Here is a 112,900-nt window from a genome sequence, read left to right as displayed (position 1 = left end):
GCAACAGCAGGCTGATCGGGACATCAGGACGGAGCAGGACCACAGGCGACAAGAGGAGCGATGGAAGAGACTCCAGCACCAGTTTGGTCAGCTTCAACAGGAGGTACATCAGGACCATCAAGATCGTCATCAGACAAAGGAAGGTTTGACAGCCACATCTACTGCTTCCATAGAGCTGTCAGCCGAGCCATCTAACATCCCAGCAGTCCAAGTCAGGCCAGAGACTGGCCCGTCGCAGCCAGCGGAAGGACAGATTTCCAGTTTGGTGAGGTTTCCTGGCTGGAAAAGTCCTAAAATGCAGCCTTACAATGAAGGTGAGGACATTGAGCATTATCTCATCACCTTTGAAAGGATTGCTCATGCCTGTCAGTGGCCTCAAGATGAGTGGGCACTGCACTTAGTCCCACTATTGTCTGGTAGAGCTCGTGCTGCCTATATAGCTATGGACATAGATGACACAATGGACTATATTAAAGTCAAATCTGCTGTTCTGAAGAAGTTTGAAATAAGTGCAGAAACCTATCGACTGAGCTTTCGTTCAAGTGTACCGGGAGAAGACGAGACACCAAAAGAGCTGCAGGTGTGTCTAAAGGACTTGTACAGCAAGTGGATGACGCCCCATGAAAAGACAAAAGAGCAGATTGGAGACGCAATCATAATGGAGCAGTTTCTTAAAGCCCTGAACCCTGAACTGCGCACCTGGGTAAAGGAACGGAACCCAAACACTTCAAAGGAAGCAGCAGAGATGGCGGAAGCTTTTTTAGCTGCCCGTCGTCCTTCAAGAGAGTATATCAAGCCCCACCCATCCACACCCTCTGGTAAGCCTGCTGGTTTGAATGACTCTAGATTCAAGAACTCTAGACATAGTTTCTCACCCCCTAATTCAAATCAATTTGAGCCGAGAAACAAATCCCATTTAGCATGTCATTTTTGTGGTCAGACTGGTCATTTTAAAGCCAAGTGTCCTAAGCTTAATACCAGTAGTAACTACATGTGTTTCACACCTGGTAGTGAGTTACAGAGTGAAGTCTCTGAATGTTGTCATCAGGAGTTGACAGTGGGTGTGTTGATTGCAGATAGACCATGCGTAGCTCTGCTTGACTCAGGGAGTAATCGCACCCTGGTTAGACAGGATAGTCTCCCTAGCGACGTTACATTTTGTGGAGGGACAGTTGATGTTGTCTGTGTACATGGTGACAAGGTAGGGTACCCCATAGCTGACGTAACGATACAAGTAGGGGCTCAAAACTACTTGCTTTCTGTAGGTGTATTTGAACACCTACCCTATCAGGTTGTTTTAGGACGTGATCTCCCCATCCTTGCTGATCTGATAGCTAAGCAGTCTGGTGAGACGAGGGCCATTGGCAGTAGTTCCAGTTTACTAGCAATGACAAGGTCAAAAACCAAGCAGGATCAGCTTAGCTCAGTTTCAGAGTGGGAGGAGTTACCTTTTGCCAATGAGGAAGCACCTAGCATCACTCTAGCCAGACAGCTTAGAGAGAGAAAGACTAGGAGACAGAGAAGACAGGACAGAGTAAGGGGGACATCATCAGCTGAGAAGGTGTGCATGCCTTTAGAGCCTGACCTTGTGTCCATTCCTAGTGATGTGGCTAAGCTACAGAGAGAGGACCCTACTGTGTCAAATCTATTTGCTAAATGTGTACCAGAGTCCACGCATGTAACCGAAAGAGGAAAAGAGGTGTATGTGGTTAAGGGAGACTTGTTGTATCGTCGTAGCCAGATTGGTGACCAATTAGTCATTCCCCAGAGCTTGAGGTCAACAATTTTAAGTCTGAGCCATTCTATCCCTTGGGCAGGACATTTAGGACAGGCAAAAACCTTTGCTAGAATGGTTCCTCGGTTTTATTGGCCTTACCAATATGCTGACACAGATAAATATTGCCAGTCATGTCCTCAATGCCAGTTAACAGCACCTGGCAAGAAAGGAGATAGGGCCCCCCTTATTAACATGCCCATCATTGAAACACCCTTTTCTCGTATTGCCATGGACATTGTAGGCCCCCTCGAAAGAAGTAGTGCAGGCCATAGATACATACTAGTAGTTTGCGACTATGCTACAAGATATCCTGAAGCCTTTCCGCTGAAGAAGATTAAAGCTCGCCAGATTGTCAACTGCCTCATCCAGCTGTTCTCCAGAGTGGGGATTCCAAGAGAGATTATCACTGACCAAGGCACCAACTTCACATCAAGTCTACTGAAACAGATCTACAGCATGCTAGGCATTCAAGGGGTGAAGACCAGTCCCTACCATCCACAAACAGATGGCCTCGTTGAGCGCTTTAACAAGACCCTCAAGTCCATGCTGAGGAAGTTTGTGAACGATTCTGGGTCAGACTGGAACCAGTGGCTTCCATTCTTGTTATTTGCGTACAGGGAAGTCCCACAGGCATCAACTGGATTTTCACCTTTCCAACTGCTGTATGGACATTCAGTGAGGGGTCCAATGGATGTATTGAAGGAAGCCTGGGAGGGACCTGTGCCACAACAACAGTGCAGTGAACTTTCATATGTGTTGAAAATGAGAGACAAGCTGGACCAGTTCCAAGAGCTCGCCAATGACAAGCTGGCACAAGCACAGCAGAGGCAGAAGCAGAGCTATGACAAGGCTTCAAGGAGAAGAGTGTTCCAGGAGGGCCAGAAAGTTCTCCTGTTGCTCCCAACATCAGACAGTGGTCTCCTTGCCAAGTGGCAGGGACCATACAAGATCACCAAAAAGACTGGCCCTGTCACATATGAACTATTTTTGCCAGATCGCCGAAAGAAACATAAGATCTTTCACATAAATCTTTTGAAAGACTGGGTGGACCAGCCAGAACATTCTAGGACCCTGTTGGCACGAGCAGTTGTTGATGAGGAGGAGCTTCAAGAGCAGTATTTTCCTTCTGCAATGGATGTACCAGTGTATCCTGATTTGTGTCACCTGCCAGCAGAGAAGTGTCAGGAGCTTCAGAAACACATGACAAAAGAACTGTTCAGTTTGAAACCAGGTTGTACACACCTCATCAAACATCACATCCGTCTGCATGCAGCTGAGCAACAACCCATCAGAGACACTACTTCTCGTATTCCAGCCAAACTTGTTCCTGAACTGAAGAGGGAAGTGGAGGAAATGCTGACTATGGGAATCATTGAGCCGTCACGGAGTGAGTGGTGCAGCTCTGTGGTGTTGGTGCCAAAGAAAGATGACCCAAAACTGAGATTTTGTGTCAACTTTTCGAAATTAAATGCAGTTTCTGCTTTCGATCCATATCCAATGCCGAGGGTTGATGAGCTGATTGAGCGCTTGGGACATGCCAACTTTCTGACAACCCTTGACCTTTGCAAAGGTTACTGGCAAGTACCCCTGACAGAAGCGTCAAAGGACTTAACAACGTTCAGAGTACCAGGGGGCTTATTCAGGTTCAGAATGATGCCTTTTGGATTACATGGAGCACCAGCAACATTCCAGAGACTGGTGGATGAGGTTTTGCGAGGTGCAGAGAACTACGCAGCAGCCTATATTGATGACATCGTTATCTACAGCGAGACCTGGGAGGAGCATGTACAGCATCTTGCTGATGTCTTCCAACGCATCCACAGTGCTGGTCTGGTAATTAATGCAAAGAAATGTCACATTGCCAAGCCTGAGGTGCAGTACCTTGGGTATGTGATTGGAGGTGGTGGTATCCGACCCCAAGTAGGCAAGGTGGATGCAATTGCAGCTTCACCATTGCCTAACACCAAGAAAAGAATGAGGTCCTTTTTGGGGTTAGTCGGCTGGTATCGGAGACTAATACCCAACTTTGCAACAAGATCTGCTGTGCTAACCGATATGACTCGCAAATCTAGCCCAGTGAAACTTAAATGGACTGAAGAGAGTGAAGGTGCTTTTATGGACTTGAAAAACTGCCTTTGTGAGAAACCGGTTTTGCAATGTCCGGATTTCACTCTTCCTTTTACTGTACAGACAGATGCTTCTGGAGTAGGGCTTGGCGCTGTCTTACTTCAAGGTGAAGCTGAAGATCTGTTGCCTGTACAGTACATCAGCCGGAAACTGTTTCCAAGGGAAATGAGGTACTCAACTGTAGAGAAGGAAGCTCTAGCGATCAAATGGGCTTTAGACACTTTGAAGTATTACCTCATTGGTAAAGAGTTTATTCTTGAGACTGATCATCGTGCTTTACAGTGGATACACAAGATGAAAGACACTAATGCCAGAATTACCAGATGGTACTTGTCTCTCCAACCTTATCGTTTCCAGGTCCAGTATAGACCAGGACATAAGAATGTCATTGCTGACTTCTTGTCCCGTGACTCTGAGGAGTAACGGTCTTAAGGGGGGGGGTGTGTGACAAAGTGGGTGAGACCATTTGTCTCATTTATTAATAGCATCTTTAGTTCACCATACTTGTTTGTTTTCAATCATTTTACTATCAGTAATCAGCACTTTACAGATACAGACTATCCCGGATTTGTTTGTGTTTTGTATTATGTTTGGTTATATTTCATAGTTCAACATCTTTGATTTAAATAAACACTCACAAGTATTGTTAAATTCAATTACAATTTATTGATTTATGTTTCCTTAGAATCAGTTAAATGAACATTTAAGTGTGCTACTCACCATACCCACCATGTGCTCAGAGACAAAGGGAGGAAGTGCTGCAATATTTCTGCTTTTATATTCTGTGAAACTTGATTGGGGGAGGTCATTGGACTAGTCCAAATCAGGAAGGTGACACACATTAGGTTAAGATATTATTTAGGTTTATTTTCTATTTCCTTTTCTATGGTTAACATGTTGATGAAGACATAAAACAGGCATGAGTGTTTTTACTGTAATGTGTATGAATTGTGACATGTGGAAAACTGAAATGGTGAAGTTAAAAGCCAGTGGATTCACCTCCTCTGTTGGTACAACCAAGGAAGCATTGCCCAGTGAGGTGAAGCTATTTAAGCAGTGGCCTTTAGTCTGTCTGGAAGGAGGAGGAAAGGGAGTGCAACTATTGTGCTGATCGGGTGTAGCAATGTACATTTGATTTAATTTCTTTTTTGTTTTGTTTAGTTTAGTTCTAAGTTGAGTTTTATTTAGTTCAACTAAGATAACTGTTCAGTTATATTTTTTGTTGTAAATATTTTTGCTACACGTGAAACAGGCACCTGTAAATAAACACCTTGGGGTGATTTTTGGACAAACTGCCGTGATTCTGCCTCCTACTTATGCCGCTCTGGTCAGCTTTCCAACAAGACCCATTAAAGATAAAATTATCCATACTCATTCAACCGCTGGAGATCCATTTATTTCAAAATCGACTCAAAACCACCATTGATGCAAACAACAAGTTAATTCTGTATAAACAAAGTACAACACCTGAGGAGACCTCATTGATGCTGTTCTCAATACTAAATATGGACGGACTTAGGAGACAGTTCTTGACTACTGGGACTAAATGCTCCCCCACCTGGGACTTCAGGAAAGAGACAGCTGTCCCAGCAAATATCAAAAGACACAAGTGCAATAAGTTATTGCATGATTTGGCACAATCAATAGTAGAAGTACATGATTAATATACAAAAAAAAAGCTGCTTAAAGCCATAAAAATGAAAATTAGAAAACAATTTTCTTGGTAAAAGTCAAAAGCTACTTTTGAAAATAGCACACAGAACTTTACTTTTCTTTCATTATTACTGTAATACATTGGTTTATCTCTGGAGGTCCAATATTTGACATAAAAAGCTAAACAAATTTACAAGCAGAGGAACAATATCATTGATATTGTTCACATTCATACAACACAGCATTATACACATGGAATTTAAATTGCTTTATTTCAGTAGTATCAACTTAAATGGAGCTGCAGAGCAGAGGAGCACTGAGGAAAGACCAGAGACACACGGTCAACATGATAAGATAAGAATTCAGTCACATTTGAAATCTTGCAGGCATAACTTCATCTCGCCGACATGCTGTTTTTAATTGGAAATTTTTATTTTGATGTTTTGGATCTTCGGTCATTTTTGTGGACTTTTTATTTCTATTTTCCAACATTTGATAACAGCCAGTAAAACCCCACATGTAGATTATGTGAACTTATAAGTGTCGAAGAAATCATAACGTCATCACACAGTGGTAATTCTGACTGGAAAGCACTTCATTTAAACCTCATATCGTTTCAATGTGAAGAAATTTTTAATTCCAGAGAGCTGCAACAGTGGCTGAACAGAAAACTGATTAACTGCCCTCAAAGAAGAATTCCACTCCAATAATGTAGCTGTTTTGTTTTTTTTGTTTTTTTGTTGTTATCTTATGTTGAAAGAACCTACATGCCTGATTTTTTTTTTTTTTTTGGCAATGAGACGTTAGAAGACATCACGGTTGGTTTTTCTGCCATCATCCACACACAGGAAGGAAAATTAATATGCAGTTCAGCAGGCGTCATAGAAAGATCAGCCAAAAGACTAATGAAGCCTGTCTCTAGCCTCAGCCTGGAGCCCAGCTCTGGTGACAAACCTCTGCAGATGTGGGTAACACACACAAAGATACCCCTGCAATCACAGGGCATGCTCACCAAATTCCTGTAGTCCGACCCGGATGTCTTCAAATTACTTAAACATTACAACACACTGTTTAGGAGGGCCACTGATTTGGCCCACAGTCGTCGGCAGATTCTGTGAGCAAGCGACAAATGCAAGAACGATCTCTGCTGGACCGACGTCTAATGATGAACTGATTATTTCAGCATGTGCTCGGAGTGTTCTCACCGTGTACCTCATGATATACTGTGCTGTTCACGAGAAAGGACGACTCACGTTGATGCTAATTAAGTTTGTCTACTCCTGTTGGTTGTTGATTAAAGCTGGCACGGTTAGTTGCTGTTGAAGGTTGCTGCTGTGCAGTGCTGGACCGTGTCTGCCCTTGGAGGCACTGTTTCCTGTAACCTGAAGCCTCAGCCTAGCTGGGGAACCTGTGGATGCAGCCCTAGGAGGGGAAGTGACAAGATGGTTTGAAATTACTGCCAATCTACCGCCTGTCAGCTACCCAGACCAAATTGGTACGGCATATCTGTTTTCGCTAGATTAGTTTAATTTATGGCAATATACCTCTGTCCTTCTCGGCAAATACATGAACTACCCACAGCAGGTTTGGACAAAAAGATTGTTTTCTATCATAACTGTAGTTCACAATAGAAATTGACACAAAGTAAACTCTCAGCCCTTTGTATGTATCTGGGATTGCTCACAGTATGTGGACTTGCTTTTAGACTGCTTACAAAATGCAAATATTGTTTACAAAGGAATTTAACAAACTGATTTTTACAGTGTGAGAGAAGAGTGTAAAGCGGCAGTCACATCATGATATGAGTGTGGCTGGATGGGTGACATGAACATGTGATGAAGTAGAATGTTGAATGCACTTATTGTAAGTCGCTTTGGATAAAAGCGTCTGCAAAATGACCGTAATGTAGAAGAATTATGTGATTTGTGCTTATTGCTTTGAATGAGGATTCTTTATGAAATGGGTGGTTTTTGCATAGGATTGATACATTCACTTTTGAAGATATTTAGTAAACCATGTGTGTGTTTTGTTTTTTTCCGAAAACCTTAAGCGTTTTGAATGTTACCCAGTTTCTTGGGGTGTAAACCCCACTTTTCATTTAGACCTGAGAGATCAAGGAATCGAGGATGAACTTCTAAGTAACACCCTCATCTAAGTCACATCTCGGTATTTTTCTCACTTTCAGCATCTGCTGATTGTCATAGTCACAGCTATCTTGCTTTCATTGGCCGCTCTTATGGCCTCTCTTATCTCTACAGTCTCTCCCTGTTCATTTGACCTGTGTTATCATTAGTGCTCTCAGGGAAAACCCCTCCTCCCCCTCAGTGCTTGTTGATGGCCGCTGCGGAGATGGGGCCAAATGGGGGCAGGGTGGAACTGCGCTGGGACATCATGTAGCCCAGGAGATGGCTGCACTGTGTTCCTTGGCCTTCATACGCAGCGCAGCTATGCTGGAGGACTTGCGGTCTGGATCAACATTGAGATCATAGCCATTGATTCCCCCGCTGATCCCAGCACCCCCAAACAGGCTGCCCATATGTGTCTGTCCCATGTGGCTGCTCCCGGGACTGGGCACACCCAGGAAGTCAGAGACGCCTCCAGGACCATGAGGGTGAGGGGGCATGCAGGAGGGAACGGAGTCGCAAGGAACAACGCAGCCTGGCACTGGAGATGCTCCGCTGCTCCCAATCCACGAAGGGTTCTGGATCTGGAGGAAAAAAAGGGATTCTAGTTATAATGACTATAATTGATTTTGTCATTATAAATTCTATCACTTTACAACCTGAAAACAATATCTCAACTTCTCTGCATAGGTGCTTGGATCTACAGTGACTTGCAGCTTGTTGTTCTAGCACAGAAGGGCTCCAGACTTAGTGATTTTAAGAGTATCTAACAAGCACCCAATCACAGAGGATCTGTGAAAGACACAAGGTACTTGTTGCATGGAGGATCAGATCCCAGTAGACCATAAGAGACATGCCACGCAAGCGCCCAACAAATTAAATCACGGTCACGATCAGTTGTTAGTTACATGGTTTTCCCGGGTAGACATTGATTGTTCTGAAAGATCTATGTTTTTCATGGTGACACCTTTCTTTGTCAGCAAATATTTTTCCCTCCTGTCAAGATAAAAATCCAGCACAGTAACAAGTTCAGAAGGGTCGCCAGTGATACACATTTTAAAACATGATGTAGTGAGAAATGCAAAGCTGGCCAGTTCAACACCATCAATACTACTGTTCGGTGTCATTTTCACTGATGTCAACAGTGTTTGCTTTGTTCAGAGCAAAGCAAAAGCTCTAAATATGGATTCAGAACCCCTCACTTGGCACCACATGGAAGGCAGACATAACTAAATACAAAGGGATGAACACTGGAACATTCAGCAGCTAATGAGCGGTATATGTCCTCAGGCATTGGTAAATTTACATTCTTTGGGTGGCTTGAAAAATTACTCCAAATAAAAAGTAAAGTTCCGAAGTACAATAAACCCTGAATACAAAAATAAGCAGCTGTTGCAAACAAGGCTAATGAAGGTGATAAAATGTTATGTTTTCTGCCTGATGTGGCTTGAAACAACACAAGTAGTAGGTTTAATGATGAATAATTTTGGCTACTTTACCATGTCTGCACATAAATATTTTATGATTCGATGTCTCCAATCACAACCACCTGTAGCACCCAATGAGCAGACTACCACTTATATAACCTTTACCTGTGCATAGTTCTCAGGCCGAGTGAGTAGAGGCAGTTCGTAAGCAGTTGAGAAGTGCGTGCGGACCTGTTGCATCTGGCCAAAACGCTCTCTCTTTCTCCACTTGGCTCTGCGATTCTGAAACCACACCTACGGAGAAAACAGTACATGAGAAAGGATACCTCATAATACAGACCAGTCGTTATGAAACAAAACTTTAACGTAATCTCTAAACATGGCTATCACTGCCCTCATATCACATGCAACTCCAAGAACTCTGCAGAAAAGGGGGCCATCCTCTCGCTCAGCAAGTCAAAGTAAGAAACGGAACCATATAAACTGAGGATACCGAAGCAAATAAATTCTGCTGCACATGAAACTCAAGGCCCTAGTTTTAAGACTTGACGTGCCTTTAAAGTGCCGTCCACACTGAGCTATTGATGTGAAAATTGTGAGTCTCCCCTGGTGCTGCATGTTTCAGCTCCTCCCTTTGATACAAAGGCGTCTGCCTCCCTTCAGGCTGCCAGTGTCGACAGATCCACATCTGGGCCTTCAGCCATTCATAAATCACTCGGAGAAAGGTGTGCTCTCTCCCACATGTCAGCACAGTGAGACAAAGAGGGGAATCCCTCTTCATAATCCCTGAAATAAATGTTGAACTTTTGACCAAGATATATATATATAAATATATTTACAAAATCAGAGATGGTGCTGTCAGTGAACTGCTGACAGACCAAGTGCAGGCTATTTAACCCACTTTACCTTAACTGGGAAGAGCATGACTGAAAGGTGGGCCAGAGAGAATTTCCCAAGAAATGCTGGTATTATTGTTAGTAATATACGTTTTAGACATCAGGGATTTTTCTGCATAATATTGTAATTTCTGTCCACTGTGCTCACAACATGTCCATCTCTCTATTTTAAGAACTGCCATCTAGTAAATAAACTTTTCTTGACATGAGCCATTACTCTTGTTTGTCAGTTCTACACTAAATACTAAATTGATTTATAAATCATTTGATATTTGTAAATGTTAAAGGTCAAACGTGCTTCAAGCAATAACCAAAAACTGCAGTTCCTTGATTGGCCACTAGAGGTTGGCTCCAAAAAAGCAAGTTTAGCCCCGTTTCCACTAAGCAGTCCGGTACGGGTCGGTTCAGAACGGTTCGCTTATTTCCACTGTTTCCACTACCACGAAAGCGTACTGGTCCCATGGTACCCGTTACCATTTTTGTAACCCTTCTGCTTGGGGTACCAAGCACACAGGACCGGTTCCAGGCTCTGCTCTCCGTTGTTGGTGAGGAGGCTGTGCAGCGGGAGCTCGATGGCGCTGTGCGAAACGAAAAAGTTTTCCAGCTGATTGCCGCAAAAATGATAGAGAGTGGTTTCAACCGGACCGCGACCCAGTGTCGCATTAAGCTGAAGAAGCTTGGAGGTGGTTCGAAATTATGGATGCTATTTACGCTTTGGCACGCACTCCGCCCACCCCTGAGGGTCCCCTTTGTACAGTGGGAATGCAAAGATAACCCCAAAGCGACCCGACCCTTACCGTGCCGATACGAAGTGACCCGACCGTACTGGCAGTGGAAACAAGGCATTAGTATCCACAGACCCCCATCTTGTCTGCTCTCAGAGGCTAATCATCTGTTTCCTAATGACAACTGTATAGTGGGTGAATTTTCCTACAACTCACCCATTTAATTCATATTATTAATTGACAATGAGTGATAGGTGAATGGTGAATGTAATGGACTTACTGGGTACCTACTAGTTCTCCAAAATTCTCGATATAAAAGCCCAACGCAAGGCTTCAAAACTGTACTCCACAAGGCAGTGATGTAAGGATAGGAAAGAAATGTAGCAGAGTTGCACAATCACTTACGCAAGACTTAAAAACAATAGAACTGTGATTCCTAAATAGAATCGTTGTTATGTTTCTTTATTCTTAACTGGGATTTTTTTTCGACAATTTTTTTATTTTTAGAAATAAGATCCAATTCTTATTCTAGTTTTTTTTTTTTTCAGAGAATTTTCTCACATCTCCATGCAAGAGTAAAAAAGTAGATCGTCTCCACATGTTTATCTGTATCTGTTTGTTGGTTGTCTGAATCTTATCCTCCGGAGAGAGAAGGGGGAGCTTCTTCAAAGAGACTAGAGAGAGCGATCCCTCTTCGACACAGGGGTTTGAACTTGGATTGTGGGTTGATTCCCAGCCCAATCAGCTTGTGGTTTTCACAGTCCCTGGCTTGCAATTTCCCCTCAGTCATTCCCTTCAAATCTACCCGCCCCTTGCGTCTTGGTCTCACCATTTCTCCCAGTCACCGTAAAAACAGTAAAGATTAGCAACAGAATTGAGTAGTATCATCCAAATATATCAATTTGTAAGATATGCATGAGGGAATACCCTCATTCTTCTTTTTCTCAAATAGTTTTCTCATGGGGAGCCAGTGGATTTTTATCAAATTTGACAAGACCAGCAATGAGGGCTCCAGTCTACACACACAAAGCTGACATTTCTCTGGACACTTGAAACTTCTAGTTGGTTCATTTTCAAAGAAAAGACCATTTATGGTGCAGATAGCTGTTGCTCCTATGTTTACGAGAAGCTGACGTAAAGAGACGTCGTCTGACTCTGACATTCCTCGGGTCAGCTGGTGAGATTAAAGGACAGCTTACCCTTGCAAAGTGGTAAGCTGATATCTGAGGCTGTTGCTGGACCCCAATGTCAAGGTGAAGGGTTGTTGCCCTTTGGATTATATCATATATTTAGAGGGGGACTCTGAGTCTATGTTATGCTCCCTCTGAGGATTTGGGGGTCTATTATTGTTTAAGGTTTTCCTTGTCTTTCCTTTGGTGGGTCTTTGGTTACATGAGCTCATAACATCACAAGTTTTCAAATATAACCCTTCAAACAGTAAGGCCCTGAATGGATTAATTGAGCTTGCTTAGAGTTGCATTTTAACATTTCCTCATGCAGCAGCCACTTTTATTCAAAGCAACTTATCAGTGAGGGGCAACATTCAAGCTTCATCAAGTATTAAATCTAAATATAGATTAAGAATTAGCTACTAAGAGGACAGAGGACCTGAGAGGTTAGTGTTCACCCAGCTTTGGCCTCAAATGAATATTTATTGGATTAACAGAATTCCGCACATTAAAAAAAAAAATAATCTGGCAATCCTTGAAAAATTTATTTGTTGTTAAAAATTTAACAACAATTCCTTAAAGCCCTCCAGACTCCATCCAGCTAAGCATCTGGATGAAACATTTTTAATCTCCTGCTTGATAGTAAAAAGGTTATTAACACCCCCACCCATCACTTCACCCATATAATGCCTCTGCTTCCCAAGCCAAACATATGGCAGCTGGACGTTACACTTTCTTGCTCAATTTCTGCATCACCAACCAAAATTTAAAACTCTGTTAGACTTTTTTTTGGCGTATTGCGGCTTTTCACCCCAATATTGTAATTAAGTTTAACTCTATATTCCAATAGCTTCCAATATTTTTTATTAGGTGTCAATATTGCATTTGTGATCACTTAGGTCAGGAAATGCAGGGACAACTTCACTTAGATGTTTGTGAGACTTGTTGAGAGGATATAGTCAAAACAATAGTATGTGTTGTTCAATGATCGCTTGGTCTCAGGGCTCAGATGTCAAAAGCATTTCAAAGCTCTGCTCTCCTTTTAAGATATAAACTTTTATCAGTTAGCGAGCAGTCATCTTAATCGTGACAAATCAAGATAACTTTCCTCCTCTTCTCATCTTAATCTCGGTGTCATACTCCCACTCCTCTGTTGAAGCTCAGCCTCTTCTGTCCCTCAACACCCCCACCCACATACACCGACCCCTCTCTCTGTGTCCCTCTCCTCCCACCTCTCTTTTAAGTCAGTGAGGGGAAGTGGGGATATTGGAAAGTGAGATGGGAGAATGTTCAAACTGGAGCTTGTTTTCATTTCATGTTTAATTTCCTGACGCCTAAGCCCTTGGCTTTCCGCAGCTAACCCCTCTGACCTTTTGAAGGCGTGCAGACGAGAGCAGCGGACCGGGCGTCCACATACACACACACAGGATATGCACAGAAAACGCACACATTTATAATATCATATACAGATTTTAAAGTCATTCACTAACAAATGCCGTATTTTAACCCTGGACCCTCAAAAACACTCACTGGGACCATTTTATAAACAAGCACACCATGTCTGAGCACATATATTCCCCATGCCTTAGTTTCTCAGTACATAGTGTGTAATGTTTCACTGCTCTTCGTAGCTTTTCCTTTGAACAGCAGTGAGAATGAGACCCAAGCCAAATACTTTGCCAGAGAGATAATTCGAGGAATTATGAAGTCAGACATGTCCTTTGGTGCTCTGAGTCTCCTATTCCCTAACTTATAAAATGTATGCATACTTGAGAAAGGAAGGCCACTGGTGTCTTTGCACAGGCAGATCTCCAATTTAAAAGAATGATATTTATTATATTTATCATAATGAACCACAATGGTCCATCGTGCACATGATGCCCAAGAGGATGAAATTCACCGACTGCAAACACATATTACTCTTGTTTATATTATTTAGCAGACATCTGCAAGGAAGGTGGCTCAGTGCTCTTGTAGCTCAAAGCGTTTGGCGGTGATACAGTAATTGCTAAAGACGCTGACAGCAAAATGCAGCTTACAGAGCCATTATAGAGCTTTATTTATGCTCCAGAGCCAGCAGGCATGGAAGGAGGAAGAGGGAGCGAGGGAGGGCAGAGTCCATAGCTCCAAAAGCAGCTTTGAAGTCCAGCCGTCTCACCTCATCTCTGTCATCCAGGTTCACTGCGATTGATAGACGGCCTCACTTGCACATAACCCCCCTCTTCCATAAAAAGTAGGCAGCATGGTGAAGTTCAAGTCTGAGGCGGAGAGCTAATTGTGCTAAATAAACTAGTGGCAACAGAAGTCACTGGTGCGATTATGGACAGCTACAGCCAGACTTTATGAAGACATTCATCATCAAACTGAGAATTAAACTGTAAGACCTTAAGGTTGGCATTTTAGCTGAAAACATCTGTAGCCTGGATTTCAGTTCAGTTTTTTTGAAGATGAAAAGGATTCTACAATAACTCAAGCTTCAAGTGCCCCTCAGTATTCAACAATTGGATATCCCTGGACTTTGTCTCGATGGACCTTCAGATGAGGTTCTGGGGTTCAGTCTTGATTGCGCACATATTTGGGGTCTGAATTTTAGAAGTTTGGGTCAAACCTCACAGTGACTTTGCTGTGTGCTTGTCAGTTGAAAAAGTTAATTATATTCATCTGGGGAATAGATGGGTCTGTGTGAACACTACATGAATGTACTTATTTTACTGTACCACCACAAGGACCAGGCCAGGTTCTCTGTCCCTGACTATGTCTCAGACTATGCGTGGAAATTGAAACTGGCATCTCAGAGTGTCTTTTATATCCATGCCAAATAGCTTTGATGGCTTTCCATGTGTTTTCCTTCCGTGCCTCCAGAGTTGTGCGGTAAAGTAGTTTAAACATGGTAGTGCTGGAGAGAAACCCTTGGCCTCTGACCCTCTTGCAGAGTCTGCACCATGTAAGTGCTAAGAGCAGCACAGTATTCCCTTAGTCCCACCCATCCCACTCTGATCTAAAACTGGCAGGCAGAAAGAGAGATTTAGAACAATAGGCCTTGCTGTCTTCTTGTTGTAACAGTCTTAGTCAATATGCTAGAGTTATCCCCCCCAGTCTTTTCTGTTTGGTCCCCAAGTGATTATTAGCATGCAAACGTAAACGATTGTTCTAATACAACAGAGCACACAAGCACTGTCTGCCCAAGAAGGAATGATGGCACCAGTTTTTTTTTTCGGCAAATGAGTCATAATGAGATGTGATTTTTTTTTTTTTACTTTGAAGAACAGGACCAAACTATTTAACATGTAAAATGTGAAGGTTAATTTGGACATCAGGCCAACATAGTTTGACATGATCAGAATCATTCCCAAAACTTATCCACTGGTTTTATTGTTGTATGCATGATGACAAAGCTAGCCTGAGGCTCCTACAGCAGTCATTCATGCACAAACTGTACTGTAACAAGTTATTTATTCTAACCCATAACACAAGACTTACCTAAATCCATGGGAGTGTGTCTCATTTGTTAGAGATTAGATAGGTCTATTAGAGAGTTTAGAGTCTAGTCCAAAACTATTCTTGAACTTTATGATCAATTACAGTGACTTGTGACCATTTTTGGAGTGAAATCAAGAATTTGGGAAAAGATTCCCATGAGTTTTCTGAAGGACATAGACAAACTTATTGGCTCATGTCAGTGCGGGAAACCGTTTGCAGGAGGGAAAATGTTTCATGAATGTTGTCTAGTGAGTAACAACATATATGTACCATATAAACTTAACTGCCATTTCATGTTTCTTGAAACCACGCTGGCAATATGCATGACTGCAGCCTTTATCAACTAGTAAACTTTACTTGAGTTCTGCTCTCAGTGTCACCATGAGAGGAGGTTGAACAAACATTAGGCTCTTTTTCATGAGAAACATTTCGATGTCACGTGTTGGTGGTTTCTAGAGAAATAAAAAGCGGCTGCATTTATCCACAGTGACTGGGATCAGTGCTATCTCAGTTGTAACCTGGTGGGATTTCTGTATTCTCACCTGAACACGAGCCTCTGTCAGATCCGTCCTCAGTGCCAGCTGCTCACGGGCGTAAACATCTGGGTAGTGTGTCTTCTGGAAAACTTTCTCCAGCTCCTCTAGTTGGTAGCTGGTGAATGTGGTACGATTGCGTCTCTTCTTGCCTTTGTTGCTCTCAGCCTCACTTTTGTCCAGAGGGCTGGAAAGGTCTGACCCTGGACGCTCGTTTGGCCCCTTTACGCCAGGTTCCTTTAGGTTCAGGTAGCTGCCTTCCATCCCAGGAGGGTCCACGCTTGAGGGCAACTCAGACTCAGTCAGGCTGTCTTTTCCTGTGTGTATGGGATTAAGACAGAGAGAGTGATGTTTAAGGTTAGGAGTCAAAGTGAGATCCTTTAAAAAGGGAAGCCATACAAAGTTCATGTTTGAAGTTCAGTTTATTTTCCATTTGGTCTTCAATTTTTCAACCGAAACTCTGGATTAAAAATAAGGACCGATGTTTGGAAGAATCGAAGCATAGTGAAGATGCTATGACAACAATAACCCAGGGATTTTGGAGTTTCGCGTATGCTAAAAGGAACCAGTCCGGATTGCTTTGCAAATATAGGATCAGTTTGTATTTTTAGATGTATCTCTATAGTTAAAAAGTACAGTGTTGAGTTTCCAGAATACTCCCTTAATTCTGTGACAGAATGATGGCACTACTGTAAAGCCAGCTACACAATGCTCCAGATTTACAAAATAGATATAACATAGTGGTCCTAACAAAATAAATATGCTGTATCGAAGTGATTTTCATATGAAGCTTTCAAAACCATGAAAAGATAAAACAAGTAATATTTTTACTGTACTAACATCATTTTCAAAGAAGAAATCCCATCTAACTCTCTGACCATATCAGAGCGTAAAAAAGAGCATGGCATGCTGTCAACAGGACTCTTGTACTTATAGTTACCACTCTCAGAAGAGCAATGCTTTTTTTTTTTTAAATGTGTCTGAGTAAAACTGTGGTACCTCACTTTAAAGTCAGGAAGGGTGTCTGCTCATCATCACATTACAACATCCCCATGAAATGGCACTTACTTTGAGCTTACGTCATCTCTGTAATGTTTTATTTTAAGGCTCATAAGTCATGTGCGTGAGTAGCGAGTCTAAAAGTCGCAGGAATAAAATTTGTTTGAAAGGTATGTCGCAGCTCATTGGTATGACCTGTGACACAGCCTGCAAAGCCCTCTCCCTAACATCTCTCAATCACGCCACCCGAAACTTGAGCCACTTGAAATCTGCTCCATCTCGAGCCATGCATGGTGGGTCTTGTGTACAGGAGGGGCGACCACTCTCACCACGCAGCCTTGCCCCCTCAGATGTAAACAACATTGTGTTTGTCACCTTCAGTTTTGAGGGCGTCCATTTTGTGACAGACCTCGCTCTGTTCCTGTGTGCGCATGCTGGCTTTTTTTGTTTCTTCCGTGGAGATGAAGAAAGCTGTTCCTTTCTCCTTCAATCAACAAACAGCCGTGTGAATAAATAATCTGAGGGGCTCTGGTCGCGGGCCAGCGAGAACAGTGAGCTCGGTCAGCCTCTGTTTGCCTTTCATGCGAATGAGCACGAAGAGCACCCTGCTCTAAATGCTTTGGCCTAAAACTAGTGCGTAATGGTCTCCTCCACATAAACAGATTGCAGAGTCTTGCACAACACTGGCATTACTTTAGTCGCACTAAATTTGTCTTTAAGTTTGGAAGTTTAGGGATTATCAATCTGACAGCTATGCACTTATGTGCAGGCATTCGACTTTTTCACGTTATATTTTTATTTTGCTTCATGCTGTAATGCCCTCTTGCCTCTCTCTGAGGGCATCCAAGAAAAGAAAGCTTATACTTTTTGGCATTCATAAGGTTTTGGGCCAAGTTTTTTCTAGTGGTTGATTGCTGAATAGTTTGAGAGTGATGAAGCTAGGCGGAGGCTGTCTGCAACATGCGTGTTTGTTTTCATAGATTAGTACGCTGTTGGCTAGAGTGTCCCTCAATGAAATGTCAATAGTCATTCCCTTAAAGCTGTAGCAGCCCTCCCCTTCTCTCTGGCTCACACTTGCCCCAACTGAGACACTAATGGAACAACACAGCTCGCCCAGCTGGAGTTCATGACCTCATATCGACGTGGCCTACCTGTCAGACTTTTTTTTTTACTGTCTCAGCGCAGGCAGATGTTCTGACATCACCAACCCCTGAGCTGGCCTCTTATCCTCATGCACTGTGCAATAATTTCATTCCACCCCTGGGCAGAAGCATGGCTGCAACGTTCGTAAAGTAAGACAGATCAAGTTCAGGTTCGTGCCTGGCATTTGCATCTGTGAGAGAAAATACAGTTATGCCCCTGAGCAAGGCACATATCCTGTGAGTCTGACGATGCAGATGGTCGCACAGATGAGAGGCTGTGAAGAGAGCTGGATGGTGCATTGTAATGTTTAAGATTCCCACACTTGTTACTAACATTTATTCAGTCGTCTGCACTGATTGCAACAGTCTACCATTTTGGGAAATGCACATATTCGATTTCTCACGAGAACTTAGATTAGGAGATCTCATGTCTGTCGTCTCCCATGTGAGTGAAGAAAATGTGAATCTATGAGCAGCCAGTTAGCTTACTGTAACTTTGAGGACTGAACACAGTGGGAACAGTCCAAGGGTGAACAAAATTCTCACTTTTACAGCTACTTTATAGTTTTGTGCTGGACCGCTGCTTTGTCAGGCAGCCAGTGGAAACTACAGAATATTGTTTTGTCCCTGCCAAGAAACAGGTTAGCACAAACTCACCTGTAAGGAGCCGTATATCATAAGGGGGTAGTGCTACTAGTTTAGGTACTCCAGCACACTCATTTGTCATGCTCACAGTTAAGTTGCTTCTTGTTGTCAAGATTAAAGAACCACATTTGCTTTACAGTGGCATATTTACATCAGTCAGCTTTCATTTTTCATCTATAACTGGAGACTTGATCAAACTGAATTCATGAAGATTTTTTGATGCGGCTTTATAGTCATATTGTGACTCGTTTCTTCAATAAACAAAAGTTTTTGTATTTCCTAACTAGTGGATTAGGTCTCAGTGTCTTGTTATCAATCAAATAACTATTATCTGGTTAACTGATAGTAAATTTCTTTGTAAATAAATTAGATGCAATCAAACTTTACTCCCTAACATTGATAAACTTTAGCATTAATAGTAATGGGAGAGTTGTGCTAGTAAAGGTAAAGGTTAGCTATAAGATATGTGGAAAAGCCAATATTTAAAACTATAAACACACCGTGAAGAGCTTGTGTATTAAAAACTGTGACATCTCAGTGCTCATTGGTGAAAACAAGCTCTGGAAATGGACATGGGGACAATGCAAAATAAGTTCTTATCATTGTTTACTTTAACTGCATCGTTATAACATTTGATCTATTACTTAAAGGTTACCGTAGCTTTATCTTTACAGTAAAAGTTTAGACTTGAGAAAAAGAAAGACTAAATTCATTGTGCTGCTCAAAGGCAACCAGCCAATAACAGCAACTTTGAAGGGGGAATCTTTTGACCGCTAAATTTATTGTCATTGGTTCTCTTGCAAGACATATACTTTAGTAATTAAAAGACCTATATGAAATGAATTTGCAAACTGCACATTCTACTTCATAACCTGAAGAATGCTTGTTCTTGGATGCTCTGCCAGAATCACAGTAATCAGTTGACATTTAGGGTGTGTATCTGCCCTTTTCACTATGATTAGATATGTATCTGATATATGTATTTGATGTGATGATACATTTTTAAACAGAACTATACAGCATTCATTTAAGAGAAGGATTCATTTATCTTTCTAAGTAAGAACAAGCAATTTTCTTTCAGTTGCATTGGTTAGTATTTTACATTTGATACATGATTTAAAAAGAAAACGGTAAATTAAAAGTGTGTCTGGTATCTCATAGCACAGGGGAAAAAAATGTGTGACCCCCATGTACAAGTCTGGCATATAATTGTCAGGTAAATTCTCTCTAGTTTATATAGTTGCCACAGCTTTAACGTTTGTGCGAGTCATCTCACCAAAGCGTCTTATGTCTTTTTTGCCCTCTGCTTTCTTCTTACCTGTTACACCTGTATTAGCAACTATGGCTTCGTCGTGCCATAGCACTACAGTCCTCTGTCCAGTCTCCCATCCCTCTTATAGATTCCAAATTATTTTCTAGACACTGTATTTGTTAGTGTCTCGTAAACTGTATTAGCATTGGTTGTTGGGCATTGTATTTGTTTTTACATCACAAGCAACGATGATGAGACACTTTCATCAATGTAAGGAGGGCATTGGGGGTACACACTGTAATTGTGGGTACAGTAACAGTGTGTGTTTGTCCTGTGTAAGATCTGCAGCAAAATCTCAGATGACCAACTTTAAACTGTAGACTCAGGCCATTGATCAATGTATTGTACATTTTCTTAAACCCAGGGTCTGTGTGTTGTTATGTGTTTTGATGTAAAAGTTGGGTCCTGATATGTATCAATTAATCTTTACACACCTAGTATACATGCTTTAATGTTTAAAATTGGCCTTATTTTTTCCATACTTTACATTGCTGCGACACCTCATGCCACCTTCTGTCTGGAACCCACCGGTTTAGCTCCAGTCTCCTTATGGTCCTCCTCCTTAAAGACCCAGTCTGCTGTGATTAGTTGTAAGAAATGGTGGACTGCGAATCAGCCACTTATTCTTTTTTTTAAAGCTGTTCCAAAGTGGCTGCCAACTAGGCATTGTGCAGATGTGTTTCATGGTGATGTAGAGAAGTAACGTTGGAAAAGCTTGGGCTACCAACAAAGCATTTCAGATAGTTCAAGAGTTATTTCTTTAGCGGGAGACAGTAGCCTAGCTCCTTTCAGTGTATACTTCACAGCAACTTAAGCGTATACACAAAAGGCTATCTAACATACTGAAGAGTGGGGGGGATAAAAAATAAAAAGAATAATATGTCCTCCTTATAAAGAACATGAATTGCTGTTTGATGTGTTTTTTGGGTTTAAACTATTGCTAATGTTGCTGGTCTTCATATTAAGGTGACTGGCTGCTGGCTTTAGCTTATATATGTCTGAGACGTATCAATTTAGCAAGTTAGCTAATAAGTAAATTTTTTCCTGAGGTACTTAAAACTGGAATCTGCACTTATCAACATTTCAACATTCTTTGTCTATTCAAAACTCATCTTTCTTCTCTCTGTCACTCTAACCACACAGATTAGTTTGCCACAAACATCTTAAAATTTTCCCGCATGCTGAGCTGTCTTTTCTGCATGCTGCTCTGGAAAACACAGCCTTCACACACTGCTTTCTTTTGGGAGCCAAGATTCCACTGCGTTGGCCCTGAATTTTTTTGGCATTCAGAAAAAATGTGTTTTTGACAGTTGTTCTTGTTTCAGCGTTCATCAGCGTATGACTTATCCTGTAATCTGCCAGCTTTTCTGTGACAAGCTGCAGACCGCTTCAGTTAGCCGGGGTCAGATGTTTACTAGGGTCAGCAATTTAATCACTGCTGAAAACAGAGAGAAAACATCAAAGTGTAATTTAACTGGTTGTAAAGCAACAGGGCACCCTCTCGGTTTTTATGGAATAAGACGGGGAGGGTCAAGTGAAGCCAAATAAAAGAAACACTATAAATTAGTAACCTGGGGAAGGGTTAATGACCAAACACTAAATAGGGAAGGGAATGCTTTTAAACAGAGTGCTCTGAAATTTTCTCTCAAGACACTTTAAGCCAACAACCGAATGCCACAATTTCTCTTCGTGCATCGCACCTTATATGGAGTAAATTACGGGTAAATATTCCATTAGGTTTGGTTGTCAACAGGTGACTATTAATGTACACTCGCTTTTGGTGCACAGATATGCTTTGAGCTGGAGTATTTTTTTCACAGCTCGGTCTAAGACCTGATGTTGACTGTTGTTTCCTCAGTGGAAGGGAGGCTCCCAGATGTTCCTGAGGTGAGATCTATGCCAGCGGCTCATACAAGAATGCAGATTTCCTGGGAAACCGAAAAATCTTTCTGCTCAGCCTCAGCTCCTGAGAAATTGACACGATCATGACCTCACTACTGTCATAATACCTTGGGCTGCGGCTGTCTCATATCAAAGTGCACAAAAATAGTTCTGGTTGGGTTATGGGTTTTTCGGGGAGGAAGCTTTTTTTTTTTCCTTGAGGGAAAAATGTAGAACATCTCGATAAAATAGTATTCATGTCATCGTATATCAATAAAGAGAAATAGTCCATGTTTAAAGCATTAACTTCACAATATCAAGATTGAGAGAATTTGTAAGGTAAATGTTTTTAATGCAGTGATTGTATTTCATATGTCAATATTTTAAGCTATTTTATTTTGAAAAATTAATTAATAAAAAGGATTTTTTAATTACAACAAAGAGTAAAGTGCTGGTGTAGAATATAAACATATGATGTAATGGAACACATATAACCTCTCCATATCTTTCAGTTGCCTGTTTATACTGTCCTAAAGTCATATTGGAATCACATTTGAAGTCATCGACAGACCTAAAGAACCTCTGTGAGGCTTTCATTTGACATATGATATATAAGTAAAATGAATTATGTCCCTGTGCTGGAAACAAGCTGAAAAGAGAAAAAGAATGGTTGTTAATCATTGTCCTAAAAGTGACCACCGTATCTTTGCCTTGTCCGGTAGCTTCCAAGCTTTTATCCCTTTTCGATCAAACGTAGTGCCATGTGGCCACATGTTTGCACAGACTCTTGAAGTCAGATTTAGCTGATAAGCACCAAAGAAAAAAATAATGGTAAAGCTGCAGAACCGGCCACAACACCAAAGGCACCAGTCAAAATGCGTGCCAGCTGGTTAAAATTTCCAAGTTTAAATCAACACTCTGCTCCTTTTGCAGATTTCAGGTAGTCACCTTCCCCTCCAACAGAGGTGTCTGAAAGTAAAAGCCCTGACAAAAACAGCTAAAGAGAGAACAGGGACAGATTTGAGGAGAAACCTTTTTTTTTTTTTCACCCCTTGAGCCACACGTTTACACCAACCTCGTCTTTTGAACAAGTGAGGAATTTCCCCTTTGAAGCATGCACACATTGGATATTCTAATTTATTCTGATTCACAGACGCACGCTGGTATGATCACAGGTGTCACCACATTGCTTTTGTTAACATCTACACAATGTGTTAGTCATCAGCACATGCATATCTTGTGACATCACTTCCCTAAGCTTTTTAACATGTACTTAGAGCACTATATTTTGACAGGAGGCTTTTTAAAGCACTGCCAGGACTTTTTTGAGGTTGTGTTTTGGTTTTCATAGGCTGAGAAAATGTTTAACATATCACAGGATGCTCAATATCCCGCCGAGGAGGGAGGGGTTGTTTGAAAGCTCAAAGATTGACACTCGGTTGTTGTATTTTCTGAATGTATAATCTGCTGTGGCTATTTTGTGAGAAGATGAAAAGGATACATTGCAGCGAGCGTTTAGCCTGTACTTTGCCGTTTATGTTCTCTTGAATTTACAGTGTTAGAGAATTCTGCTCATAGGTTGAAGTTGATAAAACATAGTCTGCAAGCTGCGTCAGTCTGTCAGGATCAAAGTTCCCAACAGAAAACGAACTAAGATTCGGCAGTGAGTTCAATAAAGAACTTGCACATAAACAGTCATAGTCGCACATGTGAGGCTTTTCCAGAAACCGTCTCATTTCTCCGGAGTCTCTCAAATCATTTCCCAATCTCGTTGTCCATTTCTGACTCCCCGCTTATTTGTTCAAGGTATTGTTGAGACAAGGTTATGTAAACCAGTCCCACTTTGTCATCTCGGGGACTCTGTAGCTTCGGAGATCTGATGTTTGGGGAGTATGAATAATAACCATAGGAGCCAGTAATGCACATCTGCCTTACATTAATCTAAACCTCTCCTGCAGTGTTGACCTGCATTCCTTCGCTCTCGATCAGCTCCAGGGGCATTTATTTCATTCAATGCTGCGTGCGCAGGTAGACAGCCCTGTCCTTGTCTGGTTTGTGGGACCGTCAGATAGATTAACGTGCATCTAAATGCACTTAACCACGAGTGTGAACCACAGCTGAACAGCAATGAGTTTATTTAAGCTTTCTGAGGTTCTGAGGTTTTTGATAAACTTTATTCAGGCAACTGAGACTGAATTGTATCAACTCAAAGCAACAAATCCCGCAAACCACTGTCCTCGACACAAAATTTCAGGTGTTAAACGATGAAATTGTGTTAAGTGAATCATATTGAGCTGCGTTGGAAGAACAAGTTTGAAACATTTTCTAAATGCCCTGCTTTAGAAGTGTGGAACTGAGCTTATTCATCTCATGCAACCTTTTAGAAATGTATCTTTATGACATAATAAATAACCTTAAATGATTCTGTGTACTAAATCTACATATTCAGCTTGACTTTTTTTCACTGTAACATGTCTTTAATATGAGTGTTCTATTTTTTTTATTTTTTTTAAATGTTGTATCTTCAAGAAGATTGTGACGACATTCTTTGGTGTTTTTTCTTTTTTTTTTCTATCAGAACACTTTTCATGCAGTATAATGGATTGAAATGCAACAACATGTTGGGTTGCCATGTGAACACCATTGTAGTTGTAGCTTAAGTTGCCACAGAAAAATTCCCTGCGGGCATGAGATGACTTTTGTCATCCTGATGGAGATAAAGCATCAGCATTAAGCAATATATCTCCCATTGAGGACCACACATAACAGCACAACCCTGTTGACGCCTGAGGCTTTGGCAGGACCCCAAAGCATCCTCCCTAGAGCCATGATGCCTTCATCTGGCTGCAACATTTTCAATAATAACATTGCACAGCTCTTCCTCAAGGGAGGCATGTTGCATTTAATGATGGTGTTTAAACGGTTCTGTCAATGCACTTGCCAAATCGACCCACTTGAGCGCAGGGGTGCTGTATGTGTTAGAGGCGCAGAAAGTGGCGGCTCAGAGCGAAACAAAGAGCGAGTCCAGTTGTTTCTCAGAAAAGAAAGTACTTAGCACTTCATGTATTTTGGCTGACTTTGGGACTGGCTACTGCACAAAAATCAGTTACACTGCATGTCTTCTGTTGCACTGTGCAGCCTTTTAAATGGTAACTTCTTAGATACATGACGTTGTTATTGTATTTCCGCTTGTTTATGACAAGCATTTTTTTTTGAGGCTATCCGTACAAATGGCCAAATGAATGTATATCAAATGCTAAGTTACAATTATGTACAATTTCAGGACAGCAGAAAATTTCCTCTGTAAGATCATGATAAACATCTAGAATTGAATCAGGTCGCCAACTGCAAAAAAATAAAATAAATAAATACATATATGTATAAATAGGCAAACTTTTGATGCATTTTCTAAGTAATTGCAGTGTATATTCTGCAATAGTGTATTTGAGGTCCCATTTGCCCTTTCGACCTCTCATAATAAATGCAGCAAAAAAAGGTAACTTGAATCCGTTTCGTCTGCTTTATAAGAAGGTTTTGTCTTTCATTTTAAAGCCCCGCTTCCTATAAAGGAGACAGCTAAATAAAATGTTTTCTTTAAACCACCTCGTGTTACACACTAGTCCATCTCTTTGTCAAGAGTCTGCAAATCTTGAAAGCTTTCTTTTTTAAACGGGGTATCCAGACAGTCTCTGAAATTTCCCATTCAGTTGGCCTGTTTAATTGACCAGTGTAGACTTTTACGGCCCATAAATTGTCATTTGTTTTGGCCTGTGAGGCTCTACGCAATAAATTCACGAGGACTCTCTAATTCACATAGCTACACGATGAATTAGTCTCGCTTTTCGCTATATCCTAATCTTTGCTCAAAGAGAATACAAATCCCAGAAAGATAATTAGCGCGACGCCTGGAACATCCATTGGGTATACTTTTCTGATTTTAGGTCTTGCTTTCCCTGTCTGTGTCTGCGTGGCGACGAGCCGCAGTGACACGCGGTGTTTAGGAAATAAAACAACTCTCCACAAAATATTATTCATCAGTGATGGGGAGCTCCTATGGTGAGAAAAAAAAACAGCTGCAACAGTGTCAGTGTGATGATCCAGCGGCTTCATCGGGGATTAAATTGAAGTCTAAATGTATCGTGCAATAGGAACAAAAAAACAAACAAACAATGCTTCAGTTTAACACAATACAGTCAGTGAACACAAGTGGTTAGACATCCTTTTTTTTTTTTAGACAGCCTAAAATAGCCTTACTGAATCAATTTCAATGAAAGCGCGCGTGGACATTGTTCAAGTGAAAATAAAACGCTGCCCACTAATTATTAACTAAAACTTCTGATGGTTTTGTTTTTCTAAAAAAATCGGGATTTTAAGAGAATGACGGAAACTCTTTCCGAGAGTGAAAATAACTGGATCTTATCTGGCCAATATTTTTCCCGTCCCACGTCACGCTGACCTAACACACAGTGTTAGGCTGCATCACAAATTAATTTAAGCCGGAAAAGTCCGCTGCGCCGCCGCGCCGGTCCTGATGCTCTCGCCTCTCTTCGCTGACAGATCACTGACTCTCACATCAAAAATTACGCAGTATTCTAAATTCCCATCACTGCTTGCAAATGTCTCGCGTGTCTTTCCCTCAAACCTACGGCCTACACTCTGGCTCTTGCCGTCTTCGTGCGCACTCACCGTAGCAGGGAATGAGCGTCCCGTTGTGTCCGCTGTCCGGGTGCAGCTTGCTGCCTTCGGGCGGAGTTTTGCAGGTCGGCCGCTGCATGAAGAGCTGGTATTTGTTAAATGTGCTCTCCTCAGCGCCATCCAATGACTGACACTCGGGCTGGAAAGGACTCCGACACTTCTCTCCGTATGCCTGCCCTTTACCCGGAATGAAAGTGGGGCTGTATTTCGTTTCAGTGCTCGGGAAAGTCCTGAAAGGGCTCGCTTGGTGATCTCTACCCTGCGCAGTAGATGCACTATAATAAGAATCCATCGATGTCATATCGCAGTACGAGACGCACGTATCTGCGTTCATACCTAAAAAGTTATTATAAAAAAATCCACACGCTTCTTCTTTCCCTCCCCTAGTCGAGACAGCAGAAATTCTCCCCTAATTCTCATGCACTGACAGACCCACGGTGCCGCGCTCAGGCGCACACACTCTTCTGCATCTGGGACTGGTTAAAAAATGAATCAGATGAATCAGATGTTTTCCAGAGACCTCAAACCGAACAAATGCTAAAAGCCCCCTGAAGGTTTGTCGGGGTAAAGAGAAATGCCTTGCTGAATCTGATGCCGTCTCAGTAGCCTACAGTGTATCTGACACACGCACACGCAGCACTCCGACCTTCAGGCTCTACGCACGTCTGAAGTAGGCCCACACCGAGCTTCAGCCTGCGCTATTATGCAGCCAGTAGAAATGGGAGGTCAAGCTCAGAAGGGGGGAAAGCTTTTTTGGTAAACACGCGGGAGAGACAACACATGACATTAATGTAATTAGAGGATGAATATAACGGCTTTGATACCTACTGTTACATGGCTTAAGACCCTAACCTCTGACTTTTGGAGGGACGGTTATTCGTCATGTCAAGCTTTAAAGCATTGTGCCCCACTCTGCCAAAGGGGACCACGCTTGGTCATTACACGGTGTTTGTGGAAAATCGCATTTCTGCGATCTTTGATCCATGTAGCCTACGTGTGCAGAGAAAACACGTAAATATGGGGATCAATCCAGGAACCCGGAGCAATAACAGCGCCCAAAGTCGGCCGACACAAGCATGAATATTCTTCAAATATTTTGTTTGTGTATTTTGCTTTAAAGACTGTGTTAAACCAAACATTAACCGCCTGTCCAGAACCTGATGTGAGGCGTCTGTCGTAGTGGGTCTTACAGTGGCAGCGCTTCATCTCAAACAACTTTCCCTTCTCAATATTGAATCAATAATAAATCATTAAGCCCGTAATGCTCGCTGAAAAACTTGGCCTCTTACGCAGCTGTAAATCGGCCGGCAATTCGCCCCTCTCTTGGCATTAATGCCATGGATTTAAGCGGTGAAAAGCTTTCACAGGAAACAAGATAGGCCTTCATGTCGGTCAGTGGTCAAATTGGATAAGTTGTATCAAATCACGCCCGTGCATAGACTAATTTTTTAGGACATTACTGAGATTTGGAGGTAATGGCTTAATATCAATTAACAGTTCGAATTGCTAAATGAGGGAAATAAATCTTGAATTCCTGTTGAATCTTACCCCTCAAAAAGTTTCTCATTTATATACTTAGTTGCCTATTTAGATGGTCAGTGGCTGGTTAATAAGAACAACAACAAAAACATAAATAAATAAATAATAATGATAATATTTAGGCTATTATTTGATTAAAATTTTTTAATTGATCGAACAAAATTCCTTAGAGTTTGAATCTTTCTTTCTGTCTTTTTCTTTCTTTCTTTCTTTCTTTCTTTCTTTCTTTCTTTCTTTCTTTCTTTCTTTCTTTCTTTCTTTCTCTTCTTTCTTTCTTTCTTTCGTTCGTTCTGTCTTTCTTAAATTGAGCATTAATTAGAGCACGAGACATAGACGTAGCTCGTGTCTGGTTTACTCAGCGTGACGACGGCCACTGCAGCCCACCTCAGCCACGAGGTGGATTATATTTCGTGCAAAATTCGCCAAATAACAATAAGACAGCCAGACGGGATACATGAACAAGCTCTGTTTTGAGGTGGGGACTCTTTATTGTGGATCGGGCTCGTCCAATAAAGACATTCAAAAGGAAGAAAAATAAATAAATAAAGCAATTGGCCTAATTTTCCAGCAACATTTTGACATATTGGAGCGTGTTCGCACGCGCAGCCTTTTTGGTGCAGTATCTTGTACCTGGGGCACCTCTCTGGCTGTGCAGGTATTCGTTAACGAGACTCATGATTCCATCTTTTATTAGTTTATTGGTAAACGTCTCCAGTAAAAAAAAAGAAAAAAGGAAAAAAAGAAGCTATTTCCAGCAAGATGTTTTTAAGTCTGACTTTGGTTTTCCATCTTCTTCTCTTTTGTTTTTTTTTTCTTCAGTCATTAGATTATTTTTGTTTATGCTGCTGCTTTTAATAAGAGGTGAAATGAAAACCCTCCTTAATGTTGTACACTGGGTCTCTCCAGCGCAGCTTTGCGCTGAAATGTTCTGAATAGAGCTAAGAGGACATGATTATCAGCAGTTAACAAGTATTTCAACTAATAGAAGCAATTATCTGCCTATGAGTATTATTGTCAGTATCTGACTGATACATCAGGCAGACAAAGCCTCCCAGATCTTTAGCTGACAGATGGGTTTTTAATTGATTCAGCATTTTTACCCCATTTATGCTCAGTTTGTTTTCTAGAACTGTTTAGTTTGACTCCTGAATAATTTCCCTGTGTAACAATTTCAGTTTTTACTGCCAGACGTTATCTAGACATTTTAAGCCTTTGAAGGTGTGAAGGAAAGAAAGTGCAAAGATTGTCCTAAATGTGTCAGATACAAGAACTGAAGTGAGACAGTGAAGTTGAAGGAACGTTTTGTTCTAAACTTTGTTTTCTTCTTAATTCTTTTTAATGCTTCCATTCAAATGCTTTAGGATTCTGGTGTCACAATAAAGTAACTGAAACTTAAAAGCTGAACAAAAGGAATGAGTTCTCATTCAGAGCAATGCACTTTGGAGCCTCCTTGAATGTAAACTACACTGCCACAGGCTAAAGCCTCGGTTGTCACAGATATTCATCACCCATTCGTAGTACACTCCACTAAATGGTGACTCGTCTGTTTGATTTCCAGTGGGAACTATGATCAGGTATTCACTGATCTGAGCTGCAGTGATGGTGCAGCTCAGATCCTCTGGAGTTCATGTTGGCACTGGAAGCTCCTTTAGCTCCTGTGCAGGCATGACCGGGTGGAGGCCTGCAGAAAATGCTTTAGGTTAGACCGCTGTGCCTCAGTGGCATATTAAGTTTGACTGTGGGAACGCTGGGATGGAGGGATGGGGAAAATGTAACCCGCAAAGTGTTGTTGCACTTATTGGGAACTTGATTGTTTTTTGTGTGTGTGTGTGTGTGTGTGTGTTGTTTTTTCTTTTTAAGCTAGTGTTTGTGAAAAGGTTTTTCTTGCACAGATTGCTGTATGACTCTTTTGGCGGGTACACGTGACAGCAGCAAGACCAACTACTTGGGTAACTGAGAGCGTAGTTTGACTTGAATGTGCGTGTTTCCTCTGATACCTCCTGGTTGGGATTTTGTAGTAATTAGAGGACTGTTGGGAATTCATAATCCAGCTGAGAAAACACAGTCAAGCCTGGCACATCACAGCTGAGGATCTTGACTACTGTTATTCAGTCAGTCACTTAGGGGGGGGCATTTCTCTGCGTCTTGTGGCCACAGTAACCTTTTCTTCTCTTGTCTTCCCTGACTGGAGACTAAAATCCCTTTCTGTTCAAAAGTGTATTTTGCTTGTTTTTTTTCTCCCTCAGATGTTTGAAATGAACTTTGCAGAGATGCGCATGCAGGCATTCACAAAAGGCCTCTCAGTGCTCGCCTGAGACCTGAGTGTGAAATGTTCACATGAAACAGCGTTTGCTATTTTTTTCTTTTTGCGTGGCAACAACTATGAAAAGAGATATTTACTCAAGGAAAACCTTTAAGTACAATTTTAAGGTCCTTTCATTATACTGGAATATTTCCATTGATATCTTTAGACTCAAACTCCTTTGATTTTAAGAGAAATCTGAGAGTTATTTTCCAGGTCAGTGTTTTACACATTGGATGATATAGCCTCATTTTTTTTTTTAAGTTAAGATTAAAGCACTTTTTTCTCTGGCTTATGAATTCAAGCTGTTAGTGAACAGGTTCACATTTGACTTCACGCAAAATAACGCAAACAGGGACTTTTTTCCCTTCTAAACTTCTAACATGATTTCCTTACAATAAACGTTCAAATGATCTCAGCAAACATGAGAGAAAAAAGTGAAGAAACTGAAATTGTTTTCGGGCGTTTGAATGTTTTTTTTATTACTGCTCCCAATAATCATTTACCCCACAGATTGATCTGCTGTCCTCGTATCTTAAATCGTATATTAAGTATAGTTCAAATCAACTGCAGCAGCTACACAATTAATATCCTGTTTACATACTGATGCTTCAATTTTCATAATCAAGAAATGTTGTACAATAGCCACAGGTCAGAGGAACAGAGCCGCTCATGCTTTAAAGATTCTGATCACTTCTTCCATTACTGGCTATCATTGTCAAAGCCAATAAGCGTCCAGCATGATGTTGAACCTCTGTGTTTCCAGACAGACTTTACAGTGGAGCAGAAGACATCTTTATTCAGAACTTGTACATTTCCATATACGAGATTTTGGATCTTCCAGTGAGGTAGAAGAAGTGGGTCTATTTTGTAAGGAATTCTAAAAAGATGCATCAGGCGAATTGAATTGTTCCAGTTTTCAAATGAGATTGATTCTGCATGTCAGGACAAATCTGTGTTTGAAGAATCCATCACACAAGAGTCACTGGTGGGTACATTTCTTTGAAGAAAATTAAATTTTTGTTTAATGCAGAGTTGCTTTCCCGTGTTAATGACATGCACTGCACCACATCTGTTTCAACTGTGGTTGTAATTTTCGAGGTGCTTGTACAATCCACAAAACAGTTGATGTGTTGCCACGGTGACAAGATGATGAGACTTGGTGATGCTGCCACAATATTTATGTGCAAGTGTATACATGTGCACGCTCTTTTAAACCACACACATTTTACAAAAGTGACTCACAACCAGTGTCGCATTGCCCTGCGTGCTGCTCGGCTGAATCTGAGAGGACTCTCGCCCTTGGATGAGGGGACAGCTGCTGTTCCATGCTGAGATTTGTACAAGCACATTTTTACAAGACAGGGGTCTCTGATATCTTACCAATGGCGCATCATGCCCTTTGTGTGTGTCTTCGAGAGCAAAAAGGACAGATTTTTATGTGTAGTTTTAAATTGGTTTCACATGAGCTGGGCACACACTGCATCAGCAGATTCTCTGATCAAATTAAGCAGAGATGAGGGGAGAGAAAAAAGAGGCAGCGGTTGTACTGATGTATAATTCAATAAACAGGACCAAGCTGGAGCAGACAGAGGAGATGCTGTGCTGCCTTCATCTCTCAGCTCTATATCTGGATAGTTAACCCACGAGTGAAGACACACAGTAAAGCCCATGGAGTAAAGCTCCATCCATCATCGCTGCGGCAGTCAACACATAACACAGACACATACAGCTGATGTTCTTAATCAGCATAAGGAAACCATTTTATATCTGTATTGAAAGCATTTTCTCTAATGCTCTGAAACATTTAGACTAGTTGAGCTGTAAAAAGATTTTTTTTGTCAATTTTATAACAAAAATCCTAGACTTTATATTCAGTCATTTTAGATAAGTGCACCCTTAGACGGCACCTGGAGTATTTGGCAGATTGAGTTTCTGTTAATGAAAACAATGATGTAATTACAAATGGTTTTGAGCATGTGGTTGTGTGTGTAACCGAGGACTTGTCAAGTGTGTGGTGCTGGGTGCTAAAGATAAGTTATTAAAAAAAAGTTAAAATGTCAGCTTTATTGTCAATTCTGTAATACATACTCAGACTTATTCGGAATTTAAATTTCGTGACTCTCAGTCTCCCTAACAATACAGTAAAAATAAAAATAAAAAAGTAAACACTGAATTAAAAAAAAGCCTTAATATATAAAATATTTAAAAAAAGAAGTATAAGGAGAAAAAGTATAAAATATAAGATATATCATATAAAGTGCAAAAAAGTAGCAAAAACACTAAACTATAAGTATAAAATGTAAATACAAATAACAGACCGTGGATGCAGTAATGAGGTAGAATGCTGTGCAATGTAAAAAATTGAGCAGTATGTAACATTCATTACCCATTCATCATCTAGGGGTCAAATGACGAACTGACGACTTAAATACTCCCCTGTCACCAAATTTATAGTTTGAGCAATTTGCCATGAAAAAAAAAGAATATCCATCAGCTCCAGCACTGTTTTTTATTATGTAGGATAGCTAACAAGCCACTTGAAGACATATTAGTGGGCTTTGGGAGATTCTTAATTGTTTGGAAAAAATATTGCAAAAACAACTGTTAAAAACTTTGGCAAAAAATCATCTTTGCAAATTGTTTCTGATTTATGTAGCTGAAACATTTAGCTTGTGTGCTTTTCATTTGCAAGCAAAAATCCCAAGCTTTCTGTCTATCAAATAACTTAAATGACTTAAAGGGATAATCCGGAGTAAAATGCACTTTAGATCAATTTACGGGATGTTGGGAGTACATACGTTGAGTTGAGATCAAAATCATGTCATTCGGATGTGTTTTGAGAATTTCGATTTGACCGTTTTTAGCCAAAAGTCGTTAGCCTGGAGGTGAGAGGGGCATATGATGTCACCGCTACAAAATGCTATTTTTATACCGCTTCTACAGCTCCAAACAACATAACACTTACGTGGTAGTGAGTAGAGGGTCCCTAAAGCCAAACCGAAGTGTCCCGAGGTCTTCATGTGGTCGGATATAGAGTCCAGAATTAATTTAATCAAGCCAGTACCTTTCTGGAAATGTGTCTGCTGCAGCTGCCGCTTAAGACCGGGGTGAAGTTGGTTTGATATTGGTTTGAAAAAGAAGACACCTTATTTCCTTATTGTGAATATCTGTCGAATATCCCAATTTCCTGGCATTTATAGACAAACAAATTAGCAGACGAATGACAAAAATACTGTTCATATTATTAAATAATCATCACTTTCTTTGCTACCATTGCAGCTTATTCTTGTCAATAATTGACAAGAACCCAACATATGCAAGTTTTACTTACGTCAGAATTGAGTCAAGAAACAGAAGATTGAGGCTGCTTCTCTGTTTCAGTGGAATACAACAGTGACCTACATTTATGATTTAAACATTCAGAGAAAAACATTTAGACCCAGAGACACTTTATATTTTTCTACGTATGAAGAAATGTGTGGAGGGTAAAACTCTTTTAACATATTGTATCCAGACTTCAGTTTTTAGGTTTTTTGCAGCCACCTCCTACGTGTTGTGAGGTCTTTCTGCCTGTAGTCTAGCCTCAACAGGATGACTGCAGCTCGGGTGGATTAAGATCAAGTGATTGACTCTGACAGATGTGGACATTTTTCATCTTCACCCTGAAACACTCTTAGTTGATCCGACCGTGTGTTTAGGATTGTTGCTGTTGAGTTTTGTTGTGTTTGTATGAATCTGTGAGCAGAATGTTCCTGTGGCTTCACTAAACTCATCAAACTACAACCTTTATGTCTCTGGGGCTTCGCAGTGCACTGTGCATCTTGTGGTGAATCCTCAGAGGTTCTTGTTATGAAGTCCTGTTTTGACACATCTGCATGCTGCAGAGCATTCCTGACTTGCTGTGAGCCGCAAAATGTTTTTTTTCTAATCATGCATGTGATTTTCTGCTTAGACGTGCTCCACCATTTACTTGCTTGTTTTCCATTTTGGACTACCTTTGATTTGATATAAGCCATATAATCATTTTCTTCACTTGCATGACCAAATCCGAACCTTTAATATGACAGAGAACTTCACTTTTATCTAAACTCTCAGCCAGCTCTGAGCCATGTGAGCTCTTTTGAGCATGGAAGAACTGAATGTTAAAATGACACACAGCTGTCCAAGAAATATTTAGTGGTCAAATGATCATTTAAGTAAGAAAAAAAAAGAAAAAAAAAGAAAAACACTCTTCTTCTTTTCTTCATGTATCAGGGCATGATGAAAAAAAATCCCCTGGTTCTTACAGGTTCTTAAAACTAGTTACATGCAACTTCAGATGAACAACACATGACAAATTAGACCATGTCATTATGTATTAAGCAAGAAATAAAGCCACAGTGCCGAAACAGAGTTTGAAAAACTAAGAAAAGCCTTAATGTTTCCATAGAAATTAAGAGGGTAAGTAGCAGCCAGGGGCTGCTAATCAAATTAACTTAATTGATCATCAGCTGGTGTCAACACGTCTTAAAAGCTACATATATACGCTGAAGTTTTGGCAGCTTTCTGGTCTGGAGCATTCAGACACCAAGGAGAAAAGACATCAGCAGCTTAGAGAAGCAATTGTTGCTGCCCATCAATCTGGCAAGTGTTATAAAGGCTATTTCCTAACAATTAGGAGTCTATCAATCTACAGTGAGGAAGAATATTCACAAGTGGAAAAGATTTAGGACAGTTGACAACTTTCCCATAAGTGGACGTTCCAGCAAGTTCACCCCAAAGTGAAATCCTGGAATACTCAGACTCGGAGAAATTACAAAAAGCAACAACAACAAAAAAAACTATTCTCTCTAAAAGGAACATAGCAGCACAGCCTTGGTTTGCAAAGTTGCATCTGAACAAGCCACAACATTTCTGGAACAATGACAGACAAGATCAAACTGGGTGTCTTTGGTCATAATGAAGCACCTTTAGTGAAAACCAAACACAGAACATCAGCATAGACACCTCACACCAACTGTCAAGTACGGTGGTGAAGGGGTGATTATTCTGGCCTTGTTTTGCAGCCACAGGACCTGGGCACCTCACAGTGTCTGAGTAGACCATAGTAGGCCATCTGTCTAACAGCTAAAGCTTAGTTGAGACTGGTTCATTTTAAAGGACAATGATCCCAAACAAAGCAGTAAATCTACAACAGAATGTCTAAAAAAAGAAAAGAATCAAGGTGTTGCAACAGTCCAGACAAAGTTCAGACCTCAACCTGATAGAAATGCTGCAGTGGGACCCACAGAAAGCTGTGTATAAACTCATGTTCACACACCTCAATGAACTAATGCAATGTTTTAAAGAAGACTGGGTCAGAATGCCTTCCCAACAATGCCAGACACTGATAATCGCTGTGTGGGAAATAGTTACTTCATGTTATTGCTGCTGAAGGTAGTTCCACACACTTATAAATCATGACATGTACTCACATGGTCTCTTACACACTAGATTTTAGCATAGCTTTTGTTCAATATTCTAAATAATTATGTACGTCTGTTTATTCAGGTGAGCTTATATTTACCCAATTCTTAGACATGGTAGGCTCCGAATAATTGCTTTCATTATGATGTTTTACTTTCTTTGTCACATGGCTGGAAGACAACGGATCTACTAGCTGAGCAATGGCTGCCTCACAATCCAATCTTATGTGCTAATGCAGAGCCTTGAAAACAAAACTGCTCAGATTGAAAAACGCGACAGAGGAAAAAAATATCATTAATATCACAGAGGATTGGACTTGCAGTAGAACTCACACTTTGCATTTGGAAGCTTGAATGTGGAACTTATTCATCGCCCTGCAGGGTTAACATATTCAGGGAGGTGTCCCACTCTAATAACGCAAAATTGAAGCAGTTTGTTTTGATTGCTCCAATGCAAGACATATGGAAGACTTCAAAGAATGAGGTTGAGCAGTTTTGGACACATGCTGCAAGTGGCACCAAAAACCTGGCACTGTCTCAAACACAAACACAGGATACGGATATACCCCAAAAGAAGAAAGAAAGAGACATCCCTGCATTCCTGTTCATGTCCCTATATTGAACACTATTTGGTGACAGCTAGTGGTCATCTTGGCCATGAGTTTGCATAAGATCAGTGACTAAACTGATACCTATTATTTTGACGTAAGTCTGGAGATGTGCTTCGTAAACAAATCATTCTGAAAGACAACCACAAAGACTTCTTACACCACAATTTACAACCTCAATACTCAAACTACTGTATTTTGTTACTGCCCTTTGTTACTATTTTTCATATCTGTTTCTAAACTATTTCAACACACATTCAGCAGTGGATTCTATCTGCTTCGTGTACCTCCTGACTGTTTCATTCAGAGACTCACATTCAAGGCCACCCTAATGCAAGTCAAATGCTCTGGGTCTGAAAATAGCACCTATTGTATTTCCATGTGCTTGTTTTAATTGTTTCATGTAGCTCAGGCAGCAGCTCAGGCACTCTTGAACATGCTGACTCTTTTGTGCTTTTACCCTGAAGACTCATTTCACTTCCTCTCTTTCAGATCAGTCTATATTGTTATAATTGAGCGTAACAAGAGTATCCATTTTGTCTATGTGTTTGTACCATATTTGCACAAGAAAAGAGGGGAGTTTATTTAATTAGATGTACCATAGCTTGCAATGTATCTACACAATGTTATTGTGTAATTACATATGGCATTTGTTTATCGAGGCAAAGAAAAAAACAAAAACACCAGGAATTAAACTCCACCAAGAGCTCCAGTTCATTATAGATATGTTTTAGTCTTTGTAGAAGAGTTATCTTCATTCTTTAATTAAGTCATGTATCTACATATATAAGCTACTTCTGCCATTTAAAGACCATCCGAGCTAATAGCTAAAAATAATGCAACATTGCTTTTTTTCTTCCTGGTCTTAATTTTTCTGCCTCTTTGATACAGTTTTAGCAAGTGTTTGGATTGTAACACAATGCCATGTGTGTGCTGACCCAGCCTGATCTTCCCACAGCAATGTCTGGAGCAGCCAAAGCGATGTGCACAGAGATCCAGGGTCAAAACAAAACAAACCAAACGGGTCTGAGGGAACAAGTCTGTCAATCCTGGGTTCAGTGCCGCCACACGGGGCTCAAGGAGGACTCTATCTAGATAGAGTAAGAGCCACATTCCCTTGAAATGAGCTTCTATGGGATGAAAGCCTTGTGTGAGCTCCCAAGATGACCCACGACCCCGTCTGTATTTGTGCACGGGGGGAGCCTTGATCCTGGGCTCTTTGCCTCCCTGCCAAGATCCTGGGGAGTCGGCTCGGGGTGGCCAGACTAGCCCACCTTTCTACCCTCGGGTGTTTTGCTTTTAGGGGAAAAGAGAGACCCTCAGATGAGCTGGCACTGTCTCAGGAGTAACCTTTCACCCAAGAAGTTTCAGAGGTGGACCATAGGAGGCACTTCCTGGAGCGCCATGCTATCCTGTGTCAGTCTACGGCACACTGAAATTTCAATAAATCTGGAGATCTGCTTTCAGTGTTTTACTTCAAAACATTGTTTGAGATTTTAATATTGGCCTGGAAATCATATGTTCTTTATTTCAAATCGCAGTTATGGGATTTTAGCATGTTGCACAGGCAGCATGACGTCCACATTTTACTTCCAAGTTGCTGAGAAGAGCCTGAAATGTCAATGCAAAATGGAGGGCCAGCTTCAGCAAATCCAATCTCTGTAAGGAGGCGAGGAGAGAAACTGTCATCAGAAACCTTTTTGTTCCTTTTATCTCTGCAAGCAACACTGTGCTGACATCTTCACACCCAACAGGCTTTGAATACTCATGCAAGGGATTACAGGGGGAGAGAGTCAGGGAAACTATATTATACTCAGGATGCTCAACAACAGTAGAAGGAACACAGGCAGATTTTAGACATGAGCAGAGTGCACACTGGGGCTGCGATGACTAACCTCTGCCCTACCCCTAAGGGCCTTCAGGATGTTAGACTCAGGCCCAAACATACCCAATTACAAACAAACACAGATGCCCGAAATTCCACTTTCACTTGAAACAGTTGGATGACCCCCCTCTCCTCTCTGTTCAGATTACCTTTGCCCATTCTCCCCTCAGGCCATCTTTAATCCAATAGAGAGCTCGCTTTAAAAGAGGTTGATCAGGAGGACAATGTTGTTGACTGAGAGACCAATCCAGCCACCTCCTCCAACATGACCCTCTATAACATGACCCGATCGTTGTTGTTACCAATAAGAACTGGGTCTGAAAGTCATGCTAGGGTTCCCTTAAGGATGAATATTGTGGGAATTTGTGTGGGACACACTAATGATGATGTGTCCAGGTTCATCAAGATGATGGTGAAAGGTAATTGTGCTTGTTACGATCTGAAATTTACTAATCAATATTTAATTATTTATAGTGCAAGTGACCATGTTTGATCACTTGCACACACCACACATGCCATTGCGATAGAATAAAGTCACATGACTTTCTCCAGCCAGTCAGCAAGGGTCAGACTACTTCACATTAGGTGATGTCAGCAGCTCTGACCAATCAGGGATGACCCAGAAGCGGTCAAACTTTCTCTAAGTTAAAAAAAAATGAAAAGTAAAAAGTAAAAAGTTGTCTTGTAATACCCCCCAAAAACACTAAAGGGTTGAAACTTTAAATTTCCAAGCATTTTAGTGGGTGCTTCTCAAAGGGTAAATGCAGGGAATTTAGCAGTTTGTTTTTTATTCAGTCACATAAAAAAGTACTGGATAAATTACAACTCAAGCGTTTAAAAAAAGAATTTGACTTTGTGTTAAATGTATGTAAAATTAAAAGATAATACAGTTCTTTCCATGTATATTGTATAGTTTTTTTAATTATTTCCATTTTCTGTCCCAGCTTTTTTTTAAATGGCTTTGAAAATATTTTTACCTGATGATGGTGACAGTAATACTTTCAGTGCAAAGCGCATAACACACAGCTGTGCAAGAAGTAGGCGGTTTCGAACACAGCCACAGCTCTGCTCGCGTCTTGCGTGAAGTTTAGAAAATTGAGGTGACACACGCAAGCACGCAAGGGGGGCTTGCAACCGCGCAAGGTCTTGCGTTGCGTCTTGCGTCACCGACTATAAATCAGGCTTAAGATGGTATGATGAGGTGATCTTATGAATTTGATCAGAAATGCAGATTTTTTTCCATTGCTTTCCTAACTATAAATTGCCACTGGCCTCGAGTTGTGCTTGCAAACCTCGTGGTTGACATTTCATTGCTTGCATTCTCTCTGATTCTTTCACTTGTTTTGCCTTTCGAAATGCTTAGCATCCCAAGAGGCAATATCCGGATTTGGTTTTGTGGTTGTACCATAAAAGATGTTCCCGTTTATGTTTTTGGTTTGAGCGAAAACCCCCAACTCCAACTTTATTTGAAGCTTCACTGGCCCACCAAATATTTCTGTCCCAAGGAAGTAAAAAATACAAATCCAAAAGGTTTCTTCCAGTAAGAAACATTCTTAACTTTTCCACTTCTTCGCCGCTTATCATTTGTAACTGGATTGAACAGTAACAAAAGTATTCACTGTAGTTGTTGTACCCTTTTACATTTTATGATTAGTAACCTGATTAAACTCTGTCAGTGGCTCCCCACCTGCCATTTGTTAATATTGGCACTGCAGAGCCGCATCCAGATGCGTCACATGGTTGTTGTGCATCTCAGACTCCCAGGTAGTCTCTGACCCAACAGACAAGGTCGCCTCCGAGAAACAAACAGAGCTGTACTCATCCTACTAATTGTCAGGAATGTTCTCATTGAGACAAGAAAGAGGCTCTTTCACATGGTATCTAATCAGAGTCATGCTCCTCACTTAATTTTGGAGGACACTTGTTGAACAGCTGCCTTGTCCTCTTTCAAACAGCTGCAGAGACTCAGAGTCCCACTCACCCCTGCAGAACCACCACAGGACAATGTTGGTTCACAGCCTGGCCCATGTCACCATCTCTGTAATGATACATCCGATCACTGCCACCTCAAACAAAGGCTTAGCTTTGTCCGTTGTGCCGGTTTGATTATTTGCTCATGGTTTGAAGCTCTGTGAAAAAAACCAAAGTGAAGTTATAGATCTGCAAGAATAACTTAATCAGGGATGTGCTAGTGTTGAAACCAAAGACATGCACTGACAAAACATTTCTTTGTGATTTTGTTTCCCCCACTTTCCTGTAAAATTATATTTACATACAATTTTTTTCATATGTTGTGAAGAAATGTCATTGGAGCTGTGTATTAGATATAGTACCACATTACTGAGAATATTCTACTTGGGTTACTTTTTGACAATCTGTGCATTGTGTATATAATATATGTATATACATAAGTTAATTAATTTACAGTATTAGTAATAAAATATATCATATAGTGTCTGACCTGTGATTTTTGGGTTCAGATGTAGTCTGATTAGTCTGCAGTAGTCATCATGGCACCCAGGAGTCTGTAGCAATTATATTTACAAAGCTTGACAACAAAGTTCCACAGAATTGTGCTGCTGGCTGTCTCACAGGCCTCGCTCTCTCTGCAGGGTATGACTAAATCTATGGGCCCACTTAGCACCAGACCAAAGGGTTCAGTCTATCTTTGAGAATATGACAGTTTGCAAGTGGGTTGATCTAGCTTTGAGGACACAAGTTGGGTAAAACACTTGTCTTCACACGTTTGCCAAGACGGCCTCCCCAGTTCAGCTCCTCAGAGGTGCCGACAATTTTCAAACTAAAGATTTTCTTTTATATTATTATTGTCAGCCTGGACTTTCTAATCCAAATGAGGGCTCTCGTCTCTTTAGTTTTGTAATGAGCCATCTTTTACAGACTTCAGTTCCTCTGGAGACTTTGATTTACTTTGAGAATTAGCAGATTTTAGGTAATTTATGGAACTATTTCATTGCCTCATCGTCGAGCTCTGGAATGCGACATTTCAATTTTCTTTATAATTATGCCAACCATTTCCAGTCAAATATGAACTGGTGCAGACTGACAATAAACAGCTGTGTGAATGTGGGGGATAATGAGCCCACTGGTACTGGTTGTACTTTATGCTGGGATGAACTATTATAAATCAGATTGATTTCATAATCTTGTATAGCTGATGTTTTTTTTTTTATTATTATTCAAAGCTTTTCTTCTTAGGCTTGTTGAAAACATTTAGTTAAGTGGGATGCCTTAGCTGATGGTAGATGTCCCTGAAACTTGATGTATTGGGATTTGTGGAAGTTTTGCTCACAGACAATAATAATTGGGATGTTTTTGTGTGGCTAATTCCTGTCTAAAGATAGTGACTCACATGGCAAACACAAGACATGGCAAGCCCGAGCTCTAAACCTGTAAACTGCGTGGTTCCTGAAATTGGTGGCCAAGAAAATTAGAGTGGAGGGGTCCACACAGAGGTGCTGGCCAGAGGCCGATCAGCCCTCGTGATTCAGGCTGAAAGGTAACAGCGATGATGGAGGGTCATGGACAAAGGGACCACTCAGCAGTGCTCTTTTGCTTTACGCCTCAAACTCACGCGCACTGCCCTTCGATTGCTTATTGAGTTACATCTAATCATTCAATTAAAGTCACATGGAGGAGAAGCATACATTGTCCGGACTACTGGATGGTGGATAACGGTTGCTGTGTTGTTGTTCGTGGGAAGTTTCAAAACAAGATGTCTGAAATGTTAGCACTATGACAGGCGTCTTAGTCCTCGGCTTCAGCTTGGGAAAGCACCATCTTGAATCTGGATCAAACACCCTAATTTTCCCAGCGCATTCATACAAAAATCATGCTAATGAATATTGCACTCAAGGAATAATCACCATATCAGTACAACGGAAGTGTGCAGAAGATATTTTTTCCTTTTGACTTTGATTTGTGCATGTTAAGTTAATGGGTGTCTCTAAAAAAAAATTGTCCTTAGGGAGTGAGTGTGAGCGTGCATGGTTGTTTGTCTCGTTTGTCTCTGTGTGGCCCTGTGATGGACTGGCGGCCTGTCCAGGGTGTACCCCGCCTCTCGCCCATTGACCGCTGGGATAGGCTCCAGCCCCCCCGCGACCCGACCAACGGATTCAGCGGTATAGATAATGGATGGATGGATAGACTTTGATGTGTGTGAGCAAAAGCTGCAAAAGATCCTGTGTGATATGACAGTACGACAACACAAAGTAACTGAAGAATATGCAAATCTTTTGAGGTCAGTTGAATTACACCTTTCTGGCAACATGACAATTGCATGCAAGTATCAGAGGTTGGCACAGGCCTTTGGATTAATTCAATATATTTCCATTGCCTTGTCGAAACCTTTTTTCAAAGCAAAGAGCTCGGTCTGGCATGCAAAGCACTAATATCTGTTAAATGATCAATTTCTTCAAAAATGAACTGATCTACAAAAGCAATTGAGTTGAAGGGGAAGGATTCTTTGGAAAATTCTAAGTAAGATTAGTGTACTATTGTTGTTCTGTAAAGTTTTAAAGGGAAAAGAAGAAAAGGAGCATCATGCTGAAGTGTAGAATCTCGAGTAAATTGAATGGGGTGAAAAACCACATTGACATTTGGCTTTTGAGTAACGGGAAAGCGTTTAAACAGCATTCAATCCTGTTTCAAATCAATCTGCAGTGTTTATTGGGATCAGCATTAATGGGAACACAATGGATGAAAACACTAATTTTTCCTGACAGGCTGGAAGAGCATCACAGTTGATTTTATTTAATTTTTTTACAGAAACACATGTGATACAATCACATTGGTTGTACGCTCTTACCCTTGGATATGACCCACAACAAAGAAATTTCCCTACAAAGGACATGAGGGAAATACATCTAAAATGTTTCCACATCAGAGCAGACATCATTCTCAAGTTTTTCATAGAAGAAGCCACAACATCCTCAAAAGGATTTAGGATGGGGGCATAGTGTGGTAACATACATCACCATCAATCCTTCATGCACTGCTGACACAAGTTCAAGACCACCATATGACAATAGCTTTTTCACCTCTGAGTTAAGTTCAGTTAATAACACCTAACTAAAACATTTCTGCCACTTATTGGTTTGGTTTGGGCAAGAATATTTTGTCGGTTGAGGTTTGAAAAAGATCATGGTTAGGTCTGAAAATACATTCCTTTTTACAACACAATCATCATCCGGATGTGCCATTACGACCAAACCAGGGTTAGAAATCTGAACTACTGGGTTAGAGCTATAGTTCATTTTGGCCTGCATGAACAGATGCCCCATGGGAACTTATTTTGTCAGAGCACAGTCTCAGTGTTTAACGTTTAGGCTCTAAAACAGCAACTCTCAGAAAAATAAAAGAAAGAGATCCCGTTATCAGTTATATCTTTGCAAGACAGCAGACAGTTCGCTGTGGTGGCTGACACTGATGTCTGTAGTCCAGCAATAATGACAAACAAGACTAATTATCTGAGAATACCATTTTAATTGGAAACTATGGTCCAGCACAGCACATAGGATACAGTGAAATCCCATACTCTCATCTGGTGGCTTTGTCTTTCCCCCTAGAAGGCAGCAGTAGTTACTGGACATAACTCTAGTTCTGTGTCCATTGTAGCCCTGAGAGCTTTGGGGTAAATTATAGGGGGTTTAATTGGTTCGTTTTAGCAGGTTTACCTGTGTTTAAAAGAAAAGTTTAAACATGCTATTGTGTAAAAAAAGTTATTAAGAGACCTTTCCCAAAGATCTTGGACCTTAAGTAACTTTTTAGGGCAATGCTAATGCAGTGAGTAGGGTGTGTATGTATGTGTCAATCTCGATCACCTTTGTGTAGCACTTTGTAACTCTGTTTTTGAAAAGCTAATTATGTGCATGATGTACTTTTTTTACAATTCAGACTTTCCTGTTAATGATGAAGTCCCTTCCAATACTTCATTGTATTTCCCTCCATAGATAGGCTATGATATGATTAGGCACGAGTCATAATGATTGTGGTAGGGTAACGTAGTTTTTGTCATTCCCCACTCAAGTCACTTGTGGCTTATATGCCTTTTTAGCTTTCCTCAAATAAAAAAGCAACAAAATTTGCCTTTTGGAATTATTTAATGAATCAAATTAATGAAAAAGATGATCAGAACAACGGAAACAAAAATGTCATAAGTAGAATTAACCTCTCCATCCTGCAGCTAATCAGCTGCAAAGATGGTTTACAAAAGAAACTGTGGGCCCATAGATTTGAAATTTTCAAAGTTAGATAATGTTAGTTTGATGGAGTTGATTCAGAATGCACAACAATGTCGCTGTCTCACCCTATAGTCAGTAACTGATTGCAAAAGAAGCACCTCTTATGTTGTTAATGTTAATTTCATTATGAGGAACACATGGAACATTCAACTTGTGAGCAGAATAATGAATCCAGTTAAACACCATTAATTCTGACAGTAAACATCACACCTTTTTAGAAAAGCTCAAGATGAAAAGTTGTTGTTGTTGTTGTTTTTTCTACAAGAGAATAATGACACCAAACAAAATCGATCAAAATCAACAATCACTTTCCAATAGTTGCAAGCTGGGGGTTTGACCAAAACATCACTGAAAATCTGTTGGCTCACCTCTAAGAAGCAGTGCATGAAGGATGCCCCAAACATCTCACAGAGGTTGAAGCCAGAAAAGCCAAAATAATATTATCTTCTACAAATCATTTGCAAAACTTTGACATTCTCCATATTGACACTATGTAATGACCAAGCAAGATGATTAAACATTTGCTTTAGGCCCTTTTCCTTTTTGTTATTTGGAAACTGTTAAAGCATAAAAATAAAGAAAAAAGTCTTTCAAATTTAAAGAATTGAATTATTCATTTGAAATAAGAATCTTTTCTTAGCTTTCGAGAGTAGATGAGATATGAATAAGGGGTGAACATTCAAATTAGCCACACATGGCCACACATATTTTCAGATGATGTTTATATTCATTATTTTGCTTTTGACATTTTTGGCTCGAAGAATTAAACTAAATCCTTGAAATCATGTGTTTTTTGTTCTCCATTTTCTACTGATGAAATTGCCATTGACTTAATTATTTGATATTATTTAGAAGGAAGGCATTTATTGGCACAGTTCCCCATGTGTATCTAAGGCATTATGCTGGGTCACTCCCAGGGTTTTTCTCAATCTATACAAGTTCCATGTGGAGATCTACCATTGCTGGAGCTGTGAGGGTGTTGAGAAGCAGCTGTGAGTGAGGAGGAAATGGGGTCTGGCATGTTGACTCAGGAGTAAATCCCCCCGGACTTCTCAAAAGGCTGCTATTAGAGTTTAATCATGCTGCGATCCTGGACACACTCTTGAGGCGAGTGGGATGGCTGATGAGGAGGCAGCATGCAAACTGTAAATATCAACTCATCCAGAAGCTGCAATAAAGCTTTCGATGGAAGAGTGCAATCCAAGAACTAAGTAGCAGAAACAACCATTAAAAAAAAAGGATAATTACACAATTGTGCCCACTTTTCATGCATTCTTATTTTTTTCATGAATACAGTTCATTTTGCGAAGTCACAAGATCACAGTTGTAAACGATACTGGAATGGTTAGTGCAGGTTAATTGTTCTCCAAGTTCAATTTTATCACCTCATATATCTGAAGGCCTTCACAACAGTGTTTTCAATTGCTCAACAAGCGAGGCTGTTTTTTGGGTTTTTTTTCCCCTTTATGCGCAGCTTATTTTTAGACAAAGGAACCATTCTGTTGTCTGCAGAAGCAAAAAGCAGAGCACCAGTGAATTGTTTCAAGGAAATTTGCATAATCCTTAGTGACTGAGTCTCTATTTTAAGCAGAATTTTTTCCAGACGTGGCTGTTGGCGCAACCAGGGAGAGGAGAAAGGAACAAGTGTGGAGAGAAATGGACTATCAAAGGAAGGAACTGAGCTTTCATGTTAGGACACTTTGATTGTGTTACAGATTGGTTCCAGGTGAGGCAAGCTCCCAAAGAGAAGGAATCCAAAGGAAGAGAGAAATTCTGAACTAAGGATGGCAGTGCCAGAATTTCTACATTAGAGCAAGATGTGGAACAGCAGGTGTAGACAATTGATGAGAATCAAATATTGTACGTTATGGTGGGTGATATCACCATAGGCCCTCCAACTGTTCAGGAAAGTGTCTTTTTATCGTTTAATCAATTTTTTTATGGATCAAAGTTAGTGGTGAAAAGCCAATGGGCTTTTTATTTACTCGCGTAAATATACAGTAGTAGTAAATAAGATATTTGCTGTTGGCTCAAGTTTGTCCTTCATATGCTACTTTACTCTTCATTTTCACAAGATGCCAAATTGAAAATAGTATTTTTCCCACAGCATACCGTAAAGTGAGAACCTTTACTCGCTTTGCAAATCACACGTTTTGACTGCTAATCGTTTCGTGTGTAATAGATAGGACAGAGTGATAATGGGGTGATTGAATGGCTTATTTCGGCCAACCACGTACCACTATCCCCAAATATTCAACCAACTGTAAGGTAAAACCAATACTTACAGCTTATGTAGTCACATCTTGGAAATGGAATCATCAAAAGTTTTCTTTACTCCCCTTGAAAATAACTCAAACAAACAAACACAAATGAAGAAAAGATTGATAAAAGCAGTCGATTAAACAAAATGAGTTTATTTAAAAGGTGCATTATTATAGATTAAGCTACCCAAGACACAAAGTCAACACTGTTATTTGATCACATTCTGGCCAGCTTCTATATGAAAACAATGGTTACAAGTATGCTGCTGGCAATACTCCTGTACTAATAATTCAGTATGATCATGAATGCGGGACTTTTACTTGCAGTGGAATATTTTTATCTTTTGACCACTGACAAAAGCAGACTGTAAATTAGTCATTTAACATCCATCTCTGGTCAATTTTCTGTCTTTAAGTTCTCCAGAGTCTGTTCGTCTGTGGTCCACCGTTCTGCCAGTGTGTCTGCATGCGTTGGCTCTCTGCAGTGATTGGAAGCAGGCATCGCGTGGGAAGTCCAATTAGAGAAGGAAATTGCTCTGAGGCAGTAGCCTTGTGTAGCCAAGGTTTGCCGCATGGTCACTTACCTGCACATCTGCACTGATGTTTTAAAAGCAGTAGCCACCTTTTTCCACCACCTTAATTGGAGCTTCCATCGCTGATTGCTTGAAAGAGAAATATACTGCCACGGTCTGCTTCCTGGTAACGGTCTGGCTTTTCACTGATGTCTGATGAGAAGGAGTTATGTGTCAGATTTAGATTTACACCAGGAGTTCCTTTTTATGCTCATCTGAATAGTCTGAACTTATGGGGTCTCCATGATACTCAGTGCAAGAGGTCACCTACTGTCACGGCAATAATGGGTCTAGAAGGAATATATCAAACATGCTGGTTTTGTGTTTTAATGAGAAAATAAAGACTTTTGGCTGACTGAGAAGAAATCACAGCAATCAATCACTAAAATGTTAATAACTGTAAGATTACCGAAGTATCTGCATGTAAAAAGGCATAAATCACAAGTTTCTCACTTATGAAAATAATCTTTTTAAACGAGTTTACTCTTTATAACGATCCACTCTGCCGTCATCTTTGACCTGTATAACCATATCCACTCACTCATGATTGCACTGAACTGTCTAAACTGTTTTCATGTGTCATGTTGCTTCATTTTCTTGACCATTCATCCATGAAAACACAAGTCAGAGGTTCTGGAGTTATAAAACACATCGTTCTTGTGATTGTTCTTTCTCGTCCATTTTATGTGATCTCAGCATGCAACTACACTGAAAGAAAATTCCGCAATATTCCTGCTTGTCCAATCCATTCCTAGAGCCTCGTGTGCAATATGTTGTTGGTTCATCAGAAGCCAGGAACGTTAAACATATGGGGATCATTTTAGAGGGGAAAATGACTTATTGCCAAAGAAACAAAAAAACATACGGTAGGTTGTCTCCAAACAGATTTATTGTACCAGCATCACAGACCTGAAAAATCTCAGCCATGACAAATTTCAAATTGAGTCTGTAGGATATCGTAATCGATCAATACAATGATATTACTTAAAAAGATAACGTCTAAAAAAGACACAGAGAATATCTCTGTGTGCATTTGTGATACAAATGTGTGCCAAACATTCCCAAATGTTGACATATAGCAGAAAAGATCCATCACAAACCAGGAGAAAAGATTTTGGAAAACGAAAACTGTGAGAAGCTGCGAAAGAATATAACAAAGTATCCTGACTTATATTCCATGCTTAAAGGGATGTTTCAACATATTGGAAATTCTCTTATCCGCTTTATTAGATTTAGTGTTAGAGATGAAGGAAATGGTTGATAAATCTTTCTCGTTTATATAATGGATTCTAAACGAGAGGTACTTTGTATTTCCATTACCACTCTACTACAGTCAAGGGAGAAATCCTGGACTTTAACTAATTTGACTGATCAAATTTCTCGATAATGAATTACAAAGAGTTCTAATTAACAACAAAAAAAAAAGATACTTGTGAAAATGTTCAATTATCATGGAAATTCCTATCAAAATAATATGTAAAATTGCATCTGCCCAACGCTTATCATTCTTCAGGGGGTCTTTTACAGTCAAGTCGCACAACTTGATCAGATATACATCCTTTCACTTGGATGATATTTTTAGTATGGGACTGTTTTTGAGTTCTTGAATAGTCTATTTTGTTCACCACTGTGCTATATCCTCAGTCTTTTTGCTTGATACCAAGGCTTTCAGGCCAAAGCAGTGAACATCATATTCACAAACTTAATCCTTAAACATATATACATGGTGGAGCGGACAATTAAAGGGTGGAAAGCCTGAAACACTTAGAGTAAAAATGGATGGAATAGTGCATTGCGTGATATAAAAGAGAAAATATTAGCAGGGAGAAAAGTCAAGATGGAGGCAGCTCAGTCATGGAGTTTTTCTGGGGCCCCAGAGGTTTTCTGCCTAATAAATCCTCAGCACATCTTTAATCCAGTCAGAGCGACATGCCCAGTGAGAGTTTATGGGTACATGCATATTACTCACCTATCCAGATCTGAATGAGCTGCCATACCAAACCCCCACAACCCCACCCTCCAAAATCTACTCCCACAGCCTGTCCTCCATCCAGACTGCAGGCGCTATGGGCTATCAGAAAATCGGAGTAGGAATGTGACTCCTGACAGACAGATCTCTCAGGACCTCAGACTGAATATGTTCCCAATTAGCTCCATCTGATAAACTGTGAGTGCAAGTTAAACCCAAAGCGGGCATGATCAATAGCACTTGACTCATTTTTTCAGATGGGTTTGACGCTGACAGGCTGGGCTGTGATTAATCGTTGTGGTGTTGCGAATAATTGTCTGACCACATCTTCCTTTGTAGGTGTCGTTGAATTCTCAGTCATGTCTATGGTGCTTTGAATGTAGCTCTTGTCACTTTCAGTTCAGTTCTAATTATTTTTGTGAACTGGCATCCATATGAAAACCAGCTCCCCGTTAATATGCTTGTCAGTTATTCATCACACACAATCTCGCACTGAATTTTTTTCTCACTTGAGTAAGAACTGCCATCTGCTGCTCACTCTGCATACTGCAGCACAGTGCGCTCTATTTGTAGTGGTTGTTTCAGTGGAGCAAGCTGTTCGATAAAAGCAAGCTGCAAGCTGCTGCAGTTTCATCCTCAGAAAGCCTTCTTGATTTCCACACTCACACAGCTGGATGTTTTTAGGTTTACCCATACGGGATGCTGTGACATGGGCACTGGAGATAAAACAGGCCTGCCTCGCCCCACACAAATGCAACACTACACTCTCAGCCTTGTGTACAACTGGTAGGGATGACACAAGAGGCACAGGGCTTTATTGAGTCCTGCTGAGGGTACTGTGCAAGTCAACACAGGGCTCTGGCAAAGCTCAGGCTGCAGGGCAACAGAGAGGAGACTCCGGCCAATGGAACGCAGGCTACTTGGCTGATGCCGAGGGCCTCTGTAGGCCAGTGTGTTGTGTGAGAGTGTTGTGAGATGAGACCTGCCCTCCTTACCACTTTAGTCTTATTAAACTCAATGAACTCCCCGTAGAGCAGTGCATAAAGAGTCCAACACTTTTATGTTAGCCAAATGCTCTGTTTTGGGGTCTGGAGACATTTTTTTTTTAAAGAGTTTAAAAAAATTAAAAAAAAAACTCTTACCAAACTTTTTTGGACCATCTTGATACTTGCATTTAGGTCTCACCAGAATTCTGCAACCGAAGTTTCATAACAGCTTGATCTGCAAAGGCTTAAGAGGAGATTAAGGTTAAAGAAATGGATCCATATTTTTGAGCAATACACTTATTTGATTGAAGAGATTTAAATGAAGAAATCAACACTATTGTGAGATCTGTCAATAGAATGTGGCGTTAAGAAACGGAAAACAGTAAGATTAAAAAGAAAATAGCAAAACAACTAGCCTGTATCCTCAATCCAGTGCAAATAAAAACCATCTACCAGCACTTCTAAAGCTCATGTGTAAACCTATTGTATCTTATGTGTTGAAACTACCCAAAAGCTAAAATGTGAAACCCATGATTCAACATTTCAGAGGGGATGCTTTGCTAAATCAGTGCTTGGCAGCAGTGGCTGCCTGGCAGAGGCTACACAAAACTGCCTTCCCAAGTAATTTATTTTAGTTTGAGGTTTCTTTTCTTGCCTGAAAGAAGCATTTGTTGCTCAAAGATGGAGCGAGACTTGTCACCCTCCGAAACAAGAAAGAGAGGCCATCTAATACACGGTGAAAGATTAATTCTTTGGCAAACCATTGTATTTTGGTCAACCGAACCGAGTCGTTTTAAATGACCAAAACTGATCAAAGAGTGAACACAGATGAAAATAAACAGCAAACGAATAAATAATTAATAATAATGATAAATAATTAGAATAGGCTTAAGTTGTGAGGATGAGAGCCGTGCTTCCACATCACACCTCCAACCAACAAGTAGTCAGTGATGTGCCTGCAAAGTCTGCCGTCAGAGCGCTCTCATTTTGAAGAATCAGAAGGATTCCTGATAGGGAGGCTAAAGCTAAAAGCTACTCAGAGGGGGCACGAGAAGAGTGAATCTCTTGGCATCTCAAACAACTCAAACTTAAAATATTCAAAATATGTTCAAGTGAGAGCTACATGGTGGATTTTTACTCCATGTTAGTTCCGCATCGCACATTTACACAGACTCAGTCCACGTAAGGCAGTCCATGTTGCCGCAGGGTGCTTCAACTTGGGCCGTTTGGGAACATACCATGACCACGTTGCTCCAAGGACTTTCTGTGGTTGAGAAAGTGTAAACTGTCTCATGCTGAACTGGCTTCCTTATGAGCAGCTTTCAGCTTTAACTTGACCATGAGGGATTCTGATTCTCCAAACAAAGAGTGTTCTGGCTGTTGTGCACTGCAAGTGAGACGCGGACTACTTATAAGAACTACACACAATCTCACTAAAAGAAAAAAAGAAAAACCGAGCTATCCCAGACTTTCACATTTTGTAACCATTTCTGCCATGAGACCATTGGACCAGCTGCTTGCAATCAACTTTGTTAAATAGAATGCCACTGGCAACATCAACAATATATGTTGGCTATTTCTCAAGTACAGCCCATGTCATATACTACATAATATTTCATTACTTTGAATGCATCCTGTTTGTCAACAAACACAAAGTGTCTCAGTAAGATGTTGGGTCACCCTGTGCTGCCTGAACATCCTGAAATACCAGAGCACTTTTTGACTTCTACTCTACACACCTCTGTAACTCTGTTAGAGAGCTGGAACACTATTCTACCTGATGATGTTCGCTCATTTGTTTCCTTAATGACAGTGGTAGAGAGTGCTGTTTGATAACTCGTTTCAAAATTTCCCATAGCCATCTCATATGATTCATAAAATGTTCTAACTCATCAGACCACTTAGTCATTGGTCTTTCTCTATGAATAAAGCATAGACTGTATGTTAGAGGGCACTGTTATATCACAACTGGACTTTGAAGCCTCGAGTTCAGAATTTGTCCTAAACCATATTTTTCCTTTCGTTTGTCATTTAAATCATGCTTTATGTCCTGTGCATTTTTTTACTTCTACCTTCAGCTTCACTGCTCTTCTCTTTATCGGGAATGCAGTCAGAAGGACATTAAAAAATATTTGAATGGAAAACTGGTTGTTTTTGCAATTATTATTTAAAAACCTATAGCAAAGCTGTGTTAACAAACCCAACAGTTAATTGTTCTGTATCGTTCTGATTGTAGACATTGTTGTGTGCTGAGCTGCTGCCAAAGTCTGTTTGCCTGAGCAGTTAAACATGTCATGTTTCCACGCATATCTTAAGCCTGCCGTTCAATATGGAGCTGATTTGTTGGTGAAACCACCACATAGTAGTTTGTTTCTATGCCGCCATTCCTCAAGCATTGCTTAATGCTGACAATTCTGCAGACCTCCAAATGAGTAAAGAGCCAGTATCCTTCTGTGTGCCTTTCCAGTATATTCCCATCTCTATTGTGGGAAAACTCGTTAGTTTCCCCACAAGTATCTCTTACAGCAAGAACGCAATCTCAGCCTGGGTGGGTTTTTTCGCTGTTTCTTCATTCCTTCCCTGTCTGTGAATAAACTACTGTCAGACTCAGCTAATCATTCTGGAGCTTCTGTACTTGTAGCTCTCCCAAACCCACCTCTTCCCCTTTCTCTTTCTCCTTTGTATTTGTTACAAAGTGTTTCTCTGTCACATTCCAAACACTTTTTAATGTCAGTTATGGCTGCTTGTCTCAACACAGTGTGCTCAGGTGTCACAGCCACATGTCAGACTTGTTTGACTCTTAATTGACCCTAGGAGTGAGTTTAAATGGTTGTTTGTCTCTTTTGTCTCTGTGTGGCCCTGTGATGGACGGGCGACCTGTCCAGGGTTTACCCTGCCTCTCGCCCAATGACAGCTGAGATAGGCTCCAGCCACCCCACCCCCCCACCCATCCAGGTTGTTGGATGGCATAGGAGGAGAATGAGATGACAGCTGGCACTCATGAAGAACAGAACTAAAACACGAGGACCAGCTTTGAGGACAGGCAGTGAGAAGGGAAAAAAAAGAATGTTACTGTCCAAAATACCATGACTTAAATTAGAAATGTTTCTATATTTCTGTGTGAAACTACATTCTGCAAAAGACATGCAGTCACAATTTAACAATTCTTCTGCTCCTTGAAAATCTTTTACTGACCTCTTGTGGCTAAAACTGGTTTCCATGTATCCTCTATAGTGGCTTTTCTCTTGTTCAGGGTCGTGAGAGGCTGTCGGAGCTTGACCCAGACAGGATACACCCTCCACTGAAAGAAAGTTATCAAATTTCCTGCAACTAGACTATTCCCTTAGAGGGAAGAATATGTAACTTAATAAATGTGTCTTCTTTCCAACGCTCAGTAATAAACTTGGCTTGTTTGATTTTTTTTATGTAGAATTTACAACATAATTACACTTACAAAACTGGTGTAACGTGTTTTTTCTTTGTATACAGTAAATGTATAATAACTATATTTTCTCGAGAAGGATCATTTTAAAGTTCTTTAAATATATATAAGCAAAAGTTTCATCATGCATTGTGAATGTATAAAGAATTGGAAGATGTATTTTTGACTCTTAATTGAGTCATTTCTTCATTTATATGTAATACTTTTCATTGGATGTAATATTAAACAGTAGTTTCATATGTTGACTCAAAGGTTTTCTGTCTTTTTGATGCCTACAATCATCTGCCACTTTATTGCATACATCTGTGAAACCAACTGCAATCCAACACAACAGCTCAACAACAATAAATTCTATTTCCAAGAAGTCTTAACGTTGTCAAAAAGGTGATAACTCTACTTTAAGTTTGGCATCCACCATGACCTCAGTAATCTTAAATTTATCTGAAGCTCACAGAAAGACACTCATGTCAAAGATGAGAAACGTTTCTCTGAACTGTCGTTTATTAAATACATTAGCCAGTAAATATCCAAAAAGTCTTGAATGCAGGTCGACAGAGTTACTGAAATTACAAAAGATTCACTGGTGACTTTTCCAAAGTCGGCAAAAGTATTGCATGGATTCCCTCAACCACTAGAGGGCGCCGCCCGTTCAAACTGGCAAAACAGAACAACCATCGAGATCAGAACTTCTCAAAGTGGAAATAGTATTCCCTTTACAACATGAACAACTAGTAATTAATCAGTTTGATGAAAAGCAAGCCAGATGAATTCTTGTTTGTAAACAGGCAAAAAATTAGGCATATAGGACAAACTATCATTTGGAAAATCCAGTGCATAACAAATTACTTAAATTGCATGTTTAAATATGTTCAGTATTTATACTTTTTTTTTTTTTTTTTTTGCTTTTAAGAGTGAAGTCTTAGCTTAAAAGCCCTCTGTTCTTGGTGGTGAAGTCTTCATCAGTCTACAGCAGGGAGAAATACTGTGATGTGACCCCTCTCCTTTTTTGTTCAAACGGCTCCACGTGAATTGCATGATAAATCCAGCGTGGGCGACCAAATCTCTGTTCAACAGTGGGTGCGTTCCTTTCAAAGCCCAGAAAGACAAAGGTGGCTCTGTCAAACTGAGCGAGAAGATGTCGTCCTAATGCATACTGTTATTGTTGATCTTGGTCCACTCAAAGATGTCCTGCTCGCACACAATATCTGAGTTGATGAGAAGGTAGCGATCGCCCACACAGAAGTGCTTCTGGCAGGAGGCACACTTGAAGCACTCGAGATGGTAAACCTTGTCCCGCACGCGCATCGTCATCTCAAACGCCCGGATCCTCTTTTCACAGGAAGCACAGAGACCATCCTGACCAAAAAGCCTAAGCAGATGAAACATTATCAAAATGTTAGACGGACAACAAGAGAAACACTCGATAACTATGAAAAGGATTTGACTTGGTCTAAAAATTTCTAGCGAGTACTTGGAGCAGTGCTTATGACAAACCACTGCTGACGATTGCTTAAGATGAGACAATCTAATGAAGAGCGTGATGAAATAATGACGTCAAACCACACCACCAAACCCACCTGAGATAATCTCGCCGACATAATTTTCTTCCCAGCTTGTAGTAAAGGCGACGGCCGACCTCCCCCAGCCGACAGCCACACAGGTCGCAGCTCAGGCAGTCCTCGTGCCAGTACTGTTCGATGGCCTTTAGGAAGAATCTGTCCCCGATGCTCTGCTGACACCCACCACATGTCAACAGAGACGGTGGCATTTGGAGGACCTCGTCTACGGGTTCCCTGAGCACGTAAAGACAACCGCTTAGAAATACGAATTTTCTAGGGCTGCAACAGATCAGTGTTTTCCATATCAACTGCTTTGTTAATTATCTCCTCATTTGTTTAGTATACAATATGCCCGCCAGACGTGGCCCAGCGTGATGTCTTTCTTTTTTTCTCTTCTTCAGAGTTCCAGTTGGTTTTCATTTCCTGTTGGTTGACTAATCAAATAAACAAGAGATCACTTCAGTTTCAAACCATTTTGGTTGGTAGCCTTATTGACATCGTACTTTTATTTTAAAAAGTTCTTATTCAGAGTGAACACAGATGAGATTCCCCACATTTTGAATTGATATTCATTGGTCTATCTATGGTGTAGTGGATATGGTTCGTTCATTGCATCTATTTTTATTAGTAATTCAACTGTTTTGTTTGGTCGTTGATCCTGAGCTTTGTTATAATAGTTCTTGTCCACCTGTGGGAGCCACTTGCTTTTGTCAAATGCACCCCTTGAGTCACAAAACTTTGGGGCGACTTTATGGTTAAGAAATGTGTTATGTGTCAAAACTGCGTAAATATACATTTGGAAAGCTTTACCTCTTTGTAACTGCACTTAATCTGGATAACACAGAACTTTTTCCTGAAAACAGCCCTTTTACAGCGCTGACTTACACGCTAGTAACAGTCTGCCCTATCTTTCTGACCCAACAGCAGACACATCTAACCAGTAGCCAGTAGCAGCTCCAGACAATTTCAGGAGAGTTTAAAACAATAACCTGAATGTTTGTGATGTAGCCTACTTGGTGAGCTCTGACACATCAGTTCTGGGAGATTATCAATGTTTTCTCCAAAAGTCAGACACTAATAAATATCTAACAGACCATATATTAATTTAGTGCATTCGGGTTATAACAAACAGAAATACCTTCTGCAGTGAGAGCAGTGCTTATAATAACTGACCCTGGTTCAGATCTTCAGGTCTTGCATCTGGGATAAGTTCGGTTGTCACATTTGTGGTGGCGCGTCTTTTAGCTTCTGACACAAACCATGAACCATGACGTGATTTCAGTTCAGAGGAAATATACTCACTCGTTGGCATCCAGCGTCTTCCTCTCTATAGTTGATGCCATTCTCAGGAAACGATGAGCAGCCTGGTCCAGAGCAGGTTTCTCGGCGGCCACCTGGCACACTGGCTGCAGGCGCGCGGCACCTGCTGCTTGCCTTCACGACGCTTGTTACGAAACGTTACGGGCTGATTTATCTTTTATGTGCCACTTGAATTGAAACAAAAAAGAACTGTGTCCGGTCGAAACGGCCGCAAAATTTTTTTTTAAATAAATAAAATCAAGTAATGTCCCTTCTAAGCAGTTGAGCGATTTTGAAGGACACCGTCATAATTTCATGAGGCAATGACCCACGGTGACAGCTCCATGCCTTTCAAGTGCTGCGGAGACGTGGAGGCGACCTGGAGAGCGTCAGTCCGATCAGAGGGTCACCTGCGTGGATGTCCGAGCAGCGGATGCGCTCCGTTATTGTGGAGCAGCAGCATCGTGTTTAAATACGTCGGCCCCCCTCTCGATCTCTCGTTTCCCTCTTCCTGTTCACGTCCGCTTGACAATAGGGGGAAATCGGTCTTAAAGCGACAGCTTAGAAACTGCTCTGTCTGCTCAGTCAGGCGTGGAGCTGGGTCGTGACTGAGACTAATGAGTTCATTACATGCTTTGGTTCCGCAGTTCGTGCTGATAAGAGACGAGATAAAGAGTCACTTGACAAAACTAGTTCGAGACTCGTGCGTCTTCTCCAATGATTGCTCAGCAGTTCCATTAAACAGCCTATAAGAAGTACAACGTGTCGTTTGGTGGGTTTTTGCAGCTAAGTAGATTAAAAGGCTGTCATCGAGTTTGGTCAGAAAATATTTCGTCTGTTAGGCTACTGAACACAGATCCGATTTTATTTTTTGTATTAGTTTACTAATCCGTTGTGCGATCACAGAACGTATTCCTATTACACCTGCAAAGCTCAAACCATAGGTGTACTGTGTGTTAATGTTGATTGTTGTTGATATTGATATTGCTCATGTTGGGGGGGGGGGGGGGGGGGTGAGTTTATGCATGAAGTGATTTAATTATTGTTAATCATTGTTCTGCACTAATCATGGTCATCTCAATCTCGCACAACTGCATTGTTGCACTTTTTGCTGTACATATATTTTTATTTTTATTTTTTATTTTTATTTTTATTTTTATTTTTTATTTTTTATTCTTATTTTTTATTTTTACTTGTCTGTATGCTGCAACTGCGAAGTAATTTCCCAGCTGGGATTTATAAAGTATTCTATTCTATTCTATTACTGATTTTATTTTGTAAAGCACTTTGTGCTGCTTTTTAGTATGAAAAGTGCTATATAAATAAAGTTTGATTTGATTTGATTCTTCTGTTTCTGTTGCTGCTGTTTTTATCAACTACCTTATCATCGATTTCAGCGTTAAAGAAAATCTAAACTTAATCAATAATCATTTACAATTTAACTGCAGTTACTAAGTTTTTTCAAAGCCTTAAACCGATTTGCCTGCTTAATTGATAACTTAAACAGTGTTTACCGTGGCTCTATTGATTTGACCATGTAAAATACCTTTCATTCATAAAACAACTATTAACTGTTGCAACTCTTAAGGATTTTCACTAAAGCATTTTCAGTCAATTCTTATTCATACTTCTACCTCCAAAAACAGACAGTTGTAGGGGTAGATTGCGGGCTACTTCATCATCATATTTCCTGTATTTGACATTTATAATCCACAGCCAGTTGGATTTTACCTCTAAGTGTATTTTCTTGCCCGACGCACAGCCCTTCTTTTGTCACTGTGTGACCGGCCATATCCCTTTAAAACAAAACGACGATTTATTTTTTCACTCAAGTTTTGAATTGGTGTGCCAAAATTGGGATTTTGAGCAGAAAAGCACACAAACTGTCAAGACTTTGGACTGTGTTCAGTCATCAATTCATAGAGAATAGAGTTTTACAAGCTTTCAGATGCTCGTTGTGAAGTTAAAAGTATCTTAGAGATTTAGTCAACCAGTGGGTGACTGTAGGCAATAAAATGTATGTACTTTATTATTCTTCCATTTTTTAATTATTTTTTCTCCACTCAGGTTTGTCTTCTCTTGGGAGCTGAGGACAAGCCGGCTGACTTGTAACGTAGATAAACAGAGGATTATGTTATAATAACAAATATCCTGAAAATAACATCTTTAGAACGTTGCTTCAGTGAGAAACTAATGCAATTTATATTTCTAGCTGGTGTCCTCACATCCTTTCCTTTTCAAACCAGAAGTACAGCGGGTTCTTCTCTTATCTCCTGCCAGGGTTTCAGGGCTGCCTGCAAGAGGGAGGGACGTAGACAGCAGTTGGACTGGACAGAAAGATAAAGCACCTCAGCTCCAGCAGCCAGATGCAACGCAGGAAGATCGCAGGCAAACTCTAAATGTAGGCTGAAAGCTTCCCTGGGCTCCATAGTTGTTGGCCTGTGTAGGCTCACTGGATAGATACCAAGCTGGGGAGGCCCAGGAGCAAGGTGAGCATGGCGCTGTTGTGTGCCAGCTACACAAAAAGCAAAGCAGCTTGACGGGGATAAAAACTCAAACTACAAATCCTTCAAATGAAAAACAGTTTCAGCATTTTCATCTTCTTCCTTCGTACAACACAACAGCACAGCAGAGGGGCCGTAGTGGATTTTCTGGTCTTCGTTACTGAAAAAAAAAAAAGAAAGCCCCACACTGAAATCTTTTATAAACTCCCCCACGTTGAGAACTGTGGAAAAATAATCCCAGCAAGCTGTGCAGCTGATCTGGAGCTTCTCATCATATCCTATACACAGTGTTTGCTTAGTAGTCATGGAAAAGCTAAACATTTTAATCTGTTCTCTAGTTGTTTGCATACAGGCTTAAAAAAATAAACCTTAAGGTACTTATTGATCTATGCACACGGTCCTTTCAGAAGCTTTCCTGGAGGTTTCCAGCAGTGCAGTAAGACGTGATGCAAGAAAAACAAAAGGAAATTTCCGTTTGATGAAGACTTTGTTTTGAAAATTACTGTCAACTCTAACATCAGTAATGTATCACGAGTTTCAAGTAGTTTTAAAAAGGATAGCCACACAGTTACAAACATGTTGTTCACAATGTTTCTTTTACAAAGTCAGTTTGGCATATTTGACATATTCAGAAGCTAGAAAAAAGCTTTGTTGATCTGTACTACAGTGATTTTTTTTATTTTTTTTGGTGGTCAACAACATTCTCTTAACATTTTTATTCATCATTCTCATGATGTGAAAAAAAAAATCATGTTCCAGTAATGCAAAGCTCAAGAACAAATTCATGAGAGATGAGAAACAAGAGAAGAGAAAGGCAGTACTGACATGACACAAGTCATCCACTGCTTCCTGTGGAGTTTACTGAAAAAAACCCAGAGGATGTGCAACTGGCATGCAGAGCTGACACTTTCCTGGGGGGGCGGTGCACATTGCATTCACTTCCTACCCCGCGCATGCATGATGGCACCCTTCTCATGGCGTCCCAGATAGACAGGCTGAGTCCAGATGGCCCAGCGTGATAGGAATAACAAGGCTCACAGCTCAACATTAAAACTCCAGCTTTAACGCATTTGGCGTTAAAACTGCGTGTCAAAGCTTCCTAAATGTCCACATGAAAGGATGTGCACTTTACTGTAGACTAGATGCGAATGTCTCATGCTGCCTTTACATTGAAACATCTGCATGGAAGACATTCAAGCTTATTAAATAAGGTGGTTGGTAATCTCTGATGTCACATTGCGGCCTTCTTCTATTTCTGTCTGAGTAGGAAAGTAGGAAAGTAAAGAGTTAAAATCTGAACAACCTTTACGGAAGTGGTGACACTCATGTCCAGCTTCCTGTTTTGTTTGGTACTGAGAGAATTATGGAGTTGAGAGCTGTGTGGAATTTGAGTATATGCTTGAATAATAATGAGTGCTAAGCAAGATAAAAAATATACAACAGCTAGTAATTCAGAAAACAACTGTATGTTACTTTAAGGTTTATGTTCTACCTCAGTTTTTCATTCTATTATATTTAATTGTTTTTTATTTTATTTCCCTATTGGGGATGAATAAAGTTATCTATCTATCTATCTATCTATCTATCTATCTATCTATCTATCTATCTATCTATCTATCTATCTATCTATCTATCACAAGTTACCAGTGTCCCTGTCAAACAGTGAGCAAAGCTCACCTAAACCTAATTTTGCAAACGTATTAGATAAATCAAAGTAGGTCAGCGGTTACCTCATGATCTATCTTTCTTGACGCATGCTTGCAGGCCCATTTACTAAAATAACGAACTCTGGACATTGTGTTTTTTCTCTGATAGCAGGAACTCTGGAACAGTAAAAGAAAAACCAAGCACACCCTGCCCAATCTCAAGTGTATTATTAACTGGTTGGTCTTTTAGGGTTCTCCTCTTCAGCTGCAAAAGGTCGAAAGAATGTTTTGTTCTTTGGTACGACAAAAATAAGTTGATTAGCTTTGAGTTTGACATAAAAAGTCTGGTCGTAAAGGTCAGAGGTCAGATGCGGACCCCCCTCGGAATACTAAAACATGGCTGGTGGACTGTTGCTTGATTGAAAAACAGCAAGCGGTGGAAATGAGTCACTCGTTGAAAGGGAGCTTCACTTGCCCTTGGGATCCTCCCATAATCAGTGTTATCCCTAAAAGAAAACACTTTCAGTGGAACAGTGCAATCAAATAGCTGTGCAGCCATGTTAACTGCTTCCTGTATTTGGCAAAACAAAAGAGAGCTGGTTACACATTCCTTCAAACAGGCCTCTGGTCTGTTTTCCCATTTACAGCTGATGTAAGCTGAAGTTAATGCTGCAGCATACAAGGAAAAACATACACAAGAAAATCCTGGATATCATAACATTTTAAAAAAATAGTCCAGGATTTCAGATGTATTCAGCCAGAGTGTGTTACCTCCCCTGCCATTTATTAGTAAGAATAAGCAACTTTAATGTATTTGATATTAAGTCAGGAATTGAAAAAACAACAACAAAACAGGTCTATATAATTCCAAACTGGGTGAGCTCATAATTGGAAGGAACAGTCTCTTGAAGTGTGCCATGAGTGTCTTGTGGTTGATCTATTGAGCTTTACTGCCACCTACTGATAAAATAAACGACAACTATTTTCCCTGAAGCTGGCAGCATAATTCCCGTGATCTTTCCCATTAAAGAACTCATTAAATGATTTAATTATGAATTAATTTTAAATATAGAAAACACAGATGGTACAACTTTGAATTTACTTTCCCTTTGCGTGAAGAATATTGTATTTTGCCAAGTTTAGAGTCGAGAAATCAGAGACGCAAGAGATTCGAATTGGATTTCAGCTTTAGGCTTTTTCAGTCAGGATACAATTTACCATTTGAAACTGAAATCTTTGAAGCTGAAACTTTATTCAAATCCAAATCCAAAGTCTTCATCTCAGATTTAAATTCCCCAAACCATGATGAAGTTGAAATTGAACTAATTGTACATGTGTTACCTGTGTGATGGTTTGTTTGGTCACACAGGTATGTACCAACGTGAGCCAGCGTTTTCAGGAGATACTGCTGCTGCAGAAAAATACACTGTACATGACACAGAGATACGGAAAAGATAGTCTAATCAAAGCTAATGATTGTGCAGATTTTCTTCAAAGAGGCTGTAGACAATTCTGCCTGATCAAAAATGTAAACTTTAAAATATTAATTTTCTAACAGATTGTACAGATATTGAAATATTAAGGAGATTGTTTTATCTTTATGGTATATGACTTAAGATTAAATAACAATTTATAAAAGTAATATTTTTTGTAGTTTATTTATTTAGGCATATCTTAGACAGCTATAAATTGAGCTTCGCCTTTATAAAGAGTTTCTCCGTCTTTCGAACAGTCTCAGTTGTCGGTGAGGCCGGCGGGGCGGATCCCACACTAGAGTGAAAGAGAAAATAAAGCAACACAACAATAATAACAACTTGGCCCTTTCGTACATTTCGCTAGCAAGCTCCCCTGTGGATATTTAACAACAAGGTGGGTGAATGAGCAGTTGCGGTATCGAGGAAACGAGGCTCCCGGCCGGCTGTTGGCTAGCACGCGTTGGTGTTGCTATCAGACAAGCAAGCTAGCAGTGCGCGAAGATGCTAAGTCAGTAATGTGTGCTAACGATAGTGTGGCTAAGGCCATTTTACCAAAGCTAGGAAAACACCGGTGAGCCTGCTGCACCACAGGAGTAACACACAAACGTGTGAACAGAAGCTACACGTTTATAGCCTTTGTAATATAACTAATTTTAATTTCAGCCCTCCCTCTAGAACAGACACAGTTGGGACGAAAGTTAGCCAGCTGCAATTAAATAACAGTAAGAGGGCCTACAGATATTGTCTGATTGGCATACTTCTTGTGTTACGAAACTATAGCAAACTCAGGTGTAAAAATGGTCAACATCTAGATTGTACTGATAAATCTGGGGTATGTGGTTCTACCTGTTTGCTTGTAATGACAAATCTCATCTCAACCTACGTTTATAGCTCTAAGTAATTCAATCTTTCCCCTATAACATTGCCCAATTTTGTAAATGCATAGTGTAGCATCATTTGTTCTTAAACTTATGATGCAGACGAGAAAAACTTGTCATTCAAGTTTATTATCTCCACTATGTATCCGGGTATCCGATTATATTCCAACACAATTGATAAAGCGTCCAAGAAACCGTTATGATAAACAGCTAGTAATTGTTGAAGTAAAATGTGTATCTGTTGTCACTCTTCAAATGTTTCTTTTCTGCTGATTTTTCTTAAAAGGCTCTTATCTAGAGGTAACTTTTACTAAACCCTTAGGATTTGTCTTTTTAGTTGTTTTTTTTTTTTTTTTTTGTACTTCAAATGTCAGGTTCCTACATTTTGCTGCTTAAAGCTCATTGTTATAAAGTGCAAAGTAAGGCCAGAGATTGCTGTGGTGTTGAAAGCTGAGTCAGGAACCTACTGCGACTGAATTAAGACGATATTCAATGATGTTGGAGTGGAAACATACTTATCTAAACTAATTGGCCCCGTTCCCCACTGGATATAAATGATACATAATGATAAATTATTAATTTATCATTATTTAGGTTTTTAATTAGTGTATTGGCTGATGAGTATTCAATAGGCGTTTAATGGCCTTTCTACAGATAGTTTTGAGAGATGTAACATCGTACTGATAATGTGTTGTTTTTCTAAGGTGTCTATGGTCATGATTTTCACTCATTTTTTTCTAGATGCCCTCAGCAATGAATGCAAATACGACGCTGCAGTCTGCCAGCCCAGAGGTGGGATCCGCTCCAGGTTCAATGGGCAGTTTTTCATTCGGTGGACAGTCCGAAGTATTGAAGCAAGTGCTGGGTGTCATTGACAAGAAGGTCCGCAACATGGAGAAAAAAAAGGTGAGGAATATTTAAAAATGCTTACCTACTTTCTGAAAATGACTGGGTGAATTGATAGTTGCAGTACACTGGGCAAACTACAGCCCTGACAACAAAAATGTAACCATCTAACATTTAACGATTTGGAAGTGTTAACTGCCTAATGAATGTTTCATTACAGAGCAAACTGGATGATTACCGGGGCAGGAAGAATAAAGGGGAGGGTCTCAACCAGGACCAGCTGGTGGGTACACGGAAGCCTTCATCATTCTGCACAAATAATTAAATAATTTTGACAAGAATTTGCTTTATATCAATATATATAACCTGTCTCTTTCTCCATCATCTGTTTAGGAGGCCCTCACCAAATATCAGGAAGTCACGAACAACTTGGAATTTGCCCGAGAGCTGCATAAGTTGTTTATTGCAATGGGACAAGATGTAAGGATGACGTCAGTTTTCTAAAAATCTTCTCTAACTTGCATCTGTTGTTGCTTTGTCGTAATTCTGCTCTATGTGATTCAATTGCACAATCACCAGTTTCAGAAGGTGGTGAAGAAGTCTGCACGGCGGGAGCAGCTGCAGCGAGAAGAAGCAGAGCAGAGGAGGATTAAGACGGTTTTGGAGTTACAGTTTGTCCTGGACCGGTTGGGTGATGAAACTGTACGGCAGGACCTGAAGCAGGGAGTCAGTGGCTCGCTGCTGCTGACAGATGGAGACCTCGCAACTTTTGATGAGTTCTACAAGTTAGTGGGACCAGACCGTGATCAAAACGTGAGGTTGGTTCAAGTCATTGGTGTCTGGATATATAAGAGATGCAAAGCACTTTATTCCCCTTTTTTTTTTCTTTTTTTTTTATGTAACAAAGGGATCCTGATCGCTTATCTTTACACTCGCAGGTTGTTTGACCAGTATGAAGACGCATCTGTGCACCTCTGGGACCTGCTGGAAGGGAAGGACAAGGCTGTGGTTGGAACGACATGTAAGTTAGTTTCAAAATGTGGAAATCATCATCATCAGTAATAAAGTTACTATTTGTGTGATTGTCCGTCAGCTTTGGCTAATCATCTCCTAACAAGAAAACCAAATTTAGATGGTAAATCTGCTATTCTCTCCTGACTAACCGCTATTCTTCCAGCTAGTTAACACGATAGCATTAGATGAAACAATACATCTTAATTTTTCTTTTATAAAAAAAATTTTTGTCTTAATCATGCAACAGACCGCAGTAAAGTCAGCTGCCAAATCTACTTGGTAGAAATTAGATGCCCTTAAATTTTAGTGTACCTGTTACTTTTGTGAGAGTGCCTTGATCAATAGGCATTGGCAAGCTCTATAGTGAAATAACATTTTACAATTTTGCTTTATTAAAAAAATAATAATAAAATAGCATGTGGAGTAAATGAATATGAGTGGGTGTTTGTGTTAGAAAGAAATTCTGAAAAATCACTGCTGCTAGTTTAACAAATGTGAATGACTTTTGTTGTTCTCAACTACAGTAAACCAAGTATTGCTGGGTTTTAGCTTTTAATCTGCAAAACAAGCAATTTGAGGACATAAATTTGGAAAATGGAAACTAATTATGGTCATAGGCAGTTGCTGGGAGATAGATCACTTATTCATCAGCAGTCCTGCAGGTTTTAGCTTAACTAAATTTAACTCTTAATAAAAAAAAATTTAAACTTGAATTACTGGTCAAGTGTGTTGCGTTTGGATGCCAAGCTCGTTGCGCAAATTGTTGGCAGGATACTTCATCCGATTGCTGTCGTCAATAAGCTTTTTATCATGTTGAAGCTGGCAGTAAGTTATTTGTCAAATTCTTTTGAATGGTCCCGAAACTCAAAATAAGGTAACTAGACATGATCAAAGCTCTAAACAATCTTTTTTTTTTTTTTTTTTTTGTCGTCAGGAGGTATTGCGGCCATTAGTCAGTCTTAACATGTTAATGTAGCATTTGCTTTGTTTTGTTAATGCAGCATGTGTGCAGTGCTGTGATGTGAATAATCAGGGCTCGGGGATATTTGCGTGCTGCATTCTCAGCGGTCTGGTCTGAGGCTTCGCACTGCTGCATTTTGCTTTGGGGCTGAGAGCTGCAGGCTTATCCTGACTCAGCAGCAGGGCAGTGTGCCAGTGGTTGCCCTGTTGCCTGTGGTTCCCCTGGTCAGATCTTTTGAGCCACAGCAGGATACTGGTGACCCAGTTTTAGAATTAGGGTGATAAGAAAGCAGGAGCAGACTTCTCGGCCTGGAGCACCTGGCAGCAAAGGACATGACACTTATCTGCTCTGCCAAAGTATGAATCTTTGTGCTACCTTGAAGGTTTTCTAATATACTGCCTCTCATGATTGGTTCACTATCAGTACAGTGAAGACCTCTTGATATTTAAGCCACCTTCTGGGTCCATATTGAAGTCTTGTAGGAACAATAATACTGCCATTGTTTTTGTTCATCCTCCTTTAGATTTTCTGTATTTTGTTTCAGCTACTCGGATGTCCTAAATTTGTGTGTTGATTCTGTTCAAACAAAATTTGAAAGAAAGGATGCTGTTCGCTTTTGGGGCAATAAAGGCATTGTTGGTGAAATATTGACAAAGACTTTTATGTGTGTGTTGGAGAATGCCTTAAATGATGTAGAGAGATGTGAAGAGGCTTTAAGGTTGATGTTTTGACTCCAGTTGTGTTTGGCTTCGATTGCTGCAGAAGATGCACAAAATATCTCGATTTAAAGCGCCGTAATTAGGATGTTTACAGCACTTGTTTGTTAATGAAGCAACAAACTATATTTGTAATAGTCATCTAATGTTAGTTGTTAACTTTGGTATATTGAATACTGGTTAAATAGATTAAAAGATGTAATCAATTTGAAATTTTCTTTGCCACGTAAAGCTGGTATTATCCCTTATAAGATCTTTAAATGTGTATCAGTGCCTTCACTTTGCAAACAAATGTTCTGTTATTATTAAAAGCTAATCGAGCAACTGCTCCATAATTGTGACTTTATCAATATTACGACTGTTTGCTGTCACAGGTTGACTTTCCAATAGAAAGCTGACCCTGTTGTTTCTCTGTTAGACAAGGCACTGAAAGAGACTTTGGACCAGGTTCTGCTGAGCGGGTACTTTGACCAGATTCCATCTCACCAAAATGGAGTATGTGAGGAGGAGGAAGAGGAAGAACCAGTCGCAGCAGCAGTAGCTGAGTCGTCAGAAGCAGAGGAGCAGACTGTTGATCCAGGTTTCTGACCTTTCTCTGTAGTCATGCTGCATGAAGCTTGCTATTTTTAAAAAGCTAATGGAATCAAGTAATAATAAAATCAGCGCAGCATTCTCTGAATTGTTTATCTTTTAGCAGAAACTGCAGTAATTGAAGAATTCACAGAGGCCATCACAGTGGAAACAACGGAGGTAGGCGAGAGGAAAATATCGGGGTTGTCGGTGTTATATATATTTTTTTTATATATTTTTAGCTGAGCTTTGCATTGATATTTACTTTTCTTTTTTTTTTGTCCCTTCCAGTTTATAAACAGACAGTTCATTCCAGACAGCACTTACAGCGGCAGTGAAAAGGAGCAGGGGGACGAGTGGGCCAGGGAAACGGAGGTATGTTGCACACTACCTTTTTCTTTTTCCTATTCTGTTCTGATTTGAGCTCTTCTTGCATGCATTATGTAATCTTGGCTGGAGCACCTTTTTTGTTTTTGTTTCATCTTCTTAAATTAAGTTATTTCTGAGGGCTCTGCAATTCCCTGGTGAACTGTACTTTTCAGAGCAAGTTTACTCCAATCCAACAAGAAATGAAGATCACATTAAGCATAGAATAGTATGTAGAAAACTCAGTGAAATGTTTGATGTTTGTTACTGGTCATGTGAGAGATTTGAAGCAGAGTGAGTTTTAGAGCATTGAGCTTATCCAACGTCATAGAGTAGCATATTAAATTATTGCATTACATTCTATTAACCCATTAGGACTGGTGCACATGTGTATGTCCTTTTCATGCCTAATGCAACATTGGTGTGCTTCTCCCTTTAAAGCACGATACTGTCTTAGTGTCTTTTATAGACTTGTGCTGTTTGAGGATTTTGTGTTTGCGTCTTTGTAAGAACTAAAGGTTTTAGTGAAATATTTACATTTTTTTTGTTTTGTTTGTTTGTTTGTTTGTTTTTTAAACTTTGCTCAGGTTTTTCAAAGGGCACTATAGGTCTTAGACCATTTGGAACTTGAGTGCAAGCAGAGGATGTTATTTTCTGAGACAATGTTTATGGTATATGAAAGACTTCAGCTGCAGTAAAGCTACTGGTCTCATACAGCAACTGTTGTTGCTAGGTGGGACTGAGTGGCTCTTATCATATGACACCCACATCTTTGTTCCTCTCTCATGTGGAAACAAGTTACGCTGCATTCAGGATTTTGACTTTTCGCTATTTTACATAGATACAAACAAGCCAAAATAAGTTGGTTTTATCAAATTGCCCACTTGCAGACTTTAACAGGACTTTCCTGTTAAGGTGGATATAATGTCGGCAGCCACATTTTCAGCAAGTCACTGTGGCTTAAGTAAGTGTAGTGTCACTTGTTTTGTAACACATGCATGCTGGAGCCAATAACCAATGTCTTATACACCTCTGTTGTTGTTGTTGAGTCCTAGTATGTTCTTTATTTTCCACAATGAGCACAAAGTAATGCACCATTAATGCATGAAGATTTTTAAAAAATTTTTTTTGAGGAAGTGGTGAGTTTCCACGTATACAGGTTCTTCAGTGAGAGCTGATGGCAGATGCTTCTGATCCCTTGTGATAAGTTTTCAGGCGGTGATTTACTCTGACCGATGCAGGGTTTTCTACTTCTGGTATTTTCTTGTCACACTGGTCAGGCTGCAGCTTGTGACTAAATATTTTACTGCAACTTCTGGTGTGACTATGGAAAACACGGGTAGGATTGACTAAGCACGTAACCCCTGTATGTTTCTCCCTCTTCTTCTCCCAGACTGTTGCTGCCTTGCAGCAGCAGCAGCAGCCTCTGCAGCCTGCGGCTTCCCCTGTTGCCCTTGAAACCCACCCTATGAACTTATCGTCACCAGTTCCTCCGAGTGACCCCATGGCCCGGAAGCAAGTAGTGCAGGACTTGATGGCACAGATGCAGGGAACTTACAACTTCATGCAGGTGAGGTGGGATTGCTAGAAGAAGAAGAAAAATACTTATTATAGTTGATGTACCATAGTACCGATTACTCATGTTCCCAGGACTCCGTGTTGGAGTTTGATGGACAGCCCATTGACCCAGCCATTGTATCAGCGCAGCCTATGAAACCCACACAGAACATGGACGTACCACAGATGGTTTGTCCTCCAGGTATGTTTGAGAGAGAGAGACACTATTCTGTCATTTTATTTGCAAGTGTGAAGTTAAAATAAGTCATTGAGCATTGAGACTAATGTACAATTGCTTTAGTTCACCCCGATTCCCGGCTATCCCAACCCAACTCTATTCCTGTCCAACCTGAGCCTACGCAAGTAAGTGTTCAAATATGAGCGTGATTACACATATAGTGTAGACGTCGATAAGAAATGGCATGAAAAAATGTGTTGAATTTCTGCCCTTTCTCTTCAAAGGTCCCCATTGTTTCCCCAACACCACCCCCCATGTATCAGACCTCACACACACCAGACCCTCGACCCTCAACAGAGTCCATCGACCCCATCCAGGTAAACCAAGTTATGCACTGAAAAAAAGAAGCGATTGAAAAGAGCTTTATTAATAAAATAAGGAGAAGGGGAAAAGGAGAAAAAAATCATTATTCACTTAATGTAACACCATTTTCTGAAATAAAACTGTTTGGTATATATTTCTCCTGTAAATGTTGGGCCACACAGAGGGGTGAATGAGACTTGTAGCATTTTCTCTTTTCAATATCTTTACCTTATGAGCTGCGTGTGTGTTTCACATCAGGAGGACAGGGCCTTTTGCCTTTTTCAGCACACGTTTTCTCATCCTGTCCTCATCGTATATTTGTAGCTGCAGTGTCGCACGAGGCTTTCAGTGACCTTTTGTTTTGAAAAATGAAGCAAAGCTCAATGAAGTCTTATACGCCAAGCCAACCACCGGCCATCTAGACCGTCTGTTGCCATCTGTTGCCGTCTGTCTCGCTTGTCTCTTTGGTATGTAACTGACCGTCTACGCTGTCTGTCCCTGTCAGGTTTTTTTTTTTCTTTTTTCTTTGCAGATTCATCGTGTTAAATTGCCATTGAGAAAAATGACTCTGGCTGTTCAACTCTGTAGTGAACTAATGTGACTTTAACTGTGTTACTGTTTTCAAATGCTTAATAAAATCATACATGTGCAGTTCAGTACATGTGATGTTGGCTTAAATTGAAACGCAGGTTTTTGAGTCCAAACAAATTGAAATGGCCTCTAAGTGAGCTAGAACCACATTGAACGATAAAAAGCAGTTATGACCCAGCTTTATACAAACGCTGTTTCGTTTGGCTTTTTTACCTTGCTGAAATTGCTGAATGATTCCTAGATTCCTGCCTCATTGATACAACAGAGTTGTGTCCTTTGTGTGCACGTTTTAATTTTGGAGTCTGCAGTCGGACGTTGTCTTTGCGGTGTGTTCAAGAGCAGTCATTTATCCAGATGCTGTCGAAGGGAGGAGATGAGCGGGGGGGTCTGTCATCGCCGCTTCTTGCTTTCAGCTTGATGCATAAGATCCCTATGAGGGGATTAAAGGGGAACTCCGGGGCATTTGAAGCGTGTTTCCATTGCTAGAGGTTGTCAAATAATGCTAGTATGACACAGAGAGGTGCGTATCTGCGCTCCCTGTGTGGAGATTGCTCTGTCCGCACAGCATGTCATGCGAGGCTAATACGTGGTGGCTAAGGGGCAAGCGCTAACCCTTCCACGTAAAACAACAACTTGCACACTGCAGAAACGTCACACCACTTTATAACCCATCCGACAATAAAGTCACAAGCCTTACCATCAAAACCATATGCATGGTTCTCACATTACTGGCATGGGGACGTTACAAAACAACTTTATAAACAGCATGTAACTCACCGGCTGGTTGTAGGCTCGCGCATGTGAAAGCCCAGAAGAGTCGATGGAGGATAATCCCATATACAAAACAATTATATTCTCTAGAAAAACTGCGTTCAAGTATTTAAAACATTACAACAATACATGCCCAGTAATATTGTTGTAATGTTTTAAATACTTGAACGCAGTTTTTCTAGAGAATATAATTGTTTTGTATATGGGATTATTCTCCATCGACTCTTTTGGGCTTTCACATGCGCGAGCCTACAACCAGCCGGTGAGTTACATGCTGTTTATAAAGTTGTTTTGTAACGTCCCCATGCCAGTAATGTGAGAACCATGCATATGGTTTTGATGGTAAGGCTTGTGACTTTATTGTCGGATGGTTTATAAAGTGGTGTGACGTTTCTGCAGTGTGCAAGTTGTTGTTTTACGTGGAAGGGTTAGCGCTTGCCCCTTAGCCACCACGTATTAGCCTCGCATGACATGCTGTGCGGACAGAGCAATCTCCACACAGGGAGCGCAGATACGCATCTCTCTGTGTCATACTAGCATTATTTGACAACCTCTAGCAATGGAAACACGCTTCAAATGCCCCGGAGTTCCCCTTTAAGTCACAGGAGGACTGGAAAAATATGACGGCTTCCCTGCGTTGTGATGATGATTAGAGTGTTGTGTTAGCTCAGAACTCTCTTTCACTCACGTGATGCGCACCTCAGCACGCACCTTTGCCACGTTCCAAAGAAAATAGAGAGAACAGACCAAAAAAGAATCAAACGGGGGACATATTTCCAAGGTGCACTGGTGCAGAATGTGTCTCACTGGTAGCCCTCTGCAGCTGTGAATATACTAAACATTTTCCAACTAGTCACCATCCTTCATATTCACAGAGATGTGTGTTGGGTACTTGGTGGATTAACAGCAAATGCACTCATGATAGAGCTAGTTGCAAATTCACTTTCTCTGAACTCTTTTGTCTTTATGTTTAACACAATGGGCAAGATAAAGGCCTTGAAGCAACTTTAGCCGCTTTCGGACTGTAGGAACCTTTGGCAGTTCTAATAACCTTTTAATCCACGGGGCGGATTAAAAGGTTTTCTCCCGCATTCGGACATACAGGAACTCGGGGCTTTCTCCCTCAGTTCCTATAACCATTTCAGCTCCTTCTCCGAGGTCGGGTCTTTTCAGGGTTCTATAGAACGCATCCGACGGAGGTGTTTGGTGGTCGGTAGCTACGCCCCATGTCATGCTATCACGGCTGAAATGTTTCATCATACCACACAGACAGAACCGGCGGGTGTTTAATAAGTTAAACTTACACTTCGTCTCATTTGTCTGCAGCGCTCTGCTCTCCTTTCTTCCTTCATGAAATGAAAAAGTATCGCCTGTGCTCGATCCTTCGTCTCCTGACTCTCTCTGTGTGCTCTTCCAGCCTCGATATTAGACGCCTGATGTCCCTGATTAATATCACCATCATGCAGACCATGAACACGGTGGCCTCCCCGCTCTCCATATAAGCTTCTTTGTGGTGTTTTTTCTTCTGTCCTTACTTTTACCGGGTTTTGTTTTGTTGTTGAATGTGGCGCTAAACGGCTAACGTAACACTTCACTGACGCAGACGGCTGCGCGCGGTGCATCAGTCCCGACCTGGTCCCGACTCATGTGCGAATGCAGACTGAAACAGTTCCGCTGGGGAAGGATAGTTATCAGAACGAAATTCGAGTAGGACAGTTCTGATAACTGCGTTCTTATGCTGCGTGTACACCAAGAGCGACCTACACTACCTGAGCGCCGGAAATCATTATTTCTCTATGGAGGGTAAGCTACCTGGGCTACCAGAGCGGATTCGCCAGTGGCGAAGAGAACTGCGCTACCAGAGCGGATTTCAGCGATTAAACTCAAGCTAATATTATGGTAATGAGCTATGACGCGTTTCGGCGAAAACCAATGACAATCCACAGATTGTAGGGGTCCGACAATCCGCGGGGTTCGCGGAAACAGACATGTAAACTTTGGTTCCTATCCAAACAATAGTCGTTTAATCCTGAGACTGCAATTGCCGTGTCGAGTGCTTCAATACAATAGTGTAGTAACCCCACGCATACCTTTCTCACTGCAATTAAGTTTTATTTCGAATTTAGTTTATTTTTACAGCTGCCTCTGCTATTCCTGCTCTTCTCAGGTGTACCTAATGTAGTTTTACATCATTTGTAACGTGATGTATATCTTGTATAACAAATTGTAAATAACAACACGTTTATTCGTGTCCCTGCCCTCTCTTTCCTCTTGTTTTTTTTCGCGGGGGTGCTGCACAGCCGCGGGGCCTTTAAAAATTGAACATTCTAAATGTGACGTCACGAGCTACCAAAGCTACCAAAGCAAATTCTCAAGCGAAGCTTCTCCAGCGGAGGTCGCTCTTGGTGTACACGCAGCATAAGAACGGCTCTGTCCGAAAGCGGCTTTTGTTCCCCTTTGCAAACATTGTGCTAGCATCCCGCCACTTTGCTGCCAATAATTGAACACACGGTGATTACATTTGGTACAGGTGCAAAAAATGCACTTAGTCAAGAGGGAGCAGACAATGTTACTATACGCACATGCGTTAAATTTTGCTGTTCTAGTCAATTATTTAATTAGCTGTATTCTCAAAGATGCAGCAAAAATAAATTGGTTATTTCCCCCAAAATACCACCCAGGTGACACACTCAGCCAATCAGTGAAGGGCAATATATTCATCCCAGCTCTAAATGCAGTGTGTATTGTGTCTCCCTTCTACAACAGACTTCCATGTCGTTGTCATCAGAGCAGCCTCCCCCCACCACAGCTCTCCCTCCTGCCTCTCAGACGCAGGTTTTCCAGCCCGTTTCCAAAGCTCCTCACAGCAGTGGCATCAATGTCAACGCAGCTCCATTCCAGTCAATGCAGACAGTAAGGCTGTGATGACACTCACTTCCTGTTTTTACAGTTAAAACAGCAGAACTCTCTTATGTAAAACAAACAAAAACAACTTTCTTGAAACCGTTTAAAGATCAAATGCAAACTTATGGCTGCCTCATCTGATTGGCTGTATGGGTCTGCGGGACATTAATTTCTTTACATGCCAAAGCTGAATAGGGACCCCTCAGCGATGGTCCGAATGCAACCCAAAATTTGTGACCTTTGGGACCATCTGCTCTCAAAGCATGCTGACTGCACATTAGGTAGAAAAGTGCATTTTTATACAAGTTTAAATTGCATCACAGAGGAGCACTCCTCTTTGGTTTCTAAGGGCTATCTTGTGTTTTACGTTGCATGTGTGGAACATTTTTTTCACTTGATTGCGAAGCATTTGCAATTCTCATGCCGTTCTACAGCTGCTCCTGGCAATCCTGGAGTGGGATCAAAGCTTATGTTTACCCAGAGACACGAGTGTTAATCCTGTCATTTAGATGCAACTGCTGCTTGTAGTGCACAGTGTGCATGAGCAGTTGTGAATGAAAAACATTACATGAATGGCTTTGATTGGAATTGCTTGTTGAGTCCCGAAGTGTCACGCTATGTTTTTGAGTTTGTAGTGGAGCAGCTACAGCAGTGAGCAAAAGAATTTACAGCTTATGAGCTTGTGACCTTTCCTCTCGTTTTGGCTTCATCACAATGTGGCCTTTGTTCGTCCCTCAGGTGTTCAACTTAAATGCTCCAGTCCCGCCAGCTAATGAAACAGAGGCCTTGAACCAGGCCAGCCAGTACCAGAACAGCTACAATCAGGCCTTCAACAGTCAGACGCAGCATCCTGTGGAGCAGACGGAGATGCAATCAGAACAGCTACAGTCTGGTGGGCAGATTTTCAGAATGGTTCCAGTTATTTGAATACTTTTTATTTGACTGTGACAGAAGTATGACTTGTGGCTGATATGGGTCATCAAATGTCGTTTTTTTTTTCTTCTTCAGTAGTTGGTGCCTTCCATCCTCAAGAGCAGTCCGGAGGTCATCAGCAGCCTTCCCAGCAGGGCCCAGGCTTTGGCAGACAGTCCTTCTACAACAGCAGAGGCATGCCTCGTGGTGGACCCCGCAACGCCAGGGGCATGATCAATGGCTATCGAGGCACTTCGAATGGATTCAGAGGTTGGCTCACACCCGCTGACACTTTTTGCTTCAGCTTTTTTTATTTATTTATTTTTTTTTCAAATATGGAATGTCATTCATCTCGACTAATCTTCCTCGTTAAAAAAGAAATAAAACAAAAAATTATTATTATTTTTTTTAATGAGTTCTGGTCGTATTCAAACAGTACAAAACCTGTTTGCAGAGAGAGCCATTATTGTTTGTGTTTCATATTGTTGGGATACTGATGCATGCATTTATGGTTTGAACTCTGGGTTTGGTTTGCCATGTGGGCCAAATAATTCTGATCGGAGGGTTATTTGTGTTTTTAGAGTTGTGCTTGCTAAACAGAAATTCTACAGCAGCTGCCACTGGAGCATTTTGGCATTGCAGTAGTTTTTGTTGTCATCTACAGCATTTTTAGCAAGGTTAGCACTGAAAGCATGCCAAGTATTTGATTGATAATACAAAGCATTAAATCGTGCTGCATGTTGAGTTCAGTTTGCTGCTCTGCTCACACCACGGGTCAAATGACAGGCCAGTACATGGAGCTTTCACTGAACATTAATACCAAGCCATGAGTTGCTTTTGTCCACTTTGTTTTTTATTTTTCTAAAGTTGGTTGTCTCTTTGGTACTGACAAAAGACATGAAGGCAACTTTACTGCACAGTTTTTAAAGCTGAGATTGCACTGCTTGCTTTAATGATGAAATGCTTTACCAAAAACACACAGAACCACGACTCTACAGCTAAGGTTTAAACTAGTTGTCATTACAGATGTTGTTGCTCACTTATAGTGTTTTGATTGGCATGAATTATATTTGAAAAGTGAAGAGAGGGATTGCTGACTTTTAATATTGCAGGTACATAAGATCCATTGTGCTGGAGGTGGGAGAAAAAAAACTGAGGGTGAGCAGCTGCGGCCATGTAACAGTTTGCATATTCATAGATGCACGCATATTAAATTAAGCCAAGTACTAAAGTCACATATTAGCCTTTTAAGGGTGGATTGTCTTCATTTGAAAAATTAATGTAATATGGATAAGCAGAAATTAGTTTTTCTAAGTTCGATACATTCTAGCACAGGTATTGCTAAAGCCCACCGAGTTCCTTTCAATATATTGTGTTACTGTCACATTTTCAGAAGATGTTTGTACCTGAAACGGCACCAGGTCTGAGCTGCCTTAAGTTTAAGTCTTTGTTTTTCCAGGTGGCTATGACGGCTACCGTCCTCCTTTCGCCAACACTTCAAACGCCGGATACGGACAGACTCAGTTCAGCACACCTCGGGACTACTCGAATGGGAATTATCAGAGGGTATGAACAAAGCATTCATTGTTTGTTTGTTAAAGCACTACTTTCTGTCTGCAGAATTTGATATTTAAAATGTCTCTTTCTTCTATGCTGCTTCTCAAGGACGGTTACCAACCAAACTACAAGCGTGGAGCTGGCCAGGGACCCAGAGGAGTGTCAAGAGGGAGCACTCAGGCAATGCGATCCTGAGATGGCCTTTCATAATGACTGTGACTGAATAACTTGCACCACACTGAAAATTTAAAATTCAAGAATGCATTTTCCCCAGCTCACTCGCGCTCTGTTTTCTTTGTTCTTGATCAGTGGTATTTTTTTCCTGTCTCTTTAATCAAAGTATTGCCTACTTTGATATTTGGAAGTAATAAATACAAAGTTTTTTTTATTACTTCATATAAAGTTTTAACACACAAGGTAAGGTGTAGATTCAATCATTGGTTTACACAAGCTGTGCGTTTCAATATTCCTGTAAACTTGAAAGAGTTCATAAGTTATTTTTGTTTTTATTAAAAACTGCACCTGCCACTGCTGGTCCAAATCATGGGAGTTTGTTTCCCGTTCTCTTTTTTATTTTTATTTTTTTTTAAGAAACGTTTTTCCCCTGTCATTTTGGTTCTAAACAAAGCTCCCATTTTCTTGTTTGTAAATTGATGTTGCCTCCAGAGTTTCAATAAAGTTGTGTTGCATACTCATGTTTCCCCTTGTAAGTATTTCTTGGCTGTAAAGTTAAATCCAGTTCTTTGGCAGGCAAAATCCTATTTGGTTTGTGCAACCATGGATTATTTTATTTAATGTTCAATCAGTTGTTTTTTTTTACTTCAATTTGTATATTATTAGCATTTTAATCATTTGGGTTTACATATTTTATTATCTGAATTAACCTCCAACACCCAGAAGTTAAACTTAACTGCTCAAAAAAAACAAAGGGAACACTAAAATAACACTTCCTAGATGAATGAAGATTCACTTTCAATGAATATAATACTCCAGTTGAAAATCGTTATTCATTACATAGTGGAATGCGTTGAGAACAAAATAACATAAAAATTAATCAAAATCAAAATTATTATCCCATGGAGGTCTGGATTTGGAATCATACTCAAAATTAAAGTGGAAAATCACATTAAAGGCTGATCCAACTTCAGTGGAAATTCCTCAAGACAAGTCAAAATGAGGCTCAGTTTGGTGTGTGGCCTCCACGTGCCTGTATGACCTCCCTACAACGCCTGGGAATGCTCCTGATGAGGCGGATGTTCTCCTGAGGGATCTCCTCCCACACCTGGATTAATGCATCAGTCAACTCCTAGACAGTGTGGTGCAACGTGGCGTTGGTGGATGGAGCGAGACACGATGTCCCAGATGTGCTGGATTGGATTCAGGTCTGGGGAACGGGCAGGCCAGTCCATAGCATCAATGCCTTCATCATGCAGGAACTGCTGACACACTTCAGCCACATGTGGCCGAGCATTGTCATGCATCAGAAGGAACCCAGGGCCCACTGCCCCAGTATATGGTCTCACAATGGCTCTGAGGATCTCATCCCGGTACCTAATGGCAGTCAGGGTACCTCTGGCTAGCACATGGAGGCCTGTGCGGCCCTCCAAAGAAATGCCTCCCCACACCATTACTGACCCACCGCCAAACCGGTCATGCGGGAGGATGTTGCAGGCAGCAGAACGTTCTTCACGGCGTCTCCAGACTCTGTCACGTCTGTCACGTGCTCAGTGGGAACCTGCTCTCATCCGTGAAGAGCACAGGGCGCCAATAGCGAATCAGCCAATCTTGGTGTTCTCTGGCAAATGCCAATCGCCCTGCACGGTGTTGGGCTGTAAGCACAAGCCCCACTTGTGGACGTTCAGCCCTCATACCACCCTCATGGAGTCTGTTTCTGACAGTTTGAGCAGAAACTTGCATATTAGTGGCCGGCTGGAGGTCATTTCGCAGGGCTCTGGCAATGCTCCTCCTGTTTCTCCTCGCACAAAGGAGGAGGTAGCGGTCCTGCTGCTGGGTTGTTGCCCTCTTACGGCCCCCTCCACGTCTCCTGGTGTACTGGCCTGTCTCCTGGTATCTCCTCCATGCTCTGGACACTGTGCTGAGAGACACAGCAAACCTTCTTGCCACAGCTCGCATTGATATGCCATCCTGGATGAGCTGCACTACCTGAGCAACTTCTGTGGGTTGTAGACACCGCCTCATGCTACATCGTGGGGTGAGAGCACTGACAAAATGCAAAAGTGACCAAAACTTCAGCCAGAAAGGATGAGAACAGAGACATGGTCTGTGGTCACCACCTACAGACCCACTCGTTTATAGGGGTTGTCTTGCTAAGAGCCTCTCATTTCCACCTGTTGTTGTTACGCCCCTGAAAATAGGGGAGAAATAATTACGCAAGTGATGTTTCCACAGCAAGGATTTTACTCGAATGAGTTGAGCAAGTATACAAAGATTAACAATCCACTAAAGAAGTAATCTACAGAAAATATTATCTCTCAGAATGTACACAGTCCTCATAAATTACAACAATGAAAGCAGTATTACAGAAATAACCCTTATTTTCAGTTAGCTATCACTGTTAAACCATGAAATATCTCTAACTCAGCAAACTTCTAATAAAATCACTTAAAGTGCATAAAAACATATTATACAAATTTAACACAAAATACATCACGTGTACGGATATTAAATCAGTTAACGAGACAGTAGACACACAGCGTTACTACGTCTCTATGATGAAGTGGGGACTTGCTCACACACACACACATAAACGTTTCTAAAGCATTCCTCCTACACTTCAAAAATGTTAGCAACCCACACAGTTGTTTTTATAACCTGTACCATAATTGAAAATAGGGGAGAAATAATTACGCGAGTGACATTTCCTCAGCAAAGATTTTACTCGAATGAGGAAAATATCGCATATTCCCCAGGTAAGTGGCACGGGACAAAAGCAATCGATCCCAGATTGTACCAACAAGGCCACTGTACAGATCACAGGCGAAAAACTCAGATCAATCAAAAAACGATAAAGTGTACAATATAAAATAAACACTTTTTTCAGTTTAACCACCTTTTAACCATTTTGATTGTTTTTGATGTTTTTAATCAATCCCATTAAATACTATTTATGAATTTATTTAACTTTTTAATCCCACATATGTTTAATATTACAACAACCCATGAAATTACGTCTCTCTCTTTTCACAAAATAAATTATTATTTTAGGGTGTCACGTTGTCTGTTGCATTTGCACAACAGCAGGTAATATTGATTTACTATCACTGTTTTCCTTATTTTTTTGAGCAGTGTAAATATATGTGTGTATATATATATATTACATATTACTTTACATTACTTTATGACACATGATTTCAACAGAAACCCACCATGAGTGTGTGTTTCTGGGGTAAAGTGCAAAAAAATAAATCTCCATAAGCATTTGACTCGTTTCCTGCCAAAAAACTTTTTGAAAAAAGTCGCACGGTTTTGACGTCATGCAGGGGTCCTCCATGAGCCACTGTCTCCACGTGAGTGTATCAACAGCATGATGGCTGGCTTGTAGACCCACTTTAACTTGACTCGTCGGGTATTTTGTAAGATTAAGTCCCAGTCAGTTTAACTTTGATTCAAGGTAAAAAAGAAACTTTGCTTCTTTTTTTTTTTGTATTCCGTAGCCCTCTGTGTTCGTGTTGTCTGTTGACAGAATATCTGTCTCTCGAGGCTGTAAGCTCCGGTGTAGCCTTTTCTTGACAGCGCTTTTTTGGTAGAACTTTATGGATATAACGCTCTGCCGCACTGGTATATGCATCTGTGTGGTTTCTAAGTGTGCAACTGACAAGTTCTAATGTTTCTGTGGCAGGAAGACGATGGCGACAGTCCGCAAAAAGGTAGACAACCGGATTCGGGTCCAGATAGAGAATGGAGTCACTTTGCAGCACCGAACCATGTTTGTAGTGGTGGGAGATCGTGGGAGAGATCAGGTAATCCATCATCTCCCGTTCTCACTGACAAATTCTTTGTTCGATTTCTCGTTGTTATGCGAGTTTCTTCGCTTGAAGCATCAAAACAATCCAGTCTGCCTCTGATCCAGGTTGTGATCCTGCATCACATGCTGTCTAAAGCTGCAGTCAGAGCTCGACCCTCAGTGCTCTGGTGCTACAAGAAAGACTTGGGATTCAGCAGGTGAGTGTTAAATTGCCTGAGTGGTGTGGTTTGGTTCACGTGATTTGAAAAGCAGACAGAGGTTTGATATGTCCAGTTTGTCTGGGGCAGCAATCGGAAGAAGCGCATGAGACAGCTGCAGAAGAAGATTAAAACCGGCACACTGAATCTGAACCAGGACGACCCGTTTGAACTCTTCATCGCTGCCACCAACATCCGCTACTGTTACTACAATGAGACGCACAAGATCCTGGGAAACACCTTCGGCATGTGCGTCTTACAGGTGAAGTGATGTCTTTTTTCTTTTTTTTAGTTATTATTAAAACAATTCAAAATAATTCTGAACATCTTTGTTTTCAATCTTAACATCCAGTTTTTTTACTCGTCACACAGGATTTTGAAGCTCTCACTCCCAACCTTTTGGCAAGAACTATAGAGACAGTGGAGGGAGGTGGCATCGTGGTCATTCTGCTCCGGACAATGAACTCCCTCAAGCAGCTGTACACCATGACCATGGTGAGTCTTGATCTTGCTTCACCCCCACACATCATTTTACTTCTCAGATGACCTCACAGACCTGTTTCCCTCCAGGATGTGCACTCCCGGTACAGGACTGAGGCTCACCAGGACGTAGTCGGCAGGTTCAACGAGAGGTTGGTGTTTCTCTGACTTTCAGTGTGGATATTTAGTGAATGGGACACAAATAATGGGACAATAATTCCACATTTGTGTTTTGTAGGTTCCTTCTGTCTCTCGCTTCTTGCAAAAATTGTGTCGTCATCGATGACCAACTTAACATCCTGCCGATCTCCAGCAACATGGCAAACATCAAGCCAGTCCCTCCAAAGACTCAGGTACCTGTGTTACAGTGGGAACCGTTAGCTGTATATTGATCAGCTATTTCAGCAGAAAATCAACCATAAGTGTAATGAAATTGAACTTATTTATCAGGTCAAAGTCGCAGAAGAATGTTTGCTAAAACTGATGGTTTGGTTTTCTGTGCTTTATCATTTTTTAAATGAAATATTAGTTGGTTGAACAAAACTATCTTAAGTAGTAGCTGCAGGCTCTCAAAAACCTTCTGTGGGACATTTAGACAAAAGAAAAGCACCATTCACATCCTATTTACTGGTTTTAGTTTGGTTTCCTTACTGTCTCCCTGCCTTTTATAGGAATTGTTCCAGTGTGTATCATTTAGAGGGATTGCTTGGGAATAGTTCCAATATATTATTGTTCCAATATATTATTGTTCCAATATCTATATATGAATGACAATAAGAACGGTTTATATTCAGAGATGCCGAGGTTTACCCTTTGTACCCATTTAGCATACCGCACTGCCACTTTACTACTGGAACCCACATGGGACAAACCAAAAAAACGTCTCTTTAGCAGCCCTTTTGTGTTTTTTTTTTTTTTTTTTTTTTTTTTTTGTGACCTTTTTCTGAAATTGATGATTGATTTGAAAAGCCTAATAAATGCACATTTGAACAAACGGGGGCCAAAGTAAAATAAACAAACAAACACATTCTGTTGTTATCTTTACACATTTTTGAACTCGTGGCTGTACGCTCCCCCCTGATCGGTCCCCATGTCCCCTTCAGGAGGATGGTTTGTCTCCTCGAGAGCAGGAGCTGAAGGATCTCAAGGAGTCACTTCAGGACACTCAGCCTGTTGGCGTGTTGGTGGATTCCTGCAGGACCATGGACCAAGTCAGAGCCTTTTTAATCCTACAAACACGTTAGCTGCACATCAACATTTTGAGCGATTTCTCTTTTTTCTTTTTTTCTTGCAAAGTGAGTCTGTTAATAATCACGTACCAGTTGTCATTTTGAATGTGCATGCTGTCCTGTAGGCGAAGGCGGTGCTGAAATTTATCGAGGCGATATCGGAGAAGACGCTGAGGAGCACCGTGGCTCTGACTGCAGCCCGAGGCAGAGGGAAGTCAGCTGCTATGGGAATGGCCATTGCTGGAGCTGTGGCTTTTGGGTACAGAATACTCCGTATTGCCACAGCATTGCAAAAAGTTTTGCCTCTTCAATTGTCGTCCGTCATCGCCAATCATTTCCTGCTCCTTTTTTCTTAAATTTTCTAAATGCAGCTACTCCAACATCTTTGTAACCTCCCCAAGCCCAGACAACCTTCACACCATGTTTGAATTTGTCTTCAAAGGCTTTGATGCCCTGCAGTATCAGGTAATCTGTGCTAGCATCTTTTCCCCCCCATTTGGGTCCATCTCTTAATTCTGCGAACGCACGAGCTCCTGACATTCTTGTTTTGTGTGTAGGAGCATCTCGACTACGAGATCATCCAGTCTTTGAATCCAGAGTTCAACAAAGCCGTGGTGCGGGTGAACATCTTCAAAGAACATCGTCAGACAATTCAGGTGACTGAGACCAGAAAGCTAACCTTTACTTCCTCTTAATTACAATTTTAAAAAAGAAAAAAAAGGTGAACCACACACGTGTGACCTTTTCTGCTGTGCCCAACAGTACATCCACCCTGGTGACGCCGTGAAGCTGGGCCAGGCCGAGATGCTGGTCATCGATGAGGCTGCAGCCATCCCTCTTCCTCTTGTGAAGAAACTGCTGGGACCTTATCTGGTTTTCATGGCCTCCACCATCAACGGGTCAGTAATAACTATAATCAAATACTTCTTTCATTTAGTCTTTATATGATTGAGGACACACGGATCACATTTTTGAGAAACGTTGTTCCGTAATATTAATTTCAAGCCGTAAAAAAACAGAATCTCAGATCAATGATCCTGCTGATTATTTCTCCAAGTGAGGGTTTCTACTGGACCGGGGACGTGTTTTTGCTCACACAAATAATTCCAACAACTCTCATCATAATGGACAGTTGTTTGAGAAGCTGTTAAACCCTTCAGCTCTTTGCAGTGTGTAGTCACGGTCTCTGTTTATCTTCCTTTACGCAGGTACGAAGGCACCGGGCGCTCTCTTTCCCTCAAACTGATCCAGCAGTTGAGGCAGCAGAGTGCAGACAGTCAGCAGAGCTTGTCAGCGGAGAACAGAAACGCTAACACGGCAAGGCTAGCAGCAGGTAGGCGCGTCACTCTTTTGCTACAAGCACGCTCGGTGTGTCTCTGTCGTCTGAGTGACTGCAGTGTGCCCGGGTCCGTCCACAGCTCGCACTCTCCACGAGGTTTCTCTGCACGAGTCCATCCGGTACGCTCCAGGAGACGCGGTGGAGAAGTGGCTGAATGAGCTGCTCTGTCTCGACTGTCTCAGCGTTCCCAGGCTCATTTCTGGCTGCCCACTGCCACAGACCTGTGACCTGTATCCTTCTTTTGCCATTATTTCCATTAATAGTTGTTTCATGTATAAAGATATTGAAAATGGAAAAGCACCCATCACAACATTGCATGTTTAGACTGACTTATCTTAAACTTAAAGTGATACTCCGGAGTAGATTCAACCTGGGGTCATTTGAACCGTGATATCCAGCCAAGTAGCCCACCCGCAGTTTTTTCGATATTGGCTGAACATCAGCTGAGTTACTGAGTTATCCCGAATAGCTTCGTACAAGGGTTAATGGATCCTGGTCCGTATCTCCAAAATTACCACACTAAAATCACATGCCATGACACCAAACTTCTACAGTAGTACAAATATGGTCTGTACTCACAAAGCGATGCATTTGGAAGTTTGAAAATAGTCCAGGAGTTTATTATTATCAACACAAGCCTGATAGCTTCTCTGCAGCTAAAGCTGCGTCGACGTCACTTCTGGGAGCTGGGAGCTTCAAAGTAAGATGAGGGTTGATCTACTACTGTAGACAACAAAGTATATGCTATATTCTACATGTTTTTTTATGATTTTTTTATGTTGTAGAGTTGTGAAATTATTTTATCAATGGAGAAATTGAGCAGCCTTGCTTTGTTGTCTACAGTAGTAGATCAACCCTCATCTTACTTTGAAGCTCCCAGCTCCCAGAAGTGACGTCGATGCAGCTTTAGCAGCAGAAAAGCTATCAGGCTTGTGTTGATAATAATAAACTCCTGGACTATTTTCAAACTTCCAAATGCATCGCTTTGTGAGTACAGACCATATTTGTACTACTGTAGAAGTTTGGTGTCATGGCATGTGATTTTAGTGTGGTAATTTTGGAGATACGGACCAGGATCCATTAACCCTTGTACGAAGCTATTCGGGATAACTCAGTAACTCAGCTGATGTTCAGCCAATATCGAAAAAACTGCGGGTGGGCTACTTGGCTGGATATCACGGTTCAAATGACCCCAGGTTGAATCTACTCCGGAGTATCACTTTAAAGAGAAGCTATTAGGCAGGAAATTTAGCAAATTCACACGTCATGCATGCAAAGCGTTTTGATTTTGGAATGAATCCTGTAATGTTTAGTTGTTTGTGAAGGTCCCAAATGAATTCAGTTTTATTACCACCGTAATGACGTAACCGTTCACACGCAGAACTGACGCTGACAAACTTTACCGCAGTCGCCATGAAATTTGTCATCTGAAGTTTTTTTTTTGTTTTTTTTTTCCCTATTTGGAAGTCCTACATTTTCATAGAGTTTAGCATAAGCTTCAGAAGGCCCGTAGCAGATTCCTCCTTTCGCTGAGAGTGACGCACTCCTACACGCAGTGCTACAAGTTATGTTTGTCCTTAGTGCACGCTGTCCAGCTATTATGTCAACAGAGACACACTCTTCTGTTACCACAAAGCATCTGAGGCTTTTCTGCAAAGACTGATGGCTCTCTATGTGGCATCACACTACAAGGTGATATTTATTATCTTATCAACACTGAGCTTAATATCACACGGACTACTTGTTGTGGACTCTGTGTGTCCGCTTGCTGACACCTCGATCCGTCCGTTTCCAGAATTCTCCCAACGACCTGCAGATGCTGTCCGATGCTCCGGCCCATCACCTCTTCTGCCTGCTGCCACCTGTTCCTCCCACGCAGAACTCCCTACCCGAGGTCCTCGCTGTGGTGCAGGTATTGTATGACACTTGGGACATGAATTAAAGTGCAGCCCAATCACTAAGAGTTTGCATCTGGGTTTTTTTTGTTCCAGACCAGATTTTTGTTTTGACTCATTGCCTGTTTTTGTCCGGATCTCTCAGGTATGTCTCGAGGGGGAAATATCAAGGCAGTCCATCCTTAACAGTCTGTCCAGAGGGAAGAAGGCCTCAGGAGACCTCATTCCTTGGACTGTGTCAGAACAGGTACTCGCTGTTTGCTAAGCTTTCGACCAAATCATTGAAGCTTGTGTTTTTTACAGTCAAATGATTCAATGATTCTGCTCTGCCCGTCAGTTTCAAGACCCGGAGTTTGGCGGCCTGTCTGGAGGCAGAGTGGTGCGGATAGCTGTCAATCCAGACTACCAAGGGGTGAGAGTTCACAAAAGCACTGTGGCGTTTCCTCCTGTTTTTAACTGGTTGTAGTGTACTGCTACGTTTCAACTGAAGCAGAGCAAACGGGAGGCATTTTAAGAAAATGGACACCTTTCATGAATTCACGAGTGTCGACCTGTCCAACAGATGGGCTACGGCTCGAGAGCTCTTCAGCTGTTGCAGATGTACTACGAGGGCAAGTTTCCCACCATGGATGAGAGCACGCACTCAAACCACACCGAAATCACCCCTGTCAGCAGTGAGGTAAGACAAAATGCTTCCGGGAACATCTGACTGCATGCGTACATCTGAATGTCTGGTCTGACAGAATTGCTTGTTGTCCAGGCTGTGAGTCTGCTGGAGGAGGTGATCACGCCGCGTAAGGAGCTCCCTCCTCTGCTGCTGAAGCTCAGTGAGAGGAGAGCAGAGCGGCTGGACTATTTAGGGGTTTCCTATGGCCTCACTGCACAGCTGCTCAAGTAAGTTTGAATATGAAGGAAGAAGGGAAGGGTAATTTGAATTTGAAAGTTAAAAGTGATTAAAAACTGTTTGTAAATCGTCAGGTTCTGGAAGAAAGCGGGTTATAGTCCTGTCTACTTAAGACAAACTCCTGTAAGTATTATTATTTAGCCATTGTTTTGTGTTTCCATGTGTCGTGTTGTCATCAGACTCTGATTATTGCTTTTTCCTTTTTTTAAATGTAGAATGACCTGACTGGAGAGCACTCTTGTGTGATGCTGAAAGAGCTAAATACAGACGACTCCCCAGGGCAGAGCCTGTGGCTGTCTGCCTTCTGGAAAGGTGAATTTGGCTGCTCTACCTGAGCACTGGTTTGCATAGTCCCATTGCTCTGCTCCTAAGTAGTTTTTTTTTTTTTTTGTTCTCCTCAGATTTCCGCCGGCGCTTCCTGGCTCTGCTTTCTTACCAGTTCAGCAGTTTCCATCCGAGCTTGGCACTGAGTATTTTGCAGAATAAGAAGTCCAAGGAGGAGGCCGGAAGTATGACTTCTTAAACTCCCCACCTTACAGATTTCTGCGGTGTGTCAACACGCCTGACCTGACTCTTCTCTGATCTCAACAGCTCTCAGTAGCTCTGAGCTGGCGACACATTTCACCCCCTACGATCTCAAACGCCTGGAGCTGTACTCGAGGAGCATGGTGGACTACCACCTCATCATGGACCTCATCCCAGCGGTGGCACGCATGTTCTTTCTGAAGCAGCTCGGTGACATCTCCCTCTCAGCAGCTCAGTGTGTAGGTTTCCCCTGACGTATTCTGTCCCAGCTGTCCCTTTTTCTGTGAAGCGTTTCGCTTTAGATGTTGATTGGCTGACTGTTCTTCTCCAGGCTCTACTGCTCGGAATAGGACTGCAGCACAAGTCTGTGGAGCAGCTCGAAAAGGAAATCGAGCTCCCGAGCTCCCAGCTCATGGGCCTCTTCAACCGCCTCATCCGTAAATTTGTGCAAGTGAGTCGACTACAGTAATGAGTCTTATTATAAAGAGCCTAATATGAACATGTTGAACAACCAGCAGTTTATACAGCTACGGTCACCTCAGTGCTTTATCAGCTTCGTTCTTTCTCTGCGAGGTGTACACCGGCATCCAGGAAAAAGCAGTTGAAGCTGAGATGGCAGCTACTAAAGATGTTACCATGGAGCCCACTGTCAGAAGCCTTAATGAAGATCTGGTACGTGAATTCTATGCTACCCCTTTTTTGTTTGTTTGTTTGTTTTAGTTAAAAAAAAAACAATTTTCAGCTAAATGTGAGAAAAAATGGCTGTCATGTAGAAACCAAACAAACATCTTTATAGTGTTGCATAGATACCTACTGAAAATGGCCAGCTTGGCTCACTTTATACTCCATGTGTTAACAGTAAAATCAGGGCTTTTATCGTTTTGCTTCTTTAGTTTTATACATATAACGTGCGCTAAAGAAAACAAGAGGGGGCATTTAATCTTTAGGGGTGATGACCCTGATCACTTAACCTGGTAGTAAAAGGTCGAAAGTCTTCCTTCTTGGACAAAACTAAAGAGATGAAAGCTTATTTTGTTTAGGAAGAATCCAACGCTCCTCTCTCCTGTTGTAATTAACGATCGGGCTGTTGTTTGTGCAGCACTTCAAGTATTGGGACGCTGTAACTGAATCAGATTTTTGAGTTTCGTGTAGATGCTGCCAAAAATAAAGCCAATCGGCTCGTGCTTCTTTTTTTTTTTTTATTGAAACTTACATTTTCTCTTTTGTCAGTGATAAAAGTCACTCGCCATCATATATAGGAACAGATTGCAGGATATGTTGTTGGTGTGTGGCAAAACTGCTTATAGGGAAGCAGCATTTAGCATTTCGTGCTAAAAGCTGCCACTGACTGTACCTTTCATACAGTTCAGTTATTACATTTTATTTAAAGGCATAAACTTGAGCTCCAACATTGTAAGAGGTGCCATTCGATGTTCCAGAAAAAAGTTTACTTTTCATGTCTTAATGGAATGCTTGAACGCATTTGACGCAAAATACATTTTGTTCATTGACAGAATGATGCTGCGAAAGAGTTTGAGGAGAGACACAAGAAGGATGTAGAAAAAGTAAAGGAAATGGACCTGGAAGAGTGAGTATGAGGCTGGGAGGGTGGACTTATTTGGCGTTTCTGAGTCAAGGCGATATTCATGGAATTTATCGCGATTTTCTTTGTTTTCAGATACAGGATCCGTGGAGATGATGAGGAGTGGGACCAGGTGCTGAAGAAAGCGGGGAACACGGCTATCGTCAGCATCAAAAGGTGCAGTGACAAGGAGGAAATGCACTGCTTGGTTGTTGTAGAAGTGAGTGTAAGAGGTTGTTTTGTTTTTTTTTCTTCTAAATTTGTCTCATTTTTAACAGTGACAAGAAGAGGAAATGGGAAGGGGGGGACGCAATAGCGAGCAATGGGGCTCCTCAGCATGGGAAATCGAAAAAGAAGGAACTGCAGCATGGAAAATTCAAGAAGAACAAGGACAGACATGGAAAGTTTGGAAAGAAGGCGTGACAGATGAGAGTGCTGCAGTGACGGGACTGCATGGATTTTCTTGGACTCTCTTGCAGACACTGAGGCGTACCCACAGTGGATATCCTTCTTATTTCGATTTTTTTCTTTTCCTCAGAGGGGAAACACTTCATAACGACTTTGTTTCTTTTATGTTCTGTGAAACGCTGTAAATCAACAGAGAATACCACACTTCAGCTTGATGTATTAAATAAGTCTTTTACTTTCACTTGTGTGTCAAACCGTTAGTTTGTTTTTGGGCTTTCATTTCTATACATAATTGTAAAAAGTTGATGAAGAGTTTTCTCTTCTCCAAACTAAAACCTGAGGTATATGACTGGGCTTTAAGCCCAGTCACTGAGCAGGTCACTTGAACACCTGACAATGTAAATCATTCCACCTCTGTCTGAGCCGCTGTTTCACAGCTTCTTCGGCAAAGATGGAGTCTATGGCCCGCTGGGAGAGCTTCCACACTTCCTCACGACTGAGGCCGAACGTGGACGCGGCCAGCTGATATTCCTGAGACAAGTCTGTACAAAAGACTCCTTTATCATCGGTCTGTAACACGACAAAGAAAACAATCGTTCAAGGTTTATCTTTGACACATTTTTTCTGTAGATGAGTTTTACAGGCAAAAAAACTTACACAAAGCACACACGGATGTCCCAGCTGGTACCAATATTTGAAGTGATGTTTGGAGTAACACGGCACAGTTTGTCCTTTAACGTTCGATGTCAGACAAAGCTCTACAAGAGAACAAAGAGCAGGATATCGGAGTCGTGTCATCTCGGTGCTCTCTACATACTATTTCTGATTTGAGCTCAGTCTTACCCAGCGGTATGTTGTTCCTCACCACTTTGTCAACAAGGCTTTGAGAACCACCCGTTTCAGGATGTAAGAAGGTTCCATGACCAATCCTGTCGGGAGGAAGATTCAACAGCAAATCTGACTCCTCCAGCTGTGATGGGACCTGAAATCACGTTTGTTGTAACATATGATGTTGCTCTTACATATAATGAGGCTTGAGATATAAATAACTGAATATGAAATGGTCATACCTCAGAGAGATGCAGTGACAACTTCAGTCCACAGTTTTTGGCCCTCTCTAAAGCAGGAAGAAGGTCTTTGCCATGGCCCACCTTCAAACAAAAGCTACATTAGTATCACAATATATTGCCACATATATGGCTAAGTGACACTTCCATCCTGATAGTTAATGATACCTGATATGGAAGAAGGTGGCAGGTAACTTACTAAAACACCCAATTCAATGTTTTTTGGGCGTTTTCGTGTGAGCCCCAGCATTCCTACAAACCGTTGGATCTCCGCTGAGGTCCATTCCCACCACCAAACCATCAGATGACAGCATAAACTCTTCAGCCAGCTTCACCGTCTCCATGGCAACCTCAGTCCCATTCCTGCGGTCAATGGCCACCAGAAACCTTTAGGATAAATAACGTTTAACATCATGCGCTGCTGCACTCTCCAATAACTGATTGGACTTGTTATTCACTGCTGTTGTACGAGGTACACCTACCTGACATCAATGTCCTCTCCCTTGTTTTTACACTGCTGGATGGCTCCGATGACAGTCTCAATATAACTCTTTTTAGTTAATCCTAGGAAAAACAAAAAATAGAATCTTTAAACCTTTTAAACTGTTGGAACAACCTTGACCATAAACCATTCAATCAAAATAACTTTCAGCATGTTGACTTTCCTACCTGTAGTTTTCTCTTCTCTTGGAGTACTTCTGAGCTCCAAATATCTGACGCCATCGGCTGCAAACTCCCTGATAACATCTGTGGCCACCTGAACAGAAAACAAAATGATCTGTGGCTGCTACTCGGGGGAAATGCAGCCTTAAAAGAAAAAAAAAAAGAAAGCAACATGTTTGTTTGAGAGTTGGTTCTCACCATCAGGATATCCTCCTCCGTATCCACCAACTTATGGATAACCTTGAAGACCTCAAAGCATCTGCAGACATGTGAGCCAGTGAAACTCATTTTACTGAATTTTCTTTAAAACATTTTCAAGCTCAAACATAATGCACTCTGTGGATTCAGAACAGCTGGTACAATGCAAGTATCATTTATAAACAATACTGACATGAAATACAGGTGTACTGTGTGCTTTCCAGAACACGAGGGATACCACTTTGTTTCCATTATTTCTGGTTGCTGCTTTTTTATTCCATTTGTTTAATCAAAGGCCATATCGAGGTTTTTGCCTTTACGACTCAAGAGAAGCAGCCGTCGAGTTCATGAAAAGAAAATATCCACATAAAATTATTTAAAATGAGGTTTTCTGTTTTTAAGTTTTATTCTAGTCTTGGTTTTTTCTTTGATTGTGTCTGGTGTCATTCAGGACTTTGGACAACTTGTGTTTAAATGTCTACAATGCATAAACTAAGAAAACAAGTTTTAAGCCGGCATTATAAAATGTGGCAAATTAAGCTCCATAACTTCGTAGCCTCGTCAGTCAAACTACCTACCACCAAACATGATAAGTTATCTTATAGTTATGTTGTTTGTTTATAGATTGTCTTAATCGACTCTTTATTTTTTTTACCCTATATTCATTCTGTCATTGTATTTTTATTATTTTTCATTGTTAATTTCTGTATGTATGTGTGTGTGTATATATATATATATATATATATACATACATACATACATTTTTTTATTTTTTTTATTATTCTATTCATTGTATAATTACTCAATTGTTTTTGTTTTGTTTTTATGGGTGAGGTTATTTATATAAACCCTCTCGGGTTTCATACCTCACCTTTGCACATCTCAATCATAATAATTGTTTACATTATTTCAAATGATATGCTTGTGTATAAATTTAAAAAAAAAATTAAAAATAAAACTTTGGTAACGAAGCTCAGTTTACACATTTATTCAAACGAAATCCGGGATGATGATGGTTACTTATTCGTAATTAGATAATAATCTGACTATATCGGTTACCGCCGTGGATTTCACTCTGAGTTTTATATCAAAGTGTGAATGAATAACAGACGCACTCATCCAGAGTCCTACGCTGGCCCTTGCCGATAGCCGTCATGCTGTGCTCGATGTTAAGATGCGGCTTCCGGCTGATGAGCCTCTCGATGGTTTGGGAGCTGACTGAGCCGTTGAGGTGCGCGTGAAGCTCCTGGCGACAGGAAAACGATGGCGTTAGCAAAAAAAAAAAGTCAGCCAACACCACCTTTAACTGCAGTTACCCCTTCACGAACTCCTTCAAAGTCCCTGTCTTCAGAACAACTGTAGTTAACGTCACACAGTTCACTTACCACCTTCGGCAGCTCCCGATAAAAGAAGTCATCATCACCGTCCATCACAAAGTAAAACACGACCTCGGCTGGGTGGGTGGTTGGGTTGGGGTTGGTCGGTCCGTCCTGATTTTGTTTTTCTTTGACACCAACCTGCTGCTGTGTTCAGTCTACATTTTCCTGACGCGCCACCTCGTGCAACAGAGAAATAAGTCCCTGCTTCTACGGCGGGATAAGTTCCGCCTCTCCCGTATCTGCTTTTTCTTCATTCTTTTAACTCATTTTATGTCAAAACGCCGAATTCAAACATTTCAGTTTGCTCACACATTCAAAGTTTGTTATAATTTGAAAAAAATAAACATTAGCTGCTATCTCACCCTCCCTAAACAGTAAAGCTGTCGAAACCATCCACTATCCATTATAAGCCACCAGATAGATAGATAGATGGATACATAGACAGAAAGATAGATAGATGGATACATAGATAGATTGATATAGTCAAATAAGAAAACATTTTATATTAAAATTTTAATTGTTGAAAATGGCAGAATGTCAAATTTATATTCAACATAAAAATCCAGACAGTTTTATTAAACCCAAAGGCTCACATAGTGAAAAAAATGTCAGATTAAAATTTTGAACAAAAAAAATTTGGTTTTACAAAAATGCACTACATGGTGTTATATCAGCACGTGAGCTTCATTTTTTTTTTTTTTACTTGAAATAAGATCAAAAAGCCAAGGCCCACCTAATATCATTTAACAATGAGAAATAAAGCTGCACAACAGTCATTTTAATTTAGTCCAACAGACACAAGAATTCAACATTCGTGCAAACAGGTGTACCTGGCAACTATAAAAAACAAAAACGGACACCATGAATCCAGTCAACTGAGTGCAACGATTTATAGCTGACAAGTTCAAACCTAAAACATGTCACCAATATGACGATAGACGTAAAAATATGAAAACATATCAAGGCACTTTGGCTCTGAGGCAGTGCTGTGTTCTAAGGAAAAACTTGATGATCTGACAGTTACTCATTATCTCTTGATAACAAACCTTTTAGTCCTACGCAACAGAACCAGTGAGAGTTGTCGTAGTTTAAATGAAGCAGAAGTTTGACACCGTTACAATTAAAGAAAACACTTTTTGCTGTGATATTTGAAAAAAAAAAAAAGTAAAGTCGTCAACATTTTTTTTTTTTTTTTCTCCAATTTTTTTCCTCAGGTTATGGTCCAAGTAATCAGAAATGAAAAGAGGAAGAAAATCACTTTTTCTGACTGATGTGTTGTAGCCACTCCTTCAGCATGTGAAAGCTTGGTCGAGCAGCAGGATCCAGGTTCCAGCACTGTTTCATGATGTTATACACGACTTCAGGACAGCCATCTGGACAGTCCATTTTGTAACCCTTCTCCACCCGTGGCACCACATCTTTCAAGGGCTACGGAAAAAAATAAAAAACGGTTTCTGTAAAGTATTTTCTGACAGCAGAAAACCCAACTAAATGCGTTTAACATGTGTAAAGCTTGTGTTCTGTCCCCCAAACATTCAATACATTAAAGAACGGTTTACTAGAAACCTCTGACATTGATACTTACAATTCTTGGATAAGGCACACGACCAAAGGAGTAAATCTCCCAAAGCAGAATTCCATAGCTCCAAACATCTGATTTGGTGGAAAATTTCTGTGATTAAGAGAAAAGTATACATGAGAGGCTTTTCACGATGTGTGGGTACACGTGGAAAAGCGAACCACTCAGAACGGTGCTGCAGCAGTGTACCTTTTCTCTGAGGGCCTCCGGTGACGTCCACTTCACAGGCAGCTTAGCTGTATCCTGAGTGGAAGAGGCCTCCTTGGTCAAACCAAAGTCACTGACTTTGGCAATGTTGTCATCCGACACAAGAACATTTCGGGCTGCTAAGTCTCGATGCACAAAGTTGTTGGCCTCCAGGTAAGCCATGGCTTCACAAACATCTCTGTTGAACACAAAAAGTATACACCGAGTTCAGGTATGCGTTGAACCCAATGTTGTTTATTATTATTATCATCATTATTAAAGATGTACCGTCAAGTTTTCTGACAGATATACCAAATTCATTTATCGAGTGAGAACTGGTTAAAAAAAAAATCCATCCCCCCAAACAATTATCTGTTCACACATTGTATCCATGACACCTACATAATTTCAAACTCACAAACCTGTCAAGAGCAGCCACACTCTGCCCTCGGGGTAGCTGAAGTTGCACTTGCACATGCGAGATACAGCCGTGAACACAGTTTCTAATTTAACATGCGTGTGCACTCGGATTACATTCTCCTCTAGTTGGCAGCACAAAGTCTACTTATTTCCATGATATGATATTTCAGTTCCCCTAATTTGCAATGAGACTGAGTAAGATTTAAAAAAAATCATTATACGAAAATATGACACCACAGGCTAAGAGGGAACATTCAGTAAGAATCTAAATGTATCAGAAAAAATGAACAAAACAACAGACACAGACAGCGGTAAAAACAGTTTGCCACCATTCATTTAAACTGACTAGAGGTTATCAAGGAACTGATTTTCAGTCCTCTCTGTAAGGGATTTCTCATTTTCTAGCTCGCTGAAAAGAGATCTCGCACGTTCAGCTCTCTCTACCCAAATTTCAACTAGAAATCGAGGTTGAAATTGCTGTTGGTGCTCACCGGTGTTACAAGCCAGCCTAATTCATTCTCAGTATCATGAAACATCTGTAAACCTGTCGTCTTTTTCAGCTCATCATTTATTTGTACAATTTTGGTTGCACATTTTATGCTGCTCTATATTGTAAGAAAACAGATACATATTCACACGGCTCTTCTCGTCCTTAAAAAATGCGTTTACATACGGATACTAAACGCCGCTTAGTGGTGCAGTTAGTAAAGATTTATGGATCTAACAGCATAAAAAGGCCGAGCTTGGACGAGCCCGTAATTAAACCACTGGAAGTATGCAGTGTAATCATGTTGGAGGTATCTTCTGCACATTGTGCTTCGCTGCACAACCAACTTCACAGATAAATTTTCGCCTCACACCGAGTCTTGGACCCCCCCCCATAATAGAGAGCATGGTGATTTAATATAGAACCTAAATGTAGGCTACACCACTACACAGCCTAACACTATGAAACACCGCAGAGATACTCACAAAGTAAAATTAAGGAGTGCATCTCCAACGAGTACTGTACGACCTCTGGAACGTAAATAGTCAACCAAACAGCCCTGGAAAAAAAAAATACATAAAATAACTTGTTAGACATCCACAAGAGTTTTTCTGGATGTCATATTTTACAGTCTTCCATCTATCAGACAGTATGGGACCTACCTTGGCCATATATTCGGTAACTATAAAAAGACTTCCTTTCTCCTCCACAATCACTCCAAGCAGCTGTACCAGGTTATTGTGCCGTAGTTGCCTGATGAAGGAGAAGAGCGTGCACACACGTTACTGTGAGTTCATTTGTGCTTGTCGGAAACAACAACTACGGACTTATTTCCTTACGTCATGACAGAGGCCTCTGCGATAAAAGCCTGTGCCGTGGCATCATTCTTTATGCACTTCACAGCTACTTTAGTCCCTCTGTAGTCTCCCACCATGACATCTGTAACAGTCACAAACAATGACCACATAATGACGACCGGTGAATTTGAATGCATTTGATCCTGAGCAGGAAAAACACATGTTCACAGGGGATCCTGTTAGATGACAACGGTTATTCAAATTTATGTGGTGATGCAAAAAGAGAAGACACAATCTTTGTTTAAGCTTCCTTCTTATCCTGTGGGGCACAGGATAAGAAGGAATATGTTATTCTTGGCCAAGCATTTCGCTAACCTCTCACTCTGCTTGTCAGGAACACGCTGTTTTAAAGGCAAAATGCTGCTAATCATGCTAACCACCTCTTTATGCATAATTTATAAGCTTCAGCTTTTCCACTGTGCTCATATTCCCACAAAACATTTCTGACACATGCAAGCAATGAAACAGACCAAGCTCGTCTTTACTATGCAGCGGAAACAAAAAGCTACTCACCTCCAAATTCTCCTTTTCCAATAACCTGCTGCAGCTTCAGGTCCTTTCTGTTCATCGACCAGCCGCCTGTTGGCCAATTAAAGAAGAAACGCATACAGTTAAAATATAACAAATACATATGACCCATACAGGCTCTAATACACAAAAAGTCTACATTGCAGCAGTTTTAGAAATAAACAAAGTGGGACTCACTCCTGGAAAACTCATCCTGAGCTGCCACTGTCCCCTCCTCCAGCTTTGGCTTGATTAGTTTGGTACACAGACCATCAGCATCTTTGGTGTAGTGCTGGAACAATGAAAGTTATATGACAATGTGCACAGTTTAAAATGAACAGGACAGCCAAAAAAAATAATCAAAACACGATACTTCCAACTCAGAGACTATGTATCATTCAGAATCCAAAGCTCACCTCTGTTTAATTGAATAAGTTGCAGAGTATGGTCACAAACTCTCTGAGAATCATTTTAAGTCTATTTTGCACAAACTCTGATCAGCGGCAGAACCGTCTGGTTCTAAATGTTTTTTTCCTTCAACTGTTGCCAAAATGTCACTTGCTCAAAGGGTTTAGTGCCCTGAGATGAGTTGTGCTGTAAATTGCAGCACCACAAATAAAGGTAGGTTGAAGTGTTCCATGTGGTTGTTGCGCTAACTGAAAAAGCTGGCAGGCCCAAGGCAGCCCTCCTTATATGTACAATATCCCTCGCACAGTGTGTCACTTGATTTCTTCTAAGAGGGGGAGGACCCAAGTCATGCAGAAACTTAGAAACAAGACAAACGCCTTATCAAGATGGTCTCAACTCAGTAGATTAGGATCTTTTGGATCCCTGCAAAGCTAACTGAAAGCCTGCTGATATACTGAGTGCACAGTGTTTCACAAGAGATGTTAAACATTTTTTCTTAAGGTTTTTTTTTTTTTTTTTTTTTAAATGGAACGTTAGATTTAATTCTCATATTAAGCTATTTTAAAATCGACTAATGCTGCCCCTTTCTCATGCACCACAAACATTAGGTGTTGGGTTATCTTTTCCATCTTAGTAAAGTTCTTTTCTTTTGATAAGTCCTTCAAACTTAAATGCAAACTCAAAGGGGAAATATCAGTTTTACGGTACATCCTTTCTATTGTTGTCAAAAGGTTGTTGACTCTTTATGGCCTCATAAAAGCACATTCAATTCAACAGAACCATAAACCACTGGAACCAATTTCAGAGCTACACGGCTTGTCATATATATGCCCAATCTTAACAGGAGGCCCTTTGTTGGCTTTTCAAAATAAACCCTTAGCAATCTAACTGATAGCTCTTTATTTTTATGCCCTTTTTACGAGCATAAGAACAGAGTTTAGTGGGTGAACTCCTTCTGTCTTAGGATCTCTTGTGAATTCATACAGCATTTGATATTCTTGATTTTTTAAGAAAACTGAAGCAGACAACAGTATGACCTTTGTCCAAATGAATAAAGCTGCAATGAAAGTGTGTATTACACAGAAACGTCTGTACCACAGTTCAGAAGCAAACAGTGAGCGGTGTGTCAGAGTGACCAATAGAGGGCTGTCTGATCAAATAAAGTAAATAGATAGTGGAAAAATGGAAAAACCTGAGTGATATTGAGTTTATTTGTACATGCCAGCTTTTTTCTATTTAATTCATAGTAAGCTAAAGTTGAAAATAAGATTATCACACAGGAAAAGGAGTCAGTTTGAGAGTAAAGGTCTCTGTTCTTTTTGAGGTTAGAACTCTGAACCTCCGCATACTGTTCACTTCCTCTTCGACACTTCCTGTTCATTATATGTTCCAGGAACTGCACATCATCTCTGAAGTGGTACAGTTGGGACAGGACTCTTAAACCAGCACAGAGTGGACTCAATATAGCATCAGACCAAACACCAATGTCACTTAGTTTTTTTTAGCGGACAACACCTGATCTCGTGTCTCACCTCCATCAGCTGCATGAGGTTCTCAAAATAGACCTCATCGTCGATGGTGAGCTTGCCATTGTTGTAGATGATGCGGTAGTGCTCCACCTTACCATCGCAGCTCACACAGAGAGTGTAGTCACCGGGGAAGTTGGTGCTCTCTCGCACCAAAAACAGGCCATTCTCAGGGGGGTTAAGCAGCTCCTCTGCCTGATCCCGAGTTATCTTCCCATGAAACCATCTGGAAGTAGAAAAGCCAGCGAAGACTGAGATAAACAGAGCAAAACTAGATATATCATTGTCTTCTTTGCCACTTAAGATGTTGAAACTGGCTTTTGTTTTCAAAAGTATTTTACACATAATGAATGTAATCTTAAAAAAAAAAATCTATATTTTATGCTTGTAGTTTCCATATTTGGAAGCTGTTCCCGTGAAAAAGAGCAGAAACAGTTGTGGTCTTAATGTCTCCTTTCCAAGTTGTCCTTCCTTTAGTTTTTAGAGTTTTTAGAATCTCTTCCCTTATACATTCTTCTTATTGTTGTTCAAGGAGTAAGTGCCTGCAGTATGGATTTTTGTCCTATTCATTCACTGCTCAAGAGTTAAAAAGGAATTTATTCATAGTTTAAATTTCTCAATCAACTGTGCAGTCAATACCAACTCATTTTCTATGGACTTGTAGGCTTATTGTTACACATAATTCTTCTTATTCTATCTTAAATCTAGTGTCCTGAGAGGTGCGTTTCCTTAAGTGCAGAATTATTCATTTGTCGAGGTGAGAGTAGGTGGATGAGTTTGAGACAGGTCCCGTTCCGTCAGCAACATCCCTCAGAAGCTATTTAGCTGAGTTTCATGAACCTTAGTGAAGAGGTGGAGAATGAGCAAAAAAGGGATGATCCGGGCTTTCTTAAGAAATGCAAAATTTTGCTTTTCTTACGGGTCAGCACAAACCTATTGGATAAATGGATCTAATGAGCGCTGCAGAAAGTATCATTACTTGTGTTATCCATACAAATTTGCTTTAACCTGTCTCCACACAATCTGAGCTTTGAGTTTCTTGTTTAGACAATACAAAAAAAAACACTTATACTTCAGAATTAGGCCCAGGGTGGAATAGGTTTGTCAAATTTTTTTTTTTTAAATATTAGTCCCTGTCAGCATCCGATGGAAAGCATCAAACCTATTTAAAAGACGTCAGTGTGTAAAAACAGGAAGAGTTAAATGAGAGTCTCCGATGGTTCATAAAGCCATCCTGCCGTTTCTGACCTGGGTGGCTGGTTTATTTCTATAAGTCTTTGAGAAATAATCATCCATTCATGTTTAATCAATGATATGATATCATAAGTATCCTCAAATGGGCCTTTAATGCAAATACTTCAAATAATATTTTCAGCATCCAGATGTATAGATTACAATATTTTGCATCTTCACTGTGACCAGTTTTATTACTGAGGCAGTAACATATTCAAATGGAGCTTTCAGAATGTACAGTATCAGCATTTGCATGTGGCTCCAAAAGAAATTTCAATATCACACAGATAACCTTGTTGGAAAGCTCAGACAAAAGGCCTTTCGTCATAGAAATACAAGCATTTTCCCTCTGATTTGTAGGAAGAGGCTTGTGGAAGCAGTTTTCCTTTCAGTCCTTTATTATGGGATGTTATTTCATGGGCAAAAAAAAATAAATAAATAAATAAATAAATCAAAAAGTCTCTACATTCCCTAAACTACTTTGCTTTCATATCATGTGCTGGTGACATTTTCTAAATTGAGAAACACATCTTGCGTTATGAGGTGAGTCTTTTGAGAAGTATCTGTTTTTTTTTAAAACAGCTTAACAGCTAACAGTGTACATGAGAGCAAAGATGTTTTCTATAACCATGGGTACATTAGTCTAATGGGAGCTCATGCAGGGAGCTTACATCTTCCTGACAGATATGTCAAATTAATTTTCATATCACTTATCTTTGTATTGCGTGTGTTGGTTCTTATATAGTAAGTGCAGTTTCATCTTCAAAAAGTCATCTGAGACATCATTTTGTGATCAAGTGCACTATAAATAAGCCTATCATTCATGCACAGACACATTCAGACACATGGAAACGCATCACATGGGCAAACAGGGAGATTTTTGAGATTACTTCAGTCTGAAGTAGAAAAGAAACAACAGGAAGCTCTGCTGAGTTCATGCAAAGCTTAGGTGGAGGCACTGCAATGACAACACCTCCCATTCGAGCTGTGGTCTCCATTCGCACAACCACAGCATCACTGCCACGACAAATAGGCCATCAGCCTTCTGCGAACATGCAGCCGTAGACAGCGGATACATTCATCTAATGATGGTTGCTTTGGCAGTGAAAGATAAATTGGATTTCAGAAGTTAAGAAACCAAGATAAGTGGTTTACTCACGGCATCAGACTCAGCTTTCCGCCAGATTTCACACCTTCTCTTTTCTGAACATAGTTGGAAGGTATTGTTCCCTCGAGGCCTGCAGCATTTCTAGCTTTGTACCAGTTAGGGTCCTGAAACACAAAGCGTCAGCAATGTCCATAAGTAATTTGATAGTAAAGTTATTGCATGTGCTCTCATGTTTAAAGACAGTGACTGCATACTGCACAGTCAAACACGACACGTTGGCTTGAAAGGAATAAAGGCTGGATTTACTTTTGTGACAACGACGATCGTCAACACGTCTCCTTTGTTAAACGGCAGGTCCTGCTCTGATGTGCCCTTGAAGTTGTACCTGGCCACACACTCTGTGCCCTGTGGCCATGGACTCTGTAACAATGTTAGCGGATCACATGTAACTTCAAAAAAAATATACAACAATAATCATTTTGATGCGCACAAATGTTTGGACTCCACAGGTCTTTCTTACCTGGACCTCTGTCATGGTGAGGTGCTTCTATCCTCTCACAGGTGAGGTTTGCCAGCTGCTACCATTAGAGCTGATAAACACACACACACACACACACACACAGTACCTATAAAGAGAAATAGAGCTGTGAGTAGGATGCTCTCGCTTCAGTGACATTCCCCTCACCACAAACAAATTCTCAGGAAGACATTAAATTTGTGGTTTTTCTGTGCAGATGTGCCTGGTATTTCAAAGTGTACAGGTCAGCCATTATCTGAAGGCACGAGAGTAATATCCGATCAGACAGTGCCAGTAAAAATAACTTGCTCATACGGAAAGCAGAACTAACAAGCCTTCCTTTTTAACTCACACTTTCACAACTGGTGCAGAATGTTTCCATGACGCAGGACATTGGTGTACATATAGAGCAGCTTTCTGTGTTCAGACAGACCAAAAATACACAAAGCAAGATTTTTATTCGAACATCCGTCATTGGAAGGACAAAAGGAAGAAAACTTGATTCGCCTTGTATTTTGTGTTGTATATGGAAACCCAGTTAATTTATTCCTCCATCTTAGCCTCGGTTACTGGACCCTATAGGAATCAAGATAGCTCTCTTCCAGCACTGGAATGCAAACTTGTGGTGAGATCTGACCAGACTCAAGAGATTTGTCCAGCCCAGCACTTCTTTATGCCAGTAAAGCAGCCACTACGACACTGGCCTGAGTCACCCCAGGGCCAGTGTTTCCATGATACATACACAGCAAATCATAGCAGAGGCGTCATAGTTAAATGATGACCTATGGATTAAGTCATGCTCAATTTTCCCCTGTTGTCCCACTTCCTTTCTTCCTCTTTTAGTTCCCAGGGAGAGGCGGAACGGCTCTGTGATCAGGGAAAATACTGGCTTTGACAATTTGTCACTTTGCATGAGGTCACATCCTTCGACATGTCCACTACTGTGCAGTTAACTCCCTGTACGACATCCTAGGTTTACAATATGTCGATACTGAGGTGGGATGCTTAGAAACATGAAAGAAAGGACACTCTTCTCCAGCTCTTCCTTTTAGAAACATATTGCTCTGGATCATTATCACAGACAACCAAACAAGACCAAAAACTCCCACGTGCCATTGGGAGGATTGTCATTACTCGGTGTAGTTTGTGGCAGATGTTGTCCCCTGTGGAGCACTGCAGCTGTCTCCTGCACGAGGGACAAAAGTATGTGGATGCATTTCCCACACCAATCAACTTCCTCCCCGTTCATCCCAGTCCACAAATGTTACACTTTGACATTTCACACAGTGCAGAGGGTCAAGAAGAAAAAAGATGAGAGAAAACTTTCACAGTTCAACTTCTCTTGCAGAAACTTAAAAAAATAACAATAATTAAAAATGAGAAGCTCAAACAAAATGACTTTGTTTTCTTGAACCATTTTTCAGAACTATAAAACGAGAAATAAAAAGAATACAGCCAAATCAGAAAATGTTAGCCATTAGCTCAAAGCACTGGCACATATAACTCATGATACTGGAGCAGTGTGTAGGATTTAGTGGCATCTAACAACGACTTTGCCCACTGCAACAGACTGCAACAAACTGAAAATACCATACTTTTCTAAAAGTGATTGTGCCAACTATCTTGCTGATGGTTTGTCCATTATGGGCTAGTGTAGAAACATGATTGTACAACATACCACAGCCTCCTAAATTCTTCATAATCTAGTCTCATAAACAGAACCCATGCTATAAGAAAACTTTAGCAACAGGTTTAAGTCTGTGCTTGACCAATGTCAGCAAGATTCCTCTTCTGCTGGCCATGACTGTCAGATTAAAATAATATAGCATCTATGCAATAGTCGATGAGATGCGATCCACACGAGTATTTGTATGCTGGTCTTTGGTTCAGGATACTGAGGTGAAATAACTGATTCGGTCACCTGTCCTCAATCCATCTGACCTGCAGCTGAAAACTGTTGAAGATCGGACGTAAGACAAACAGACTCAACAATAAGTGAAAGCTGATCAGAAGCATCTTCTGATGTCTCCGGGTCGTAAACAGTGAGTCATTTCCAAGCCTTTTCCACAAAATAATCTTCATGTCACATACTCCTGACCACCTTCCAGAAACATGGCGGTCAAATGACCAACACTAACATATCTAGAGTCATGCTACAAGTGTGGCTAAAAACACATGAAAACTTTGACCCATCTCATGCCAGTTTACACCTGGAAATAGGACGTCGTGCTTACAGCGCTCTGAAATGTTGTTGATTTCAACAGAATGTGTCTGGGAAAAGTCTATGGTGAAAGATATTGCCATGAGAGGAAGTGATCAACTGGGCCAAGGCTTCAACAAAACAATTCTTCTTTAATTCCTCTCCATTGGGACACTGAATGCCTCACGGCAGCAGGCTACTAGCAGCTGAGTGAATGGAACAGTTTGCCATGGAGTCACACTGGCATTTCTAGAGAGCTCTTCATGAGACCACAGCTTTGCCCCTTTCAGGGAGTACACAAGGCTGTCATTGTGAGTCGGTCAAGTTTCTACTGACCCCAGTCTCACTGAGAAGTCCATCATCACCAATCTGGTCAGTAAGCAGCTTTAAATGCAGCAACAGTTCAACCCAGCACGTCTGAAATAGATCAGCTTTTTCCTCAAACGATATCCTGAAGGTATGATGAAATCATCCTGTTTGTACTTTATATATACATATATATATATATCATGCGTGACACAGCACACGTGAACCATGAATTGGCGCATCTAATTGCAGGATTGTGCGTTAGAGTGGAAACAATGAATGACAGCAACTCCCAAAAAGAACAGATAAACCAATAAGCTCACTGACAAAAGGAACCTGAAGGGAGTCAAGAAAGAGCACGAAGCGCACGATCTCTCCAAACTTATTAAACGTGGTGTCATACAGCTTCAGACTGAACAATGTAGCTGTTGTAATGCAAGTCTGCATATTTTCATTATCCATCACAATATCTCTGTTCAAACCAAATCTGTTGGTCAACGTGCCTCTGATTAATAAAAAGGCAGCAGAAGTCTGATCTGCATGATTCAGTGGCAGCTTGACGGCAAAAGAGCAAGACAGAACAGGAACGTAGAAATGTCTTCTCTGGCCTTTAGTGAATCTGCCACTCCCTCACGTACCTGCAGACAAAATCCAAAGTGAAGAATTGTGCCAAGTGCTGCGAGATAAAACTTTTCACCAAGAAACACACTGTTATGCATGACTCTTTAAGTTTAAATGAGAGCAACGTAGCCATCAAATTGATATCCTAAGTAGTGAAAAGTGTATGTACTTCCATACTGCATCGAAGCATAGTTTGGAGATCCTTGTACCTTAGACCTTGGGGTCATAATCCTTCATCCTTTGTCTTTTTCATGTTACATGTCTTCGACTTGTTGAGAGATTGTTTCCTTCAAATAACTGCATCGGCATCCTTTTATTTCTCTGTATTCTATAGAACTTTTACTTGTCATAAAATATCTTTCAAAATATGTTGCACTCACAATAGTGTGCAACTACATTCCTTATGCAGCTATTTTGCTTGTCATCATCATTATTATTATTATCATGATGATGATGATTGTCATTTAATTTTTTTTTCCTTGACGCATGCACGATCAATTTCTGGATCGCTGTCACCTTTGTCAAGCAACAACAAGGCATTTATGAGAGGGCGGGTGCTGGATGGATGGCTTTAAAATATTTGCTTTCATCCAAGACACTCGAGTGTCTGCAGGCAATTCTTTTCCCCTTTTCTTTTAAAAGAAAACAACTTTTCTTTGGTGGTGTCATTTGGTTTGATTGAGAGAATGTAATATTTGTTTAGGTTTTAAAATATGAAGCACTTGGATAAGAAAGTTATTAAATAAAATAGCTGGTTATGGTAGGGCAGAGGGACGGGACCCAAATATGGTTGGGAGTTTAAGCACAGCACTAACACAACCTGCATATACTGTCATACGGTGGTTGAAACATCGAGCTGTGAAAATGACATGTAATTGAGGAGTCCAGAAATGGAATATAGCTATAAAATTCGTGGGAGACTAGACTGGTCTGCAATTATTGATTATTGACATATTATTTTACGGACTTCAGCTGACTTAAGCAAAGTCTTCCGGTTAATCTTTAACGCTGCAAAGTTACTGAATCTCTAACCTTTACAACCAAGTTAAGAATATGAATACATTACCCATAAAATAAAATCATTTCTATTTCATTGAAGCATTATCCCTTCTGGGTGTGCAGCTGGTTCAGTCCTTATCCAGCCTCGGGATACCCTGTTATCGTCACTGTTAAAGCATCAGAGTAACCCTAACAGATATAGAGAATGCAACCATTATTTCTGCCCATAACCACTGAGCTTTTATCTGGCGAGCACACATTGGAAGTTAGAAAATGAGCAGTTTACAGATAAATAAGGAGTGCATGCCAACAGCTCTCCCAGCCGGCCAGATGATTTCCCAAAACCTCTGGCTTCACAGCTGGACTCTGCTGCAGCGGCTTGGCTTCACTGACACAAGTGTTTGCAGGACCTGAGAGAGGAAGTAGGAGTCTGGAGCCTGGTCCCACAATACAAGCCATCATTGTATCACTTTAATGACCCTCAGTTTTTCCCACGAGACTCTATAATACAGGCATGAGAGCGATTTACGGGGTATGTGCCTTTAATGTCTCGTTCATCATAAATAAATAAAACACCAAAACTGACGGGGTGAAACACGGCGGTTCTCAGAGTAACAGGAAGAGACAAATCAATGATTGTTAGTGAAGGGCAATCCCCTTTCATTGTGCATCCAGCCACCAGGGTGAACTTTGCATTTTGTTGCTGCCATCCAAAGTTCAGATGACAAGCGTGGTAGTATGAAAATGTCCAAGTGCAAATATATATATATATAAAAAAAAGAGCACCATATAAGTCAAAGATGCGCGTGCCTGAGCAGCAGACGGACACTTCCTTGCTGCGGCGCTGTGCGCACACCGTGCAGTGCAAGCTGCTCTGCTGATGCGGCGACGCTTTGCTGTGGTTTCATGCAGATGTTCCACCAGCTTAGCATGTCAATACAGTTTGGCACTTTCGAAAACAATAATCTTTAGCGGAAGAGGCCCTGTGCTGACAGACTTCAAAACTTTTCTCACGGAGGAGGGAAAAGTTTCAGCTGTTGGAGCATCACCATCAGACCCAGAAGACCCTGAGCTCCCCTGTTTTAACGGTCCTTTGTTTTATTCAAGGGGCTTTGCTTTTGCGTTTACAAATCCGTCTTTTCCGAGAACGCCAGTCTAAAATAAAGCGAGGTCGTTAGCAAAGCATTGACGATGAATGAAACCACTTTGCAACTTGCAAACATTTCTGAGAGCAGCCGGAAACCTATCCAGGACAGATGTGTTGTCATCAGCGCCATGAGTAACATTACCGACAGTTAAAAGTAACAGAGGAAGGGGGGGGGGGAGAGATGCATGATGCAGCCTCTTCACGCCAGGAAGTCAGAGGAAGTGGCAAAAGTTTAAAGGAGGATGTCAAGAGGGCCACGTCTGTTTAGACAGTATCTAAAAAGTCTGTATTTTTTATGACTGTGAAGCACTTTGACAAGCAATTATTATCTAACAGCAAGTATGGATAAACTCTAGATCTGAACGTACAAGCACTTCAAATGTGTCCTGTTGACTGTGTCCCTATGAGAGCTGTCAGGAAGCAGAAAGTGAGGCGCACACGCTGATAACACCCACAGGCTGTGTTTCACAAAGACGGACCTCACCTGTTTGCAGGTAAAAACCAAAGCGATCTGAAGCGACGACAGGTGACTCGGCTACTTTGCGACGTCCGTTTTCATTTCAGCAACAGCATGTTTCAATTTCCACTCACGCCAGAAAAAAAAAAAAAGAGCGTGACAGTCAATCGAGAGGTGCGAAAAACACATAAGTTCCTGATGAGGAAGAAGTGAAATGTGTCTCAGGTGAGCCAAAACTTCAGCAGTCCAAAATAAAAGCCAACAGGACGGTCGTCGGTGCGCCTCCGGTCAACATTATTTCACACGGCGGGCTTGTGGGAAAAGTACAACTTTCCTGCACTTTTATCTCTGCTCGGTACGTCTGCTGAAAGAGAGTCAAGTTGCACACAGCGACTGAGAAAGCAGCGCAGAACTACGACAGTCAGGCTAATTTGGGTGCACTCCGGGCTGCCCGACTCGTTTTCCCAGTCAGAAACATTCGGTTTTTTTTTTTGTTGCCCCACCTTGATTTTACAGCGCACATGCGCGTTATGATAGTCTGGCTAAAAATACGCTTCCAAACGATCCACTTCAGTGAAGTTGCAGAAGGAATTTGGTCATCAGTGAGGCACAGTTTACAAGAAGTCCACACACATCCGTTGTTAAGTTTTTTATTTTTACTTTTATTGATTCAATCGGCAGACGTGACACATGTGAATGTGAACCGCAGTTTCTGCACAACAGGCATATCAGTGGACTTCAATCTCAAATGAAAACTGCCCCGCGCAGACAAAACCGTCTTTTTAATGCTGAATTGGGAGGTGATCTTAACTCAATGTAACCCGCGATTGATCCGGATTTTTTGACACTTGAACCTGCTTTAAAGGAAACAGCTGGAAGCGGCCCAAGCTCCCTCCGACATCACATTTCTTGGAGAGAAAACGCTTTTTATTTGAGAAGATGGCACTGATAACGCAAAGCTGCCGTCACAGCAGAATGAGGAGGCGCCAAAAGATTTCGTTTCATTGCCTCCTGGTGGCCAAACACAAACCCTGTTTGATTCGCATTCACTAACACTTGGTGAAGTTTCCAGGCCATACTTGTCTGGACAGATGTGACGTTCCACATCAGGCCAGAGGAATGTTGTGTGTGGCAGTACCTTACGCTGAACAAACAAATAAATCATGGGCACATCATAAATTCAATGACTGTTGCAGTTTTATGGCGTTCAACTGTGGCCTCTAAACCACAAACTACACCATTTACCAAAGAGTTCCTGATTCTTGAGCGAACTGCTCTGATTTAGCCCCCACCTGGCCACGCTGCCCTAAGTTGGTGCACGCTTCCCAAAACTAAGACATGTTGATGAGCACAATTATGCAAGCCCAAAACGGCATCATCCAAAATACTGACAAGAGCTGTGACTGAAAAAAACCTCACCGGCAACGCCTCCAAACGCAGCGCAATAAGAGCAGCTCGTCGTGAATTGTACTTCACAGTCTACGCCTTAAGCCTAAAAAAAACACTCTCGGATTAGAGTGTGCCTGAATATACAAACAGACACAAATACTTATTTCTGGACTGCTGCCGATAATTTGTGTGAGACCCAATCTTTTTGGTTCACAGAGCCTACTCAGTGCAGGATGCCGTGAGTAGATTAGCACACATTCAAAATGCACTTCAGTTAAACCCCCCACCGACTTCCACAGTTAGAGTTAAACTTTAGTTCAACATATATATACATGTTCAGACAGCAGTCAAACAGGCTAATGGGTTGTAGTCTGTGAACTGGAACTTTCTGACATCCTGGCATAGCCCTTCACCATTGTGACAAAATAAAGTGGACACACCATCTACTTTCATCCAAATCGTCAGTAACAAGTAAGACTGCAACAGCTTTTACGTGCTGTATCGTGTTATCAGAGCCCTTATAATCACAGCCCAGTCTGCTACAAACAAACTTGCTGTCATATGGAATTTTATCCAATAGCTGCCCCATTCAAAAATGGTAGACTTTGAAAACACAGCATTATATAAATGACAAATACTCCACATTTGCTGAAGTGAAACTTCTAATAAACTTCACGTAAGCTGCAAATACCACTGGCATTCAAACAAGGCCGTTAAGGCCTATTCATGCTTCACGCATATGCCAACTAGCTGTCATTGCGTGAACACGCACAAGTTCCATTCTTACAAAAAATAAAATCAGGTATGAGTCGATTTGTAATGAATCATTCCCCCATTAGAAGTGGGATGGAACATGTGGACTCCTCTACAGCATAGGGAGAAGCTACTCGGAGACAGCTGAAAGAAAAAGATCTACGCCTCTAAAAGCGAATGACCAATGAAAGCGTAGAAAAAACAGCTCATAACAGAACTGGAGCTACATCTAGTAACTGCTCTTTGTTTTTCTCCTGGCTCATGAGCATTCAGTGACTGTACAGCCATCACAACAGTAACGCTGTACGTGACAGTCAGATGAGGATCCAGGCAGACCCACGCTTACTAATACAGAAAACAAAAACTAAATCATATGGACCCCAACAGGAACCATGTATTTGACCCTCAGCTGTGGAAACACCCAGTGTAAGATGGATTTCTGTATCACGGCTTTATACATATTCAACAGATGGCATTAAGAAACGTTCTGTTTAAATATCAGAGATTATCCTATTAAATGTGGAGTTGACCAGTGAGGTCCCACCATCTGTGTACTTTTAACCCATCTTAAACTACACTATTATCTATAGTTTCCGATAGTGAAGATATCTATTTCTAAACAAAACACTTGAAAGCTTTCTCCTCCTCCATCCATTCATACCAACACCTGTGGAACTAGTGTATGCAATAGTGGTCCTTTAGTATGAGGGAAAAGTCCAGTTTACATTAAGAAGTTTCCTGGGAAAACTGACAACCAGCGAACTCTGGAATATAAGGCGCCTAAACCCAAATGGTCAAGGAAGGTGAACGCTTTAATCTGTCGTATTAAGCAGAATGCAAGGGGATGACAAATTTGCAGCCAAAGGGCGAATGGTATTTGATTCCCACTTCTTGAAAAACCTGGCGAGGGACACCTATGTCGCACAGGTAAACCCTGCCGGCCCCCTCGGCCAGGGGAAGCGGAAGGCAAAGCGAGAGGGACCACTTTGCTTCGACTGCATGCCCCTGCCCACTTACAGGGGGATCCAAGCTGAGCACCGGTGCTCTGTTCTGGTTAGACCAATCCGCAGCTGCCCGATACCAAGGCTGATCCATGAGGAATGTGTTCTCGTGACAGTCCAGACAGTTGATGATCAGATCCACCGGGGTGTCTGGAAGGTCTGTTGAGTCAGGGAGAGGAAAAGAAGAAAAACCATGACTGTAAAGATGCAAGGGCCCCAATCAACATAAAGCTTGATTAAAAAAAAGTCACAACACAAGCCCACCTTTGATACTGGACACCTGCTTGCCACCAGTCTTGTTGAAGAGCGTGAGCTCACTGGTCACAGAATCAAGCATCTTGACAAAATTTGGCAGGAACAATATAACCTCCACTTCGTGATTGGCCAGGTGACGACCGCAGCTGATGCCCTGAGCTCCCTGAACATGAGGACCACATAGCAGCGCCACTGTGGGATGCTGATGTAAATTTTTGGGTGTGAATCTGGAAGAAAGGTGATTTAAAAAGAAGTTGAATTTTTTATTTTTTTTTGCAATCCAGAACTAAACTGTTTGGATCTATATGAAGTGTTTTGGGTAAACTGTCGATGTAAAACGAGAAGTCATGAAACAATCGTGAACAGAAATTGAAACCACCATTTCTATTTTTACCAAAACGCAGTTCTTTGATGACTATTGTTATAAAATAAAGAAAAGCACAGCCTTGACTTGAGGGTGGCCACCTGCAAATAAGAAGAAAGACTCGGGTATCGCAGCATTTTCACACATCAAACTTTTGTACGGAACCGAAAGAAGCTGGAGAACTGAGCTGTTTTTGACAGGTGCGGGCTATTCCTTTAGCGACTTTTCATTGGTTAAGCAGAAAAATAAGAAATTTGAACCACACTGCATGCTTACCTGTTGGGCCCTCCTAACAATGTCAGCGCCATCTGACTGGCACAAACTCCGGTCATCTCAAGTCTTCGCTCCAGTGTGAGACCGTGACGCTCGGCTACAGACAACAGACGCTTGTACAGTTCATAGGATATACTCGGCACAACAAGTCCAGAGTCTGTGTGGCGTGAAGGAGAGAAAAAAAAAAATTCTATTTTATTTCACTCTCAAATACGGTCAAGCCATTCTTTCACTGCGGTGCGAAACGCTTACCAGTGCAGTACTCTATGGCCCCGGACTGTGGTACAGTGATCTGTCTGTACACAACAGGTTTGGCCTCCAGGATGTTCTCATCGTGACGGTATCGCGAGGGCGTCTGGTCTTGAGGTGTCCCGCGTGACCTCACACCATTACGTCGCTCTGACGTGTCAATCTCTGAGAAAACGGCTGCTTTGTCAAAAAGGGCCAAGTTGCCCTCAAAATCAAAGTCCGTATCCAGGCCATCGTCAATGCCATCTCCGAAACACTCATCATCTCTTTGCTTCATCTGACCATTTTTCACTCCATTCTTTTTTGGCGTCACTTGGTTTACCCCTCGACTACTTGATGACCCTGATGGGATTCCAATAGCATCAGTTAATAATATGCCACAGCATTCAGGAGGACTCTTGCTTTATTTTTTAGTTAATAAATATAAGAGCACTTACAGGAGTTGTGTCTCCGACGAAACCCTTTAAGCTGGCCCAGTGCATCCAGATGACTTTTAGAGCATTGTTGTGGAGAGTTGAGTTTCTCTACAGATCTGGGGTCACTCTTCGGGACCACAACTGACACACTGCTCATCTTTGTAGATGTAGCGGAGTTTGTCCTGGCATTGTCATTTCTGATGTCTAAAATCTTTAGTTCCTTTATATCAATGGCACTGGAAAGAAGAATGGCCAAAAACATTTCAAATAACTCAAAGTGACAACCACTGACAATAATTCAAAACTGTGACAGGAGACGTAAGATAAAAAGGAAAATAATCTAAAGTAGAATTTACCTAAATGTGACCTCGGGAACGGGGCACTTAACTCCGTTATGGAAAGGTTGTCTTAAGGAGATAGTTTGTGTGGTCTGGTCCACAGATGACACCTCTCCTTGATACACTCCCAGCGTTGGCCCACAGTTAATTGACACCAAACTACCTAACCAGTCCGCAGCCATATCTGAAAAGTGTTACAATATTAATTTAATGTCGATGGTCGATAAATATTAGTAACTAATAACTCTCAGTTGCACCAGCACTCTAACTTTTTTAAACTAGACACAGAAATGCTGATCGCTCGTGGTTACGTTACCACATAAACCGACTAGCGTTAGCTGAGCCCTGTCATCAGGCCAAGTTACTACTTATGGGTTGATTTATAACCGTAACGCTTTCAATAAGTACCTTGGAGTGTTTTTCCTTTTCGGTGTTATGTTGAATCGAACCCCTCTAAAAAACACAAGAGGATAAATTGTAACAATAAGCGCAAAGAATTGTTCTCCTCTATTAGCTTCTTAGCTTTCAGAGCGGCTACTACTGCTAGCTTCCTGTTTCCGGGAGACAGCGCTTTTCAAAATAAGAGGCCTTTCGCTGAATGTGGTTACCAGCAGCAACCACAGACTGTAGCAACGACATTTGTACAACACATGGATTTGATTTCTAAAAAGCTTAGCTTCTGTTTTCTTTTGCATTGAATCTGTTACAACGCTCAAAGTTGAGTAATTTTGTACTTATCAGATAACTCCTACAAGGATTATTTGATTACATTTTAAATCTTTAAAACGACCATTTAACCCGTATTCAGCAAATTAATACATCTTGAAATAATCTGACCCAGCCCTGAGACTGAAGCGTGTAACAGTTTCAGTATCTTTTGGTAAAATGGTACTATATTTCTTAAGGTAGAGCAGTGATTCTGCATATCAGC

The 112,900-nt window shown here is 41.0% G+C and overlaps 7 protein-coding genes across 11 annotated transcripts; 2 read left to right on the top strand and 5 right to left on the bottom strand.

The window, feature by feature from the left end:
* Nucleotides 1–5,382: 5,382 nt before the first annotated feature.
* Nucleotides 5,383–26,918, bottom strand: alx4b (ALX homeobox 4b). Its single transcript, XM_075471021.1, has 4 exons — nucleotides 26,576–26,918; nucleotides 15,920–16,227; nucleotides 9,273–9,401; nucleotides 5,383–8,264 (listed from the first exon to the last, which is right to left on the bottom strand). The coding sequence occupies exons 1-4, from the start codon at nucleotides 26,916–26,918 to the stop codon at nucleotides 7,947–7,949; spliced, it is 1,098 nt and encodes a 365-aa protein (XP_075327136.1). The 3' UTR covers nucleotides 5,383–7,946.
* A 27,190-nt stretch (nucleotides 26,919–54,108) lies between these two features.
* Nucleotides 54,109–57,363, bottom strand: lmo2 (LIM domain only 2 (rhombotin-like 1)). Its single transcript, XM_075470112.1, has 3 exons — nucleotides 56,717–57,363; nucleotides 55,433–55,648; nucleotides 54,109–55,224 (listed from the first exon to the last, which is right to left on the bottom strand). The coding sequence occupies exons 1-3, from the start codon at nucleotides 56,755–56,757 to the stop codon at nucleotides 54,999–55,001; spliced, it is 483 nt and encodes a 160-aa protein (XP_075326227.1). The 5' UTR covers nucleotides 56,758–57,363; the 3' UTR covers nucleotides 54,109–54,998.
* A 5,214-nt stretch (nucleotides 57,364–62,577) lies between these two features.
* Nucleotides 62,578–77,213, top strand: caprin1b (cell cycle associated protein 1b). 5 transcript variants are annotated; one of them, XM_075470118.1, is made up of 18 exons: nucleotides 62,578–62,732; nucleotides 63,958–64,122; nucleotides 64,283–64,345; nucleotides 64,456–64,542; nucleotides 64,642–64,880; nucleotides 65,001–65,083; nucleotides 67,172–67,333; nucleotides 67,451–67,503; nucleotides 67,615–67,698; nucleotides 69,083–69,259; nucleotides 69,340–69,448; nucleotides 69,548–69,609; nucleotides 69,709–69,801; nucleotides 73,916–74,062; nucleotides 74,792–74,945; nucleotides 75,065–75,235; nucleotides 76,425–76,531; nucleotides 76,631–77,213. In XM_075470118.1, exons 2-18 carry the CDS (start codon nucleotides 63,958–63,960, stop codon nucleotides 76,715–76,717), a joined length of 2,043 nt encoding a protein of 680 aa, XP_075326233.1. In that variant the 5' UTR covers nucleotides 62,578–62,732; the 3' UTR covers nucleotides 76,718–77,213. The 5 variants fall into 5 exon arrangements, with proteins under 5 accessions (XP_075326233.1, XP_075326231.1, XP_075326232.1 ...); XM_075470116.1 differs by having other exon boundaries at nucleotides 75,062–75,235; XM_075470117.1 differs by having other exon boundaries at nucleotides 67,448–67,503.
* Nucleotides 77,214–80,039: 2,826 nt separating this feature from the next.
* nat10 (N-acetyltransferase 10) lies at nucleotides 80,040–89,307 on the top strand. The gene is made up of 29 exons (XM_075470110.1): nucleotides 80,040–80,153; nucleotides 80,382–80,502; nucleotides 80,613–80,704; nucleotides 80,795–80,966; nucleotides 81,077–81,199; nucleotides 81,275–81,336; nucleotides 81,423–81,537; nucleotides 82,288–82,395; nucleotides 82,539–82,672; nucleotides 82,785–82,878; nucleotides 82,971–83,069; nucleotides 83,176–83,312; nucleotides 83,622–83,746; nucleotides 83,832–83,982; nucleotides 85,348–85,444; nucleotides 85,548–85,664; nucleotides 85,793–85,894; nucleotides 85,985–86,059; nucleotides 86,210–86,326; nucleotides 86,408–86,541; nucleotides 86,626–86,674; nucleotides 86,767–86,863; nucleotides 86,953–87,060; nucleotides 87,143–87,315; nucleotides 87,408–87,527; nucleotides 87,650–87,748; nucleotides 88,591–88,664; nucleotides 88,755–88,835; nucleotides 88,937–89,307. Exons 2-29 carry the CDS (start codon nucleotides 80,389–80,391, stop codon nucleotides 89,079–89,081), a joined length of 3,114 nt encoding a protein of 1,037 aa, XP_075326225.1. The 5' UTR covers nucleotides 80,040–80,153; nucleotides 80,382–80,388; the 3' UTR covers nucleotides 89,082–89,307.
* Nucleotides 89,278–92,573, bottom strand: mapda (N6-Methyl-AMP deaminase). Its single transcript, XM_075470111.1, has 10 exons — nucleotides 92,380–92,573; nucleotides 92,110–92,240; nucleotides 90,995–91,055; nucleotides 90,803–90,890; nucleotides 90,616–90,697; nucleotides 90,394–90,520; nucleotides 90,137–90,217; nucleotides 89,910–90,048; nucleotides 89,724–89,824; nucleotides 89,278–89,636 (listed from the first exon to the last, which is right to left on the bottom strand). The coding sequence occupies exons 1-10, from the start codon at nucleotides 92,422–92,424 to the stop codon at nucleotides 89,445–89,447; spliced, it is 1,047 nt and encodes a 348-aa protein (XP_075326226.1). The 5' UTR covers nucleotides 92,425–92,573; the 3' UTR covers nucleotides 89,278–89,444.
* A 310-nt stretch (nucleotides 92,574–92,883) lies between these two features.
* Nucleotides 92,884–107,416, bottom strand: LOC142384129 (tyrosine-protein kinase CSK-like). Its single transcript, XM_075470109.1, has 13 exons — nucleotides 106,959–107,416; nucleotides 101,205–101,310; nucleotides 100,991–101,104; nucleotides 100,736–100,848; nucleotides 98,350–98,569; nucleotides 96,608–96,701; nucleotides 96,416–96,481; nucleotides 95,885–95,984; nucleotides 95,708–95,798; nucleotides 95,531–95,604; nucleotides 94,142–94,337; nucleotides 93,959–94,045; nucleotides 92,884–93,801 (listed from the first exon to the last, which is right to left on the bottom strand). The coding sequence occupies exons 2-13, from the start codon at nucleotides 101,217–101,219 to the stop codon at nucleotides 93,628–93,630; spliced, it is 1,344 nt and encodes a 447-aa protein (XP_075326224.1). The 5' UTR covers nucleotides 101,220–101,310; nucleotides 106,959–107,416; the 3' UTR covers nucleotides 92,884–93,627.
* Nucleotides 107,417–107,562: 146 nt separating this feature from the next.
* On the bottom strand, nucleotides 107,563–112,523 carry edc3 (enhancer of mRNA decapping 3 homolog (S. cerevisiae)). Its single transcript, XM_075471020.1, has 7 exons — nucleotides 112,378–112,523; nucleotides 111,988–112,153; nucleotides 111,653–111,867; nucleotides 111,219–111,557; nucleotides 110,970–111,123; nucleotides 110,339–110,556; nucleotides 107,563–110,233 (listed from the first exon to the last, which is right to left on the bottom strand). The coding sequence occupies exons 2-7, from the start codon at nucleotides 112,149–112,151 to the stop codon at nucleotides 109,899–109,901; spliced, it is 1,425 nt and encodes a 474-aa protein (XP_075327135.1). The 5' UTR covers nucleotides 112,152–112,153; nucleotides 112,378–112,523; the 3' UTR covers nucleotides 107,563–109,898.
* Nucleotides 112,524–112,900: the final 377 nt, after the last annotated feature.

The sequence above is a fragment of the Odontesthes bonariensis genome, chromosome 7 (genome assembly GCF_027942865.1).
Source record: "Odontesthes bonariensis isolate fOdoBon6 chromosome 7, fOdoBon6.hap1, whole genome shotgun sequence".
In the NCBI taxonomy this organism is placed as follows: Eukaryota; Metazoa; Chordata; class Actinopteri; order Atheriniformes; family Atherinopsidae; genus Odontesthes; species Odontesthes bonariensis.
Note: the sequence above shows the minus strand (reverse complement) of the source record. Positions and strands in the feature narration are given on the sequence as shown.

Bases quoted from the DNA above. Each gene is read 5' to 3' on its own strand.
- alx4b (XM_075471021.1), bottom strand. From the start codon at position 26,918: ATGAACGCAGATACGTGCGTCTCGTACTGCGATATGACATCGATGGAT. The intron at 9,402-15,919 runs GTGAGAATACAG...TTTTCTCCGTAG, and splicing joins TGACAGAGGCTCGTGTTCAG to GTGTGGTTTCAGAATCGCAG. The intron at 8,265-9,272 runs GTAAAGGTTATA...TTTTTCCTCCAG, and splicing joins GGCCTGAGAACTATGCACAG to ATCCAGAACCCTTCGTGGAT.
- lmo2 (XM_075470112.1), bottom strand. From the start codon at position 56,757: ATGGCATCAACTATAGAGAGGAAGACGCTGGATGCCAACGA. The intron at 55,649-56,716 runs GTGAGTATATTT...TTACGTGCTCAG, and splicing joins AAGACGCTGGATGCCAACGA to GGAACCCGTAGACGAGGTCC. The intron at 55,225-55,432 runs GTGGGTTTGGTG...TCATCTGCTTAG, and splicing joins TGTCGGCGAGATTATCTCAG to GCTTTTTGGTCAGGATGGTC.
- caprin1b (XM_075470115.1), top strand. From the start codon at position 63,958: ATGCCCTCAGCAATGAATGCAAATACGACGCTGCAGTCTGCCAGCCCA. The intron at 64,881-65,000 runs GTTGGTTCAAGT...TTACACTCGCAG, and splicing joins GACCGTGATCAAAACGTGAG to GTTGTTTGACCAGTATGAAG. The intron at 74,063-74,791 runs GTAAGGCTGTGA...TTCGTCCCTCAG, and splicing joins CATTCCAGTCAATGCAGACA to GTGTTCAACTTAAATGCTCC.
- nat10 (XM_075470110.1), top strand. From the start codon at position 80,389: ATGGCGACAGTCCGCAAAAAGGTAGACAACCGGATTCGGGTCCAGATA. The intron at 82,396-82,538 runs GTCAGAGCCTTT...GCTGTCCTGTAG, and splicing joins CCTGCAGGACCATGGACCAA to GCGAAGGCGGTGCTGAAATT. The intron at 85,665-85,792 runs GTATTGTATGAC...CGGATCTCTCAG, and splicing joins AGGTCCTCGCTGTGGTGCAG to GTATGTCTCGAGGGGGAAAT.
- mapda (XM_075470111.1), bottom strand. From the start codon at position 92,424: ATGGACGGTGATGATGACTTCTTTTATCGGGAGCTGCCGAAGGTG. The intron at 90,891-90,994 runs GTGAGAACCAAC...TTTTCTGTTCAG, and splicing joins CGGAGGAGGATATCCTGATG to GTGGCCACAGATGTTATCAG. The intron at 90,698-90,802 runs GTAGGAAAGTCA...TGTTTTTCCTAG, and splicing joins AAGAGAAGAGAAAACTACAG to GATTAACTAAAAAGAGTTAT.
- LOC142384129 (XM_075470109.1), bottom strand. The intron at 100,849-100,990 runs GTAAATCCAGCC...TTTGTGTTTCAG, and splicing joins CGATCGTCGTTGTCACAAAA to GACCCTAACTGGTACAAAGC. The intron at 95,605-95,707 runs GTAGGTCCCATA...TTTTTTTTCCAG, and splicing joins TTACCGAATATATGGCCAAG to GGCTGTTTGGTTGACTATTT.
- edc3 (XM_075471020.1), bottom strand. From the start codon at position 112,151: ATGGCTGCGGACTGGTTAGGTAGTTTGGTGTCAATTAACTGTGGGCCA. The intron at 111,868-111,987 runs GTAAATTCTACT...TCTTCTTTCCAG, and splicing joins GTTCCCGAGGTCACATTTAG to TGCCATTGATATAAAGGAAC. The intron at 110,234-110,338 runs GTGGGCTTGTGT...CTGACTCAACAG, and splicing joins GCAGGTGTCCAGTATCAAAG to ACCTTCCAGACACCCCGGTG.